Here is a 117000-nt window from a genome sequence, read left to right on the forward strand (position 1 = left end):
TGACAACCAGAAAAACTTAAAACAACAATGAAATCTAAATCAGTTTTGGAATACATCTTACAAATGTATTACAAAACAGATGACAATGCATTCTAAAACATCTTCTGCATAATGTAATGTCAAAGTTTACACCCATACATCCCCAGACTTCTTCTGTGGTTTTCAGGAATTTGTTGGGCACTATCATAATAACCAAATGTCCAAAATAGTTAAAAAATCAGTTCTCGTTATATGAGGGACTTTAAAACTCAAGAACAATTTCACATTAACTACTCTCAGCTTTCTTCAGTAGCTTCCTGTTTGAAAAGTGTGCCCCTAAACTAAATCAAATGCACAATATGTCAGTTTTACAAGCAAATATAAAGCATTGCATTCTGCTGCAAAGTCTGCAGTTGGTACTGGTATCAGCTATCTGCTTGTCACTTTGGGAAACTCTAGGGCCTAGTTGAGAATATTGCTGCGTTAATACATTGGGGGAGTGGGGATTGCACACACAATTGGATTGTAACCAACTGATAGTTCAATGGAAAAGAGAAAAGAATGGTTTAGAGGCTGTTTTGAGAAATGTGTGAGCGGAAATATGGTGTTATTGTTAATCCTACTGGTCAACAATAAAGATAAAGGCCATCATACTGATAACCCGGAGCTGTCATTACATGCAGTTTGGTAAAATGTGCAGTTGGGTGTGAGGATGCTCTATGACAACATAATTTCCCTTCAAGGTCAGTGACAGAAATTAAATTCATGGACATACTTTTAATATAAGACATTTTGACCTGTAGGGTGTAAATAATAATAAAAACAACTCGCTGTACACTATCGTGGTTTACTTGAACACGTGAACAATAGCCATCGTTAATGTTATTCTCTCTTTCTCAGTGTAGGTAATGCTGATTGCATGATTTATTACTTAATTAATTGTTGTTTTGTCTTTGTTAAAACCACAAATGGCATACATGGTCAAATTACACTGCTAGTAATACCAACTGAACTCGAGCTTCTGAAATAGATGTGAGGACAACAAGTTTTCGAAATGTAACCACAGCTGAAACTGCCTGTCTGTGCTGCTATTCTCAGAAAATAACGTAAGTACAATGCGTAGGCTTCTAAAGCCACTGATAGGTTCCGCTGTGTCATGTGGTACAAGTCATCGTAGTTGCTGCCTGGTAACCACGCAAGCATAATCACACGGGCGCTAGTAACAGATCGCTTTACGCCATGAGTTGAGTTACCAAAAGCTCAGAGAGTAGAACATTTGGTGGAAAAACGGTATGCTAGCACGGTTTCTATTCGTTAGCTAGCGTGTTGAAGTCAACTAACGTGAGCTAACAGCTATAGCTAACTTACAATCAGAGAGGTGGCGAGCTAACGTTAGCAAGCTAGCTGGTGTCATCTGTTAATGCTGAGTTATAGTTAGCTAATGCTGCAACACAACTTTATAAACACTATTTGTAGTCCTTCCCGTGTGACGTTAAAAGAGGCAGCTAAAACCAAGAAGAGTGTGTGGACGCATGCTGGTTTTATAAGTTAACGTCAACGTGTTTTCAGCTCCAGCACATGTAACGTATCGGGTTAGTATACTCAACGTTAGCGCTGCTCTTACGCGTCACTTCAAAGACGCTAGCTTAAATGTGAACGCACCCACAAACTAGGTTGGTTTTCTGCAAAGACCGGACAACTTGCGATGGGCATGTGGTTTGACGGAGTCTTAATCCTATTTCTATATAAAGTGAACGTTAGTTGGGTTAAAACGTAACGTAAGGTTCAACGTAAACTGAAAGGCAAAGCCTGATTTGGCCCCAGTTTGTCTCGACATAGCCTGAAGACATCAAACACAGATGTGTTAGAGTATTTGTTTTACACCATAATGGTCACATCCCTCCCAAAGTCTGGTCCTTTACTGTGTTATTGTTTGTACACGTTTTTCTGCATCAGTACATCCCTGCAGCTGAAAGATGCCCCACGGTTCAGATGACGCTCGCAAAAAGTTCATCCTGACCACAACTGGAAACTTCTTTGGGACAAAGCCTTCTCCATCTCTGCTTGACAGCCCAGAGCTCAATAACTTCTTGGACGACGGAAATGAATTTGTCCTGTCCGTCAGCAGACATGACAGTGTGCTTCACTTGTCGAATAAGGTCACACGAATGTTAAAAGCATTACAATGTTAGAATTTACTCCTGTGGATTAAACTATTCACGTGGAATTATTTGCCTCAGGCCCTTAAGGCGATCATTACCTGATGTAATGTTAATTGGATAAATAGATGACACTTTCCAACCATAACCATAATTTACAACAAATAAGCCATTTAATCAAAAAAAACCTTTTTTCCACTCTATGTATTAAACTAATAGCCTGTTAGTATGTACATGTGCAGGTCATGTAACATGTCTCAACAATTGACTTGATAACAATCCTTTTTAAACATTTCATCTTCCTTTGTCAGATTGATGCCTCGGGGGACAGCAACGAGAAGGTGCTGGTGTTCTTCAAGCTGCACCCCACGGTGATTACAGAAGACAACCTTCACCAGAGCCTCCTTGTGTCGTCGATGCTGGAGTCTCCCATCAACACCCTCTACCAAGCTTTAAGACAAGTCTATGCACCTTTACTGCTGAAGGTGAGCCGGCCTCTGTGCATTTAATAATTCCACATATGCTTTTTGAAAGTTGTAGGCTCCGGTAGTAACATTAACCAGAGATAATTGCAAACACATTATTGTAAACACATTAATTGCTAAATACGCAAATACTGTGAACAAATTAATAAGGCTGGAGCAGAAAACAAGACTATTTAGTCTAAAACTTGAACAAGTGTCTCTCTATTTCACCTCTCTTGAGGATGAGCGCTGGTGTTCAGCATTTGACCCGAAGCTGGCAGGCCTGCTGAGTGATCTGGAGCTTGGCCTGGGCTCAGTGGTCCGCCAGTCTGGAGCACAGCCCTCTGCCAAGAGGAGCCGCACGGAGGAAGATGTTCTCGGTAGGCATGAATATATTTCTGCAGAAAGAAATATACCGGTCTGGGTTGTAGTGCATAGTGATCATTCTTTTTTTTTCTTTTTACAAATATTTAGATTTTGGTGGGACTTAACATTATACATGTGATTTGGTAAAATAGGCCTGCACGGTGGTGTAGTGGCTGCATTTGTTAATTTCTTAATGAAGGCTGCTCTCGAAAAAAGAATAAAAACAACCTCTTCACTGAATCTGATAACCCACTCTATGCAGGCATCCTGACGCCCAGTGATGAGTTCCAGTACTGGGATGATCTCTCTGAGTCTGCAGAGAAGAACAGTATGAGGGAAAGGGCTACATATTTCACTGGGCAATTTAAATTCATACAAAAGGTATGCAAGCAAAAAAAATAACATTTATATTATCTGACATACTATTTTGAACGCTGTTTAATACTTACTTTAATAGCTGATAATTGCAGTGAACTAATGGGGAACTAACTATGTGTTTCCACCAGGAGTATGGGGGTCTTGATGGCTTGTCTATGCCGGATGTTGTGGATCTGGTGGAACAGAGCAGAGACACTCTGGATGATATGTGGAGGCAGACTGAATTTGAGCCTTATCCAGAAATACGCATGGCCCGACTTATGGACGTTATTGGTGGGTCTCTCTCACACACACACAAGCCAAAACCAGGAAATGAAAACAAATATTTGCTGATGTTGTTTTTGAGTTCCCTTGTGCGTCAAGACTGTTACAAAGATCGGTTAGCTGCTGTGGTTGTTAATGAAATGCACATCTTTTGAGAACTGGAATTGACTTTCTTACGCACTCAGTATACAGTACCAACGTTATATACAGAACAGAGCTTTTCAATGACAAAATTATGTTTTACCCTAAACATTGTCCCATAACACATTTGTCATATTCACAATTCTATCTTATAAATTGCGCCATGTGTACGAGATTCAGGGACATTTCCAAGATATAGTGTGTATATTTTTGGATCACTTTGGGAAGTCTGCGTTATCTTGGGGAGATTAAAACAGCTCCCCATTATCTGGATATATATAACATAAAGCCAAAGCCCTCCCAAGTCCATTGAAAAATAGACATGTTGAACAGTTGTATTCATTTTGAGAGACTGAGTGTCTAGAGAACGTTTTCCCTGAGCGGAAGCATCCTATTTCCGTTGTTCCCAATGAGGAGAGAGCAGATGCGGCCGCCTAGAGAGAAAGCGCTGCACCCATTGGCTTTTTTTTCAGAGCACTCGGAGCCTCCGACTGTTTTGTGCGGCAACTCTGAGGGCTTTTAGTTGAACATCTCTGATGACTTCAGAGAGGCGCTGGTGTCGTCACTTTAGATGAAGTGATCACAAGCGCCCTGCAAGCGCTTTCTGCTAGAAGAAAACTGCTTGATGGACACTCAGCGGTCTCAAAGAAGGACCAGAAGATGGCATGTCAATAATTAAATGTTGAAATGCTTGAGATCATTCATTAATAATGTTGACTCGATGCCTTGACACCCTACATAAGAAACATTGCGTTGCCTTCAACTAAAATATGACAAGTGGTTTGGTAAACCAGGAGTGTGGACATGTGCACTTTCCCCGTGTTTGTATTTTGTTGTGTGTGGCCTTCTGTATTTGGCAACTTTGTCTTATTTTGTGTTTGTTTGTTTGTTTGTTTACAAGGTGGAGCCCTGGGAAGATATGTGCAGAGGAAGCTCAGCGGTCTTAACATTTTTGCGGTGCCATTTATTTCTGTGAGGGAGAACATGAGAATGGGCGTTTCCATCTGTGAACAGTGGGTTGTTGCCTGTGAGCATCTGACTGGACAGGTATGGAAGAGGAAAATATAGGAAATATAGGAAAAAAAGTATGCACAAAAAGCCTCCAAAAATGTATTTAAACCAAAACAATTACTGAAAATGTATCTTCATATTTAAAAAAAAAAAAGCAAGAAGGAGATCATCAGTTTGATTGTGGTGACTGCTGAAAACACATTTTATTGCCTTTTTTTCTCAGGTGTGGAAGAGACATGCTCCACACCCCTGGAAGGGAAACAAGCACTGCCCGCAAACACTTCATTGCCTTGCAAAGAGATTGGATGAGGTAACATATGTTTTTTATCCAACGTCACAGAGACACTTTCTGTAGAATAGACAATATTTAACAGTGTATATTTCTCCTTTTCACATGGCATTGTGGTATACTTGTTGCATCACATAAAATATATTGACAAGTATCCTCATTGTTTCTGCTTGTTTGTAAAACAGCAGACACAGTTAAATGGAATTTCCACTTGATGTTTATTTTTAAACCAGAAAAAGGAAGAGGAAATTAACTATAAATGTATTGACAAAGAAACTAGTTAGGCACCTTATTTCTCGAGAAAGCAACGCACTCTCAATGACATTCATTCTATCTTCATATGTACAGATTTGTATCCTAACTTTGGTCTTTACCCTTTGTGGGCTCAAATAATTCTTTGGAAAATCTTTGGGAAATTCTTAACATCAGGGCGACTCTGGCTCAGTTGGTAGAGCAGAGGTCAAATTTCATGTATGTTCCTGTGTATATATAACTATATATATATATTGCAATAAAGTTAAAGTGTTTGCAGACCAGGATCATTCTTGTATTGTATTGTAACAGTGGTATAGATCTATGATGCTGTTAAAACCGGGCCTGACCTGGCAAAGTGTTTATAAGTTTAGAAAGGCTGAACTTATATACACAGCAACTTAAAATTAGAGCCACAGTCGGATAGACAGTTACAAATTGTAAGCTATGTTGTTGAATCCTTCAAGGTTTATAACCAAACACATAAATTAAACAGTTAAAATAGAGAACAAGTGAAAACACTCTCCCCGTCTGTGTCTACCAGGTGGTGACTCTACGGATGGTTCACGAGAAACTGCTGCGTCTGCTACCAGGAGGAAAGCAGCAGGCTCTGACTTCAGATCGTGTGTTTGAACCTTTCTCTGGACTTAACCCTTTGCATTACAACCCTTACACTGAGGTTAGTTGGAGGCATATGTAACATTTTTTGTGAGACTTCTGAATGAGCTTCAACAGATTACATGTATTCTCCAACCATGATCACATTTTCCACCGACAGCCAACTTGAGCCTAACTTTGTTACTGTGTATAAGTGCCTGTCTTGCAACTGCAAACAGAAAGGAAATGATGGCTATTTCGTCATTTTAAGTTGAATCTTCTACACAATCTATTAAATAGATCCTTCTTTAACTTGTAGTGTGACTCTTGGTTGTGTGTGTTTTTTGTAGCCTCTCTGGAGAGCAGCAGTGGCTCAGTTTGAGCGCCTAATGGCTCCGTCAGAGCAGGAGGTAGCTGGCAGACTAAAGAGCTACATTGCTGATGTACAGGACAACCCACAACAGGTAGTGAAACCTCCTACGTCAGTGTAGTTTGTTAATATTATGTGTGTGTGGGTGTGTGTTGAGGGGAGGAACTTACCGTATGTGCTTGTGTGTTTGTCGTCTAGCTGTTGCAGGTGTTTCAAAAGCACAAGGAGTTGATCAGACGTCCCACCATCGGCAAAGAGCTGCAGTCGGAGAGAGAGACCCTGCTGGCCAGACTACTGGACTACAACAAGGGTACAAAGTACTTCCTCAAAGCACGTATCTGTTTCTCTGCCAGAGATTGTGTCACAGTGGGTTATTGTGTCTACACATGGTGGTAAAATGTAGAAAATGTAAAAGGAAAAAAACTAAACATTTCACACTCTGTGATAATGTCACTGCTAAAAGAACTCACTATTGAAGAGTGACACATTCATGTTATGTTATAGTAATAGGTTTACAAAATCACAGATGTGAAGCAAAGACCCTGCATGAGGTAAAAGAGACAGATGCATGCTGGTCTTCTCAAAATAAACAGGAAGTCTCTGACAGACAGCTCATGCAGGCAGTTAAGCCACTTTAAAAGCCTCACTGCAGCAGTTTGAGTCAAAAATCACATTCCTTTTCAGTCATAACTGAGAGAAATCAGCACACACAGACATAAAACAGCCATTTTTTAAGATACATTTTTAGACACAGTTGTTTCAAGTTTGTCTAAAGGGGGCCCAGTGTCAGTCTTTGAAAACCCTTGGTCCAAACCATAGAAGCACATTTTAAGATACACTCTCCAAGGTTGTTTTATATATGTTTGACCTTAAATGAAGCAGTAAGATGTCCTCCTGGTGGTTACAGTACATTCCCTGTCAGCCTGCCCCGAAAACAGCAATATCAATGTTAAATGATGTGTATGATGTAGGGAAAGTTATTTGTGAAACATTGTTGTTCCTCATCTTTGGCCCCTCTCCACTTCTTTTCATTTTCTTAGGCCTGAAGACTGACTTTGAGAGTCGATGCCATGGAGGCCCAGGAGACAAGTCTGGCCCACTCATTGGCAGGAACCTCCCTGAGGTGGTCAACAGAATTGTCTGGGTTCAACAGCTCATACACAAGGTAACTGAGTGTGTATGTCTTTGCATGTGCACATGCTCATATTAGCTGTATGGGACTGACCACCAAATAGTAGGGACTTTCTGGTCTATCATTGATTTCCATGTGTTAGAGAATGAGCTTTCGTCAGATAATTAGACAGATGTATGTGTAATCACGTAACAATGACTGCTTTTTACTGATCTTACAAATCCGAATAATTCATATGACAATGAAGAGAATAGTGTGTACTGATTCCCTTCTCTTTTATATTCCTGTGCTTGCTTTCTGACATTAGATTGAGGACTCTGTTCGCATAGCTGAAGCACTGCTTCCAGAACTGTCTGGCTTCAAGGGGTTCCTGCATTTCTGTGATGACCTGCTAGAAGTTCTGAGGGCATATGAGCAGGAACAGTTTGAGGACTGGTCAAGAGATATACTATCTGGACTGGCTGACCCAAAGTCAGGGATCAGGTTTGAAACATTGCACACTGTAACATTAACGATATTGACCTCCATAGGGAAAGTTCATCTTAATTGGCACGAAAAGCATCCGGGTCAGTTTATATGTCAGGGTTTCTTAGACAGCAAGACATATACATTTCCTCAACAAAATCCTTTTCATGTTTGACCATAGTGTATATAGTGCTGCTTTCTTTTTTACATGTACATTATCGCCTCATTTAGCACATTGATCACGGGCACTTCTGTTGGAATGGGTGCTGGTTGGAGTGGATCTAATTATAATTCTCTCCCACTGTATAGTCTCCAGGCTAGTAACCGTGTGATGGACCTGGACCATGTGGACGGCAGGCTAAAGATCCAGTATTCAGACCGGCTGGTCAGCTTGCTCAGGGAGGTCAGGCAGCTCTCTGCCCTGGGCTTTCCCATCCCAGCCAAGATACAACAGGCTTCTAATACTGCAGACAAATTCTACAGACAAGCCATTGTCCTAAAACAGGTGAAGGTGGAGGCCAAGACACACACAAACTAATTTTAATTTCCTCATTGATGTATTTGTCTCATAATTTTTGTTTTAGCTTGTCTCAAGCTCATGTTGTGACACAGTGTTACTGCGTCGTAGGTGGCCCATTTCTACAACACCATTGACCAGCAGATGATTCCCTCTCAGAGACCTATGATGCTCAGTCTCGCCCTGGCCTTCGAACAGGTCATCAAGGTACTGCACACAGCTGGAAATTAACGTTTCACTTTGGATATTTAATATTGTAACAATTACTTTGATTTTTTAAAAACGTCTAATGTTATAAAAAAGTGGAAGCTGATGACTTGCGATTGCCTAATGCTCATTTTATGCATAAAAAAAGTACAATTTCTTTAACATAACAACATAGTAGCAACAATAAAATCTACCTGATGTTCATATTTTGGACTGGAGATGATCTTTATGCTTTTCTTTTTAAGAACCCTCGTTCCCAGTCGCAGGAAACAGGTGGTAAACTGCAGATTACCTGGGACAACCCCAAAGAGTTGGAAGTCTACATTGCCAAGCTGCAGTCAGCTGCTGAGAAACTCTCTACCGAGAACAGGAAGTTACGCAAATGGCACACCGACTTCATTGACAAGGTTGTAACATGCTGTTATTTTTAGGCTTCAGTTGTTTTACTAGATGATTGAATATATAGGAAGTTAACTCACATTATGTGTTGCAAGCACATTCTTTTGGAATCATAATCTTAGATTTGTCACTAAAGTCTTGCTGTGTCTTTGTATGCACACCTCTGGGTCTATTTCTCAGGTGGTGACACTGATGAATGTGGACCTACTGAGACATCAGCAGCGGTGGAAGGATGGCCTTCAGGACCTCCGTACGGGCTTTGCCACTCTGGAGGCTCAGGTATTTATTATAGTTAGAAGTCTATTTGCCGCTGGTCGTCATAGTTTTACTGAATAAATATCGAAACAACATTATTTTACTGCTCATTACTAAGTTTTTCTTTTCTGGACACACACAACCTGTAGAACAAATGTTCCTCCTCTATCCTTGGAAAGCTAATGTATGTGCATGTGTTTAGGGCTTCAGGTGTGATGACATGCGGGCATGGCGTCAGCACTGGAATCACCAGCTGTACAAGGCTCTTGAACACCAGTACCAGTCGGGACTAGAAGCTCTGAACAAGAACCTGCCTGAAATACACATAGACCTCACTTTCAAGTCAGTATTTTCTTATTCCATCTCTCTTTTTATCTCTGCCATGTAACTCATTTTGTGTGGGTTGTCACCTTTTTATCTCCCATATTTGGGGTTTTCCCCTCATCTTGAACCATTAGCATTGACTTCAGATTTTCTGTCCCAACCTCTTAATTCTCACACTTTATTTCACCATTTCTCTTCTTGCCTGTCTATTTGACTCTTTCTTTTCTCTCCAACAACACTATTGAGGAGTGCGGATTAAATATATATATTTTTAACCTTTATTTCTTTTTTTGTGACAAGGCAAGGCCGTTTGCAGTTCCGTCCTCCATTTGAGGAAGTGCGAGCACGTTATTTCAGGGAGATGAAGCGGTTCATCTCTATCCCAAACCAGTTCAAAGGAGTCAGTGCCCAGGGGGAGGAGCTTATCTTCAGCATCATGATTGATAGAAATGCTTCTGGGTTCCTCACCATATTCAGCAAGGCCGAGGACCTCTTTAGCCGTCTGCAGGCTATACAACACAAGTTTAAGGTGCCTGAACAAGAGATTATTTTGATATCCATAGTGATTTAACTGATTATTGTGAATCAACTGTCCTGTAAAAAGAAACAATTGTATAATCTTTAGTGTACCTTTTTCAGCTGTTGCTCATTGAAGCTTTGAAATGAGCCATCGCTGAATCCTACTTGGATTACTCATGCTTCTCTATTTATATACTGAAGCGCTGTTATTTTTATTGTCAGCATTTTCTCCCTTTACATTATCTGTTGTCACAGTTAGCACAGCATATTTTGTTTCCCTTCGGTGTGAAGCCATGCATATCTAAATAGTAGGGAAACGCCCTCTGCCAACACCAGACATCTCTTTTTATCTCTCCTTTTAATTAGTTCAGATTCCTGTTTTTGCACTGCACCCAATCAGTGCAATTATCTCTCTCTGTGTGTGTGTATGTGTGTGTGTGTGTTGTAGGAGTGGGTGGTGCTGGGTCAGGTTGATTTAGAGAATTTAGTGGAGAAGCATCTGAACTCTGTGCAAGACTGGGAGAGAAACTTCAAGGCCCTGAAGGCCAGAGGGAAGGAGTCAGAACGTCTACCCAGGTATATATCACACGTGATTTACAAGTACATTTATTTTATAAGTTATTTCTTCTCAAAAGAAAAACAAACACAAAATAGAACATGTTTTAATATTTAATCTTTTGATATCTAAAAGGCAGATTACTTGTTAAGAGTGGAAGATTAATAAACCATTTTTATTAGCACAAGTCTGCTGAAACTGGTCAACAGTTCAACAGGGGAATTTTATTTTTCTGATCTCAGAGTTCTTATTTAGTCCTTTGTAGCTGTAGCTGGCACTTTATTTGCCATACTAGGATTATGTTTACTTCTTTGGTTCACTTCATGTTAATTGACTTCACAAATACAGACATTTACACCATAACAATAGAGTCACAGGCACTGATCAGTTTCTTCCTCTTCTGTCAGCCAGGAGAAGGTAGACTGTATTACAGTCAACTGTGAGCCAGTGAAAGCTGTCATCGATGACATGATCCAAAGGCTGTTTGACATTCTACTCTCATCACTCAGGAAGTCCATATATGGTAAAAACAGACAACTCAATTGTCTTTTCACTTTTTCCCCACTTTGTTTTCACTCATTTACAGCATTAAAATTGCATTGCAACATTATTATATTTAGTTTAATTTACACCAGTCAGAAACCAAATCTTTCCCTTTTTCAATTGTCTTTATCTGGGCTTTTTGTTTCAATTTTGTTTTTCATTCTTTTGGTCCAATGCCATCTCTTTTGGGCTTACTTTCTCTTTCCTTTTCTATTTCCTTTCCTTTGTGCATGCCATCTTTCTTCTTGCTGTCAGGGCACACCCAGGCCATAGACAGCTTTGTTTCAGAGTCAATGGAGGCCTTGTCCACTCGACCAGAGAGCATGGAGGAGATTGGTGCGGCCAGTGGCACATATAGACAGATATTAACCCACAAACCAGAAGTAAGACCAACACACTTCTAAACACTGACTAGGAACATGACATGGAACTAAACTAACTAATAATATACCGTATGTGTGTGTACAGATCCTACCTCAGTTCCAGTGTGCTGAGGAGAAGAACCGCTTGCTGAGAGCAGTGGCTGGGGGTGGCCTGGACTCGCTGTCCTCACTCAGGGCCAAGTGGGACAAACTGGAACTTGTCATGGAGAGCCACCAGCTTATGATCAAAGATCAGGTGACTCACAAACACACACGTTGGATCACGGTTAAGACATTTCTTATCACAAATGTTCCTGTAACGGTAGCTTTTTGAGACGTATCTTCTTTTCTCCTTCTATCTTTCCTCTCCTTTGTCTATTTACCCCAATCACCCGTCCTTTCTGTCTCTGGCTGTGCTCTTGTGCTACTTGCTTTCTCTTGCCTTGTTCCTCCATTAGGTGGATTTGATGCGAAGTAATGCTGCTGGTCGTATCGATGCCTACAGAGGGGATCTGGAGAGGTTTAAGGCCCGCTGGGACCAGCTGAAGCCTAAAGATGAGATGCTGGAGACCAGTGATCATGCTGCCCTTCTTGCATGCCTCCAGACCATCAGGGACAAGCAGCAAGAGTTCCAGGAGCTAGAGCTTGTGCGCAGTAAACTGCTGTAAGTTTTTTAATTTTGATATGCTGTATTCAGGATATCTGATAAGGATGCATATGGCCTTCATCTTGCTGTAGCTTGTAATAATAATATTAATAATCGTCATTTATTTATATTGGTGTGATTGTTAGAAACTTTACTAAATCTGATGTGATAAGATTATAGCCCTAAATTTGGCAAATAATTCAGATATGCGATAAAAGTTATAGATTAAAGAGGAAAACAGTGTCTTATTTAGTTTTTTAATGTCCTTGGAATTACTGCTCTCTGTTATTTATAGATGTATTTTTCTATTTGAAGCTTATTACTGATGTAGACCAAATCTAAAATGACAAGAAATACTATATTATTCATGGCCACCTCCCACTTACATTACAGCCAGGGGCACCTAAAGCCCCAGACCAGAACTTCTCCTACTTGCGACTTTTCATATTCTTCCTACAAGACATAAAATCTCGACACAATCGAAGAAATAAAAAGTGTGTGTCTTACACATCATACCTTAATGATACCTCTCCTGAATTGCACTTGACAGCACTGTTGGATGAAGTGCCAATCAGACTTGACTTCTCTCCTCTCCTCAGGGAAGACTGTGCCTATTTTGACCTGGGTTCTCCAGATTTCTCTCTGGCAGAAAAGACAAAAAGAGACATGGAGGACTACAGCCAGATGTGGGGTCTGTATGAGGAGTGGCAACAAGGCTTTACAGAAAAGGCCCAGGAGGACTGGATCACATTCAGGTAGGGCCCCTGGGGGGTTAAGTTGAAAACTGCTGTCGATGGACCTCAATCTTCTTCCTCACTATTCTGTTTTCAATTGTTTGTTAATATGTATGATTCTGTTGTTTTACAGGAGTAAGACATATGCGTTTGAGGAATTTCTGTTTGCGTGGCAGGACAGACTTAGGAAGCTGGAGCAGCCGACTGCCATGTCTGTTAAGCTGCAAGGCGAAGTGGACAAATACAAGGTACACAGGAGTACAGTCGGGGGAATAACATATCAACTTCTTCTTTTCAGTAGAGTATATGTATTTTTAAGGAACATGACTCAAAATCTCAAGCAGGGCTGAAAGGCCACAATGTTTATTATTACATTACATTACATTACATTACATGTCATTTAGCTGACGCTTTTATCCAAAGCGACTTACAATAAGTGCATTAAACCGTGAGTCCAAACTCAGAACAACAAGAATCAAGCAAGTACAATTTCTTCAATAAAGTTAAACTACAAAGTACTATCCGTAAGTGCCATTTAAGTGCTACTAAAGTGCTATCGGTAAGGGACATTTAAGTGCTACTACGGCATTTAAGTGCTACCTATTCAAGGTATAGTCCGAAAAAGATGTGTTTTTTAGTTTGCGCCGGAAGATGTAGAGACTTTCTGCTGTCCTGATGTCAATGGGAAGCTCGTTCCACCAATGAGGAGCCAGCACAGCAAACAGTCGTGATTTAGCTCGAAGTGAAGGAGCTACAAGCAGATTGGCAGAAGCCGAGCGAAGTGAACGGGCTGGGGTGTACGGTTTGACCATGTCCTGGATGTAGACCGGACCCGATCTGTTCGCAGCACGATACGCAAGTACCAATGTTTTGAAGCGGATGCGGGCGGCCACCGGTAACCAGTGAAGGTCGCGGAGGAGCGGAGTAGTGTGGGTAAATTTCGGTCGGTTGAAGACCAGTCGAGCAGCTGCATTCTGGATGAGCTGTAGAGGTCGAATGACATTAGCAGGTAGACCTGCCAGGAGGGAGTTGCAATAGTCCAGCCGTGAGATGACCAGAGCCTGGACCAGAACCTGTGCCGCCTTCTGAGTGAGAAGGGGTCGTATTCTCCTGATGTTGTACAGCATGTACCTACAGGAGCGTTTATCACACTCAACAATGTGTTTTGGATAATTTACTGACAATTCAGGGTTTTAAAATATTAGTCAGTGGAGCATAATATGAGAGCAATCACCAAATTCAACAGGGTTCTACTTTTGGGCGACATACTTTGTTGAGAAAAGGACACGACAATCAGCTTGATGAAATACACGTTGTGCAAGTAAAAGCTTTTGCGTGTGTGGGACTAGAAGAAAAGTTACATGATCACCAAAATCAAAAGGGTTTATTCTCTGGGGACCATAATATGTAGAGCAAATGACATGGTGCGGAATACATTTTGTAACTATACTTAACCAAAAGAGAGCATCCGTGTTGGAAAAACTGGAGATGAATGTTGGGGGTTAAACTGTTATCTTTGACACAGGAATTGATATGAATGTAGATCTCACATACTTTCATTTCACAATTTTCATCTGCATGTCTAGAACATGGTCCCAGTGCTGAAATATGTGCGTGGGGAGCACCTGTCCCAGGACCATTGGTTGGACATGTTTCGTTTGCTTGGCCTTCCTAAAGGGACAACTTTAGAGAGACTCACCTTTAATGACCTCCTCGGTGTGGCAAATACCATCGTGGAAAAGGCCTTGGAGCTTAAGGTATGTGCAATTACATACAGGGTTTGGTTTTTTTAAGTATGATTTATCAAAAAGTATTAATCTTTATGGTTACCAACATTACCACAATTTGTGACCAAGGCCACTAGGAGGCAGCAGCCAGTAAGAAATTGCACTTGTATTAGTAGTAGAGGAAAAGCTCATGACTATATACTGTAGGTTACAGACATATTTACACACAGTACCTAACAGCTTGCCATGTAGATGAAATATAACCATGTATTGGGTTTTTTAGGAAATCCTAATAGACAGCCAACCCTTTCCTTCTCATTTCAATCTTAGGTATTTCTTTTGATATACTTTACAACGCAAACACTCTAGTGTTTGTCATTAATGAATGATTTAACTGACAATTGCATTGTTCTTATTTCTTATCAGAAGGATTCATTGATTATATTCAGTAACAATATGTATAATTAGTCACTTTTGATCAGGATAATTGTACGATGAAGTTCATATCGGCACATACAAGGTGTTTCTCTCATCGTGGATTTACAGTGCATGAATATTAAATTCCTGGCATGCCACATCTTCATTTTCATATAATTTGCGCCGGTTTAGGACCTGAACAGTCGTGCTCAGGCAGAGGTGACAATCAGAGAAGCCCTGAGGGAGCTGGATCTGTGGGGAGCTGCAGCTACCTTCAACCTCACGGAGTACACAGACAGCAGCCGACGCACTCTCACCCTGATCAAGGACTGGAAGGATATAGTCAACCAGGTAGACACACAAACGCACTGAAACAACCAGATATATCAGCACAAAACACACACTTACTGCATGATGTCACACTGAGTTAGGGTACGTCTTAGGCACTGAAGCTTAATAAGAAAGGTTAATTTCAGCTTATTGTAACTGGTTATAGTTTTATTAGCCACACGTTGACCATAATCCACTTGCACAGAGCAGATGGCATCTACCCAAATGCGAATCTTGTTACCCTTTTTTTATAGATTAAAAACTCCACTAACTGCACTGCCACCAAGGGATTCCTAAGCACCTGCCTACTGTTTTGAGTAACTTCCAATTTGTTTTTGTTGCTTTTTACACCATCACACCTTTCTAATATCCTTGTCATCTGCAGTAACTGGTGACATGATTGCCTTTCTGCACAAAGCCCTCTGCAATAAGAAATCTTCCTGTCCCTATTTAGCCAGATACTGATTAGTTTTACTGTAGTTACTTCATCTTTTCTATCTCAAGATTATATTGTTTCAAATGAACTGGATTCTATCTTGATTATTAAATCCGTGCGGCCCCTAGATATACATTTGACGTCTATGGTATATTGGCACAGTGTCTGTCACACAGGATTTGACTGCTTCAAATGTTACTTACTTACATGCTCCTTGGTTAACTGAAGACTGAATGCTGCAACGTGTAATGCAGAGAAAGACACATTTAAATGTTAACTTTGATGCACTACAAAATTAACAAAGCAGTTTAACACAGCAGTTACAACGTGAGAGCTCAATATTTTCATAAATATATCGGGCCAAACACAAATAGCTCTGATGTGCTTTTCAGAACTGGTGCTGTGAATTTCACCACACCACTTTATATTTAATTAAATCTGCAGTTTTTGAACCCATTTCGAAGAAATTCTCTCTCGATCCTGTTTGTAGCACACACTGTGTACTTTTTAATAAATATTAGTCACAATTCAGAGCTTAACATGATATAGAGAAGACCTTTTACAATGTTATAAATGATTAACTGTGGCGGTTGATGTTGGCCAGTCTTCTGTTTTAGTTATTTCGGATGAGGGAACATGTCCTGCTGATTAAACTGGTTACGTTTGAGTTTTAGAATTGATTTTAAGATGCTAATAAACTTCCTTACTAAACGTGTGTGAGTGTGTGGTTATCCCGTGGACCATAAGGTGGTCTGATGTAAGAAAGTTAATACAGAAACAGATAGTAGCCTGTTTACTGAATGATGTAATGTCATGTTCTTTTGTATTTATATATACATATGAAGTTGTCCCTTTTCTTCCTCTGATAAAGGTGTGAGTGCTGTTTAATGAGATAGTATACACATGTGAAGTCTGCATGCAGAGCAATGCTTTTGAAAACCTTTAATTATTATGAAAGGCTCCTTCAGCTGAATTTCCCTTTAAAAAAATCAATAAAAAATCAATATTTCAGGTCAATAAAAGCGACCACTTGGTGGCGGGACTCGTAAGGCACGCACATGTCTTCCAGAAATTGCAGGCATATCTACTGGGACCATTAAACGAATTGTTAAGGATTAGCAAACATTGGCTTTATCACCACTCTGTGCCCATCCAGGTGGGAGATAACCGCTGTCTGCTACAGTCTCTGAAAGACTCTCCCTACTACCGCAGCTTCCAAGACAAGGTTAGGTCAAATAATACACTTTTATAATCTTTACTGCTTCATTTTTAATTTTGGGGAAAGTAAATCTCCCCATACTTTCTGTTTATTAAAGATACAGTATGTGTTCACTCAATCAACTTATTTTTTTGTATAGTTTTTGTTATTTGGGGGTTTACAAATGAAGCAGCTCTTGCTAATACTGTTACTATATTTGGTCCATGTGTGTCCAGGTAAGTCTGTGGGAGGTTCGTCTATCCGACTTAGACGAGTACCTGCTGAGTCTGAATGCCATCCAGAGGCGTTGGGTTTATCTAGAGCCCATTTTTGGACGAGGTGCATTGCCCCGTGAGGAAGCCCGCTTCAAACGTGTTGATGAAGACTTCAGGTACTGTGTGTGTGTGTGTGTGAGAGAGAGAGACTGCATCACATCCAGAGAGCTGTTGCTTTGTATTGCAAGTTATTTGTAAGCCAGAGAATGCAGGTCAAATGTTGATCTTTTAAATTTGACCTAGAGATAGCCGGCACATTGCTGCCCTCTCCCATAAACTCTCAGTCTATAATGAAGCACTATCCATTGTATGCGGAACAACCTCACATTTAGGCTTACAGTTGGCCTTTAAACCTCACTCATTGTTTCATTCCATATCCACTGTTGTACCTACTGCATATCCCATACTGATTGTACAATTGTTCTTGTTCCACAGCACATTGTTTTGTTTTGATTTATTATACATTTTCTGTTTACATTTTCAGGTTTAGTATGCCTAATATTCAGCATACCAGTAGGATGGTGTGCCTTTTTTTGGGATAAATGGACAAATATGATTTGTATTACAGGCGGAATGTGTTTTTATCCACATTTAATAACAAAAGACTTTCTCTATTTGTGTCCCAGGTCCATCATGTCAGACATTCAGAGAGACAACAGAGTTGTTTCTCTGAGCTCAAGGGCTGGCATCAGAAACTCCCTCGTCACCATCCTGGATCAGCTGCAGCGCTGCCAGAAGTCACTCAATGAATTCCTGGAGGTACACACACATGCATTTTTGTACGCAAAGACTACATACTACATGTGTGTATAACATGAACGGTAAATATCACAACTTATCTTTATTGTGTGTGTTTGTCGCAGGAGAAACGCTCTGCTTTTCCACGGTTCTATTTCATAGGAGATGATGATCTGTTAGAGATTCTTGGTCAGGCAACCAACCCAACAGTCATCCAGTCCCATCTCAGGAAACTCTTTGCCGGTCAGAAACCTCTGCTCTGTTCTATATTCTTGTCTGCTTTTTCATACTGTGCTCTTTTCGGTTTTTCCACTGTTATCTTTTTCTATGCTCTCCTCTCATCCTTGTATCGTTTGTAACATGGCGTAATCTGTCAGACAGTGAAGATAATCTGTGTGCGTATTACCCATGCAGGCATCCACAGTGTTGTGTTTGATGAGCAGTGCCAGCACATTGTTGCCATGTGCTCTTTGGAAGGAGAAATAGTGCCGCTCCGAAACCTCATACACATCTCCAGCCTCGTGGAGGTACATTCCGCTTTGCAGAGTTTGATGTGAATGTATATGCGATATGTTCTGTGTTGGATGTGGAGTGTAATTGATTAGACACTTTCCAGCTTTGTATGGACAGTGAGTTAAAAAATATAGCATTTTGTTTTCATTTTTAATGATGGATTGATAACTATAAAATCTATTGTATATGAAGAGTGTTATAGGCTGTTGTTATTTGTAGCTCTGTGAGAACTGTGTTCTGTGTTTCTAGGTGTGGCTAAGTGAGCTGTCTGTGGAAATGAAGGAGACTCTGAAGCACCTGCTATATGAATGTCTATCTGCAGGGCAGAAAGGGGCGGTGGACCCCTCCTGCTACCCATCACAGGTACACGCACACCTTTTATACTACCCACAATACTTAGTTGAAGTTGAGATCCAAGACCACATACGTGCATCAGTCATTTGTGACACAGGATGTGAAACATCATCTTAATTACGCTGTCTTATTTTTGGTTTAGATTCTGTGTCTGGCTGAGCAAATCCAGTTTACTGAAGATGTGGAAAGAGCCCTCAAAGAGCAACATTTGCATCAGTTGGAGCTGGAACTGAATGCCAAATTGGAACACTACACTACGGTGGAAACCAGCTCTGATGATCACGCCAATACAGGTAGTTGTGTTTGTGTGGACGCATTGGGGAATTTATTCGGGTCAGTTTCAGACTGTTGTAACTTCAATGTCCTAACTTTACAGCTTGTTGTTCAAGTTTCGGTCAACTCCCATATTTTCAATGACTTTATATATGACCATGCTATGCTGCCTCTTAAAATTCGCTTCACATTAAGTCTGAACACACCCTGAGTAGGCCATTGTATACTAACATGTTAGCCATAGCAACTTTAATAGGTAGTAATACTAGTGCCTGTTTAAAAGAGACCGGTATAGCTCCTTGCAGCTTTTTCAAGAACCTCTTCACACACTTGACTTCCATGGGTCCTGAGCGATAACTTTACACATGTGAAGTCGATTGGATGAAGGGTTCTTTAGAAAATCACTAATGCATGTCTCCCGTATATATATCTCTTGTTTGTTCGCCAGGTTTCTCGTTCACTTATCTGTTCTTCAATGTACTTTATTGGGCCCCGGAGATCAAGCTGTACCCAGCATGTCAAAAGGGTTCCCCTCTCACAGCGCACTACTTAAAGATATTTTTCGGAGATTGCTTGTTTGTTCAAAGCGTATTGATATTAAACATGATGCGTTTTTGGGTCCTCAGCAAACACGCAAGTGTGAAGTAGATTGGATTACCGTTCTCGAGATATGTGAAGAACACATACACACATGTGTATACAGACAATGATTCCATACTTTATAGTTAGATGTCTGGGCTGTTCGACTGCCAGCTTGTTTTAGATTTTTTCTAACCACCAGTGGCCAAATGCATTAATTGACATTAATGCATTTTTAAAACATTGGCCTGGACACATTTAATGCATGATTAATAAAAAAAAGTTAAATGTTGACAGGGTTGCTACAAATAAATGGTGTATGTGTAGGTTGTGTGTAAGTATGTGTATATATATATACACACACACACACACACACACACACACAGGATTCTGATTATCATAATCGTAGTTTTGCTTTAGTGCATACAAAACCCTCTTTCCTTATCCTGAACTACATTCAGCCATATCCTGTAACTTCCTGTGCTGGTATGTTAAACTCTGATCGTTATCAGATATCATCCCCAAAATTGAGGGGACAAAACCAAAAAAAATTGGACACGTGAGACTGATACAAACCCACACACGAGAAGCTGAAAGAAGCAGTGCTATACTCTGGGATGTTTTTTTGTCAAGAGGTCATTGAAGGCTTTGACATTGAAGGATGTTGTCCTGCTACTTTAGCCCCATTTTGGTTTCTGATTAAGTTCTTGATAATATCAACTTCCCCATCTTGCCATGCTCTATAAACACTTGATACTTGCAACCTGTTTTTCGTGACACTATCGGACTCCCTCTTGTTTTTTCAAAGGATTGAGCTCTGATCAAAATCATGGGTTGTTACTTAGGCCAGAGAGATTAATGCCAAATGACTGCTCTGGTGTACATCTCTTGATAGCCAGTCAGGCGCTAGAGGCTGCAGAGGGGCTGTACCCTTTCAAGCTGCAGATACACTAGCTGGCAGGCTAATTTAATGTCCGGGGGCTGAGTATACGGCTACATAAAACATGGCAGCTGAGTTTTTTTCACAGAACTTGAATTCGTAAAAAGGGCTTTTAAATTTAAATCAACGTTTCTTATTCATGCATGGGATGAAAAGCTCTTCCATAACCCTGGTAGTGGCATCATTTCAGGGTACATTGCTGCAAAATTCAATACGTCTGTGTCATGAAAATGTATATGAAAACAGTGCTGGTTTCAATTCCATAGGGTTACTAAAGCCAATTGTTCTCATCAGTTACTTAGTTTTTGATCTTTTATTTGATCAAATATCTAATATGTCAGCACAGGGCTGCGTTGGAAGTTGTCATACTTGCAGATAATATGGTTCATTTTGTGATTGTTTTGCATTTCAATCTCCCATCAATACACACTTGAAATAGAAACCATTTCCATGATAACATCTCATCAAATTACTGGCTCCCTAAAACAACCAGGTAGGCTGAAGAGGAGTTGGAGTGTCACTACTGATTTAAAGTAGCTAAAGTAATGGCAAACAAGGATCATTTAATTACCCAGTCCACATAAATGGGCCATAAACCCAGGTGGGGAGTGAGAGTGATCTCCTCTGATATCGGCCTCTGGCATGGAGACGAGACAAGATGCCGTTCATTTGGCTACTTCAAGTCATTTTTATGCATGCAGAAGTTGGTGATATTGACTTTCCAGAATATCAATGTGGCAGTATTCATGTCATAACAAAGTTTCCCTCTCTAAATTGTGTTGTTTACACAGTGAGGGGGTCACGTTTATTCTTCTCACCAATCGATTCAATTCTGCATTTTACTTGAAGCAGCTGTGAAACTCATTGCCATTCTGTCTGCTTACAATAACAGCAAAGCAGCAAAATTAGCGACCTGTTGGGATTACTGAATGACTTGGCGTTAATATTGAGCCCAGAACACTTGTGAAACGCGACTAAACCACGACGTAAGGTGGTAATTAGTTTAACCAAATGTTAATATGATTCTTACATATTTAAATGTAATTGTTCATGAAACATAGGCAGAGAAATTGAATGTAGATTGTTTTTGCTTTGAACCAACCGGCGTAGGTTTATCCAGCACAGTTGTATAATATTTGATAAGTCACTGTTTACTCCGGTGCATCTGTCTTTTATTTATTGCAACTCCAAATAGGTTTAACCTTGTTGACTACTGTATATGACAAAATGATCCTCATTGATAATCATGTTTGTTATTTGCACAACTCTACTAACCCAGACCATCCCGATATGCATGTCTTACAGAGTCCAGTGTCCTGCAGCTCAAGCTGAAGGCCTTGATTCTGGATATTATTCACTACATAAGTGTGGTGAAGCAACTTAACCAGGCAGGTGTTACCAGCCCTGATGCCTGGGCCTGGAAGAGGCAACTTCGCTTCTACATGGGCACAGACAAATGCTGCCTCATACATATGGTGGATGCACAATTCAGCTATACATATGAATACCAGGTGTGTTGACATGTCGATAGAAGTTTGATGCACTCTACCATCAAAATTGACCAAATGGACACAAAAATGACACTTGTGTTGTTGGCCTGCAGTTAACCTTTTAACTTATTTCTGACTATAACCTTTTACAACATTAAATTACACAATACCCCTGATCCCCTGCAGAGATGAGATGAACTGAAGATACCTTGCTTTATTGCCCTCTGCAGTTCCTTTAAAATAACACCAGCTAGACTGTCTCACTCGCTTTCGTTTTCTTTTCTTTTCCTGTTCTGCATTTGTTTTTCATTCCTTTTAGTCCATCATCTGTCATCTTTGCCCGTATCCTCTGCGGCCCTTCCACCCTCCCTCCCCTACCTATATCTTAACTTCTGTCTGGCTATCTCACTGTGTTTCTGTTCTGTTAAAGTCTTTATTGCTCACCTTTTCACCCTCCCTCTCCTGTCTCCCAGGGCAATGCGGCTAAGCTGGTGCACACTCCACTGACTGATAAGTGTTACCTGACTCTGACCCAGGCCATGAAGATGGGACTTGGGGGAAACCCCTATGGGCCCGCTGGCACTGGCAAGACTGAGTCAGTCAAAGCCTTGGGGGGGGCTGTTCGGACGCCAAGTGCTGGTATTCAACTGTGATGAGGTATAGAGATGCTTGTAGGGAGAAATCGATGGTTTTAACGTGTTGGTTGGTGATCATTATACTGAGAGCAACACACATGAGCATTTCTGACCACACAGACAAACACACACAAAACCAGAGTGGTTATTGAGAATGTGTCCTGTTTTCAGGGTATCGATGTGAAGTCAATGGGACGAATCTTTGTGGGCTTGGTGAAGTGTGGCGCATGGGGCTGCTTTGACGAGTTTAACCGCCTCGAGGAAGCGGTGTTGTCTGCAGTTTCTATGCAGATTCAGGCCATTCAAGACTCTCTTAAACATCACAAAAATGCATGTGATCTGCTGGGGAAGGAGGTTTGTAAATAAGAAAAGATGCAGGAAAAACACACAGATATTTCTAAGTACTGATGCACACATACTGAACACACTGTGCACGTGTTTAGTCAATAAATCAGTTATTTATTTATCATACAAGGAAACTACATTTACGCTACTGAAGTATGAAACATTATTAATGAGAATAACGTTTCCTACTTCTCTCCATCTTTTAGGTGGAACTGGACCCGAACTCTGGAGTGTTTATCACATTAAACCCGGCAGGAAAAGGCTATGGAGGCAGACAGAAGCTCCCAGACAACCTAAAGCAGCTGTTCAGGCCTGTGGCCATGAGCAGGCCAGACAACGAGCTCATTGCTGAGGTCATCCTCTATTCTGAGGGCTTCAAAAATGGAGAAATGCTGGGGCAAAAACTGTTGCAATCTTCAACCTGGCCAGGTAGAAAATGGGTTGAGGTTGGATACGTGGAAAATTAAACCATTACAAGTTACATAATTATCAGACGTGTAACCAACGTGTAACATCATCAATCTCATCAATCTGGTCTTTTTGTCTGTGTGTTCACTAAATGTTTTTGTTTGTGTTACAAATAATAATCTGGGTGTTATATTTATTCAATATGCCTTACTCTGCCACTACAGTCTATTGCGGTTTATTGATTTTGTGGATGAGTTACGCTCTACCTCCCTCCCCTGAGCACTACAGCCGGTACTACAGTCAATTCAGACTGTGTGAATATGTGTGAAAATGTGCATTTATGTGTGCGTCCAGGGAGCTGTTGACTCCCCAGCAGCACTATGACTGGGGTTTGCGTGCTCTGAAGACGGTGCTGAAGGCCTGTGGCAGTCTGCTGCAGCAACAGAGGAGGAGTCTTGATAAGGACAAGAGTAAGACCCCCTTTGGCTATTTTTGTTATTTTAGGTACAATGTTTTCTGGCGCGGCTTTTTTTTGTGGGGAGTGACAGGAAAATTTGGAGAAAGCGGGTGCCTTTTTGGCCATTACCTCGAGTCACATTTAATGCTGCCAAAAGAACGCAGGACCACAATGCAACACATATAGATGCAAATGTGTATCAATGTAGAGTGTATTTGAAAACCACAATAACATGCCATTAAGGGCTGAAAAGGGGCCGACTTTTCATTCTCGCCAAACACGACGCCAGATAACTGGTAACTTCTTCCTGCCTGAAGTTGAAGTTGTGCTATGGACCATGGATGAAAATAAAAACTTTAAAAAAAACAACAACATATATGATATCATCCCTCCATGACACACTTGAATTATCCTGCTGCAAATGATACATCTGTTTTTTTCTAAATGACCTCACACCTAGCTCGGCCGATGTGAAATGTCTGCAGTAAGCCAATACTGGCTGACATATTGGCCAATACTAGATCTACCAAGAAACGTAATGTTCTCAGTGAATCAATCCTTTTGACCAGCAGAATATACCATCAATTCATATACGAGCAATCATTCTCCACAATTTAACCAATGCATTTGCAACAAGTGTAAATGGCCATTTTACATCCAGCAGTGCTTCAATCAATCCAAGCTTGGGAAGGGAAACGCATATGTAACAACTCCTGTCACAATCCCCGGGTCCCCCCCCCCAGCACCAAGGAATGAACACACTTAGGGTAATGTTTGGCAAGATACTTTATTTGGATCTCTGCTCTGCCGGTCCTGTGCCGCCATCTCCATCACACCTGATATAGGGGAGAGACACAATACCCCTGATCCCCTACAGTTGAGGCCAATTAGGCCTCTTCCCGGCACCTGGTCCCTGAGCGCCCAACCCCCCCCCCAGCTGAGTCTAACCACGACCCTGAAACCACAACATTTTATGGTTCAAAGGATATTGTCATTTTGTGTTATTTCTACTGCAACACTTGTGCCATAATTCATGTTAGAAATTTAAAGACATGCCAGTTTCAGATATCTAAACTATGGCATTGAAGTTATGTGATTGTCGGACACCTGATTCTTCTAGCTTGTGAAAGCCTGCTCAACAGATTAGAAATGCATATACCCCAAAAGGCCGAATAATCATTACTATAGTGTCATGTAATGAAGATTTTCAACATATCAACGTTTATTGTCTACATGTCATTTTTCTTTACAATTCATTATTATATTATTATATAACAGAAGTGTGAAGTACTAAACATGTTGCACTGATAGTAAGCTTCTGCCCTGAAAGATAGACATTTGTTGAGCTGATGAAAAGGATTTGAGGATAAGGTAATAGAAGTGATAATTTGGCTGGTTTGGAAATGCTCATCCTGTACACAGGGTCACGCTATGAAATGTTTGTACATGAGTGTACATCAAAAGACTCTTGACCAGCACATTTGCCGACCACCTGCTGTTGTCCCTGCCCTCTAAAATCTCTAATACTGACATACTATCAATTGAACTTTACTCCAGATGGCCCCTTTTAAAACTTTCTTCCTTGTGTGTACTTTTGTCTGTCTCCTTTGTCTGGTTTCCAAACACGGCATAGTTGTGTTGTTTGCCTCTTCAGTACCATCCTCACCTCATCTCCTACCCCCTCCTTCTGTCCTCTTGTTTGACCCTCTCTCTTATACCTGGCTGTCGATAGCACTCTCCACCCACTTGTTCTCACTTGCTGCTCTCCGTTCTCACCCCCATCGCCCTTTCATGCCTCTGCTGTTCAATTCTTCCCCCACTCTCTCTCTTTTCATTTCCTCTGGCTTTTCTTGATCCCATTCTCTCTTTTTTATTATTATTCTGTTCCACCAACCTGACTGACACACACACACACACACACACACACACACACACACACACACACACACACACACACACACACACACACACAGCACACACACCTCTGTCTGCCGTTGAGTCCCCAAGGTTTTCTTGTGTTGTTTCTGTGAGAAGTGTGACCAAGTGTTTCCTCTCCGCTGTGAAAAACAAACACCGACAATTGTCCCCGTAGGGAAGGCCAGCATCTTTGGAGAAGAGAACATACGTATAGACAAACTCCTAAATCATTACAGGCTTTGGTAATTAGCACATTTATAACAGGGGAGAAAAAGAATAATGACTATACAAGTTAACTGTCATAACCTGATGTGTTGGTGTTCTTCTACTATACGCCTTTGCTTCTCTTCTGCATATTGTCTTTTTCATCAGTAATTAACAATTTCAGAATGCCCTATTTTTTTCATGCCTATCCTAATTCAGATTGGATTGATGAATACATCTTGTTTGTCTCCGTGCAGTTTCAGGAGAGTAGTCTGGTGGTGCAGGCATTGAGACTGAACACCATGTCCAAGCTGACGTTGCCGATATCTCCCGGTTTGATGCTCTGGTCAGAGATGTCTTCTCTGGGGTTATTTTCACCGATGTGAGGACCAGATACTAATGCATGCACTGGAGCAAGTCTTCAAGGAGGCACGGATGGAACCTTATACTAGCCAGGTGTGTGTGTATAAAGACATCTATTAATTAGCAGAATAAACTAATATAGTATCATGATACATGATGTGACCTGTTCATTGACCTGTGTTTGGTATCACTATATGCTGCTAAAAGCTTTATCATTACACATGAGACACAGCAGTTAGATAGTTTGTGAAGAAGAAGTTGGAGAAATCCAATATTAATTAGTGATTTTTTTTCCTTCTCTTTACTTCCAGCTAAAGAGAAGGCATTGGAGCTGAACGACAGCTGAGACAACGCATGGGCGTCCGTCATCGTAGGGCCAAGTGGAGCAGGAAAAGTCTACTCTCTGGAGGATGCTGAGGGCTGCACTCAGCAAGACAGGGCAAAGTGGTGAGTAGAGACTCTGCTCCATGGATTTTCATACAGCAAGGCACACTCTACACTTACAAACACCAATTTAATATGAAACTTAAAATCATTAAAAATGCTATACATTTACATATTATTGAGCATTTAAAAGAGTATGAACATTTTTGTTTATAGGTCAGTAAAAAAAAATGCTGTATTTTTGTAGGTGAAGCAGTACACAATGAATCCGAAGGCCATGCCCAGACACAGCTGCTGGGACATATAGACATGGACACCAGAGAATGGGCTGATGGCGTCCTCACACATAGCGCCAGGGAATGTGGTCAGAGAACCACAGGGTAAGAAAGAAACACCAAATCAGTGGTGCAAATAGCTCACTGGTGTCTACTTTAACTGGAAAAGTTCAAATTGACTAGTGAACTTTACTGGGAATGGATACAGTTAGCCTGAAGTGGTCTACAGTTGTTTTACTGCATTGTGTATTGAGAGTCTATATATATATATGTGTTTTTGTATTTCTAGGAGTGAGCTCATGGATTGTGTGCGACGGTGACATCGACCCGGAGTGGATTGAGAGTTTGAACTCTGTGCTGGATGATAACCGGCTGTTAACCATGCCCAGTGGAGAACGCATCCAGTTCGGACCCCATGTTAACTTCCTGTTTGAGACTCATGACCTTAGCTGTGCCTCACCAGCCACCATATCCCGCATGGGAATGATTTTTCTCAGGTCAGTCAGCCTCTGCAGACAGGGTTTCAAGTGCACCAAAATCCATCTTATTCAACTCGCCTGCCTCACTGTTTTTACCTCCCCCTTTTCCGACTAATAACTTTAGCGATGAGGACATTGATGTGGGTGCCTTGCTTAAGTCGTGGTTGAGGGGTCAGCCAGAGGAGAGTTGCACTAACCTAGAAAACTGGCTGGGAGACTACTTCCAACGAGCCCTGGACTGGGTCGTCAAACAGGTAAACTTTGCCTTAACCTACTTCTGCACACTTGCTCAAAATTAGTCAAACTGTGTAATTGTGCTGAATTTTAAAACACTTTCTGAATTAAATGAATATATTACCTCCCATACACTGACCAATGTTCATCATAATATATGTAATTACTGACATTATAAGAGTGTGATGATTTACCAAAAAAAACGTAACAAATCAGCAGCTTCCAGCATATCCTCTGAAAACACGTTTCTCTTGTTTTCACGACATATACATGTGGTGAAAAATCCATACCATTTCATTAATTAATTAATAATTTAATTAATTGTAACTAGTTAATTATTATTTAATTCAGTTTTTTGTTCAGAATTGTATGTACCCTTCTCTCTTCTTACCTTTCATCAGAATGACTTTGTGGTGGAGACTAGTCTGGTGGGTACAGTCTTCAATGGTCTGTCACAACCTAAGTGCTGTGACAGAGAGAGGTCAGTTCATCGTTGGCCTTCTTAGAGGTTTGGGAGGAAACCTCAACCTCAAAACAAGACAGGAGTTTGCCAAAGAGGTGAGGACTCCTGGTCTTTTGTATGGGCAGATGGTGACCATAAGAACAGCTTAGTTTTAGTATTTAAATTGTATTCATGGCTAAAACTTAAATACTTGTTTCTTATATTCAGCTGTTACTGCTAAACAAAAATAGAGGGATGAGTCATCTTTCAAGTACTTACAGAGGATATGCACCTGGTGTGGAACGTCTGTAATGCCACTACTCAGAAAAATCAGTCCTGGTCTGAATGTTTTTCCCTTATTTCTTTGTACTTCTGTAGTTGCTGAGCTGGGCCAGGGAAAGCCCACCAGACATCAAAAAACCACTAGACACCTACTATGACTCTGACAGCGGCCATCTAGCAGCCTATACCTTCCATCGTCCCGAGGGTCTCTCACTGGAACAGCTCTCTCATGCACACACACTACCTGTTATTGAGACTCCAGACATGCAGAGAGGTCTGCACTGCTTCTCCCCATGGCTCACAGCTCTGCACAGGCAGCCCTTTATGGTGGTCGGGCCTGAAGGCTGCGGAAAGGGGTAACTACAAGCACATGCAGAGATGCATGCGCACACACGGTGCACAAACATTTGTCAACAGTAATCATACGGAGGAGGCATTTTTGCACACGCGCTTGCAATAGTATGTATATGGAAACACATTGTTTATAAATGTATGCGTAATCACAAAATGTAACACAAATCCAAAATCTGAATCAAAACACAAAAAGTAACTATTACATTTTCTCACGTTCACTTATTAAACAGCATTGCCGTGATTGTTTCATATAATTTATAATGTCTGAATAGCTTAAACAGACACTTTTCTCGGAAAACCTCCTGTTGGTCTGCTTGTAGAAAAAGGGTTAGTGAGGTCACGGTGGAAGGATTATGGATTGTGAGGCGGAGACTCAAAGATGGCACAAGCCCACGAATCAACACTGATATCAAAGCTTTCTTTAATTCAAGACTTGACCTTTCGTGTAAAGGCGCTGACGAGAAAGAATAAGAATCCGATCTGCATAGTGCATGTGTGTGTGATGTATGTGCTCTGGCTAGTCTATCAGTACAATATAGAGTCGTTGCCTCAAGAGTAACTGCTTCCCTCCTCAAAGGGTTTGAGGAACAAGGCTCACTAAGTGTGCCTTTTACGCTTCAGCTTCAGTCTCACTCAATGTCTCCTTTTCTCGTCCTCTTGTCTTGCCTCACTCTCTTCTGAAAGGTCACTGTGGCAATGAGGCACTGAGTTTGTCAGCTTACTCTTCTAATAAAGAAAATCTCATTAATTTACACACACATACACTAGACAGAGCAAGCATGCATATTCATGCACATCATTTACTTTCCAATTATTTCCTCTTTCCGTGCGCACCCTCAGAAATGTCTCTGCCTTTGGGTCTATTCTGATAAACATTGTTCTCTAGATCCCAAGTAATCATCTTGTGAAATACAGCACAACACTCATATTTTCCTGTGGTCATGGCACCATTCTAAGCATATATGACGTGTATAAGAGTCATGGCATTTATACATTTGGCTGACGTTGTTAGGCCCTGTCTGGCCACATCTTCTAAAAAATATTGACCTTTTTTCTATTGATTATTTTCTGTCAAGGATGCTCCTGCGTTACGCCTTCTCTCGGCTGCGGTCCACCCAAGTCGCCGTGGTTCACTGCAGTGCCCAGACCTCATCTCGCCATGTGCTACAGAAGCTCGGTCAGACCTGCCTGTTGCTCAGCTCAAACACCGGTCGAGTCTTTAGACCCAAAGACTGTGAGAACCTGGTGCTCTACCTAAAAGACATCAACCTCCCCAAACCTGACAAATGGGGACCAGCAACCTCACTGCCTTCCTGCAACAGGTAGAGAGAACACATGAAGAAAAGACGTACACATAAAGTTAACAAAGTAGTGACTGAAGGACGGAGGGTTCTCTTTCTCTCTCTCTCTCTCTCTCTCTCTCTCTCTCTCATCCTCATCTCTGTCCCTCCTCAAGGTTTTGACATATAAGGGATTCTATGATGAAAATCTGGAGTGGGTGAGTCTTGAGAACATCCAGGTGGTGGCCTCCATGTCAACAGGGGGTGCTGTAGGGAGTCATTCACTCACCTCTCGCTTCTCATCTATCGTACGTGTCTGCACTATAGAGTAAGTATTTTTCACATTACATAACAATGTTTTTCCAACATTATCATGTAACACTCATATCTTTGTTTCACTGTTGGTCTCCCTCTAACCCTGACATCCCTCTCTTTTTCCATCATCCATCTGTTTCTCTGCTTCTGACTTTAGCTATCCAGACAAGGAGCAGCTGCAGACTATCTACTCAGCATATCTGCAGCCAGTTCTCCAGCATAGCCTGGGCAGCCAGGCATCCTGGGCCAGCACAGGGAAAACACACCAGCTGTCCTGGGTCTCCTTGTGCAGCTCTATGAACAGGTATTGACTTGGGCAGGATGTCAGTTCAGATTTTATTTTTAGCAACATATGAGATATTGAACGAGATATTGAACGTGTGAATATAAGCATTTCTGGCTTCTTTATTTAAATTCAGGAAATGACTGTGTATCACACTAAGTTCAAGTCACACATGTCAAATAATTAAATATGTGACAATTTCAAGTAATACTTGGATACATTTGTGTGTTGTTTCTCATGAGTCTCGAACTGTAATGCGTGTAAAGGTTTAAGGTGAGAGAGACTTTTTTACACAACCTTGTGATGCGTTTTGAAGAGTTCTGCAGTAGAGTTGTTGCATTCTCGGACACAAGCTACAGTGTCAGTGAATGGGGCTTCATTCACTATCAGCATATTTTCAATTTCCAATTAATGTTGTCCTTCAGATATGTATGTATCATCTATCTCCTTATTTATTTCTACTTTCAGGTGAAAGCCAAGTTTACAGTGGATGACCACAGCCACTACCTATTCACCCCCTGTATCCTCACAGAATGGGTCCTCAGCCTGCTGCGGTATGACCTCACTGCAGGTAAATAAACACACATGCAAGGCTGCACAAATATTAATAGGTGTCTGAGCCTATTAATATGTTAATAAGTGTTTTTTGACAGGAATAATATTGATGTTATATCTCAAACCTTCTCTAAGTTTAGGGAACACATGTGAAACTCTACTGGGACCAATCCTCATAAAGATATCATTTTGTCCATGGGAGAACCTTAAAGAATCAGAAACATTGCCAGTGAGGGGCTTTCACTCACAAGTATTAGAGCCACGAAGGTATGCAAATAATAGACGGAAATTGTAATGACCCACAAAATCCTTGGAGTCCTCACGTAGAATAATTTTGCTGCCGTTAAAGAACATACATCTTTAATAACATTAAGTCAGTTTTGATGCCAGAATCAAAACGTCTGTCGCCAACTTTGACCTTTTTCTTCATTACATCTCTCCTCTCTTTCCTCACTTCCTCTCTGTCACTCGTCTCTCACCCTCTTTTATCATCCTCTCCCCTTGCTGTCCTTTCATCTCTCCCTCTGTCACTCCGTCTCTACTTCTGAAATATGTGCCTGCTTTGAGAGTGAGTCATTTATTTGAATTAAACACGTCAGCGGACAAACTTCTGTTTTCCGATGCTCATCATTTTTAAACTTCTTCCACCCTCTTTCCCCCTTTTTTTTTTTTGCTGCTTACCTTCTTTCTGGTATGTAAAAAAAAACCCTCTTCATCTTTATTCTGTGACCGTGTTGTATGTGGCGTGGTTTGAGTGTGCATGTGACCACAACATATATTAACAGCACATCATAACGCGCAGATTTTTTCAGCAAACAAGCTAGAAAAATGCCCACTGTGCACTTCTTGCTCAGCACCAAACAGCTGACAGGCACAGTGAGCGACAAGCTGGTATAGTGGATACCATATAGTGGAACACTCACAGCTAAAGAGTCCAAAGACCATAGACAAGTTCTACAGCTCTTTTTGTGATTCTTTTACAACCAAAGTGAAGAATGTAGGGGGGACCTCAGACATTCGATGATTAGATCTAAGGAGCAAATCAAGAATAAATCTATTAATCTGAGCACTCGCATAACACAGCACTACCAAACGCAGGATATTTTTTTAATACATGAACGATTCCCTAAAATCAGCAACGGGAGGCACGTTTCAGAAACATCTGTTTGTGGCGCTAGAACAGCTGTTTGCAGCTTGCGTCGCCCTCTCTCGTTGACTGTGGCTTCTCTCCCCTGTCATTCCCCTTCTGTCGGTGCTTCGCTACAATGGAGGAAAGTGGAATTGGAACCAAACGTTGTCTTTACAACCACAAAAAGCAAGCAGGCTGAAACCGTGTCGCTCTGTCTATTATACTCAGGCTATTTAGCGCTAATGATTGCTCTGAACATCGTCGATCCCCAAGATCATCATCTATCGGCACAACCATTGTGTTGGATTATTTTAAACTCTCAAATATCAATATCAGTACCTCCCTTAAAAATCCAGGATCAGCCAGACTTTAATGACTTTATTGGCTGCGCTGGGAGAATCACCACTGAGGGTTTAAGCATTTCAATAATTTGAAAGGCATAGAAAATGTTTAGCATGACCATTTGGAACTTTGAGTTATTTACTTTTCCTTTGTGGTCTCTAAAATATCTTTAGCCAGGAAAACCCCGGTGCGTCAACTGCGTCTTTGCTTGACTCTTCTTCAGATCTTTCCGTATAATATGACAGCCACTGTTGAAGCCGGTCGCCGACGAGACCTCAATTGTGGCCCGTCCCTGTAGCACTCGCTCACTTTTAGCTAGCAGCGCTCTGCTTGTTCTTGGGGAATTTTGGTACATTTTGTCTTCCCCCCCTGGAAGTGCTTTTGTCATGCCTGATCTCACGAAAAATGGCCCTTTTACTCATGCTGATGCCTGAGTCACAGTGCAAATGCTGTGCTTGTGTCTGCCCTTTTTGAAACTTCAACTTCAACGAAATACTTGAAAATAGTCATTGTATTATGATGTAAGGGAGAACATTATTTCCCCGCTAAATCGCTTTAAGTGTTTACTCTTTGTGTTGAACACATTTCAATCAAAACCTCATGAGCAAATAGCATGTACACGGCTTGGGTATCGTGTTTGATATTAATTCAAATATATATATATGTGTGTGTGTGTGTGTGTGCATGTGTCATGTATTCCCTTTTAGCTCAATCTAATGTGACAGACAGCGTGTTGGAGGTGGTAGCATATGAGGCCAGGAGGCTATTCAGAGACCGACTAGTTTCCTCCAAAGACCTTCACACCTTTGATAACATCCTCTCCTCCATCATACGGGGAGACTGGGGCTCTGACGCTCTAGACAACATGACTGGTATGAGATAGCTTTATTCTTGCTGACATACACCTTCGTTGGGATCACACACACACAAAACAACTGTTTGCAGGCTCCAATGGATTCAACAGCCAAACATCAAGGCAAAGCAGAAACACATCCATTACAGAATGAGTACTTGATGCAATTTATGCCAACATTTTCATGCTGCCACTCATGCCTGAACGGAAGCTTTGGAAGGCTCTGTTCTTTGACAGCTCTTTATTTAGGGCAGGTTTTCAGATAATTGTCTATTTGCTTACTTTAAACCAGCATTATATGAACAAAATGTTTCCTTTTTTCATTTAGTTTGACTGCTCCACACCACTTACAATTGGAAACAAAACAAAAAACAAAATCTTTCTTATTCACTGATCACACATTTAGTGTTACCAGTTGTAATACCATATGAATTTCTTGTAGCAGGGGTGAGATGTTGACAACTGGTTTTAAATGCTGGTTGGCATTGGCAAGACTCCAATGCTACACTTGCCTGCCAAATCCTAGTGTGTGATAAATAAGAACAAAGTCAAACCAGAATGAAGGCTCATATTGTCCACACTGTACAGGAGGTCCCCTCAAAACACTCAGAGGAATGAGAGTAGATGATAAATGCAGATTCCACCCTCCATGCATACAAATGTATGCTGTAATACTAATATATATACCGTGCTCAGTAATAATCTGTACAGCAGTACAAGAAACATGTGACAAATGCTGGCAAGAGCAAGCCACAGCCAGCTTTCTTTAAGCACATTTATATTGGAGACATGCAAAGAAAGCTGGTTCAACTCAGATATGTGTTGGAGAACAGGCAGCTAAATACATCCAATGACAAATCTATAACCAAGGCCCTTGGTACTGTTGAATGAAGGCCTGCAGTGCTGGCAGTTAGACTAAAAAGATACATGTTTTTATATCACATCTAAAGCATACATCCAGTGTCATATCATTAAAACTCAACATTAATGAAGGGGAATACTTAAAACACCAGTGCTCAGATACAAAGAGACATAAAACTGCAATATCCCAGACGGTGGCACCTTGCAATGATTGCAAGTGCAATAGCTTTTTTTTTCTAGGAACATCCCTGTCATCTGTTCGCCCTTCTAGGCATTGCCTAGACTACTGGGTTTAAACACAAGCAGTCTGCCTTCATATCTAACCTGGGAGAGAGAATCCGGTGAAGGCTGGTGCGTTGTGAAATGAGTGAGAAATGCCTCTTCCAGATTATAGCCAAAAGTGCAGTCCGCCTGCAAAACAAACACCTGTTTGCTTCTCTCGAACATCTGCTATGTAATCTGTGGGATCTGAAAATAAATAAACATTTCTATTGCACAGGTTGAACATTTAAACACACATTAGATCTCATTTTCACATGTAGCTGACAGGAGTTTCTTTTTATGACCGTACTTTCCTCTATATTGCTCATTGTGTCTGCCCTCTGAGGACAGCCTTTATGTAATTTGATGTACACATATGCGGGTGTGTTATTAACTGTCTGTAATATTTCCCGTGTGCAGATGGCTTTTATGTGACGTGGGGAGCCTCTGAAGGGGCTGTAATGGCCCCAGGCCAGTCTCTACCCCATCATGGTAAACAACTGGGACGTCTGGATTCTGCTGACCTGAAACAAGTTATACAAAAGGTACACAGTGAGAAACGGTTGTGTGGTGTGTGTGGTTAGTCCTGTTGGATTAGCTATGTGTTTACTGCTTTTATCTTTGTGCCTCAGTCTTGTGGTTGTGTATCTTTGTCTTTGTGATCAGATTTTTATTTCATTATTTTGGTTGGGATGTCTATGGTGCAGCTCCTCACCTGTGTGTGTGTGTCCTTCCTTCCTTCCTTCCTCTAGGGTGTAGTGCTGTACAGCCGTGATAACAGAGCGCTGGATCTTCTCCTGTTCTGGGAAGTGTGTGACTTTGTGTCCAGGGTGGATCGGGTCCTGAGCCGACCCGGTGGCTCTCTGCTTCTGGCTGGTCGGAGTGGAGTGGGTCGGCACACAGCCACGTGCCTGGTGTCACACATGCATGGATACACATTGTTCACGCCCAAAATCTCCCGTGGTTATAGTCTCAAGCATTTCAGCAATGACCTCAAGACGGTAAGTGGTGGATTACCTTTTTTATTGCCTCAACTGTTTCACATTGTGCTGATGTACCCGATTTTTGCAGAATGTGCTAGATAATTGGATGTACTGGTTCGAATAAGGGTTTTTTCAAGGGCTTTTTACATTTATATTGCCACATTTATTGTTAAATGCCACCTTACAGTACCAACTAAAACATAAATGCACAGCTAGCTTGCGAACGGAACTTTGGTGTCACTACACCAGTGGTTTGTCATGTTTATATGTATATCAAACATTTATTGTACGTGTAGGTGATGCAGCTGGCAGGTCTGGAGGGCCAACAGGTGGTTCTGCTTTTGGAAGACTATCAGTTTGTTCACCCAGCCTTCTTAGAGATGATCAACAGCCTGCTGTCATCAGGTGCGTATTGTGGTTGTTTGTTTTCCATTACGTCAGTTTTAGAACAGATTTGACTTTTTAGACCTCAAGGGATACAACGTCTGTTTAGGCTTAATGTTAGATTTTGGATTTGGTTAATCTAAGTAATAAAGAAAATGTTCGACATTTTGGGAAATACACTTATTTGCTTTCTTTTGTGTTTTGTCTACTGTGTGTGCGCATTGAATCTTTAAAGTGTCAGATATAGTGGAATATACATTTGAATAGCTTTGAATGTGAACTGTGGACTGGTAATTCTAGCAGAACAATGCATTGTAATAAGTTTCTTCTATCATTTCCTTATATGCATGTGCATGTTATGTTTCAGGTGAAGTTCCAGGTCTGTACACTCCAGAGGAACTGGAGCCTCTCCTCTCCCCTCTCAAAGATGCTGCTTCGCAGGATGGATTTACCGGACCACTCTACAACTACTTTTCTCATAGTTAGTACCGTATATTTTTCGACAGCCCAATCTCTCAGTCTGTCTGTTATTCATTATTTTGGTCTGTTCCCATCTATGTGGTAAATGTTGTACTCTGGTCCTCTTCTCACTGTTAAAATCTACAACATGTGTTTTTTTTTATATCCAGCAATTGTTTAATCTGTTCTCTTCTGGGATTGTGTCAGACTCTATTCCTCTGTGCAGTGGTGTGTTTACTGTGGCTGAGGCTGAGGTCGCTGCCAGAGAATACAATTAGTAGCTCTATTATTGTCAAAGTATACCAACGAAAAACTAAAACTCTGTCAGGTACAAGCTAAAAGGGACAATATCAGCAAAATAAAACCTACTGCCCGCCTTCACATTAATTACCCCTTATCGTCTCTGTTTCCCTGCTCTTTTGCTTTGTCTCAAACTACATTTTTTAACAAACTCCTCCTCTGTTTTTATTCTCCAATTACTGTGTAACTCTTTGTGTATCACCCCCCTTAGGAATTCAGCAGAACCTCCACATTGTTCTGCTCATGGACTGCTCGAACTCTAACTTCACCATCAACTGTGAGAGCAACCCAGCTTTCTATCGCAAGTGTTCTGTCCAGTGGATGGAAGGATGGTCCGAGAGCAGCATGAAGAAGGTCAGTGAAGGAGGATGATATACGAGTACAGTGACGAGATCAAAAACACAATTAAGTTCACGCCAGTATTTAGGATCCAAAAATCTCGCAAGAAGTGTTGAGTATGGAGATTCACTTATGCCCGGAAACAGACTTTTTCTCCCCAGACTTTGATAATTTCTCTGTTGAGTAAACAATTATTCTCCTATCCAGGATCCAGGGGGTTCATATTTAAATATTGACCATGTCCCTGTCCAGAGGACAAGGTCAATATTATTATATTAAGAAGTGAATTTGTATATCAAGTAAACAATGTGATACCTGGAATTGTACATTTAAAATTTGAATAAAATAAAATGCAGTTGTAAGAACCTTTTTAATGCATACATCAATGCTTTCCATCTGACTCTCACATCTGGTGTGTGAACCTTTCCCTGGCCAGATTCCTGAGCTGCTGCTGGCAAAGACTGAAGGAGGAAGGGGGGAGAATGAAAGGGAAAAGGACACAAAGGGCAAAAGCTCAGGTGGGAGCTCAATAGCCTTTTTAGTTTGTATAGCTGTGTTATTTATAGGTTGTATGTCTCTACATGTGCCCTCGATAGACTGGCGGCCTGTCCAGGGTGTCCCCTGCCTTCGCCCTATGTCAGCTGGGATACTGGTACTGTGACTTTGATGAAGATGAAAATACCTTTTTATTGAAAAAATAAATCGGGTGTTATATAAAAGCAAATGCTTCCCCCCTGGCAGAAAGGTATGCTAACCATGCTTTTGCACCTTCAAAATACAACTTAATTTGACTTTTTCATGTTCTAACATGGAAGCAACAAGAAGCCTATTAACATTCTAGCTGTGTTTTATGTTAAGAAGTTGACCTCCTAAATTCAAACCAATTTGTGCTCACAAGCTTCTTTGTCCTCCTCTCCCAGCAGGTTCTGATCAGGGAGACCTGTGCCGTTTGTTCCTGATGGTCCATGAGTCATGCAGGGAACATGGTGCAACACCCAGCCAGTACATGGCCTTTTTGCATGTTTACACTGCAATATTTAGCCGGAAGCAGAGCCAGCTCACAACAAGACAACAGCATCTGCAGGTACAATATGCTGTAGTACAAGGACCATATGCACAAACAACTGAGATGCATGTTAAAAACTCAAAGTATTTGTTAGATTGTTTTTCTCCAGTGTATTTTACTCTTCAGCAAAAGGCATACACATTGCTTTTGTGTTCCTTGAAATATAAAAGTAAAACTATGTTAAAGAATAACTTATGGTGTTAAGCACAGATGTATCAGGTAAGTAGAACTAAATGAAAACAGTCATAAGTGGTATGCACATATATAGCATTGGGCAAACAATAGCACTAGAATATGCATTTCAAACAGATGTTACCAACTGATAACTATGTACAACAGTTTGTTTGATTTATTAAATACCATATGTTTCTAATAAAGAATAGGCTCATCTTATCTTATGTTAATCAGAAATGCAGTGTCTGTAAGTGGGCACTTGCCATTAGAATTAAGAGCACTATTGATATTACATTTTCTAGGTTGTGTTTTTTACTCTTCGATATTTCATGTTTCTCCCATCCTATTTTTGACTCTTGTCTGCAGGCAGGTGTGTCCAAGCTAAATGAAGCTAAAGCATTGGTGGACGAGTTGAAGATGCGTGCTGCAACACAGAGTGCGCTGCTGAAGACAAAACAACAGGAGGCAGATTCTGCCCTGCAAGAAATTACCACTTCCATGCAGGTGTGTGTGTGTGTGTGTGTGTGTTAGTTACTGTGTGTATGTCAATGTGTGTAACTTTGAGGTCCTGTTTCATAGCTTCTCCATGCGATATATATCCTCCCCTGAACTTACACTGCAGTCCTCTCCTCTCCTCTTTTTTATTTTAATCTTCTAGTTTCTTCTATTCTCTTATCTTGCCTCTTTCTTCACTCTTCTTCTCCTCATCTGCATTATATTATACAAGCAACTTTTTCTGGATTTCCCATGACTGTGTCTCCCCTGCTGTGAAGTCGATTTATTTAGTTTGTGTGCCTATGTGCATTTGTTTGATCCGTGACTTCTTATCTGTAGTTTCCATTTCCTCCTGCTGGCTCTGTCTGGAGGATGGATGTGTGGATAAATGTATAGGCGGGAAGGGGGTGGGGGACCCTGTTCATTAGTTATGATATCCTATCTTTCTCTCTGTGGGAAATTGGCTTTTTGAGTGAGATGGAGGGAACGAGAGAGAGAGAAGGAACAAGAGAAGAAAAAACTGTCAGCAGACTGATAATTAACGACTAGACTTGTCCCTTTGGGCTGTCGCAGCTATGTCTCCTGGAGAGTTAAAGACAGCAAGGAGGCAAACTGGGACAAAGAGATGACGAATGGAAACAAGCTAGGTGGAAGACAGACTTGGGGAAGATTGAGACATTCAGAAAATGAAGCAATGGAGGAGGAAGGAACATGAGATTTGGAGAGGGAATCAGGGAAATATGTGGTATAAAATAAGGGGTCAAGAATGGATGGGGAATTGAATGGATGGGAAGACAGTCGATGTCTTGGGATAAGGGTGAGATGTGATAAAATGGACTACTTATATGGATATAGAGGGGAGAGAGATTCATATTGTGTCTTACTCTGAATGTTCCTGAACCAAATCTTTCATCTTCATTCGGAGGATGGGAATGACTGGGCCTATATGTCTAACGCATCTCAACATTTATGTACTGACAAATAGACTTATTTACATTTTTTTAAGTTGTTTTATATTTTCAATATAACACACTAAAAATCAGATGATCTATTTGGTTATCTAGAATGCCAGTGACCAGAAGACAGAAATGGAAAAGATCAAAGGGAAGATGGCTCAAGAAGTGTCCAAGATTGAAGAGAGAAAGGCCAACATAGATCACGAGATGAAGGAAGTCCAGGTAAGTTGCTGTCAATATGACATTATCTGTCATTTACTAGAAATCCATACACCTGCCACCATCTCCATACTTGTCTTTCAAGCTGTACTTCCCTTTATTTACCTCTGTATCCCTCCCTCTTCCTACCATTGCTGCCCTCTAGCCTCTGGTTAATGAAGCAAAGCATGCAGTTGGAAACATAAAGCCTGAAGCTCTTTCTGAGATCCGCTCCCTCCGCATGCCTCCTGATGTCATCAGAGACATCCTGGAGGGGGTACTGAGACTGATGGGCATCTTTGACACCTCCTGGGTCAGCATGAAGAGGTGAGAGAGTGAAGTGATGGCAAGAATGTGTAAAAAGATAGACAGGAGATGAGGCAAAATAGAAGGATGGATGCAGTGGATAGAAGAAGAGAACGTCTTTATGAGTAATTAAACTAACGAGGATCTTCAACAACTTTTTGGTTACAAAAAAGTGTGAGGACGAGATGAGGATGAAAAGCCAGGAAAAGACGGAGAGAAGGCGTCTACTTTTGAAAAGAATGTCTGCCCAAGATTGTGTTGTTTTCAGTACAGAATATTCTAATTTGTCATCTCCTTCAAGCATTGATATTTTCCTACTACTTGTTCACATGGATGAAAAACACATTTTAAAATACACATTTGTGTGAGTATCTCAAGTACTGGTGTGTGTATGCTGCAGGAATGTGTCAATATAATGCCTTTGTGTATCAATCCATCCATCCATCCATATGCTTACCCGGGTCTGGGTCACAGGGGCTGCAGGTGTTCCAGACTTCCCTCTCTCCAGCAACGCTTTCAAGCTCCTCATGGGGACCTGAGGCGTTCCCAGACCAGACGAGATATGTAATCCCTTCAGCGTGTTCTGGGTCTACCCTGGAGCGTCTTACTAGTTAGACGTGCCCAGAAAACCTCTAAAGGGAGGCGACCAGGAGGCATACTCATCCGATGCCCGAACCACCTCAGCTGACCTCCTTCGATGCGAAAGAGCAGGCTATTTCTCTCCCGATGTCTGAGCTACTCACCCTATAAGAAAGAAAGAAATGTACACTTTTATTGATCCCCGTGGGGAAATTATTCTCTGCATTTAACCCATCCTTAGTTATTAAGGAGCAGTGGGCTGCAGTGAAGCGCCCGGGGAGCAAGTGTGGGTTCAGTGTCTTGCTCAAGGACACTTTGACATGCAACTATGGGGAGGGTGGGGATTGAACCGGGTACCTTGTGGTTTCGGGACGACCACTCTCCCCCATGAGCGACAGCCGACCCACTGTATCTAAGACTGAGCTCAGCCACCCTACGAAGGAAGCTCATTTCGGCAGCTTGTATCCACGATTCTTTCATTCTTGCGGGTCGGGACATAGACGGACTGGTAAATCAAGAGCGTTCCCTTCTGGCTCAGCTCCCGCTTCACCACAATGGTGGTGCTGCAACTGTACATCTCACTCTCCATTTCACTCGTGAACAAGACCCCGAAATACTTGAACTCACCAGTGACTCACTGGTGCAATCCACCGTTTTCCCGCAGTACCCCCCGCAGGACTTGGTCTTCGGCCTTCTTCAAGGCCATAAAACAGCGGTGACATTCCACGTCCCTAGAGATAGTCTGCGATGCCAGGGTGTCGGCACATCTAGGTCCCTGCCCTTGCCTGATGCCTGGCTCATGATGGTCGGGCCTCATGTGCTAAGGCCTGACCACCAGATGCTTGCCGGCAAGCTCCCCTCCCAGGTCTGGCTCCACAAGGGGTCCCCGGTTTCCCTTTTCTGACTGAGGCGCGACAACTCGTTTCCAGTCGATTTATCAAGGGTCAGTGAATCCCTCTTAGTCTGGCCTCTCCTCTGAGACCACTTTGCCTTTGGAGACCACTCCAGGCACTATTGCCCCCCGGCAGCACAGCTCTCAGGGTCACTGAGATACACAAATCCCCCCGCTACGTTAAGGCGGTGATTCATTGGAGGATTGATTTGTGTATCAATACTGATTTACATTTAGCTTTTGGTACTCGTCACTTATCTGACCGTGGGCGCCTTTAGAGGGGATCAGACAAGACAAAAATCATTCTGCCCTGCTAATGACTCATGTTAACTGGGTGAGCAGACTCTGCTCTGAGCACTGTGAGTAACAAAGAGAGAGTGAGTGTGTGTGTGTGTGTGTGTGTGTGTGTGTGTGTGTGTGTGTGTGTGTGTGTGTGTGTGTGTGTGTGCGCGTGCGGGGGACTCTTCATTAGTAACAAAGAGAATAAATTGCAACTGCTTTTGGTTAATTAGAGATGAAAGGACTTTAAGGTTTCTAATTTTAGGCTTGAATTAACATACATTTCTTTATTTTCTGGATAAAAAGTAACTTTATTCTTTCTCCCACTCGAATGATCACTTGTACACTTGGACAACATGTATTTGTTTTATTTCTCGCCTGCTCACGTCCATTCCTCCCTCTCCTTATTTTTCTTTTCTGTAGTTTTCTGGCGAAGCGTGGTGTGAGGGAGGACATATCTACATTTGAGGCGAGGAACATCTCCCCTGATATTCGCCAGAGTGTGGAAGAGCTGCTCAACAGGAACAAGGCCTCCTTTGATCCCAAGGTCAGGTCGCCACAATAGCATAATAATAATTAGCTTGTTGATTTTATTTTGTTGGCTGAAGATGGTATTGTGGCTGTTGTTAAAACTGAGGTTGTTCTGACTTGTAATGCTGCTGTTGTTGTTGTTGTTGTTGTTGTGGTTGTTGTCGTTAGAATGCAAAGCGTGCAAGTGCAGCAGCTGCTCCCCTGGCTGCCTGGGTCAAAGCCAATGTCCAATACTCCCACGTCCTAGAGAGGATAGGACCACTGGAGAGAGAGCAGTCCGGACTAATGGAGTAGGAACACACATACACACAAAGATACCACTCCGAAATAGAGCTGGAACAATTAGCTGACTTATTGATTGGACAATCGGCAGAAAAATAGCTGTCAATTATTTGATATTCCATTAAATGTTCAAGAGAAAATGTATGTGGATGTCTAATTGGTGTTGATGGTAAATGTAGTCCACTAAAGTAAAACATACAATAAAGTAATCCAGAGCGTGTTATATTCTCCTGCTGCGTAGCCGTGCCAACTGTACCTACATGTACCAGAATGCTTTGCACGGGTGCGGCGATTTTGCTACGGCTACAAAATAAACATAATGAGCTCAACAGAAATATAAAAAAGGACATACCTAAACCACAAAATACAACTGCACACCTTCTGAACTCATGTTTTTTTCTCTTCCATCAAACTAAACCTGGCTGAATTACCTCGTTTACACATCGTAAAACACACTTCATTCAAACTGGACAGAAACTGAATAAAACTCACCAAACATTTAGTCTTTCCACTGGCCCAACAATCAGCAACTCTGGTTTGGTTTAAAACCATTCAAATTAATATACCGGTATGCTCTTTTATGCACACAAAGTATACATACATTTAACGATTTACATAGACACTCTTGACATCGTTTGTGTTTGTGCGTGTCTCCAGAAACCTAAGAAAAACGGAGAGTAGGAAGAATAAGCTGGAGGAGCAGCTCAACTCTGTTGGAGCCAAAGTCAACGAGTTGAAAGAGAAGTATGTCTCCCTCCAACTTACCATCTATTATTCCAGCCTTGGATCCTTCCATTTCCACTGTAATTCAACCGTGACACAATATTATGGTTGTCACCCTGTCATAAATGTGTCTTGTAATGTTTTTGTAATAAACCAGCATAATGTACTTTCAAGCTGTGGTGAAAAGCAGATATCACCTCATAACTGATGCAGCTTTCAATACAATTCTGGAGCTTACTGAACTAGCATCTAGCTAGGTACTAACAATAGCATTTTGTGGAGTGGCCTTTCCCGTACTGTCATGCAGCATCCCTATTTCGCTACTGCTTGTTTTCTTGCACCATGTAGTTATGTAAACATGGATACAAACAATCAATTAAAGCTGCAAGTGCCGATGAAGGCCCCTCGCACCTTCCTGCTCATTAGGGGTACTGGCGGGACGCCACTTGATGCCACAAGGCACAATGAAACAGCAACTCTGCTGAGTGCAATGATGCCTCTCACAAGTGTTTCTGACAACAAATGGTTGATGGGTTAGGAAATGGGCGGGGCTAAAGTACAGGCTGTGAGTCTAAATTGGCATGCAAATGTCCTCAGGCCCTGGATCCTTATCATTGCTGAGAAATTTTTAGCAGATTCAGCAATGTACACTGAAGTTACAGCAACGTTTTATTTTTTACTTTTGTGCCACCATGACAACAATTTTATATCATAAAGTATAGAAAGACCCTGATGATGCCTGATGGGCTTTTCCATTTTCTGTAGGCTGGACATTGGCCAGTCTCCTTATCAGGTCATAGTTCACACTGCACACCTTGAACGTTTGCTTTCTCCAACCGCCTGTCTTGCCATTAATCTTCTTATCCTTCCCTGTTCGTACAGTCCTTTCTTAAATGTGCCAGTTGAACTAAAATATGTCTTACTATTCCTCTCCTCTTTTCTCCTTCCATACTATCTTGACACCCTTTCTCACCCCACCTCTTAGTGTATTGTCTCTCAGATTTCATGGCATATGCACAGATTTATATTCTACCTTCAAACGGCATGAAAAGAGCTACACATGATTTATACATCAGTGAAATAATTATATGTATTCAATCCATTCAATCTATCTTTGGTAGATTAAATACATATCAGAATGTCAGTCTGAGAAGTCCCACATCAAACACGTTTACCTACTTATTGATCTTTTGTTCTCCTCCTCCTCCCTCTTTCCTCAGGTTTCAGTGTCATACTACAGAGGCCGCCAAGTTGGAGGCTGAGGTGACAAAAGCTCAGGACACGATCACTGCTGCCCAGCAGCTCATATCACAACTGGATGGAGAACACACGCGGTGGAACACGCAGGTAGTTTGATGTATGAGTCCGTTGATGTGTGTTTTGGAGCGGGAGGTCGTAGACATTTACTAAGAATGGGGCTCATTTCACATGTAAGAGCAACAGGAGGTGTGTGTGTGCGTGCGTTTGTGTGTGTGTGAGTGTGTGACAGAGGGATGTATCCTGCTGTCTTGGGTCCCTTCTGGCTGTTTTTACTCCTCTCTGCAGCATCTGTCGGCACCTTAATTAAAACACTCAATCTCTTCCTGACACACTCACTGTCTCCCTTAAGGCCCGCACCAAAGAGCCAGTTTACTCTCTACTCACGTATTTCCATATACTCACACAAACACACTTCATCCGGAACGCTTTTTCACACTATGCAGTATCTGTGGTTCGCTATATGTGAATGCCTCTCAGTTGTGTAAGTGTTTCAAGGGAAGGTGAGAACCACAGAGAGAGAGAGGGGGATACACAAGTACAAAGTGGTGCAGAAATAGATGCATGTTTTGAGTGGAATGTGGCAGGATGGTTGACAGTATTGCTAATGTAGACCAGAGATTACATGGTCCTGAAAATCTGCAGCTAAAGATATGTGGGCATTAAGTCGTCATAAGGCTTGACAATTAAAACTGGTGCGTAGTTCACTAAATATATGTGCATTTATTATCCCCTGCCATGTTATTGGTCTCAAAGGAATCCTGCTCAACGTAGACATTACGGCAGTCATTTCACATGAGCATAAATCATACAAGTGTGTGACTGTGTTCCTGTGGAGATTTTTGATTTGGTGTGTAGAGTTGGATTTACAGTTCATCGTTTTGGAGGGAATGAGGAGTCGCATCCTAAGCCGCCGTGGGTCAAGTTGCTGAGCGTTCTCTTTTTCTTCTGTACATTGCAGTGCCTTTACCTCTCTTGTCCTTCTCTTGTCCTACTATTTCCACCCTAATTACCTGCCTGTCTCTCTTTCTCTCAGATGTCTGAGATAAAGAGTGAGTTGGATACGCTCCCTATGAGGGCAATGCTCGCTGCAGCCTTCATCACCTATCTGTCTGCAGCTTCTGAAGACCGTCGAAGACACTGTCAAGAGACATGGATGGCTCAATCTGGACTACAGAGTAAATAGACTCCTACTAATACTTGAGCCTCCAACATTTTCCAACTCTTGTGCTAAACAACCGACACAAACACACTGCTACCCACACGCATGCACTGTGTTGATACATATGGTATATATACACACTTAATAAATACTTCCCGGACTACTGAATATGTGCTGAGAAATCAATCTTATAGTGGAGAGTGTTAAACTTGCCTGATTGCCTTTTAACTAGTAACCACTCCAAGTCTATTATTTACATCAAATTAACTACCTAACTTCAGTCATGTTGATGTTTTTGTTTTTAATCACAGTCCAAAACAACGTCATTTTCAATCATGTGAGTAGCCTAACAAGTACTCGCATGAAAACACACTCACTCATTAAGGAGTACAGTATTTAATAACCTTGTTGCACTTTCTGAATATTACTTGTCAAATGCCAAGCATTAGAACCCTAATTTAGCAGCTATTGTATTCAGGTATTAATATTCCATCCTCACAAATTAACCTGTAAAATATGTGCTTTTCTTTCAGCACTCATTTTAGTTTTATTAATAGCTCTGACTATATTATTCTGCTTGGCAACGTCTTTCCCAGAGGGCCTCAGCATGTAAATCTTAAACAGCTGAGTCATCCAGTTGACCCCCTATTACTTCTAAATCGTTGTGTCCATTGAAATGCCTTCTCTGCAAATTGGTTGTCAAGATAATTAGTTGACTCCAAATAAGCAGTAATAAAATATGTACGGCACCATTGATGATGTTGGACCTGTTGTCAGTAATATCTGTGGTTTGAATGAAATTACCAACACTGTTTTCAGAAAATATGAAAGCAACAAATAATCATGTGCATATTTGTGTGTTTTTATCAGAGTTTGACTTGCGGTCATTCCTGTGCTCGGAGAGTGAGCAGTTGATATGGAAGAGTCAAGGGCTACCATCTGATGACCTCTCCATGGAGAATGCACTTGTCATACTACAGGTTAGACATCAATGTCTGTCTGTCAAATTGCGTTAATCTCTCTACTTTAGTTTGAATTCCCTTGATTACAATTATGCTTTGTCACAGAAGGATCTGTGCTATTAATGGAACTGTAATTAACATTCGGAAATTTGATTTAGCTGCAAACTACTATTTGCTATAGGAGAGTAATGTCTAGCTGAGCAGAAAGGAAGTGGCTCTCCCTCTCTCCTTGTGTGTTGGAATCCGAGCTCTCCTATTTGACGTAGCCTGCCGGCAGCACGTGCTATTAGTGCATCTTCATGCACTTGAGCATGCCCCACTGGGTGGCTCACGGCCGCTGCTCTCACCCGGTTACAGCTGATATTGCTGCCCTGACCGACAGCGTTGATGAAGCGTAGCACCGACCCTCAGGTGCCCCTTGGTTAAGCACCGTTATCTCTGTCAGCACTTTCGCCTCAGTTTGCACTGCTAGCACCGTTAGCTGCTAGCACAGTTAGCTTAGCTAGTAGCACAGTTAGCTGACATCTTGAGAGCCAATGAGAGGCAATCAAACTGCTCACAGTCTCGGATTTTGTACCTTTTAAAGAATTTTAATCACCAATTCATGTGTCTTCCTCTATCCACTTTGTTTTGTGTTTGTGTAGCTGAAGTTAAACTTATTTGAGTAATATTTTTATATTAGTTTACAAAAGATCCTATGCGTTGAATGCACTTAAAGAAATACAATATATGTACAAAATAAATTATCGTTACAATACAATATAATTACGGCATTTACTTGTCACAGCCACTCTATATTATTAGTCGTATCAAGAATGTTGCCCGTGTTAACATTCATCTGTCCTCCATTTGTCTGTATTCTGTCTTGTTACCATTGCTGCCTTCAGATCAATGCGCTCAAGTTGCAGGTAAGAAGTTGTTCCATCATTCATCCTTTTAGCTCGCACTTCGTTTTGTACTCGCACTCTCTGTTTTTTTTTCACGGTCTTTGTGTGTGCCCATACACTTTTCTGAATATTGTCATATATACTTATATACATAGATATAGTACGCAATATAGTATGCACAGGGAATATGCAGACAAATAAGCAGGTTTGAGAAAGAGAATACTTGAGCAAGAGACCGTGGAATGGAAGAGCACAGGATGAAAAGTGGTGGACTTTTCATTCAGAGAACTGAACTCCATGCACACACATACACACCTCCTTTTTCTCAGTGACTGGGCCTCTTTCTAAGTAAAAATATCCCAAAACAACTTACCCTGAAACAGTTCTTTGTCGTGTTTTTGTACTCAGAGTGTTGCTTGTCCATTCCTGATTGACCCGTCATCTCGAGCTACAGAGTGGCTCCGCACACATCTTCAACAGCAGAGACTAGAGGTTATCAACCAACAGGTAAAGCCACACACAGAATCAAACTCATGCATATCTTACAGCACGTACCGTGTACATGTGTATGTATATATGTGTGTATATATGTATTAACAAAAAAAAAAAGATACTTATTCTTTCATTAATTTGTTATTGTTATTAGGGATGATAATGATATTGCTGATATGTTACCAACCAATATTGGAATTTAAGACATTCTTTCAATTGTGTGCTTGTTCTCTATAGGATAGTAACTTCATGACATCCCTTGAACTGGCGGTCAGGTTTGGAAAAACCCTTATCATCCAAGAGATGGATGGAGTCGAACCTGTGCTCTACCCACTGCTGAGGAGGGACCTCATAGCACAGGGTATACGCACACTCACAAACACCACTTTTATGTGAAGAAGGTGTGGTGAAAATGATTGATTATACAACCCCAACCACTGGTCGATTACTCAAAAGCCGACCACGCCCCTCTGTCTGACGGACACCTTTCTACACTGTAATGAAATCCTATTTTCAGGCATATTGCCTCAATGTGAATGTTGTTATTGAGTGCAAACTATTCTGCACCTTAACGTTATCTACTCAGGTTTAGTTAACAAATATGATGCGTGCCTGAATAACGTTCAGATTGTGGATATATATATTTGTCACTCTGTTATATTCAAAGGGGTTCATCTAGAACCCACCCGGGGCTCTCATGAGGCTCATAAAAGGACTGATGTGGTGTAGTACAATCAACAACAACAATCATGGTTCACAATCACAGTTTTTATGGGTGTGTGCGCTTGGGGGATCTTTTAACACTCATGCCTTAAACAATCCTTGCAAAACCCTTTCTTCAAAAAAGGGTTTTTCCTTGCTTGTGGGTAGAACCTCGGCCCTTTTGGAACCCATATTTCTAAGAGTATAAAAATGTGAAGATAGGATTTAAAGTAGACACTGAGGACACAGTCACAGGCTTGTATGATACAGTATATGTTGTTAACAGAGACTCTTTTTTTCTTTCTGTCCAACTTCGACACATCCAGGTCCTAGATATGTGGTTCAGATAGGAGAGAAGGTCATTGATTATAATGAGGACTTCCGGCTCTTTCTGGCAACACGGAATCCCACTCCCTTCATCCCCCCTGATGCCGTTTCCGTGGTTACAGAGGTCAACTTCACTACCACCAGGGCAGGCTTGCGAGGACAGGTAGCCCATGTAACCCACACTCAAGTGCTGTGTAATACTACAGTGTATATCCAGAGCACGTAGTTTACGTTGTAGTTATACTTTCTGTAGACATACTGTAAGTCCAATTTGTTTGTGTGTCTTTGTGATATAGCTGCTAGCCTTGACCATACAGCAGGAGAAACCAGAATTGGAGACGGAAAAAACAAGACTGCTGCAACAAGAGGAAGACAAGAAGATACAGCTGGCTCAGTTGGAAGAATCTCTGTTAGAGGTACATTAGAGACATATAGCATACAAAGCAGAGGAGAATTATACCTGTTGGAGTACTAATAGAACTTTTCTGGGGTAGCACCCTATACTGTAGTATTTATATTCATACTACATTACGCCTACCTTTTGTATTAAAGCACAATTATGTACCGTAGTGATGACTTGGTTTGAGGAGGGTGTAGTAGATAGAAGGATAATATGTTTACAGACCAAGCAGGGGGAGTTGCAAAGCTGCAACAAGGATGTGATTTGCACCACACAGCCACCTCAGGAATGTTGGTAGGGAGTAAAATCACAACATTTCTTGTATTGCACTTCTTTTCAATTATTCATGCACTTCGAAACCTGGACACAGAAATCCACAGTAATGATGTTAGGACAGTAACAATCTGTTACTGTCCTAACATTATTACTGTGGATTTCTCTGTCCAGGTTTCGAAGTGCATTAGTAAGTGCAGACAGTAACAGATTGTTACTGTCCTAATGCTAATGCCTCCCTGCACTTTACATACACAGTCAATGGATATCTTTACACATAGACACTCAGCCTCATTTGTATACACACAATCTCAGGGAAATTGGGATACATAGACACATACAGTAGATAGTGCCTAGAGTAGGATGTGAGTGCTTCAGTGGTACTAGACATGTAATGATATTACAGAATTGTAGGAGCATATTCGACTTGACATTTCTATGCTCCACTGCTTTCTAATATATTTTATTTTAATATATTCTATCAGTTTGTTGAGAGAATAGATTGCACAGGATGCTTAAAAAAAATGAATAAATAAAAAAATGCCCCCTATCAGGCTATTATGAAACAACAACTCTTTCTATTGCAACTTTCAGATCAGACCAGATTTCAGGCAATTGACAGATACGAGAAAATGTACTCTCTCTTAATTCTTGTGTATCTCTTACGTATTAATTACTCCCTTTCTGTCTAATCCGTGCCTTATCTTTTGTTTGTACCTGTCTGTCCATTTGTCTCTCTTTTTCCTGTGTCAGACCCTGGCTACATCTCAGGGTAATATTCTCGAGAACAGGGAGCTGATAGACAGTCTGAACCAGACCAAAGCAAGCAGTGCCCTGATCCAGAAGTCACTGTTGGAATCACACCAGCTGCAGGCGTCCCTGGACCAGGTACTGTACCTCAGGCACACATGCTCACACAATCTGATGGCTTACCTCACTGCAACACTGTTTAATGGGATAGCTCGGATTATTTGAAGTGGAGTTGTATGAGGTACTTATCAATATTCAGTGTATACTACAGTAGATGGCGGTTGGCAGGCTCCCACTTTGAAGAAGCAGGCACGATTACTGTCAAAGAAGAAAAGCAGTGTACTGCGGTGCACGGAGGAAGCAGCTAAATATATTTTAGCCACCTAAAAGAAAGGCTTAACTAAAAAGAGTTTACTCTATACTTAGAATATTTTCCCCACTTTATCTTGCCGTTAGACAGGAAATGGGAACGGGGAACTGAACTGAACTGCTCTCTTCAAAGCCTCAAGACCCTATTGACAAATACAATATAGATAGGTATTAATACAAGGTATTAAATTCAGTTCCTCAATGGAAAATAAAAAAAATCATAGCCTACTTTTAGGTGCTAACATACGTTTTGCTGCTTCCCCCGTCCAAAGCAGCACATTACCCTGCTTCTTTGCTGGTACTCCTGTCTATTTATCTAATCTATACTGGAGGTAATACTCTGAACATGGATAATTACCCCATATAACCCCAGGGTTCAAATTAACCAAATTATTGCTACATTTTTTTGGTCATGAAAAAGTGATGCAAAGAGAATCTTTATTAACCAGTGGATCAATATTGTGTAATAAACAAAGCCTTCACAACAACTTATATTCTCTTCTACCTAACTGATTAGAGAGAGGGAATGGAGACAGACAGACAGACAGACTAAGGTAGAGGGAGGCATTGAAGTACACGGATAACGACAGTCAGAGACAGAATGTAAAATGTAAAATTACATCTGCAAATGTAACATGACTCACTTTTGTGTAATATCTTGAATCGTGAATACTAAATTTAACTATTTTGGCTATTACCTACAAATATGCGGTGTTATTTAGTATTTGGGCAAAAAGATTCCAGCTCATTTGAGTGGTCTCCAGATAAACAGACTCACAGCTGCAGTTTGTAATAACACCGGATTCCATCGTTGCAGCATCAAAGAGCGACTGTGGATTCATTACACAATCATCCTCTAGGGTGCAGTGTTATACCAGAACTCTTTTAGTCATTTTCCCTCAGTTGCTTTTATTTATTCATAACAAATGAAGCTGTTTTGTCTTCTCTCACCTCCTGTCTCATCATACATTGTGTTGTCTTCTCTTTTACTCTCCTTCCATCTCAATATAAATCCCTTTCCCTGCCATCCTTCCATCAGTGGTATCTTTTGTAACTCTCTAAAACATCTGGTTCTTTTTCTGTTGCTTCTTGGTGTTTTTCTCTCTGTCTCTCTTTTTTACTTTCTCGTTCTTGTTTTGTAGGAGCGGGATGCCTTCCTGCCTCTTGCAGAGAGTGCCAGCAAAATGTATTTCGTCATCACAGACCTGTCGAAGATCAACAACATGTACCGCTTCAGCCTCGCTTCTTTTCTGCGCCTCTTCCAAAGGGCTCTTCAGGCCAAGAAGGTGACTGGTTGACACAACTCGTATCGTACTTCCATTTTCATCCAGCACAGCAGTGTGTTCACATGTTTATTTGGCAAAATTGTTCCAAAAAATGACAAGGCTCCTCTCCTAAAATCTGCTACAAGCTAACACTTTGGTTATGTTAGTATATTTATTGAAAAACAGTGTTATAGCTTATGAGCTTGTTGACTTAACTCATTGGGCCATGTCTGCCATCATTGCTTTATTAGTCCAAAAGACAAATGGCAGGAATATGATCTATAAGACAAGTTTTAGGGGGGAAAAAGTATCCCAATCTTTTTCGATGTAAGCCTACAGCTGGCTAGCTGAGCATGGCTTTGCATAAAGACTGGAAACTGCACCACAAGCTCACACATTTATACATTACAGCTTTGTTTTTACCTTCTTTATCGATTGTTAGCTACCTACTAAAACACAGTGTCAAAAATTAGCAATTTTACAGGGGGTTATGTGCCGTATTTTTTCTTCTCCCGGCACAGTAATTTCCCCAAAATATAGACATTAACTCATACAGTATTATTAATCTACAATGTTACTTGTGTAATGTATAGAAGTAGTTCTGTTTGTACAATTGGTACATGTGAATGCAGGCAGTGCATTTACATAGGCACATTTGATTGAAATATATATTTGAGAATATATCAGTTGCAGTTTATTTTTGATCAATTGAACTTAACTCCATTCAGGTCAGCTTGATTTAATTCATCTCTTTTGTTTTCAGTGAGTTTATCAAACCTGTGCAGCTGGAGAGCATCATCGAACTATCCATTACACTGCTGTTCTCTATCTGAGCCCTAAACACTCACATAACCAGAGTGTACACACACACACACACACACACACACACACACAGACAGAGGCACAGGCACACAGACATTGGGTTGAGAGATTGAGCACTAATTCCTCAAATCCTGTGTGGGTTGTTAGAGCCAGTGCTGTCATCCAAGAATGTCACCAGGCAGCAGCTGGTCACCTGTGTGTGTGTGTGTGTGTGTGTGTGTGTGTGTGTGTGTGTGTGTGTGTGTGTGTGTGTGTGTGTGTGTGTGTGTGTGTGTGTGTGTGTGTGTGTGTGTGTGTGTGTGTGTGTGTGTGTGTGTGTGTGTGTGTGTGTGTGTGTGTGTGTGTGTGTGTGTGTGTGTGTGTGTGTGTGTGTGTGTGTGTGTGTGTGTGTGTGTGTGTGTGTGTGTGTGTGTGTGTGTGTGTGTGTGTGTGTGTGTGTGTGTGTGTGTGTGTGTGTGTGTGTGTGTGTGTGTGTGTGTGTGTGTGTGTGTGTGTGTGTTCAGAATACCCTCTCTCCCTTTGTATCTTTTAGTTGTTTTGTTGAATTGAATGAGAATGTTTTATTTGCCATGAGCTGCAGATGGTTCTTGAGATCTGGAAGAGATTTATAACCTCTCATGTCTGACATAACACACTGAACAGTCCTCTTTTTAGTTCACACACACAAACTATTAGGCAGACACACAACGTCTGTGCTCAGGTACTGTACACACAAAGTGCTAACTTGCACTCAATAAACAGGGTTTTACATGAAATACATGCTTGCAGAAAACATCAAACAGAGATCCAGGAAGAGGAACAGAGGAAAATAAATGCTGGACTGTGAATAGGGGACAGAACGAGAGAAATCCATCTGGAAATTCTGTTTTTGTCAGCATATTCCTCCATTTCTCTGGCATTTTCTCTCTCTGTTTGAATCTCATGGTCCAATACTTGTGTTTAACTATTGGATTTTCTTTTCTTCTGGTTTGACCTTTTTGTATTTCAGGGCTGTTTCTATTCTATACTGTATTTTATCTGACAGTGTTACTGCTCTCCCACCCTGACCTAAAAGACTTTTAAAGAGAAACACTAACTTCCACCAACACTCGAGGGCTTCAAGCCTGATCTCTCTGCGTCAAAGATAAAAAGAATGAAAGGAGGCATGTTAAATGTGTTTCTTTGTGTCTGTGACTTTAACAGTCCTGAGATAGTCAGGCTACCCTGATGTGACAGAAAGAGAGAACATCTCTGATTAAAAATGTTTCTGACTGACTGAACTTTTTAACATCATTGCTGGACTAAAGCTCTTCATGACATCAGATCCATCATACCTCGACTCAGCAGTTTAACGTCTTCTTCCCTTTGTCCATTGCGTGCGTGCGTGCATGTGCGTGTGCGTGTGCGTGTGCGTGTGTGTGTGTGTGCGCATGTATTTTAGGAAGCAGAGTATACTGAAGCCAGGATTGCTGCTTTGGAGGCCAGCTTGAAGAATATGGTGTATGAGTATGTCTGCCGGTCGCTTTTCAAGGTAATACACACATTTACAACAAAATAGGGTTTTGAGCATCTCAGACTTAAAACTTCCAACTGTTTTAATTCTGCCTTGTTGTTCTTTGTTCAAATTAAATTTCAATTACATTTATTTTGTAAATCACAAATTTGCGTCAGAGGGCTTTACAATCTGTACACATACGTCATCCTCTGTCCCGGGACCTCACATTGGTTCAAGAAAAACTCCTCCCCAAAAAAATCTTTAAAAGGGAAGAAACCTTTGGGAGAGCAACAATAATAATAATAATAATAATAATAATAGCAGCAGTGAATGTAGTAGAAGATTCCCTCAAATTATTATTCTACCAAATGTTGCAAGGTATACTTAATTGTTTGTTCAGCTCAATAGGCAATTTTGCATAGCATGGCCTTGACTGAAATATGGACTGAATACATAAAGTGCAATTATTATCATGGACTGTTGGTTTCTTCACCTGCATGCTCCGTCTTTACTTCTTCGAACCTTTCTCCCCCACTGTGATCACATTGTGTTTTGTCTGGCCTTACATCCAATCAGAAGGCAAGCTTTAAGCTGGTTTACTAGTAACAGGGTTGGTTGTTATCTTTGTGATGTTGTAATACAAAGTAGTATAGTAGTGTTATTGATTCTCTAGACCTAATACACAATCAGATAAACATACATTTACACACGTATACAATCAAACCTCTGCAACTAACACAGTAATGAAGTGTCAAATATTGACCAACGGAGCAGTCGTTGCATCGATCGTAAATCGTAAATGGTAAATGTAATTTCTCTGTATTTTGTGTGTTTGTTGCCTGAATGGTAATGGCATGCAGAGTGGCTGTTAACTGCTGATCACGTCTAAAGGCTATGAAGCCAACACTTGCACATGCACATGCATACACACAAACATGTAGGCAGCAGCAGTTAGCAGAGGAAACATTGGACTACATTATCAGTGCTCTTGTCAACACCCCCTATCTGTGCTACAGAAGACATAACTTCAAGGGGGGTCCAGTGAAAAGATAATGGTAGATAATGAGCGAGAGAGGACACAAAATGAGGGCAGCATATTGGGAGAATAGAGAAGAGGAGAATTTGAGAGGAGACGGTATTCGAAAACATCCTAATATATGCATCTTTGTAGAAAGAACCGTCCCATATTTTTGGAATATCTGTGTTTTTCATTGCCATGATTTCATTGCCATGATTTCACTCAGACTATTAAAGTGTTAAATTCCACCACAATCTGATTCAGTTTAATAAGGTATTACCTTATTAATGAAAGGCTTACCTAAAAAAACCTGTATTTGTTTGAGTTTACTCTATACTTAGTATATTTCCCCCACTGTATCTTGCTGTTAGATGGGAAATGGGAACGGGGAACTGAACTGAACTAAACTGAACTGCTCTCTTCAAAGCCTCAACTTGTTCAGCTCATGACATTTGACCTCTGAGATGTTTTATATTTTGAACAGCTTTTTGTTTTCTCCAAATAAGTATTCTGAATCAACAATATTTTCAGTGTTTAACTATATACTGCCTTGATTTTCTCATGTAATATTAATTGAGGTTTAATAGCATTCTCTTAATTGATAATGTGAATAATTAATTAGGACATTCGAGACTAGTTGAGTCATTTAAAAAATAATTCAAAATTAATAAAGTAATAGCTGTGAATAATGTCACACTAAAAATGTATTAAAAGCTCATAATGTAGGAATCAGGACATCATTTAAGAAAACCATGAGCACATAACGTAATAACATTTGTATGCATAATGTAAAGAGTTATTACATTTGGACAAATGGGTAGGAACCCTTTTAAAGGGACGTTGCGCAACTTAATATACTTGCATGTGAATAAATCGGTCGATACATAATGATTCCAGTTACTATAATGCGATGATCAATTAGTGATCAATTAGTCTCACACCAGCGCACAGAAAAAACTGGGCACATGCACGGGATTCGAGTACATAGAACAGTATCTTCGAGCAGGAAATCGTTCTCGCGAGGGAGCATTTCTGCTGCTTGTGCACAAATGCGCTCCCACGAGCACGAGGCCGTGATGAGCCCTCAACCCGCACGCTTGCAACGAATGGACGCTCGCTCTGCAAGTTGGTTTCTGAAGCTTTGGAGGCAGTGATGAAATAGACGGTGGCTGACGTCTCCGCCTCTTTTGATTGGCTATTTTGAATACTGAGCATGACCTTTGATTGGCTGTTCCCACAATCGAATATTGAGGATTTTATGCGTTTTGATGTCTAAACATTTGGGCATCATGTGATTATTGGAAGCCCTGCAGCTAAGCAAGTGGGCGTTCTGCTGTGAAATGAGTATGTTCATAGTACTGAAAGGAAGTTGATGAGATCAATAAAGATCTTAGTCTGTTTGCTTCCTGTGGTTGTAAATATATATTTATCATTTACGGACCTACTCTGCTGATTTTGAGTGGTTATTGCGAATGCTCTGATAAATTAATGTAGTTATTAAATGCTTTGTTTGTGATGACTGTTTGGTTTGGATAGTGAGCACCTAGGTGTTGTCCAGTGGGCTCCAGGCACGATGGATTTTCGATTCCTTCTCCCCCTTATGCATGCACACTTTGACTCTCACAAATAAACTCAATAATGTCTTTCTCACATTACGTGCTGATTATTACGTGTGTGCGTGCGATGCATCTCTCAGTAAATGTCAGTATAGAGTAGATGAGAGATTACATTTTTACATAGGGATCCATAAAACTCTAAAAAGTTGGCTCAGTTTATGATATAATATATTAATTTATAACAATAGGTGTGTTTCTCTCTTGTGTGTCTCATTGTAATTTGCTGTCTATGAGCCATGATTCTGAATCCATTTAGGATATCTAAATGAAATATATTGATTGTACAGTACATTAGCTAATCAGAAGACCAAACACGGTTCTTGCATATTAAGTGCAGGCAAAATTTAAAAAAATACAAAATCATTCATCATCGTCCCAAAAAATAATTTTTATGTTCATTCTTGACAGACATATTTGTCTTACACTCATTAGCATAAATACAACTATTGTTTTTTAGTTTGAGATCAGCAAGGAAAGACAACACAAGCTTCTTTCACCAATGGTTCCAATAACAGCAAGTTTAAATCTGCCACATATAGCTATGGTCTCCTTGCTCTAAGCTCCTCCAGAAGCCTCCTCGCTCCTCAAGGGGCATTTGAGGGATTTGAAGATCTTCCATGATGGCGGAGAGGGAACGATTTACGGAAGCAGTAGTTAGAATAATGAAAAGCACTTTGAGTGAGCACAGGAACCAGCATATAGCTCAAGGGTCCGGGTGAGCCAATCAGCTGACGAACCTTCCATGTCGGCCAACTGCCTGCTTAGATGGCCAAGACAGTGGGAGGGGTGTCCCACCTGCCAACTGAGGTTCCTGTCCTGTCAGTGCGACAGCAGACGACACTCACACATTTGTGTCGTCTTTGCACTCCGTTTGCTTCATTTCTCTCCGACACATGACATGTGCGCACACAGATCCACACACAGAAAAACAAGACATTGTGCGCCTTTTATGTTTTGATCTGTCATATCATATTGCTCGACTCCCTCGGTTCAACTGTACCCACAGTCGGCAGCCTGGTGTAAATCATCCAGACATTGGAGCAAGAGACACATCATGCAGAGGGTGGGAAAGAGGGCACGGTAGTGAAGAGCCCAAATGGAGCCTGAAGGTTGTCCTTGCCACTACTCAAGCTGGCTCTTCAGCTGTTAGTAAAGTATGCAATGTAATGTTAGGTGACAGGGAAATATGTGCTAAGAAGGTTTTTTTTTTGTATATGGAATACACGCCGAGAGTAATTGGAGTGATTTTGTTTTGATTTGTTAACTCCAAAGAATGCAGAGAACCTATTAGAAACCTTTTTTTCAACATTTCTCTTCCACTTTCAGTTATAGTCTTAAACCGTTATCATTACTAAATCGAAACACTTTGGCTCAGTCCTAAGTTTGGAAATGAAGGCAGTGGCACACAGGAGGCCCACGATTGGATTGCATTGGCAATTTTCACTATCGCATTATTCCTCAAGTTTTACTTAAATATTGTGCTATTTCTAATTGAGTTATTCCTTGGTATCCAGTTGTTAAGTCCACTAAACAGCAAGCTGGGAAACAGTGTGGCTGTATTTTAATGGGAATAATATCAGGTGAAAGTTTTTTGTAAAGATTGGAAGAAAAGTTTGGTCATTAGAGGAGGGTTTAAACTTGCGTATTATTACATTTTGCTTTCTTTCCCTCTAGATATGTTTTTCTTTCTCCTATATTTTCCGTAACCATTGGAGACTCTTGGTCGCTGCCTTTCCATTTCTTTCGGGAGTGGGATGAGTATCTTGTTTAGTTGATGTTGCCGTTATCGCTCTCAGTCCCCCAGTGGATGAGAGACATAGAGAGACAGACACAAAGAGCGATTTGTATGGATGATACAACAGTGTAGTTCTTGAAGTCCCTGGAGCTTTTGTATCGCAACTATTCACAAGCACTAGTTCTGCAGATGTAGCTGCACATCATACAACGGGAATATGAGTGTGTTTGCTCTTGGTCTGGAAGAGATGCTCAAACTTTCTTTGTTAGTTGTTGGGTTTTGAGCAGAGCAGCATTTCATGTGATCATATGTGACATATTTCAGCCGTGTATAGATCTCTCTCTTTCCTTTTCTCTCTGTCTCAGGCTGACCAGTTGATGTTTGCTATGCACTTTGTGAAAGGCATGTACCCCGAACTCTTCCAAGAGAGTGTGAGTATCTTTGTAGATTACAGTATCTGCATATTTAGGATTGCATAAATACTGATTTCAAATAGCACATTTCAGCTTTTTTGGACCGGCCAAATGTTGACGTGACTTTTTTCTGTAGGAATGGGATGTATTCACTGGATCCATTGTGGGAGAAATGTTTAAAAAGCAGGTAAGAGAGCAGCTTTTATATATATATATATATATATATATATATATATATATATAAATATATATACATACACCGGTACATGACATTATATATTATATTTTATATATATATATATTGTTATATATTCTGTCTCTGACTTACAACTCTCCTCTCTCGGCAGGAGTTCCCTTCTTGGATTGATCAGGAGAGGCAAGGGGCAGTGGCCATTTTCAAAGTAATAACAATTATATACACACTCACCTCAAAATGTGTACATTCTTACATCATCAGCTGCATATGCAATTATTTACTTATTATATTATTTATTTTTTAACTATAATAGCTTAATGTGACTGAAATAGAATATCTGTACAGCAGTCCTCACTGAGCTTAAGATTGGATATTCATCTCACATTACTTCTCAACCTGTCTTTCACCCTTTCACCTTTGCCATCTGTCTTTTCCAGGCTACATTCCCAGCCCTCTACCAGTCCATGTGTTTGAGTGACTCAGACCTTTGGCTGTCCTTCTCGCAGAGCTCGCAGTGTGAACAGGAAATCCCATCTTCAATTGCCAAGAAGATTTCTCCCTTCCAGCAGGTCAGCTTTCAATCAAAAAACACTCATTTCGTCAGCCAAATAGAACACGGCATCATAATTAACAAAGTACATCAAAAGTCCACTCGCACAGTTGTGTTTTCATTGTTGTTTGATTGTTTCTCCGTCAGTCGTGAGTCTATGGGTCAGTAGAGCTAAAAGGGTTCATTGGAGATAGCGCCACCATTTATCAATCATATTTAATATTGCCTTGCTTTTCTGTGAAACATAGCAACACAATATTTTTTTTCCTGGACTTATTGCACACCCATTTCTGCCAAAACAGATTTTCTTCTTTTTTGATTTTGTTGCAAAACTGTTTTAATTGACACTTCGTCTTAGTTCAGATTTTTGTCATTTATACGCCGCATCATTTTCTTCGAATTCCTTGCCAAATTCCTGTATGTGTAGCCTATATATTTAATAAACTTGCATAACGAAGAGTTTGTGCATTTGCAACTCATTTATTGGTAATTCACCTTTAGACCATTTCCCAGACGTCGACATAAACATTCCAAATGGGATCCAGTTTATATCCAGTTGAAGTGTAAGTGCCACTTATCACGAAAGTCAAGTATACGCACTTGACCAAACAATTGACTGATCATTTACTTTGTTTTGTGTTCTTTAAAAAATATCCAAAAAAGAACATCTAGAAACCTCTGTGAATTTTATTATGGTTATGTATCCAAGTTATGTAATTTCTTTTCTTAGGGAAACATTCTGTCTGTAAGGTTTTAATGGACAGCTGTTGTTTCTCTCTTTGCTCGCCTCTGTCCCCGCCCTTCCCAGCTGTTATTGGTTCAGGCAGTCAGGCCAGACCGACTCCAGAGTGCCATGGCAGCGTTCGCCAACCAGGCCCTTGGTAAGTGTTTCATTCTACAGCTCTTCATATTTTTGTATTATTATTTTTTATCAATGTTGCCTAGAGTTAAGCTTATGACCGTTGTATTGAAAAGAGCCAGAAAACGCATTAATCAAATTAATTATTGTTCACAATTTCCCACTGAACAACCACAACAAATAAATCACATTCATGGCATAATTATGCTGCCCACTAGACACCTAACTGTTCTGGAAATTGGTCTTGTCTTTATTGATATTTTACAAGGTTTCTCTTCCTTCCTTATTTGCTCTTACCTATACGAGCATCATATGAATGAATTACACACATTTCTCATTTCTCATACACACCTTTAGCGTTTATTGCAGATGTTGAAGGAAACAATACAACAAATAAACAGACGCTCTGCTCCGTACAAAGCAAGTTACGTTTGATGAGCTGCTGAAAAATGAAAAACAACATGACTTGTTTTGTTCTGATACAGGTTCAGTAAATATTTTCCCTTCTGAATTTGATTGTGATTACTCTGAATAATGAGCTGTAAACACCATGACGAGATACTCATTTACTGATTTTGATAAACTGCTTCTGCACAAAATGATTTCCACAAGCACCTTCTGCCTTCACACTCGACTCAGGCCAAATCTTCCCAAACAGAGCTTCCATGTTGGATCTCATACTTGTCCACTTCTTGACAATGGCATCATTTGTTTTCCCTCCGATAGTCCTCTCCATCTTTTCTCTTAATGTGTTTTTAACACACACACACACACACACACACACACACACACACACAGAGTAATAATGAGGGGTAGTTTATTGTTCTTAATGGACCCAATTATTTAGTCCAGATAATCCTTATGGTGTATTGTGTGTCCACTTCTGGCTGCACGATCTGGGATGCTGCTGATTGATGTCAGGCGTGTGCTGTGTGACAAAACACGCTTATTGACTTCTGATGGTTTTAGGTTTATAGGTTCAGCTTTTATTAGCGATATAGGATTTTTTTGTTGTCTGAACAAGAGCATGAACATTCAGTCCATCAGTGTGTTTAGCAGTTTTTGAGCTGCTTACAATCCAATTAGTCACAAATTTTCCAGACAATTTAGCTTGCAAGTAAAAAAAAAAAAGAAAACAAAATCATTAAGTATTTGGAAGTTTACTAAATGTGCACCGCATTTACAAAACAAGACCCCAGCTTACTGTGCAAAGTAAATTGTCCAAAGTCTGCCTCCTTGATCATCTTATTTGAAATATGAATTGGTCATGCTATTCACACAGCTTACATAACATAACATTTATATTATAACTTACAGTTTCAGTTTAAGTTGATCAAATGTTTTATTTTGAAGACAAGAAAAACACGATGTGCTTTGTTGTCTATGCCTGTACCTGCCTCCTGTGTATATACCAAATACACACATGCATTTTAAAAAGCCTTACTGGGTGTGTTAACCTTGGGGAAATGATGTGCTTTGGTTGTCAGCATCTTTGTCATATGAATATTCATTAGGAATAAACAATAACTCAAGGCCAAACATTCCTTATTTAAATGAGAAAACCCACCCAAAATAGAATTTACATTTTGCTTTTGAGAATTTACACACAATTGCTTTTGACAGTAAACTGAGTTTACTATGACTATGAGATTATGATGTCATCAGGTAACAGTGGCCCAGTGATATTAAGTCTTTTTGTAGGCTCTTTTTATGTTTGAGGCAACAATCAAATAAGCTTTTCCTAAATATTCAGGTAATAGCTCTTTACAAAGGAAATATAGCCACACCCCATTAAAATCACCATTGGTGCTGTTATTGCAACTGTTATTGGTTCAATTGACCATTGATCATTTTCTATGGAAAATCTTCAGGATGTGTCTGTAGTTGATCTCCATATGAGATCAGGCTCAAACTCATAACCTTCATTATGATACTGATGCTGCCTAATAAGGTTTAAACTGTGGAGTGACTTGATGAGATACAAGGTGGGAATATAACAATGATCTTACTGTGTTTCATTCTGGATTTCAGCCAAATTATCTTAACTAAAAGTCTTATATTTGTCTGTGTACTCGATTGCACCAGTGTACCTGCAGACCAAATCACTCTCACAATGGCTAAAATAACCCTTGACAAGAATATGGATATGGCTCTCACTCTGGTAATATAAGGACTGTATGGCTCATAGCCATGGCAGTAAAACAACTGCCCCGTGTGAGGGTTGAACTCACGACCTTCATATTATTAGAGTGACACGCTGCCTACTGCGCCCACGAGGCCATAACAACACGTAAGCCAAATTAATAACAATCCAGTCTTTATACTGCAACAGTGTGTCTGCACTGACATACTCACTGGAAGGCTATAATCCACCCTCGATGCTCTGTGTCATCACCCAGCGCCAACACCACAACAAGAGACAGGCAGCGTGGGTTAAAGGGAAACACAAGACAAAGAATTTAACTACAACAAAAGAAGTCTGTTGAGTCAGTGGTGAAAGTGTGTGTGCATGGATGAGTGAGAGGTATGGATGGTGGACAGACAGTAATCCTGGAGTGAGAGTAACTCTAAGATGCACAACAAATAATGAAATACTGCTGAATTAATGGCGTTGTAGGGGTAAAGTAGACCGACAACTTGTCCATTCTTAAATCACATAGTTGGTACATTACTTTTGACAGCATGGCGTTTGGCTTTCCATTATCTGAACCGCTTATCCTATTTAGGGCCGCTGGAGCCAATCCCAGCTCACATTGGGCAAAGGCAGGGTTCCCCTTTGAGAGGTCGCCAGTCTATCGCAGGGCACACACACATATATATATATATATATATAGACAGACAACCATTCACGCTCACAGTCACACCTACAGGCAATTTAGAGTCCAATTAACCTGCAGCATGTCTTTGGACTGGGGGAGGAAGCCGGAGAACCGGAGGGAACCCACGCTGCCACTGAGAGAACGCGCAAACTCTACACAGACCATCGGGGATCGGACCCAGGTCCTTCCACTATTCTTTATTGTTGTGAGGTGATACTGAGATCTCTGTTTAAAAAATGTATAATTAATGTTGACACTTGCAGTAGATATTTAAATTTGTATGCAAATCTCCTGACACTAAATGATAACAAAATGAGGCCTAATAAATTATTCCTTTTCAAGTTCAGTCAATTCTTACATAAATGGTACTTTGCCGCTGTCAGCATTTATCCTCGGGGGTGTCTTGGATATCTCCACCACGTTTCATGACATTCGAAAGTAAAGAAATGCCATCCTCACATTGGTGCTAGAAGTTAAATGAAGGGATCCCCAAAGCTGATGTTAATGTTAATCCTTTGCAACCCATTAATGTTTCTACCAAGTTCCAAGGCAAGCTGCAATATTGCCATCCCACTGGTGTGGTTAAAAACTGCTTTTGACAGCATGTTATTCAATTAATAATTTTCTCAAACGACCTTACCAAATCCGACCTGAAAAATGAGTACGCAGTCACGGTGGCAACTATACCTTGAGATGTTTTCCTTCAAACTAAATCCACTCTCAAATTGTTTCACAAGTGGTTTTGATATGACATTGAAAAAAGCTCCAGCAGAAAAGAAGTGGTGACAAAAAAAGGATGGGAGGGAGAAGATAGAGCCGGAGCGAGGAGCACTTTGATGAGCCGGAATACTCCCACTGCCTTGCTTCCTACTGATAGCAAAAGCTCTATTGACTGAAACTAAGTGTCAGCTGTTGTGCAGCTGACACTTAGTTCTAATAATAACCCTGGCTCATTGAGGGGCACACTCCAGCCTCTGTCTGTGTGTCAGAATATCAGTGTTTGTGGGTGTCCATCATTGAAGGTGAGTATTATATTTGCTCTGTGCAGTAACTGTCTCCATGCATTCTTTGTTATTTCTAGATAACTAATTTCCCTAGAATTCCTGCCCCGTGTTAGGCTCAAACTCACCGTTTTGCCTACTGCACCAACGAGGCTATGAAAGCTGTTTGTCCAATATTGAAAAAGTAAAAGAATAACCATTTAGGATAAGGCTCCAGCCTGACAATGTGTCTCTGTTAAACGTTGCTCTTTGCACTCCTCTGTTCGTGAGTGCCGAAACAGCCCGTCTCTCTTAGCGCTATCCTTTACAAGTACATGCCTTTCTTTCTCTGTGAGCTAATTCCCAGCAAGCACGCGTGTCACCTTTTTGTCTCTTCTCGTTTGTCTGAGGGCAGTTCTAATGTAACGCACAAATAAAACAGACTCCTCCACTATCTTGATGCAGAGAGAGTCCTTCCAACTCCTTGAACGCCAAGTGAACCCATTGATTGAAGTTGTAGCGTCTGTATGTGCATGATGTGGGGGGGGGGGGGGGGGGGGGGGGGGGGGGGGGGGGGGGGGGGGGGGGGGGTGGGGGGGGGGGGGGGGGGGGGGGGGGAGGGGGGGGGGTGTGGGGGGGGTGGGGGGGGAGTGTTTTGTCCGAATGAGAGAGAGGGGAGAGAGAGAGAGAGAGAGAGAGAAAAAGAACCAGGAGAGTAGAGAAGATTTTGTGTGTATGTGTATGTGTGTTTTTGGCAGTAAAATCAGTATGCTAATGAAGGCATGGTCTGTAATCCTCTTACAGCTAATCTGACTCAATCCCTCCAGTCCAGGCCTGGGCACTGCTCACGCACACAGGCATGCCTGGTGAACACACACACACACACACACACTCACACACTGCATTGCCCTCTCTACTTTTTGGAAAAAATACAAACCCTCTTTCACACATACATAAAAAGCATCCCTACTGTGGTCCGTTCAGTTCTTTCGGGGAGAAGGGGTAGTCAATATCACCAGCGAAGATACAAACTTTATTCGTATTTAACGAATCATTATGGAGATGCGTCCTGTCAACTTCTGTAATGCTCCAGTGGTGTGTGCGACTGAGTGTCTGCTCATTAATTTTTAGCCATTCAGTGTTTCCTCCACTAATCTGTGTTCAACCAGAGGGAGACTAAAAGCATTTCTTTTGAAGACTCCTCTTTGCCCTGATTGTGGGTCATAAAAGCCAAGGTGAACTTTGCTATTCACAGACCGAGGACGCTGGTCTGCAGCAGGAATACTGAATACATGTCAAAGGTAGATGTGTGTGCATTTCTGCAGAGCGCACGTTCTGTAAATGCAACCTTTTTTTGGAGTCGGACACCTCGAGCCATGTGGTTAGATGACTGTGTGTTGCCTTGGTAAATGCAGCAAAAGGTGGCGCTGAGATGTTCTCAACCAAGACCTTGTGCGTGCGTGTGTGTGTATGTGTCCTTCTAGTGCAGCAGATTTAATGTGGTGTGTGTGTGTGGTGTGTGTGTGAGAGAGAGAGAGAAAGGATACATGTGTGAATAACATCACAGTGGAACTCACACACTGGGTGAGCCTGTATTGCTGCTTGTGGGTCACTATTAACCCATATCAGATATATCATTCTTTATATTACAGCAGGATTAGAGCCTAATGCTCAGTGAGAAAACACACACATGCAGACACACACATGCACTTAGGCACATACACAAAGAGCCTGGCTTCTCGTCACCAGGGGGCTGACAAGGTATTCTTCTGCTCTGTGTGGTGAATACTGCTGCATACCTCACACTCAGTATGCACAGCACATCACGCGCCTAATCTCTCTCACTCGGTCTCTTCCTCTTGTGCCCCCTCATTCTTTCTTCATCAACACCTCCCTTCTGCTCTCCCTCTTCTTATATATATAATATACTGTATATATATATCATTTCCTTTTTCCTCATCATTCCCCTTTAGGCACTGTCTGCCACGCCTCTGTCCTCCGTCCTTTGCCATCTACTCTCACTGAATGCCCTTTGCCTTTGCTTTGTTGCATTGCGCCTTCCCCTCCTGGTGTATCCTCTCTGTGCTGTATATCCAGTCACTTTGAGCAACATATCAGCATTAAATGCAATGTTGAAACCTCTCTCACAGATCTGTCATTCACACCCTACATTCTTTTTCCATTTTTATCCGCAGGTATGAAAGAGCTCTCTCCCCCTCCTCTGAACCTGCGCCGTCTCTACGCTGAGACATTGGAATGGGAGCCGGTGTTGATCATCATCTCTCCGGGGGCAGACCCGTCCCAGGAGCTTGCAGAACTAGCAGCGGAAACTATGGGCAGGGACAACTATTATGAGGTAAAGACGAACAAGATTAAATGGGAAGGAATATTTTCAACAGAACACCAAAATCAGATATATTGCGTGTGTATATATATTGTCTATTGTAAATCTAAATTCTAAAAATGAGAGTCCTACAGTTTGTTAAAACACAGTTGTTTGAGGCATAGCTCTTGCTAATGTTCTTCAGTGGAATTCATCAATTGTACATGAATATGTTTTTCAAGACGCCTAAGGAAACTGCCCCTGCACTTGGCACTTATTTATTGCTATGTGTTTTATCCAAGAATATGTAAACCGTTAACAGAAAATACATTCTTTTACCATTTCCACTGTAACTACAGCCAACTGTGTAACCAAGCAAATATACGGGGGACTAAAGAAATACACGATATTCACACTGGTATTGGTGCTGCATATAACATTACTCAAAATAAAATCAGTTACATATAAATATCAATCAGATTAGCTACGAGTTACTAGTTTCTGTTTGATAAAAATCAAACATTGGGAATCCCTATTTGCGAGTTTCTCCATGTTTCTCCTGCTGAGAAGAGCGATGGATTCAAATATTAAAACAGATTATCTGTCCACTTACTTCTGAGAAATTGCAATGAAGAATCTAATTTTCTATCCCACTGCCTCTCTCCACCTGCCTGCCCCCTCTGTGTGTCTAGATCTCCTTGGGTCAGGACAGGCTGATGTGGCCTTAGCTACACTCAGAGAATGTTCCCGGAATGGAGACTGGCTTTGCCTGAAAAACCTTCACCTTGTCACTACATGGCTACCGCTCCTGGAAAAAGTAGGGATTCTGTATGTTTGGATAGTAGTTTTGCATTATTGTAAGATGTAAGATGCATTGTATCATCCTTTACTGTAATATTATATTAAACTGCAGCCATGTGTGCAAAGCCAGGTGTGCATCAGGGGCCGGGGAAAGGCAAAGAGATTAACAGGATATGTTTGCAATGCAGTACAATACATGATGCAATGATCCAGCAAGGGGACCATAATAAGTCAAAACATAATATGATAATACATCATAAGACCTCCAAAGTAAGAAAGGGTCAAATAAACGGTGAAAGTTGCTGAAAATAAATTAAAGAAGTAAGTACAATTAGTTCAGTGAAACAAGCACTTGTCCACATCATCAGTGCGTGTGGATGCCTCACTCACACACACACACACACACACACACACACACAGGAACACAAAGACACATTCTGGTGGCTGCCCAGAATTCCATATCTAAAATTACCTTCTGTCTTTTGCCTGCACATACACCATTTTCTTTCTACCTGTCGGCCCATATTAGTCTCTGTTGTTTGTTGTGTCGTTACCTTGCGTGTTGTTTATTTTTTCTATCTCTGGGCACACATGCATGTACGTATATGTGTGTTTGAATCGTGCTCGCTTTACGGTACATATCTGTATGTGCCATCCATAGTGCCCTTGTTGCTCGTCTTTTATGTTTTTATCTTTGTGTATATGTGCTTGTGCGTCATATTACAGTAAGTGGGTTAATATGTGTCACTTTCGTTGTGTTTATTTGTTCTGTGCTTTTCCTGGGGTTTTGTTTATTGCTGTGTCACTGTAGCAGGTCACATCTCACTTGGAGGCACAGTTGTTGGCAGTGATTTGCCTGCATCTTCGTGTGTGTGTGTGTGTGGGTTGTGTGTGTGTGTGTGTGTGTGTGTGTGTGCGTGTGTGCGCGTGTGTGTGTGTCTGTGTGTTGGTGCGTGTGCATGCTCCAGGGTTAGCCTGAGATCCCTCCAGTTCCGAGTTGTCGGTGCTCCCGATGTGACTTCAAGCATCCCCTAATACAGCTCTCCTTTTCTACTTTTGTCCCTCTCCGTTCCACTCGCCTGAACTTTCCTTTTAGTGTGCTATTTTGTATTTTTTCCTCAGTTTTTCTTAACATTCCTCATTTTTCCCTAACATATTGTTAAACTCTCTTTCTGTCCGGCCCTCGTTCTCTCATTGTTTCATCGCCTCGCTCCTCAGCAGTCGAGCTTGAAATGAAAAACTGACGCAACAAGTGGAACGAGGGAGCATAGGAAAGGAAGAGTGAGGACACAGTGGATGTAAAGGGAGGGTGATAGGGAACGATGAACTGAGCCTCGGCAGACAGGTAGAGATTCTACCAAGTTTTAGTATCGGCCTCTGTTTCTGTAGCCGTGTCCATCTGCTCAGTATTACTGTATCTCTCAATGTAGTTTCAAAATGTTGCAACTTTTGCCATCTGTCTCTCCAGTCTTATCCTCCTTCACTAAACCAGTTGGTCAGTTAGAGAGAGGAGACAGAGGGAAGAGAGACAGCGAAGGAGAGCGGTCAGTGTTCATAATTGAAGTTGGCGTTGCAGATGTCCTCTCATCCCTGTCTACTCAAATTCTTCCACTTGCATTGTTTTCTGTCTCTCATTTTCACATCACCCCCTCCATCAGACTCTATGACTCTATATGTGTCTCTGTCTGCCAATCAGGTTCATACACAATAATAGCAGTTATATTTCCTGCAGAGGTATGTGTCACAATACAATAAATATTATCTGTCAGAATCCCATCTATTGTGCCATAATTAATAGCATTCAGTGCATCATGGAGAAAGAATTGTATCAGGAGTTACTGCATCCTATAATGTTTATCTCCAGTGTGTAGATACAACTTTCCGTTAGCGAAAATGTTTTGAGAGTAAAGCCTGTTGAGTTTGAGTATCTCTCTGCGTTTCAGTGGGATGTGTTTCACACACTGTGCATGTCTGAACAATATGGATGTATTATAAAGATGTCCATGCTCAAACTGTAGAATAGATGTGTGCTCTCTCTCTGCCACCATCTGTGCGTCCTGTGTGTGTCTACCCAACTCTTCTTTGTCAATGTGTCTGTCTTCTATCTTCAATCGATAATTTGCTCCATTGGAATTCTGTTTGACAACACATCAGATACAGACACACACACACACACACACACACACACACACACAAGAGAGACAGCAGAGTTTTCTTCAAGGGAGTCCTTGTGTTCTGTGACTATTTGTGCTTCCAAGTGAACTAATTTGGTTCCAAATGATGCAGAAACACATTGATTACAATTCAATATGTGTGCGTGTGAGTACCCAATCAGACGACACAAGACCCCGAGGTGCCAGCATGCTATTTTTGACCAAGAGTCTTTGAGAACAGAGAGGAGGAGAGAGAAACACATATTTAGAAGTGAGGTGAATGTTTTCTCGTGCTCATTGGACCACACTCTATGAATACAGGTTTAGTGAATATATCCACGTAAGTTTACAAAGAAAAACATATGAAGAAATGGTTTCTAAAAACATTGTGTTTTGAGTTGAGCTTTGAAAATGTGGCAGTCTGTGGACTATTCCAGAGTTATGGATATGAAAAGGTGCACTATAAAGGTATTACCCCACAACCCCACATCAAGAAGGTCCTGTGTTTGAATTCAGTCCAGCTGGCTGGGCCTATATTGATAAACTGGGAGACACTCCAGCCCTAAAACAGTTTACAAAGTGTATGATGCGGTGATGTATAATACAGTGTTTGGACAATAAATGTAATCAAAGGCTCAAGTCTTCACTAATTGTTGCAACTTATGAGCACATTTTATCTTTTGAAATACAGTATATTTGTGTGTGTGTGTGTGTGTGTGTGTGTGTGTATGGAGAAAGAACCCCTGAGCTAAGAGTTGTATATACAGCCATACACTACTCCACAAGTAGTCTGGTCTCATAATACTCTCCCATGGTGATGTGCACATTGTTTTTAATGTGCGTGTGCTGTCTTTCCTCCACAGGAGTTAAATGTGCTCCATCCCAAAGCCGGCTTCCGTCTCTGGCTGACAGCTGAAGTCACCCCAGATTTCCTCCATACTGCTGCAGTCCAGCCTCAAGATCACTTACGAGGTCCTCAGACTCACACATCCACCGCCACCACACGCAGTAGCTTAGTGTTGGTAGCGTTGATCGAACTCAACTTTACACACAAACATGCACCTCACATTGTTGCTATTCTCTTCAGATACAGTCCATGTTTGTCTGAGCCCCAGTGGCCATGCTACTTCACATATTAGTAGGATGTGCATATGTCAGTTTGAATGTCATGTGAGCTCATGGCAATGTGTATGTCCTTTATCCTAAATATGGTAAATGTACTTGTGTATGTAAAGCGCCTTTCTAGTTTTCAACCATTGCAAAGCGCTTTAACACTACATGTCATCATTTCAGCCATTCACATCCATTCATACCACTGATGGGAGGAGCTAGCATGCAAGGTGCCACCTGCCCATCGGGACTAACGAAGCATTCACGGCCACTCAACAGCGCAGGCACAGCCTTTGGTAGCAATTAAAAAGACCCGCTTTTATCTCCGAGCCACTGCTTATATAATGAATCCAGATGCAACGCAGCCACATATACCGTACATTTGTAAGGAGAAGAAGCCTGCAGCTCAAGTGTTAGTCATGTGTGTGCTCAGTGTGTTTCTGATGAGAGTCGTGCACAAGGGGTTAGCTTCAGCAGCCAAGCATGCTGCGTCCTCTCTGTCTGTCTGCCTGTCTGTCTGTATGCCTGTCTGTCTATCTGATATACATAGATGTTGTTGCCAGTGTGATCGTTGTTGATTGTACACAGCTGATCTGCAAGATTGGTCAAGGACCTTTTCAGTTGATTCATGTGAACTGCATGCATGACTCGCGTATCTACCACCCACTTTATAGAATGGCTAAAACACAAGCTAATCCAGTCACTAGCTCCACGCTCAACTCCCCTTTGGAGTGTATTGTTGAAGCTTCAGAAAGTAAATATGCAATAGTGCGTTGCATTCGACTTACAGTGAAAACCAACAGCTTTAACCTCTCAGAGCAAATTATAAATGATAAAAATTTATTTCAATAAAAATACAGAGAACCAGAATGCGGTAGCTTCATGGGAGAACAAGTAAAAAGGAATTGCTTGTGTGTAAAAGTAGAGTTAACATTTTACTTTCTTACGGGTATACATAATAATACGATGAACCTTCAGTGATGGACATGAGGAAACTCATCTGCTGCAGCTGAAACAAGTACAATTCAGACTGTGGAGGTACGATGTAAAAAGGCAAATACGCTCCATCTACTGAAGTTGGTAACACATGTAGGGATTTAGCCAATTCTTAGTACATATGTGGTATCGACTGTGTGATCAAAACCTCCAGATGGAAGTACCAAATGTTCAGCAAAGCTGATAATGTGTGAAACGATGTCAATGTATGCGTATTGTCTCTAAACAGAGCATAATGTTGCCAGAAGAATCAAAATGTACAGAGAGCTGTTTAGAGATACATATGTGTTTCCTCGTGTCGAGAATATGCCAACTTAAGTACAGTATAACAGGAACAGGTGGCAAAAATAACACTGAACAAACACGGTTTTCTTTCTGTTTTTTCACAGACTCTTGTTGTAATTTCTTAAACAGCAGGTTTCTTTTGGATGCAGTGTTGCAAAGTCGTCAGCCCTCTTAATGTGATATATTAATGCTCTGCTCTTGCTTGTTCAGTGTCTCCATGTTGTCTGACCAGTCCAGTGTTTTTCTCCAGTGATGTGAGAATTTTTTAATGAGAGAACAGGCTTTTTTTTTTTACATTTATAAAATGTTAAATCTTTGCTGGCTATAATACTAACCAGACTAGGAAAGGAAACAACATGACGCCCATCCCGAAATGATTTCAGAGCTTCTTTTTGGTCTCGCCAGGCATTCATATTTGAGAATCATATTGTCTGTCATGTCAGATCAAATGTTACTTGGTTCTTACAATTCAGCGACCTCGTCTCACAATATTACAAGCTCACATGTTACTGTGACATTGATTTATTTTTTAACTTTAGATCCCGGCAGCGTCTTTTTCTTTGTGCTACCCGGCTATCCCATAACATCTTACCATGCAGCCCGTGCTTCTGTGCCTGTATAACAAGACTTTGTTTAGACGTTGCAATCTGAACTTATGTGGAACAGTCCATCTTAATACAAACCTTTCTTCTCTTCCCTTCCCATTGTCTATCTGACCTCCCTTTCTGTTACCATGTCCAGGCTCCTCCCGGGTTAAAGAAAAATCTACTGCGAACATATGAGTCGTGGACTCCAGAGCAGATCAGTAAAGGTTGGCTCTTCTTTCAATTTTCTAATGTCAGTTGCCTCAGATATTTCTGCTTTGTGTTTTAAGGTATGAATATCTTACTGTGCATCCTACATTTAAGCTAACAGCCAGGTGCAGCAAATGAGCTGGCTCTAAGCCTCAATCACTAGTGCTTTGTTTTCATTTACAGTCAAGGAATAGTTAACATTCAGTGCATAATTAGGAGTTTAGGCTACAACTACTTTGAAGAAATAAATCCCAGCGAGCTTGCGGGTTCAGGGACAGAAAATGAACAGCAGCAAGCAACAACACAAAAAGTCTAAACCATTCACAGCTGAACACAGCGTGCTTGAATCTCATCTAAGTCCTTTCTGTTGTATTTTGCTTGACGAATAATAAGAGATAGCTGCCCTCAAATTATAGTTATTGTGGTTCTGACATGCTGTTGATTGTTTGTGTGCAGGAGGCATCGTGGCCGGGCCCAGTCTCTGTTCTGTCTGGCCTGGGTTCCATGCTGTCTGCCAAGAGAGGCGCAACTACATACCACAGGTAAAACAACACAAACACCTCAAAGTACACCTGAGGGGTCGACATTTTCATCACAGGACAATAAACTCAAAGTTACTGTAGCATTGCAATGCCATTTAAAATAGTCCAAATATGACACATGTTTAAATGTTGGAATAGTCCTGGATGCATAAATAAAGACAATGGCATAAATAAAACAACTAATCGGCCAAGCTTCTTTTTTTTTATGGATGCTACTAGCATTAGCTGCTGTTGCATCTAGATAGGCCACCTATTGGTAGCATGATCATGTGCTTTAATGCCATTTGGAATCACAAGCTTTTTGGTGTTTTTTACTAGTAAAATCCAAAGGTATATCCACATACAGCGTGTGACCTTGTTTCCATAGTGGTTATTCACAGATACACAATTACTGATTCACAGCACCTCGTCTATACACAGCACATTATACAAAAGTTATGATTGATTTATTTCATGGCCAGTTTATGTGAAGTACAAAAAACATACAGATTGATATAAACAGGGAGGAAGTTACACTGACATAAAAGTCTTCATCTACCCATAGACACCCACAGAAAGGGTAAACATGTACCCGGAGATCACTTTCCTCTTTTTTCTCATGACCAGACCAGAAAAGTTGAGAACATTCTAATCTTGACTGATGATTTCTCCTTCATCAGGTTATTAAGCCAGTTTATATCTGGCTGTAATACAAAACCTTGTTTATGCTGGGTTTTCTGAAAAGTTTCAATTAGGTCAATTTGAGCTGATCATTACGGAGGCAATTAGATATATTTGGATGTGTTGAAGTGATTTTACAGTCTCAAGTGTCGCTAATACACACAATGGATAGTTATCCTGAAAATGAAAGCCCCAAAGTAGATTGAAAGATATATTGACTTACAATACACTATCTACTAGTTAGCAATCAGCTGTCTTTACTTACTTGGGCTTGAGTATTCAATCTCAGTGGTAGAAAAATATAGTTGTCGTGGAATAACACCGTACTTTCCTCACAGTTGCTTAAAGATGAAGAAGAAAAGGCACGTGAGATGTGTGAGCGATGATACTTCAACCCTCAAACACTACGTGATGGGAGATTTTGAATGCCATCTGTTCCCGTTAGGGCGAACACATTCTGAAAGTAATCCATGAGTACTTGAATGTATGACTATTGTACAATAATGTAAAATAAATAAACTGTAATTATATTTGTACTTATTCCCCCTCCTCTGTGCTTTATCCAGGGTTGGACTAAGTTTATGAGTTTTCTATGTCGGACCTCCGTGCTGGCTTTGAGATCATCGACAGGCTTTTTGAGGTAGGAGGGCCACGCATTACATTTACATTATTATTACATTACATGTCATTTAGCTGACGCTTTTATCCAAAGCAACTTACAATCATGTTACATTCATACACTGTAGACACAGCTACAGGGAACAATTCAGGGTTAAGTGTCTTGCTCAAGGACACATCGACTAGGGCGGGGATTGAACCGCCAAAGACGGGCATGCTAACCACTGACCCACAGTCGCCCATTAGACAGAAGTGGAGATCTCTGCTTTGTTGATCTGCTCTGCAGCACATATGCTAATGTGAACTTGAATCTGTGGGTTCTTTGATCAAGTACCTCTTTGATTTAAACTACCAATGGTAGAGCATGATCTGGACAACACTGCATTTGCATTTCTGTGCCGTGTTTCTATGTGAGCCCTTCATTTCATCTCCCTGTCTGTGAGCAAATCAGTGAACAGTTGGTGTTCTTTTGTTCCGTGTGCACTCATTTCCCTCTTATAGCTTTCTTTGTGCCTGTGTGTCTCGGTATCTCCAAGGTGGTAAATCTTTTGAGTGGGAGTTTTGTCCACGGCCTGTTGGAGAATGCCATTTATGGTGGACGGATCGATAACCCCTCTGACCTCCGCATCCTGCGCTCCTACTTGGAGCAGTTTTTCTCTGCTCGTCTCCTCTCGTCTTCACTCTCAGCTGGTCAGAGAAAGAGCCGAGGTGGAACGCGCTTCTTTCCAACACAGATCAGCCTCCCAAACTCTTGCTCAGTGTTGGTATGTTGTCAGGATGACTTGTAACACATACAGTTGGCAAGCACACATTCTAATGCAGTCGCAGGCACAGGTTCTGTATGCGTGGCTCTTAAAGATGTTCAAGACATTAATTCTTGCTACAGAGAAGGAGCATATCTATGTTTTTTTTTCCTGTAAGGCAAAACATTCAAAGAAAAAGTACTGATTTAATGTACCCAAGCTTTCACTGACTAGATTTATTATTTTTGGTTTGGTCAGTAGCTGGACAAGTCCATGTTATGCCACTACAAATAAATCCAAATATGTTCACCGTCAAGTTCACCACATTGGTTTGTTATACCTATTGCTTTGTATTCCGTTAATGCAGCTTTGTTTACACACAGAATAGGGAGCAGAAATGCCCTGAAACTGTCCCGTGAGATGTCTGTTCATTTAAGGAGCAACTGAAAGACCCTTTGGGAAGCTGAATAAGTCAAGATGGAAGTCTAGTACTTTTAAATGTTTAAATCAATGGAACAGTCCGTAGCAAGTGGGAGTTCAGTTTTAGTATTTACAAGTACTTGTTGTGCCAAATGGATATAATTAGAACATATGCATTAAACCATACAAACACCACACCTAATCAAAGGCAATATAGCATGAATTACCCTATACTACCACATAGCAATCTAACGAGCATATACGTTTTTACTATTTCAATTTAGTACCATGTGTTGCTTGGAGATGCAAACATGTGTTACAGAGCCATATGAAAAAAAGGCAGTATGTGTGAGTGTGACCTGTACAGTATGTGTCCGTATGTTTTCCCAGGACTACCGCAGCGTAATAGAGAACCTCCCAGAGGATGACCGACCTGCATTCTTGGTCTGCCTGCCACATAGAGAGATCCTCCCAGAGAATCATCAGTTCCCAGGTACACACACACACACACATACACACACACCACCAGCACAACCTCCATCTCCTCCTTTAATATGCAGTGATACAAACACTCACTCACACACATTTATTCCCATACACTCACGCAAGCTAACAGGCAAATTCAAATATATGCTGTCGCAGGAGCTCACAGAAGCACATTCATCAGTGCATACGCATATGCACTGTTCATGCTCACAGAACCACATGCATATACAGTACGTGCACACTCATTCATCATTTATTTTACTTTATTTGTGCGTAGACATAATCATCTAATAATCATTCAAATATGCATACAACTCTTAAAATGGAACTACAACATACTGGAATCACTTTACCTTGCATTTTGTGGAGAACATAATCATTGTATTGCGTCTCAGATGGGACACATCTTTTTTTGTGAAAGAAAAACAAATCTCACAAATCCTAACTTACTCACGCATAAATATAGACAAAATAAATGAGTGCTCTATGAACATTTTTCACTTCTCTACCATAATAGTGTGCTAGACGGCTTTTTTTAGTGACTCGTGATATTCACGATTATCCCGATAATGTACATTGATTTGTCTCTACTCTATGTATTTGTGGGTTTGATTGTGTGAGTTAAAATGTATTTATCCTTCAAACAAAACCACAACCCCAGTAATGTCAGGGGGAACCATCTCCGTTGTGGAAACATAAAAGCAGTTTATTTCAGGGTCAGGACTTCAATTCAAGGTGAAAGGATTTTATTCGGCAGCCATCCGATTCCATTTATTTCACTCTGAACTAAAATGCACTTTGCAGAGGCACGAAACTACGTTTAGATGGGTAATCCATCACAGGGAATATCACATCTGCTTTTATTGTTCTCAATTTTGTGTGGTCATCGCGTTGTAGCAATAATGTAACGTTAACAAATAGCTTAATGTTCGCAGTCTTCAAAAAGGGGAGAGAGGATTACTTTGAAGTAGACTGGCCAACAGGTGAGGTTGTATGAGCATGAAGGTGACAGCAGACGTTTTCAACCTGGATTCGCTTGCAGACAGGTTTATTAAAACATGTCTACGGTTGATATATTTGTTTATGTTTAATATAAAAAATAATTGAACACGTTTTTTAATTTTCACTTCTATAAATAACATTTTTGAGCACACGACAAGCTCCTCAGCCACAGACCTTAACGTCTCTGTAACTCGTATGCCAGGATGTCAGAGTGTGTGCGTGCTAACGGTTTGTTTTTGCCTTTCTCTCTGTTCCCATTCCACTTTATGTGCAAACAATGTTTCCAGTGACAATATGTGTGGTTGCAGATGGTCTGTAATATTTATGCTCATGATGTCATAAATATTCATTCATTTATTTATTTATTTGTGTGTGTGTGTGTAGTGGTTGATGGTCACTGCATATTCTGATGTAACTCAACGCAACACTCACAACAAATTAAGTGGTATAATTGACAGAATGAGATGTTTTTTGGGTATTTTTGTGCGTAATAATCCTGAAACCATTACAGCTTGTGTAAACAGTTCCAAAGTGTGTGTTCATGCATTTAAGTGCATTCACATTGTCGGTGGACTCCACACACAGGCCTCCTGCTGTCATTTGTCACTGTCACGTTCATTCTCTCTCTCTCTCTCTCTCTCTCTCTCTCTTTCTCTTAACCACACACACGCACACACTGAACAGAGAAGTGTTGATAGATGCCATTTAAATAAATGCATAGGCTCAGTATCAATGACCCAACATGGGTCAGAAGGGTTTCCAGAGGATTGCATTGGGCTTATAGACAAGACAGAAGTATGTGTGCAACAATCCTCCATCACATTAAAAGTGAAAGCTTTCAGTAAATCGACTGCGATTCAAACTGAACTCTCTTGCACATAGACGTTGTCTAGTAACTTTTTCTTCCCAGTTTGTTATGACGGTAAATGCAGTTTTTGCCTGGTAGTAATTGCTTGAGATAGGAATAATCGTAATATATTTAAATCCTTATACATTTGAACCCCAATGCATATCAAATCTCCATCCTCAGCTGCCTCCCCCTTTTAAACACACACACACACACACACACACACACACACACACACACACACACACACACACACACACACACACACACACACACTTTCCCTCCTGAGCAAATAAGATAAAGCAGGTGTTAGTAAAGAGTTCTCCTGGACCAAATGAAAGCCATTTATCACACGCTTAGCCTTCCTCACAACACACACACATGTTCAGCACACACACACACACACACACACACTAAGTCATGATAAAAGCACTATCCAATACTCAAAGCCGGAAGCTAAGCATGCTTGATTAGGTGTGTAGGAAGCTGTTGGAGGAGGTGTTTGGGGTTCAGCCTATTTTTCACTCGGGCATTCTGGGATCTGAAGCGGTGTTCAATGTCACTGGAGACTGTAGCCACCAGCGGTGTCTATTGTATTCATATTTTTTATAATTTTTCACAGAACCTGTCTAATAAGCAAATGCAACACTCACATTATTTATTTAGAAAACGGGTACTTCTGTGCAACTTCTGCAACACCTTTTCCTGAATTGATTAATTATTTTTTGCGTTTATAATTTATTGACTGACAGGTTATTACCCAACTGCGTGTCCTGAGTCCGCTCAGTTGCAACGGGTTCAAAGTTCGACAGGGAGCTCTGGTCCAATGGACTTTCACCCGTCCTTTTCTTGTGGAAGAAACTCAACCAGGTCAGTTATTTTCCAGTTCATCTTTTCAACTTATCTCATTCCTTACCCTAAACTAATAACTCACACTCCTGAGTCAAAAATGAAACCCTCTGTTGTCTTTATGCTGCAAACGAAAATGCAAAGCTGGCTCTGTGCATTTGTTCTTGATTAAAACGTTTTCACTGTGTCTGACTCTTCACCTGATGCACTAAAATTCGACATTCGAAAACACTGTGTTAAGATCAGTGGTGGAACTCAAGTACTTTACTGACATACAGTTTTCAAGTACTTGTACTTATACTTCGACTCCACTATATTTCAGAGGTAAACTTTTCACTCTTCAACATTTATTTGACAACATCAAGTACACATTATACTTTGTATATTCAGATTAACAATACAATAGACAAATTGATTCTTGAATTATGATATATTATCATGGATTACTTAAGCTACTTAAAATGTAATTCAAATCAGCACCACTTTACGAGCTGCAACATTACAGTGATGAACACTAATTAATAATCCAGTAATAACTGTTGAATACCCACATGTCTTACACCATTTTGCTATCACACTCATAGTACTGGCTGAGTATTTACTATTTATTGATTGGTAAACTGTTTCTGTAGTTATTTTCCATCTTTGACAGTTACATGCTGCAGCAGCAGCTAGTCTAAATAAAAATCTGTGAGAGCTAATAATAAATAAGTCGGGTCTAATTAAGCACCCGCTGTGTGCGATAGCCACTGGCTGGCCTCGTCAGGTAGCACTGCTGTGTGGGCTTACTTAGAGACCAGCACCTTTTCAAATCAAAAGCACATCTACCTCCACATTTAAATAATTCAGCCACCATATTCCCACTCTCTCGCTCTTCCTCTCGTGCTGTAAAGCACACATGCTCCCCCTTTTTGCCCCTTTGCCCCCTCTCTCTCTCTTTCTCAGACAAAGTAGTTTTGTGCCCACTGACAAGAGAATGATTGACTGTGTTAATTGTTGCCATTGTATCCGCAGCTAGCCTCCCGTAGATCGCAATCTACCTCTGACTGCTTTCAATTAACCGGCCCTTTGTCGCCCGCTAACCCTCTGTGTTCGGAGGACCAGCGGACGTGTGCTCCCCCAAAGCGTTGCTTGTGTGTGTATAAAGGTGGATGTGCGTCTGTATGGCTGTGTGCGTCCCTGTGTCTGTAACCTGTGTGTGTTTGATTTTGGGTGAGTGGAGATATGTATGTGTTTAATTTGACAAATCTTAATGCTCAAGGGAACACAAGTCAGCGGCGATGGCTTATTTGGCTATTAAGTTACATTTTTGAGAGAGGCAATAGCATAGTAGTCAGGCTGAATCCCACCTTACCGGATTTATTTTCATTGTCTCATTTGTCTTTCGTGTCTCTCTCCACAGCCCTACCCTTCCTATGTAGATGCAAGGGGAAAATAAATGAATAGGATGCAGAGACAGAGTCTAGTATCTGCAGCAGAATGCAACACAATGACAGTGTTTTTAGATTGTGCACACATATAGACACAAACACTTGGTGCACTTAAAGTAGATCTCTGTGTTAACTAACAAACACACACTGTCCCCCTAGTTTACTCTGCACAAAGAGAGACAATTCCCATTTTGTTACATCTTGTTGTTGTGGAAGAACCAACAACAGAACAATTTAGTTAATGAATGTTGAGCTCAGGGAACCCACAGGGAACACTGGAGAGATATACTGTCGTAATTTAGGGAAATAATTAAAAGAAACACACGATAGCATACTGATGCACAGCAGCACAAATGCATTCTCTGTCTAACTCTAAATAATACTATGTTCACGCTCCTGTAGTGGCTCATTTAAGTAGACTGTTCAGTTGATGTAATTCTAACAATGTTCCAGTGATAAGAGGGACATAAAGCAATGCTAGGACATTGTACTTTATTATACAGTGAAGAACTAAAATAAATCTTCAGCTCTGAGTCTGTTAGAATTACCAGCATCTAATTATATTTGCTGCATTGTGTTGTAGAACAAAAATCCCCTTTCTCCTCCCCCTCTGCACCATCCTTATCCCCTCTTTCTCTTCCTCTTCAGTCTTGGAAATATTGTTTAAACTTGATTCTAGAAATCTATCTTTCTATGCTATAAATATGCCAATATGTATTTCTGTCCGTCACCTGTCTATCAGGGTTCTACTCTGATCCACCAGAAGGTGGCTGCACCTACAGAAGGGGAGGGGTCACCGGTCCTGTCATTCATCGCTCTGGAGCAGTTCAACGCCATCCGCTTGGTACAGGTGTGTCAGATAATAAGTGCTATTAATAATGTTAAACACGTTACGTTACAACAATTACATTGTCAAAAAGAACAATATTTTTATTGGGTGGTGTTAACTGAATATTTGTAATTTGGCACAATGATTTCATCAAATAGCATAGGTCATGTAGGTCTTGCATTATAAATTAGTTATGATATATCATATGTTAAAATGTTAAGAGTTATAGAAAATGAGTGCTTCATGAAGAGGAGTATGGACCGTAAACAGTTAGTTAATGTAATTCATCTCCTGGAATGGGCATCTTTAGCAGCAGTCGGTATGCTACTTGTTATTTTGGGTATATGTTAAAGCCACATGTGCATGTGCACTGAATACTTTCTTCAGTACATGACATTTGATTGTTTTGAAAGAGCAAAGTTATAAGATGAAAATAAGAAGCCCAATCAGTCAATCAATGGCCTGTCATCGTGAACCAGTTCCCAGCAATCAAATGACAGATCACACCCCAGGTACCAATGCTCTGAAATATTGGCACAGTGTGTTCACTAAACTGTGAATGTTGTCGCAGAGTATTCACCATTCCCTGGCTGCACTGGCAAAGTCATCAGAGGGACCCAACTGCTAACGTCCAGAAGTCCAGAAGCTGGCCACTGCCCTTCTCAATCAAGAGGTAAGAAAGGGGAAATGCACTGAGATACATATACTTTGTATTTTAGCAGCGGGAAGTGAATCTTTCTCCCACTACATTATTTAGAGGTCTTCAACTTCCCCATACAGTGATGAAGATGAGTCCACCGGAGCAGACACACACACACACACACACACACACACACACACACACACGCTTCAGTGTTCAGAGCTGACTACTGTGAACATCTAGCAAACACTGTATGTGTCCTTGTTTGTGTCTCCAGACATGAGAACAAAGGGGTCACGATGAGGTAGAGGAGGAGAGATGCACAATCATCCCTTTACTTCTTATACATTGGTAATCTCCGAGGGCGGGCCTTGGGCATGATTCCTTCTCTTTTTATATTAATCAGCAGGCCTGAACTCTCTTCCCAACCAACTTTCTCCACTCTTTATCTCTCTTGTTTTTCCTCTTTCTTTGCTGGTCTCTCTCCCCTCTAAAATATTCCTTCTCAACGAATTGGCTCTAATACCAAAGCTGTGAAATGTGTAAGTTGCCAGTTAGGGGCTTTGTGATATAGTTGAAAGTATTACACAATATATAACATGATATGGAAAATCCATGCAAATTCACATTGGTGATAACTTGCAAAGTGATGTCTATGCATTCATTTGTATTTCCTTGCAATGCATTATATAAGACAATATTCCTCACATGTTGAAAGAAAAAGCATTTAAACCAAATGCCATTATAATTGTATATCACAGCACCCCGAACATTGTTCCAATCAACTGCTTGCTTACCTTGCTAAACCAATACTGGTCACAGTAAACCTAGGATACCCATGTCGCCAAGAAATATTTAAAATAGGAATGATTCCATGTTTCTTTAAGTATCCATCTGGTACAAGTTTCCACAAAGGAGGGCACCTCATAGTGCATTATGACCGACCTCCTCCTGAAACTACTTGGCTTGTAAAACAGATGGTGCTCAAGTTTATGCTCCCCTTTAATTACACTGTTAAACACTTCCCTTGACTCAATACGGGTGAGCACAGTTTCTTTTCACATGATGCTCATTTTTGGACCCATTTTAAGACAATCTCTCTGTCTGGGATGTACTTATGCATTGCAATGTGTTGTTTGTTGTTTTATAAATTCAGATAATGATGAGTTATGACCCAAAATAGATATCCTCTCCCAGAGAGAAAGTGTTTCTCCAGGACACAGAACACAAGCGTGTTGAACAGAAATTGCCTGCAGTATCCTTGAAAAAGCAACATCAGCTGTCACCTTGTTGATCCTGCCATATGTTCTGGTAATCCTTGACACTTATTAGATTTACTACCAGCAAAATCTAAAACGTGAAGATGTCTCTCACACCTGATGAATTTGATCTCCACTGCCAATAATATTAGATAACAACTGTGCAGCTTGCAAGTCTCCAACCACGTGACATTATGAGTTAGGATTGAGTTAGGCTTTAACCAACAATCACTCATTAGCCCAGTTTCAATGAGGAAAGAGGGACAGAAAGAGCTGCTGATGTGATTTATACTATTTGGAAAATATTGTAAAAGTATGGCTGGCACAGCTCTGGAGAGATCAGCTCCATTGCCCCTCTCTTCAGCTATGCAGTCCAAAATAATTAGATACTTGGGAACTACCCAAGCAGCGCTGCAAAACAGAAATAGATATCACCACTGCCTTTAGTCAGTGGACAGATCATTAAAATGAAGACGTGAGGACTGGCAATTTGATTAAAGGTTCAACGATCTCTAGTGTCAGTGAACCTTTCGGTGCCAGTGGTAATAATTAGCATGTCAATACCAAGCGGCAACCTCCGATGCTGAGAAATGAAGCCAACACAGAAATGACAAAACATTGCACTTCCTCAATTGGCCTCTTGAATTATATTTCTTTTCTAGCATGGTTAACATTACTATATTTGCAGATTTCAGTCATACAACTTAAGCTTGCATGCTCGTGGAACACCCGCACACACACACACACACACACACACACACACACACAAACACACACACAAACACACACACACACACCACACACACACACACACACACACACCACACACACACACACAGCAGGAAAGTAACTCAATGGTTGACTTGCAGCTGAGAGACATGCAGGGCCCATTTTAGTTCCATTATGAATTTCAAGCTTGAATAACATCACATTCTTAATCCTCCATTTCCTACTGTGCATATCTGTGCATGTGTTTGTGTTCGAGCGTTCTTTGATCTTTGTTTAACAGTATAAGCCAGAATGGACTGCCAAAACCTGTTTCAGAGTTAACGGTCGTCTCCCGAGTTAAGTTTTCTTTTGCCCACCTACACACAAATATGGCATTTGTCTAGTGTCTTCCAAAAATAACCCCGTTGAACCTTTCAAAACTACACAAATGACTCTTTTATAAACAGACCTCTTATGGTTAAGGTAAGGCAACTAAAACTTTAAAAGATTTTTTTTTAAGAAAACCACATTTACTGTACATCTATCCACTCCTCCTCACTCCAAGTGTGTCTCACTACTTCACACTCACACCGATAGCAAGACAATCCTCCGCAGGAAAAAAAACAACTGCATTTGTCGTTTTCCGTGGGGGATTTGTTTTGTTGCCAAATCACTGAAGCAGTACAACCTCCAACAGTCAAATGTGCTTTTGCTGCAGTTCCAGTGTGAGACAAAGGCCCGAGGCAGATGCTTAAGCAGATGAAATGAGGTACCGTGTACTTACAGGATGAGCCAGACACAAAGCCATATTGGAAAAGCATTTCAGTTTATTGTAGACAGTCAAATATTTATACAAGACGGGTACTAAAGATTCACATCATTTGCAATATCTGCCAACTCTCCGACCTTTTGACAAGGTGATCACAGAAAACATGGGCATTGATGATGTTTTAGCGAGACACCAGCAGCCTCGGAGAATGTATTTCTTTCAGTGACTCAGGCACAGTGGTTGAATGTGTATATTATGGGATAGTTTCAAGGTGACACCGCAGCCTTCAGTGAGAGGGACGTTATGGTCAAGTGGCATGCGGTTTACACCACTAGGCGATCAGGACATTCTACAAATTAGTGACTTTTAGCAACAAGGGAAACATTTAGCGACGTTTTGGGCAGCCTTGAAAAATGTCTTCGACACAGCTGAGTGGATCTGCAGCGCTCGTGCCATGCTGTGGCTTCTCTGGGTTGACAGTTGCGTTCAGTAAGTGAAAGAGAGGCATGCTCAGCCGACCACGCAGCCGCCTGACAACAACACACAGCTTACTGACTGCAGACTGTCCAACGCCTAAAATCTTTTATTGTTGTGTATTTTTATTAATATGGCCCCAATAACTTGTATTCCTCTCTATGCCATGCTTCCCTCTGTCTCAGTGTCCTTTAACATGGCAGAATAAATGGGAGGGACCAGAAGAGCCAATGCTGTACCTCAGAGCTGTAGTAACACGGGCTCTCGCCATACAGGTAACACATGCGTGGTTTTTATACCAAGATACAAACTGTCATCTCTTCTTCTGTCGCTCTCCGTGTGTCTTCTTTTCTCCCACAGGCACACAAAGATAGACACAAACACACACACATGGAATAAGACTAACACACACGCAATCGCTTTTAGCTGCGGTGGTACATTTTAACTTTAGATCATTTTTAAAGATGGTGAAAAAAAATATTCTTTTATGTAATTATTAAACTAAACAATTTGGAATCTGTTTTGTGCTAGTTGTCATGGTTTAGTTTAGTTGTACATAGTTTATTTGGTTTAGTTGGTTACAGTTACTCCTTCAAGAACAGGAATTCACAAACGCCTGCCTCTCAGAGGGCTTGTGGTAACATTGTTGTGGGATAACTTGTACTCAAGGCATTTGCTGATGACCTTAAAAAAACAGATGCCCCAGGGAACCCTTTATACTCTTACAGGAATAATACGTAAGAGGCCTAAGAGTTTTCTAATCAGCATTAGTATACTGATTGAGCGATACATTTAAATCCGTCATGCATTTCTGTCGTACGGCGAGCCTTGTTTCCCAGTTGTAATGAGTATTACACGAGGACGCGTTTAGATTTCTTTAGTTTCAAAAAAAGGGCTCTGCACCTCAGATATCCCAGTGGCCCCAGACCCGTTTCTGGTGTTTCCCCTCATGACAAGAGTCCTTTATCTGAGCCTTGGTCCAGTCTTTTGGGCTCCGGACTAAAATTATTTATGACTGACTGAGGCAATGTGTGGACTAAACCCTTGCCAGCAAAATTCCAATGTTGTTTTGAAAAGGGCTCGATAAATAAAGCAGATTATTATATAAAAGCATGAGGTTCCAGGAAGTGTGCGCCCTAGGTTGGTGCCAAGAAATAAAGGTTCTGGCTGAAACTCCTCTCGACTGTGTCCTGCCTGTACGCCTACTTCAATATGTTCTGGCAGACTAGGAAACACACAAACACACACACACACACATACTCAGACATTATTTATTTTATATGAATTCAATGTCTTTTGTTATTCATGTGGGCGAGCATCACCACTTGTGTCTGCCTGTCTGCCGGCCAGCCTGCCTGCCTACCCATCTGTTTGTGTGTATGTCTCCCTGTCTGCATGTCAGCTCTCGCTTCTTTCTGTCCACCTGCACTCCATCTGGCTACATGTGTGGAGCCTGCACTGTCCTTAACTGTCTATTTCTGCCAGTCAGTACTGAGTGATATCTCTGTTCGCAGAGTTCCAATGTCCTGTTAGCTAATCAGCCTAATAAAGGTAGAGACGGCCAAAGCTGCTGCTGTGTGGAGCTGCTGAAGAAGAAAGTGCTAACAGCACAGCAGTGCACCCCAGACGAGCAGGACGACCTTGAAACACACACACACACACACACACACACACACACACACATATATGCACATCAATACTATGCATAGCAGTACACACACGCTGTGTGTGCATGTGCGTGTGCCTGTAAATGTGTCTGTGTGAGTGTTGGTATGGGCTTGCATTTGTTTTCTTTTTCTTGGCATAATGCTCATCCCAATTTATCTCTAAAGCCAGCAAAACTGATGCTGTGCTAAAAAGGAATCCATTTATAATAGAGATTGGATCAGATGTTTGCTTATTCTGCCTCTATTTGTCAGCATTTTTCTTCAGCTGACCTCCAAAATCCACGAGGGTCCGTGGTGATTTAGAGAAAACTGCCTACTGGTTAAAAACCGAAATGTAAAAAAGGGCCCAGAATAGATCAAAACTTCAATCTGAGGCAAACTCTCAAGGTCTAAATCTGGCCACTGCAGCCATTCAGGCGTATGTATCACGATAAGCTTGGCCGTAAGTGTCGAAGTGGCAATGAAATCAGTTGTTGTGCAACATTTCTCAAAAAATGAGGAAAACGTACAAACGGACAACTAAGAAGATTGTATTGTGAGGTATCATATCAGGTTCTGAGCTGTGCCTTTGACGAAAATAACTAGTTTGTGAGGTGAAACAGCAGGAGGCTGCTTACATGATCAAAGCAGTTGCTGCTGAATAAGGAAGACTGGATCAAGTCATTTGAGAGGGCTCAGAGGAGTCTCTCTGCACTCATACAGATCCACACATGTGTCGTCTCTTAGTGTGTTTGCACAAACATTTCTTTGTCTTTGCATGCTTGTGCCTGTGTATGTCTAAGGATTCAGTATACACACATGCTCAAATGTGTGTGTGTGTGTGTGTGTGTGTGTGTGTGTGTGTTGTGCTTGTGCAAGCACTGTATTCCCAATAGGAGGTAATTGGGGTTCCAGTGTTATCAGCTAGTTGATGCGGTGATAAAAGGACACGGGGACATTAATTACTCTATTGGCCAGACATTTTTATTGACTTTGGGTTTTGCTCTGTCCCTTTGCAACACTTTGTATCTCTCATTAACACATCCACACTGACTTCGGATGGAAATTATGATCCTTTCACTCACAGATCGATGAAAAATGTAAAGAGCCAGGGTGAAATTGTATATTCATTTTAAATATTCAGAGCCATCTCTATTTGTGTCAAATTTCACCCCTTGAACCCAAGAAAATTGTGTGTACAATATTATTTTTCATTGATCTAATACATGTTTTTCTTTTTTTGGTTCATTGATCTCTGTGTGTGTCTGTATGTCTTCATTCCGTGTCTCCAGAGTTGGGTGGAGCGTGCAGGCAGACAAGCTCTTCTCACAGACACCTTAGATCTATCAGAGCTCTTCCACCCTGACACCTTCCTCAACGCTTTGAGACAGGAAACTGCCAGGTAATACCAAATGCTAGTGGGTTTATGTGGCACAGAAAGAGTATGCACGCTATAACAACAGAAATACATCTTTTTGTGGTTTTAGGTCCATGGGTTGTTCTATGGATAGTTTGGTGTTTGTCTCATCATGGAGGAGTCCTATTGCACAAGCCAAGCTACAAGTCAAGGTAGAACTAAGACAAACACACATTATCCTACACACACACACGCACACACACCTCCCATCCAGCAGCAGAACACAGGCACTATAAACAAGGCAGGATCTGGCACAGTGATTGCTAGATTAGAATACAGATGCGGATAAGAAGGCCGGACCTGAAAAAACCCGCTAGAGACGAGCAGTCTCCTGTGCTTCATTCATCCATTTGATGTGCACACATTCATCAGTCCACTTTTAGTCCTAATTTATTTCCCTTTCATGTTCTGATTTAAGGTTGATATAGTTGCATTGTCTACAATTTAGATACTTTTTGACATTGGTTTCTTTTTTTGTCATGCCAATAAAAGTTGGCACGGCTTGACTAAAATATACAGAGAGAGAGGCGAAGGGTGTGGGTGCTTAAAATGAGGCTGCAGCTGCAGGGAGGGAAGGGAAATACTCTGACATCTGACAGAGAAAGAGAAAGGGGATAATTGTTGTGAAGCAATGAGGTCTCACACACACACACACACACACACACACACACACACACACACACACACACACACTGGAGCTGTTTCTGGATTTGTCTCTCGCTCACTCTCTTGCTTTTTATTGCCCAGATTATGGTGATTTAGTATTTGTCTGTTTGTCAGACTTGATGCCAGAGTTCCCTTTATTGTCTGCTCTGCTGTGGAAAATCCCTGAGTCGCTACACTGAAGTTGCTCATGTAAACACTCTCATGTACAATGTGCATAACATGCTAGGTAATCGAGTGACAGCAATGTGTGTCTTCCTCTCATGCTCAACGTTTCTCTTTGTTACTCTTTTTCTACTTTTCCTTCCTCTTTATTTCTCTCCTCCGTGTCTCTAAATCTCACCGGTCTTTTTGACTTCGTCATCCCGTCCCTCTGTTTAACCTGCTGTTAATAATCTCTCCTCTCGATCTATCTTTTTTCTCCTCACTTGACAGTCACTTTGTTCTATTCTCGTCTTTGCCCCTTTGCCTCCTTTTAGCTTCTCACGCCGTCTCTCTCACTCCCTTTTCCAGACCGGAGGTCTCCAGTTGGAGGGTTGCAGTTTTGACGGTGTTCATCTTTGTGAGAATCAACACGACTCTCCCAGTGTGTCTGCTGTCCCGCCTTGCTACATGGCCTGGGTCCCACGGGTACGTGCTTATGTATATGTTGTTGCCCTTACCAAGGAGGTTTACTTTTCTATTGGTCTGACATTGAAATGTATGTGACACACAGACTTTATATTGTCTGATATGATCATGAAACTAACAGTGATTTCCCAATCCAATCAGAAAAGTAACGATTAGACTGATGTAGTCATATGCAGCTGTCGATGGCAGAAAGCTAAACAATTCACACTTCATATGGGAATTTTGGGGGATTTCTCCATTGAGCTGGGAAACAAAAACTGGCAATGTGCATCCATTTATTAATGTGTGTGTTCTGCTTCTGATCCTAGAACTCTGCTGCTGACTGCGCTGCATCCGAGGAGAGTATCTGGCTGCCTCTGTATATGAGCTCCGAGAGGGTGAAGGTGGTCACGCACATCTGTCTGCCCTGTGGTGCGAACCCCAACCAGTGGATACAGACTGGAGCTGCTCTCTTTCTCAAACAACAGTGAAAGGAAGTAGGACGAGCAAATAGAGACTGAACTTTTGGGAGCGGCGTAAGCTTTAGGTGAAGATATTATTGTCATGAAAGACAAATTTGACCGGGGCATCAAATACTGTTCGAATTAAAAATGCTCCAAAATGTCAGGCTATGATACTGACACCTTCATGTTTTAATTAAGCACCTTAGCTTGGAGACCAAAAACCTAAACATGCAGTTAATGTATGTCACGGTAATTTGCATAATATGGGTACAAAAGAAAAGCATCAGAGGAGAAGACAGCAGAATAATGGACTTTGCAGTAGTCTGCTTTTTGGTTAAACATCTGTTAACCTATTGACACAAGAAGGAAACGTCCTTTCTTTTCCTTCCATGGGCCAGACCGCCAAATGGAGCAATAACATCTTCATCATGGGACATGAACATGATACTATTTTGATCTGGTGCAGTAACAATCTCTGGTGCCTCTGAGTTATTTATGTTAGTCTCACTTAGTAGTGTAATAGTGTAAAACATCAGTGAGTTTTTAATAATTTTTTTTAAAGAGCTTTTGTTATTGTCTTGCCTGAGCCCTTATTTATTTAAAATAAAGATGAAATAAATGTCATTATTGCGATCATTTTGATTAAAAGCAGGCTTCAAGTAAGGTGGTTGGTGAGAAACTCCAGATATAGTTCTCTGTGCAGCATCTATTATCAGTGTAGAAGTGAGAATGGTATTTCCAAAGCAGCGACACAAAGACGATTGTTTCAGAGCCGGCTGACCTTCCACCCATCAGTAGTCACAACTGTTCAACAGTAAATAATACAGAGAGCAGTTCACTCTGCTTGATCTGCCTCTCACTCAACTCTGCTGAAAACAGACTTTACAGGAGTGTTCCCAAAGCAAATGGGGGTTCTCTCTCTCTCTCTCTCTCTCTCACACACTCACACTCACTCGTACACTTACTCACACTCACAAGCACTTAGTTAGTCCCTAACCTCTGTGTGATTGGTTCTGAGCTGAGGTTGAGCGGAGTCAGTGAAGCTATGATGGATAGCCACAGAACCACTAGGGAGGGTGTAATGTCTGTGTGTGTGTTTGTGTGTGTGTGTGTGTGTGTGTGTGTGTGTGTGTATGCATGCATGCATGAATCCAGCCAAGAGCATCACATTTGATTGATGACTTAATTAGGCTATTTTTTTTTGGTAGCTGTCTTTTTTTCCTTCGTATTCATGCAGTTGTGCAAATGTGTACGTGTGTCTATTTGTGCACTCTTCTGTATGTATGTGTGTGTGTGTGTTTGTGGAGACAGAGAAAGGGGTTGGAATGAGGGAGGAGCGGGTATTTTGTGTGTGCACTGCAGTGTGACAAAATGGGAGTGAAATGGAACAGCAGGTTTAAAAAAAAAAAAGAGAGAGAGGATTGGATTTCGGCGAAACACGGCCCTCTGGGTCAGAGAGTGAAAGAGAGACAGAGGGATGCGGGCTCAGAGAAAGAGAGGGATGATGCAGGGAGTGAGAAAAAGGCTATAAAAGCCAAATGAGAAAAATAGTAGAGAAACAGAGAAATGAGGATGACACAGGTTGGAAGGGAGAGCCGGGATTAATGAGAAAGTGTTGGTTGGAGACGGTTATAACAAGTAGAGTGTAAGCTATGGAGAAATGAAGAGGAGGACAGAGTGTGAAAGAGAGAGAGAGCAGATCTTCATTCAGGAGATTCTGAAGTGTTTGTAGCGACTGCAACATGAGCTGACAGTTGATTGGTTCTTAACTCATTCTACAATATCAAATGATATGAAAGAAAAAGAGAAACCCTTTGACGCCACATGTTTGGAAGCATGTATCTTTGGCATATTGGTTAAACATTGCTGCATTAGGAATGAATAAAAGTACTCTAAGCTCTAAAGCCTGATTTAGTTTTCCTGAGTTTATTAATCTACCGAAAGCTTCTCAGAATTCAACATTCAAAACAGCAAGTGTAGTTGCAAAACTCCCTCAAGCTTCGGTTGTACCAGAGGTGGAACATTAACATCAGCATTGCAGCAAATAAAAAAATGCTTTGCGACGGCTTGTTTCCAAGGTAACGTGTTTACAGTTTGTTTATTAGCGTGTCGCGTTTGACAAACTATCGCGATAACATTCGAACTCTGATGGCGTTCAGTAGCTGCTGCAGTGAGATGTTTGTGTTCAATCGCAAACCCGAACAATACGAGTCGTTTCAGAGCGGTGATTTACATACAGCACACGTCACATTGCCACAACTGAACCAATCTGAAGGAAAGGCGAAAATCTAAACAGTCGTAGAACCCACATAGAAACGCAGCCTGAACACAACATGAACCAGGAAAAACCTAAACAGTCATAGAACCCACATAGAAACGCAGCCTGAACACAACATGAACCAGGAAAAACCTAAACAGTCGTAGAACCCACATAGAAACGCAGCCTGAACACAACATGAACCAGGAAAAACCTAAACAGTCGTAGAACCCACATAGAAACGCAGCCTGAACACAACATGAACCAGGAAAAACCTAAACAGTCGTAGAACCCACATAGAAACGCAGCCTGAACACAACATGAACCAGGAAAAACCTAAACAGTCGTAGAACCCACATAGAAACGCAGCCTGAACACAACATGAACCAGGAAAAACCTAAACAGTCGTAGAACCCACATAGAAACGCAGCCTGAACACAACATGAACCAGGAAAAACCTAAACAGTCGTAGAACCCACATAGAAACGCAACCTGAACACAACATGAACCAGGAAAAACCTAAACAGTCGTAGAACCCACATAGAAACGCAACCTGAACACAACATGAACCAGGAAAAACCTAAACAGTCGTAGAACCCACATAGAAACGCAGCCTGAACACAACATGAACCAGGAAAAACCTAAACAGTCGTAGAACCCACATAGAAACGCAGCCTGAACACAACATGAACCAGGAAAAACCTAAACAGTCGTAGAACCCACATAGAAACGCAACCTGAACACAACATGAACCAGGAAAAACCTAAACAGTCGTAGAACCCACATAGAAACGCAACCTGAACACAACATGAACCAGGAAAAACCTAAACAGTCGTAGAACCCACATAGAAACGCAGCCTGAACACAACATGAACCAGGAAAAACCTAAACAGTCGTAGAACCCACATAGAAACGCAGCCTGAACACAACATGAACCAGGAAAAACCTAAACAGTCGTAGAACCCACATAGAAACGCAGCCTGAACACAACATGAACCAGGAAAAACCTAAACAGTCGTAGAACCCACATAGAAACGCAGCCTGAACACAACATGAACCAGGAGGGCACATCAAGGCCCCGTCTCGCAGTGTTAACAACAGTGAACAATAGATTGTGTATCTTCCTGATTCAGATCCACTCTGAAGTGTGAACGGTTCTTCCTTATCCCATGCTACACCTTTCTGACAAGTTCCATTAAAATTGGGCCAGTAGTTTTTTCTGTAATCCTGCTGACAGACAAAAAGAGTTATAATTTTAATGCTTGATCTCCTTCCTGAAATTCACCACAATCCAACAATAAGAAAACTGTTCTTCTGTCTTTGAGGTGTAAATCATCACCGTGCTTTCCATTCCCCTGCTTTTGTCACTCCATCAATTCTCCCACAGCTTCCTCCACATCTTCTTCTATGTCACCCACCATTCACAGTGTTTGGGACTTCCCTATGTTAACCAACAATACAAAACAATGTCTATGTAAAGCTTGACTCTGTGAGACATAAACATTTGATTCTTCTCTGATATAATATTTCTCAGACATGTATTTGTAACATGTAGTCCAACTAAATACTTAAGAACAGAAGGATATAAACAGAACCGAACCGGACCTTTTCATTTTCCCACCTTGCAGATATGTAACCACGCCAACATCGGGTTGCTCCCCATAAAGGGTGATACAGTGTTTTGGGTTGCTGCATGAGGCGAGATTTCTCATTTGGGTTTCTGGATTTAAAATGTTAATCTCTGCTGCATCAGACTTCAGCCACGTTCCAGTGAGAGAACCACGGAAACCTCAGCTAGCGTGCAACATCCGACTGACCGATCCCCCTCCTACAGCCGATTGTGCTCCATTGCCAGTATGCACCATATTGTTGTGCTTTTCTTTCACCATCCACCTAGTGTGTTTTTTTTGGACCGGAGGTCTCAGGGTCAGCTGGTGATGACACCCCTGGTCTCTCCCACTGCTTCCATCAGCTTCACTGTGGACACACTGTGAGATTCCCACATTTCCCAGTGCTGCTTTTCCAATAAACACCCACAGGGATTGCAAAAGATGTCACAGCATGTCCCACCTCAGCAACGGGTTTTCAAGGGTGGGAAGTGCGAGGAAAAGCTAACACCTTCCACGGGATGCTCATGAGGAGGAGGAGGAGGAGGAGGAGGAGGAGGAGGAGGAGGAGGAGGAGGAGGAGGAGGAGGAGGAGGAGGAGGAGGAGGAGGAGGAGGAGGAGGAGGAGGAGGAGGAGGAGGAGGAGGAAAAAAAAGTGCTTGAAAATACACTGCAAGGAGGAGGCGTGAGGGTGCAGTGGGGAACATCACGGTTCAATCTGGTTTCCTTCAGGTTTGATTGTCACAGAGACCAGTACCATTAACCTCCATTTGCTCAGTGAAATGTGGGGTAGCTGTTTAACATATATATATATATATATATATATATATATATATATATATATATATATATATATATATATATATATATATATATTGCCACATTCTATTCATCAGTCTATTATTCTGCATCTAACTGCATATCTACAGTAAATGATAAGTCTGGTAATATATTGTATTTTTCTTGCTGGTCTGTTGGTTTTGGTCTTTCCATGGGATTTATTACCAGCAAGAAAAATCCATGTTTGTGATCCATGTTTGTGATCCATGTGTCGTATACATATTCAGCCGGATCAAATGGTCTTTCAATATAGCTTAAAAATGTGGCCCGCTACAGGGTGCCTGGTGGCCCGCCAACCTTTTTCTGATTCACAGTGAAAATAAATACATTCATGCTGGAAACTTTTTGTTTGTACTTTTAATGTAAATAAATAGCCGCAGTGCATAAATACACATGCAATGGAAGAGTTCCAGCTAATTTTGTAGAAACTCCTTCAAATGTGACCAAAGCATTTGCAACGGAAATACCAGATATATCTTTCAGATATTCCTAGTCTTAATCCTTGTTACTTAGTTAAGTAGTTCATTAATAAATCATGTAATAAATCAGTTAATTTGAAAACTTCTAAGAAAGATGAGTTATGGGCCTTTATTCATTCTATCTGATAAATATTATTAATATTTGCTTATTAACGTGGAGAACACGTTGTCAACCATTTTCAAAGGGACATTTTCTTCATAAAAATGCAGCTCAAATGGAAACTGTTCACACTATTTGACAGACAGACTTTTTTATGAGCCCATCTCCATCATGGTGAACCAAGATTCTGCACCGTTTACTTACTGTAACATGTGAAGGGTTGCGTATAAAATACTGCAAGTGTGTGCAAGCCAGACAGGAGACTGAATATGAGAAAGTTGAACATAGAAATGACTGACTGTGCTGGTGAGGACGTCAGCCAATCTGTACAATAAAAGGCCTTTATTTATGTAATATGGCACCACGCTTACTCCCTTCAGGAGGTGAAAACAGCTTTGGTGTTGTGCGGCAAGTTATTTCATGCCTTTGCTTTGTTTACATGTGCAAGTGGGAATGTTGGAACACACATATGTTCTCCTCAGTATCATGTATAATGGTGTGTGTGTGTGTGTGTGTGTGTGTGTGTGTGTTCTATCCCTGAAGAAACATCCTGCCTCCAGCAGGGTCAGAGGGGCCGACAGATGACCACAAGGTCACTCGCCTCTCTAATCTTTGATCCTCTCAGGAGACGCAAGCACACTTCAGGGGAATTTCTTGCTCTTTTTCTTTCTTTGCCTCATCTTGCTTCTGTTCTCTCATTCGTCACACTCCTCTTTAACTTGTATGTCGCGCTGCCGCCTTTAAACGTTTTTCTCTGCTTCCTTTTCTCACCCTTTCTCCTCCCCCCTGCTCTCTTCTCACTATATCTTTCTCTCTTCTCTCTTTGCCCCTCAATCTCATCTTATCTTGTCTCGTCCTCTCCCTCTCTCTCTCCTACTGTAATCCTGATCTCCCGGGAGACTAAGGGGTTTAATGTATTATGGCTAGATGTTAGACATAATTCCTTGAGGACTTCTTGCCATCTCTCATGAGGTATTTGAGCCCATTGATTATAAAATGGTGGAATATTCTGTTGATAATTGACCAATAGAATAGAAATCTGTGTAACATTATAATTAATAATATATCACAAACTTGGTGATTTTATATATATATACACACATATACACTACCGTTCAAAAGTTTGGGGTCACTTAGAAATGTCCTTATTTTTCAAAGAAAAGCACTGTTTTTGTCAATGAACATTAAATTAATCAGAAATACACTCTATACATTGTTAATGTGGTAAATGACTATACTAGGTGGAAACGTCTGTTTTTTAATGAAATAACTACATAGGTGTATAGAGGCCCATTTCCAGCAACTATCACTCCAGTGCTCTAATGGTACATTGTGTTTGCTAATCGCCTTAGAAGACTAATGGATGATTAGAAAACCCTTGAAAACCCACGTGCAATTATGTTAGCACAGCTGAAAACAGTTATGCTAGTGAGAGAAGCTATAAAACTGGCCTTCCTTTGAGCTAGTTGAGTATCTGGAGCATCACATTTGTGGGTTTGATTATACTCTCAAAATGGCTAGAAAAAGAGAACTTTCATGTGAAACTCGCCAGTCTATTCTTGTTCTTAGAAATGAAGGCTATTCCATGCGAGAAATTGCGAAGAAACTGAAAGTTTCCTACAACGGTGTGTACTACTCCCTTCAGAGAACAGCGCAAACGGGCTCAAACCAGAGTACAAAGAGAAGTGGGAGGCCCCGGTGCACAACTCAGCAAGAAGACAAGTATATTAGAGTCTCTAGTTTGAGAAATAGACGCCTCACAGGTCCTCAACTGGCAGCTTCTTTAAATGGTACCCGCAAAACACCGTGTCAACGTCTACAGTGAAGAGGCGACTCCGGGATGCTGGCCTTCTAGGCAGAGTGGCAAAGAAAAAGCCATATCTGAGACTGGCCAATAAAAAGAAAATATTGAAATGGGCAAAAGAACACCGACATTGGACAGAGGAAGATTGGAAAAAAGTGTTATGGACAGACGAATCAAAGTTTGAGGTGTTTGGATCACACAGAAGAACATTTGTGAGATGCAGAACAGGTGAAAAGATGCTGGAAGAATGCCTGATGCCATCAGTCAAGCATGGTGGAGGTAATGTGATGGTCTGGGGCTGCTTTGGTGCTGGTAAAGTGGGAGATTTGTACAAGGTAAAAGGGATTTTAAATAAGGACGGCTACAACGCCATGCCATACCCTGTGGACAGCGCTTGATTGGAGCCAACTTCCTCCTACAACAGGACAATGACCCAGAGCACACCTCCAAATTATGCAAGAACTATTTATGGAAGAAGCAGGCAGCTGGTAAAAGATCTCAACCCCATTGAGCTGTTATGGGAGCAGCTTGACCGTATGGTACGCAAGAAGTGCCCATCAAGCCAATCCAACTTGTGGGAGGGGCTTCAGGAAGTGTGGGGTGAAATTTCTACAGAATACCTCAACAAATTAACAGCTAGAATGCCAAAGGTCTGCAATGCTGTAATTGTTTCAAATGGAGCATTCTTTGACGAAAGCAAAGTTTGAAGAACAAAATTAATATTTCAAATAAAAATCATTATTTCTAACCTTGTTAATGTCTTGACTATATGTTCTATTAATTTTGCAACTCATTTGATAAATAAAAGTGTGAGTTTTCATGGAAAACACAAAATTGTCTGGTTGACCCCAAACGGTGTGTATATGTACACACAGGACTGTCTCAGAAAATTAGAATATTGTGATAAAGTTCTTTATTTTCTGTAATGCAATTAAAAAAACAAAAATGTCATGCATTCTGGATTCATTACAAATCAACTGAAATATTGCAAGCCTTTTATTCTTTTAATATTGCTGATTATAGCATCCTGGGCATCCATAACACCTCAGCAATGCCACAGGCTGAAGAAAACTCAAATATCCTATCTCTAAATATTAGAATATTTCTTCAGACCAAGTAAAAAAAAAAGATTTATAACAGCAAAACAAAATCAAACATTTGAAAATGTCCATTAATGCACTGGGAATCCTTTTGCACGGATTACTGCATCAATGCGGCGTGGCATGGAGGCAATCAGCCTGTGGCATTGCTGAGGTGTTATGGATGCCCAGGATGCTTCAATAGCGGCCTTTAGCTCATTTGCATTGTTGGGTCTGGTGTCTTTCAGCTTCCTCTTCACAATACTCCACAAATTCTCTATGGGGTTCAGGTCAGGGGAATTGGCAGGCCAATCGAGGACAGTAATGCCATGGTCGGTACACCAGTTACTGGTGGTTCTGGCACTGTGGGCAGGTGCCAGATCATGCTGGAAAATGAAATCCTCATCTCCATAGAGCTTTTCAGCAGACGGAAGCATGTAGTGCTCTAAAATCTCTTGGTACACAGCTGCATTTACTCTGGACTTGATGAAACACAGTGGACCAACACCAGCAGCTGACATGGCTCCCCAAACCATCACTGACTGTGGGAACTTCACACTGGATTTCAAGCAACTTGGATTTTGCTCCTCTCCAGCCTTTCTCCAGACTCTGGCGCCTTGACTTCCAAATGAAATACAACACTTGCTTTCGTCTGAAAAGAGGACTTTGGACCACTCTGCAACTGTCCGGTGCTTCTTTTCCATAGCCCAAGTCAGACGCTTCTTCCGTTGTCTTGAGTTCAGAAGTGGCTTGACCGTGGGAATACGGCTATTGTAGCCCATTTCCCGGACACGTCTGTGAACAGTGGCTTTTGATACCTGGACTCCAGCTTCAGTCCACTGTCTTTGAAGCTCCCCCAAATTCTGGAAGCGACTCTTCTTCACAATGCTGTTAAGGCTGCGGTCATCTCTCTTGGTTGTGCAGCGTTTCCTGCCACATTTCCCCCTTCCAACAGACTTTTTGTGGATGTGCTTTGACACTGCACTCTGTGAACAGCTTGCTCTTTGAGAAATGTCTTTTTGTGTCTTACCCTCCTGATGGAGGGTGTCAATGATGGTCCTCTGGACAGCAGTCAGATCAGCAGTCTTCCCCATACTTGTGATTGTGTTTACTGAACCAAGCTGAGTGTTTTTCAAGGCTCAGGAAACCCTTGCAGGTGTTTCGAGTAAATTAGACGATTCAAGTGATTAGTTGAATACCCTACTAGTATACTTTTTCATGATATTCTAATATTTAGAGATAGGATATTTGAGTTTTCTTAAACTATAAGCCATAATCAGCAATATTAAAAGAATAAAAGGCTTGCAATATTTCAGTTGATTTGTAATGAATCCAGAATGCATGACATTTTTGTTTTTTTAATTGCATTACAGAAAATAAAGAACTTTATCACAATATTCTAATTTTCTGAGACAGTCCTGTATATGGAAGCAACAACTTACATTTTCTCTCATTACTTTAACAAATACATTGTTATGTTTTACTTTTTTTAAATCTGTAATTCTACTTTTACTTATTTATTTATTTTATTATATTATTTTAAATAATTACATATAAAAAGCAATATTGTGCCTGCCATAGTGAAGGCATAAAGGCAAAAGAAAAGTAAAGCTGCCTACATTATCTTAATCAGTCACTGGTTTGGGGTTGTAATGCACTAACTGGCCAGTAGGCTGAGTGACACATAAACACACCCATAATGTCATGTGATCCACAGGTGCACGCTGGATCTGGCTAACATGCAACAAGCTAACATGATGGACCCTTATGGTAACTTCTGCTTTCACTGGAGAACAATAACCTTGTGTGGTGTGTGTGGACAGAGTTATGTAATTGATGTTATGGACTGAGAATGCAGGAGCAGAGAAGTTGACCCAAGACTCACAGAACGACATTCAGACAGGTGAGAGCAATTACCTGATTGAACAAAGGGGCGTGTCAACACCTGCTTGTGTCTGCTTGTATTGTGCAAGAGCTGCTGCTGCATTTTCCTGTAATATAGTGTGTTTGTGTCTGCAGCCACTGAGGAGATTATATTGTACATGCATATCTATATCGGTGTTGTCTGCTGTTATATTCTATTGTTAATTCTTTAAGAAGTGACAGGATATTTCATTTCTGGAGCTTAATATTGCGTCTGCATCCTCTGCGGTGTCCTTAGCTCTTTTTCTTAGTTGGTCACTTATTGTAATCCTCTGAGTTTTGTGTCTTTTCTGGTTAACTGTAGGAAAAGCTCTCTGAGGAAAGCAGTTGTATAGTTGAACATCAGCTGTTGTGACAGATAGATGAGCCATATATGCTGGATTGGACAGAAGGGCTGTTTTACTTTAATATGTCTATTATTAACATCATCATATAAATGCTTTTTCTTACCTTATCTCCACCTTTCTCTATAATAAAAAGTAAATTTTCCACAATAACTGTAACATTACTTTTCCTTGAGTTAAGTATTCTGTTTCATACCTGTGTAAGTGGTACAAAGGCAAAGGATATTTAAATAAGAAAATCAGCCCTTTCAATGTAACACACTGTGCAACTTGTTTCTAAGAATTCATAAGAGACGTCCAAAAGGCAACGACATCCTGTGTGCACTTTGCTTGGACACACACCAGCAGTAACACACACACACGTACATGTTCACACACTGAATGCTGACTTTTTGTGATCAAAGCAGATGAACAATATTCTATTATTTAGTTCAGAGCGTACAATAATACAGCTCGTGGTGAAGTTTGTATATTCAGTACATTGTGACAGAGTAAGGCCCTTTTAAGCTGAAGAGGTCTCCCTAATAACACAGGAAGGACAGACATGGATTTTTATATTCCGTCAATACACTAGGATGTTTCATTGGCAGTGCTAGAGGACTTCAACTAGATTCACTTTCTCAAAGCACTTTAGAGGCTTCAAGCTTAACACAGAGTTTTGAAAGTGTCCATTCATCCCTGTTCAAAATCTTTAAAATGATCTGTTGAGATTTCCCTTTATCACAGCGTTTTGCGAGGGATGTTAGCCAACGTCCCGCCCCTTTTGAAATAGAAAAACTCAGATTCCCAAATAGCATTCAGGGCACAAGAGTTCAAAATCCCCAACGACGGCGAATAAAACCTTGGCTCGATTAGCGCCCGGTGGGTGCATCAGCTTGACAACATTTAGTTGGAGGTTTCTGCACTTTGCCCAGCATCCTTTTGAAAGTCGGCTTCAGCAGTTTTTGTAGTAGTCAGTATCTCCTGAATTGCTGTCTTTGCAAACAGTTTTTTATTCAGTACAGATGCTCCACAGATCTGTTGCAAAGATCACTTCACACCGGGTCACCATTTTGGATCCATTCGTTTCACAACAACAACATGCAGATGAATGCATCACATCTTGCTCTGGATTCTGTTTATCTTTTGATTGGACGATATAGGTGAACAAAAATGACCTTCTCGTCCCATTCATCTATATAATTTGTGTTTGATATGCTCTCAAAGAAAAAACCACTGTAGTCACTGAGGAGTTTTAGCGGGACATCATCTAAATGCTTTTAGAGGGGAACTGTTTCTCTGGCCGCAGCTGGTCTTTCTTCCTCGGTGGTTCTATAATCTGGTGCTGTTTATAAATCCACTTGAAGCCAACAGAGACTTTTATCTCAGATATTCTGAATCGTAGCCGACAATGTGCCAGACACCATCTGAAAGCTGTTTTCTGGATAGATTTGACTTGAGATCCAACTTGTTGTGGCCCCACATGGTGTCTGTCCACTGATACAGTATGTGTTACGGTGTTACAATGGGGGCATTTAGAGCAGTTTTGTGGTCCAATCATATAAAACACTGGTGTCTGTGCCTTCTCTATTCTCTGACATGTTTTCTTATTGATGTATCTGTGGCTCACAGTCCAGCTTGGCTATAATACAAGTTGAATTATAAAAAACAATCTTGCAGGAGATTGGACTGTCCATCCTTCCTGCTACAAAAGAGAAAGGGGTTGGGGCGAAAAAAGGAGGAGGGGTGAAAATAAAAAAATGATTAAGAGAGGGCGATGAGGAGAGGGAGAGGAAGATAAACAATATATAATTAAAGTGGATACAAATTCTAGACTGTTCCAACAGACCCTCTCTCTAGCTCATTTACACATCTTCTTTCCTCTGTTAATACCGTAATGTTTCGCACAAATACCGTATGCAAAAAAAATGCCATGCTCATGCAACCTTTTTAAAATAACTTTTACGAATAAATAATGATGTGACTTTACTCATTTTCTGACATCCTTTATAGTTGTTTTGCTCCCTTTTCCTTTCATTGTAGTTATCATTATATATTTTATTAATTTACATACTATTTTACATCTTTCTGCTCTGTCTTTTTATTCAAACGCTTAAATGTCTCTAAAAACTTAAAAACTAAATGATAAAATACATTCTATCCCCTCAACACAATATACTATGCAATAATTATAATTATTCTATTATGCTACATTGGATAATTTAAAATGACTTTAAGATTGAACGAGCTGTTTCCTATTGATTCACATTCATTGTTGCCGTCATGCTGAAAGAGAGGCCAGGTGTTATCAGGATTATTAAAAGAGACAAAAATACTTGATGATTAGGAGACTTTGCGTCGCCTAATAATTTACAGTGAGAACTAAAAGGGACAGGACAGAGACATCTAGTGTTGCAGTGGTTCCAGTTTGGCCCCAGTGATCCTCTGTGCACTCCATCTAATATGGAAGAATGTTCTAGATTAGAAAGCTGACAGCAGCTAACTGACCAGCTGCACTAACCCCTCCCCTCTGCCGTCACAGCCAATGGAGCAGCGTAGATTAATGACCCCTCAGGCCAATCACCAAACTCGGCTCTCGCCTCCTGCAAAGGGATGCCCTTGAGCAACCTCATACACACTCATTCAACCAGGTATGCACACACACAAACACACACAGCTACACACTCACCACTTAATTTAGCCTCCTCTGAGGGCAGCCAGCCTCTCAGTGCTGATGTTTATGGTTTCTCTGAACTTGCAAATCACCGCGGTTACGGCTGGGCAGATTTATGACCGTGGCCCCTGTCTACTCGCCCTTTAGACAAACCATGGATCACCCACACACACTTACACAGTCACACACATTAGGATGATACACATAATCAGACAGAATCATTTTTTTTTTTTGTTGCATTCTGTGGCTCACCGTTATATGTAGTGAAAAAACAACAGTAAATCATTCATTCCATCACATTTAAAGTTGATGCAAATGCAACTTTTTTGGGGTTAATGAATCCCTGCGTACCGTGAACGTGAAGGTGAGTGTGTAGCCTTTACCGCCAGCAGGAAGTCTCATCGCTGAGCTTTTGTTATAAGTGGCCTCTGAAGGACCAAAAGCTTGAAGGTGTAAAATACAGATTCTGCAGTTGATCCTGGAGCCAAAACGGGTACATTTTCAGTGGCTCTTGTACAAAAAGTGGCAACTCAATCATTTTGAGGATTTGTCGTAAAAGTGCAAGGCTTTGTTAGCTATTGGGAGTTTGAAGTGGATCTGTGTTTGTGACAGTGCATGCTGCATAGTAGGGATGGATTTGCACCAGAAAAACAACATTTTCATCAGATTTTTTTTCTCTCTCTCACCTGTATCCATTTTGCTTTTTGATGACTCATCATGACCTTGGCTGCACTTTACGTGGGAGGAGAGGCACAGTTGGGGAGGTGTCGGTAACAATCACACAGTGAATGCCTGCCGATTCAAACCATGTGTGGGCTGACACTAGCCAACTCGAAGAATCCTCTATTTGACTCCCTAATTGCAGTGTGTATGACCGTTATCCCACAGAGAGGCGGCAGTATGCAGCATGATGCACAGAGGTTGTTTTCTTTATCAATCTAAGGCAGTGTTTGGTGGATGCCACCTTCCTGTGGCCAACAAATGTATTATTTCCTCAAAGTGTTTCAACATTAGGTGCTCTCAAAAGTTTATTGACTGAAAGGTGTGATGATTTTGCATCTCAGGTTACAGTAGGATGTCTGTTTCCTCTTAGGAATAACGAGAACATTACCGCTAAAGAGAAGCAAAATAAGTTGTTTGATTGATAATTAAAGACGAGACTTTTCTTAACTACACCACGTTTTCATCTGCCCTCAAACTGAACTCTGCACGTCTCTCTTCATGAAAATAGTCCCAGAGTCGGTTGAAAACAGGAGGATTTGAATGGCAATAAAACTTGTATTAACTTCGACATGAGGATCATGTGATTGGTCCGTTATGGCCTTGCAATATCTGCAGTCACATACGCTTGCACAAGACTCAACTTTAACCGTTTCCTCACGCTTTATTCACTTTGCATTGTCCGTGCTTGACCTGCTCCCCACTGAATAATATTGCTATGCGGAGGACTTTTGATAAAGCAAATGTAATTCTGTGCAAACATGCACATATTTGTGTATTTAGAACATTACTATTGTGTTCACAACCATATTATGTTTGTGGAAGAGTGAGCCGACTCGTATCCATTTGTGTGTGAGAGAGGAGAGATTGTTATCTTTGACTTTCGTCTATATCATCAGCATTGCATCAGCAAAGCAGTGGAGTGTTATTGAGACTCGTCTCAGAGTAGCTCTCCTCCATCCTCCGTCTTGAGGAACACAACACAGAGGGAGCCCCCGCGCGCCCTCGAAAAATTAAATTTTGGCAAATACTTCATGATGAAAATATGTTTCAAGTCTCCAAGCGTCAAACTTGTATTAATATAATTAATTGTAGTGGAAAAATATCACATTCACCCCAAAGGTTCCCAAATCGACACTTTGTCCAAACTCCGACCAGCTCTCATGTGACCCCAGGTGTCCATGCTGCAGAGAGTCTCCAGTATGTTTGAATGCCTATCAGCTTGTTGGATGTCGTCTGTCTGTTCATCTGTGTGTGTGTAATTCTACTATAAGCGCTGTAGCCAGGGCAGGATTAGTGCAGCGTTTCTGTCACTAACATGCTTCATTAGGAACGATGAAGTCAGCCAAGCAGTCAGACAGAGGCAGGCTGACAAAACAGCTGAACAAATTGAGAGTGTGTAGAGGAATGTGAGTGTAGACAGGGGATGAGCGTTGGGAGACAGAGTTACGGATAGAGTTTGGGCCTCAAAGCCGGGACACCGAAAGGGAAATGTATGGAAAAGTAAAATTAAAAAGGCAAAGGGAGAGGCTTCGGTCAAGATGGAGAAAAGGAGAAAAGGAGAGGAAAATATGGGACACCATGAGTGTGGAAAGAGAGAAAGATAAGAAGCAGTTTTTTTTCTTTTGGCTGAATTCAACAAAACACTGTCAAGAAAAGGAAGGACGGATGGAGAGAGGGAAATTCTTTTGGAGAATATCGTTTACATAAAAAACAACAGGAAAAGAGAAGGAAAGCGGTTCAGAGGTAGAGAAGAGAACAACGATGAGCGTGAGCTTGATGGAAGTTCTGATGAGACAATATGAATGCAGAGTGCTTCCCCAATGGATGGAAAATGAGGAGAATATTAACAATCGCTCTAAAGAGAAAGAGAGAGAGAGCGAGAGGAAGATGAAGAGGAGGAAGAGGAGGAGGAGGAGGAGGAGGGATAGACCTCTGAGTCTTCACTCGAGGAAGATGCAGGGTTACACCTCCAGAGAAAAAAATGAGGATTTCTTCAAGAGAGGAGTGTGAGGTTGACTCATCTTCATCAAACACGATGGAAGTCTTTCTGTGAGAGACAGATACACAGCCATGACACAGACAGTGTCGGACTGCATTGCTTTTAAAGGCTGTGAAGTGAGAGAAATGGTGTTAATGGCTACAAAATGCTTTTAACACTCCTCCACAAGTCAGACTCGTCGTGGTTTCACTGGTCCAATTACTGCACAAGGCTCCTGTTTTTAAATGTAAGATGACGCAAAGTGGGCACTGCAAAGCGAAGCTGCTCCATCCAGCGAAGGAAAGAGTTGAGCTGGAAACAGAAAGTGACAGATATTTAAATCAAGTTTGCGATATTAATCTTGTTGATCTTTAGCTGTGCACGTTTGAACTTTTCTTCATTTACACTTTGACAGTGAATGTAGTTAGTTAGTGTTTGCATTTGTCAGAGCAAGCATTTAAAGCCACACAAAATATAAATGCTTTCACAGACACTGTGCCGATTCCCATTTGAGTGCAGAGCATATGGTAGACTTCACAAGTTGTATGAATAACCAGCAGAATGTGTAATCCATAACTATTTAAATCTGTGGAGATAGTGCTGGCTATGTGAGACCATAACCTCAGTAAATGTGAAATGTATCTATGCGTATCATCAGTATTCTGACCATATAATTAATAAAAAGTCACATTTACCTACGGTTATCTCTGCTTTTGACTAAAGTTGGAAATATAGTGTGAAACCTTGTGTCACTTTGTCCTTGTGTAAAATTATTACACTGACTTCACCATAATAGCAATTGTCATAAAATACAGAGGGACAATGCTCTTGAGCACTACTACAAGGAGCACACATATTATTCATCAAATAGGATATATTTATGGTGGGAATGTCTTAAAGGGCCAGCGTGGAGCACATAGGGGGATCTATTGACAGAAGTGGTGTATATTTTATTTTGATACGTACGTTACGTATACAAACATTCTTGTTTTCAGGTGATTACCTGAAAACAAGAATCCTTCTGTTTTTGTAAACTTAGATGGAGCTGTTTATTTCCCACATACGGAGCAGGTCGGTATGGACGAACCAAACGCTGGCTCTCGATAGGGCCATCCTCGTTTTAGTGTTAAACACCGTAGTTCTGTTGGTCGCAACTCTCACCGCTAGATTCCGCCAATTCCTACACACTGGCCCTTTTTTAAAGCATCATAAATTATATTTTGGATATTTGTTAATACTGGCCTTACAACTAAGAATCAACTCGTGCTTCTACAGCTGTTTGTCAAATATATATATTGTGTACCCCTGAGTCAGGATTTTGCACAGACGTGAATAACAGTCTGGAAGTTTCCACCAACATCATCAAAAACAGGTCAGACGCTCACAGACACTCGCTGCACTGTAGCTGAGGGACATCCAGGGCAGCCAGTCTGGACTTTATTTAGTGACATTGTGTGTGTCTGTGTGTGTTTGCAGTTGCGTGTTCCCTTATGTGTGTGTGTGTGTCTGTGTGGTTATTATAAGTTATGGCAGTCGGACAGAGGTGTCAGAACAGACTTCCTTTCATACTGCAGATAACATGCCTTTGGGTGTCTGCACTCAACACACACACACGCACGCACGCATGCACGCACGCACACACCAGTGATTACTGACATGTTTTCCACATCACCAATCCAGGAGACTAACGTACATCATGTAATCATCACTTGAGGACAATCAAGCTTTTTCACTCACTTTCGGTCCTTATCTACAAAGAGTGTTTTCCCACAAATATTTCATTATGACGTTTACCTGATGAGAAATCTCTTTGTCCCAATGATGGAAAAGAGAGCTCTAATTCACAAAGGGTTTCAGGTGATTTCTCCGTCCTCTCCTCCTTGTTTTGCCCACACCAGAGTGAAGTGATTGCATTTTGGAGAACCTGTCCAAAATATCTGATACTGATGGTGAATCCCAGTCTGTGAGCAGTTTGTTTTGCAGGAAGGGAGTGTTGTTTAGAGGTTAGCAGTTCATATGGTTGTTTACTCACTTTGTGAAGTCATGTCAGATATTTTTTGGGCCTTGAAGCTGCTTCTGATTTTCCAGAGGGATGGCGTGTTTTGGCAAGCAGTTCTGAAGACTTAAGTTGCTATAAAACATGTTTTTCTTTATTTAGTTGGGAGTGGGTATGAAAACTTAATGCGAACTTGCACTCATTTAAATAATCCTCTATCTTTTGGTGGACATTGCATGTTCTCCCTCTACAGTGGTGAGGGGTACACGTATTTGTGATCGTGTCATTGCTAAACCGTATTGTTTCAAGGTGAGTGAAAACGGCCTTGGCTGACCCGCTAATAAAAACTCATTAACAGCACAAAGTTACCACGGCTGTAACTATTTCATCTTTTGTCGTGATGAAAACCGTAGAAATTAGACTTTTGCATGTTGTAAATGTTAGCTGAGTTCAACTTTTTCGCTGGATGACTAGGGTCCACACGGACTGACGTGACAACATGTCAACGTTTACTTTTTGTTTCACACGAACGTCTTGTGTTTGTTTACTATCGTATTTTATATATCGTAGAATAAAATGTTAAAATCTCTTCAGCTTCTATTAACCTCCGATCTTATCTCAGTCATTTAACCACAAATAAATTCAAAAAACTCGTTGACTACCAGACAAGACACTCTCAAGTGCAGAAAATACTGACTAATTTCTTGTTTTTTACAACTCATTCCTGCAGCACTCTATTATTAAGATTGGTTTTGTCACGTAGCAGCTGTTTAAATACCAACAGTAGGAACCTGAAGTTAAACAGGGTGTTTAGTGTGGTTCACATTACCCTAAAGTGGCTGTGTGTTTATCAAGTATTCACTGACACATCGGTGGAATACTAATATTTTAAAAGAAGATTTTTTTTAACGAGTTTATTTAGTTGCTGAGAAGTTTTATCCTCAACACTCACTGGGTCTTGACTGGTGCTGTACTGGGAGGAAACATACCCACTGGATAAAAAGAGCCGAAGCCTTTTGGGTTGTTTATCTCAGTTCCTCACTATCATTTGTCTCTTGCCATACATGTAACACCCTGTGGTTTTCCCGTGTGTGTGTGTGTCTTCCCAGTGTCTCCTGATTGTTCATTCCTTTCACCTGGCCTCAGCCACTCCCCTGCCTCCCATGTGTTTCCTGATTGTTCATGCCCTGGTTTCCCCTCACATATATATGTACTCCCCTGCTTTCGCTTGTCCCCTGACAGATTGTCTTTGTAATACCACCGTGTTCACATCGCCTTCAAGCTTAGTTTTGAGCGTTTTCGTTTTTCAATCCCTGTTTTTTCCCCTTGTTTTATACTCTGCCAGGTAAAGTTAATTGTTGCTGTACCTCACCTGAACTCCTGTCTGTCCACACCCTGGTCGTGACAATACAGGGATACCAGATCTCCTTCCAAGATATGTCATCTTTGAATTCAAGATTCATTGTAACTGTATTTTTGTCATGATTGATGTTCTCATCTGTTTGGTCGTGCCACCACTTTGGTCTGGACTCAACAACCATTTGATAGATTCTTATAATATTTGGTGCAGATATCCGTGATGCCCTGAGGATGAATCCTAATGACTTTCGTGATGCCCTGACATTTCTTCTCGTGCCACCAGCCATTTAAGGTTCTTGCATTCTTGCATGAATCTCAATGTCCACTGGATAACTTGGCATTCATGGACATCCATGAACATCAGCATGTTAGCATGCTGATGTTCAGCATTTAGCTTGAAGCACCCTGTTTAGAGAGCAGTTGACTCAACATATGTTATGACTTCCTGTCTTTAGGTATTCATTTAAATGTTTCCCTTTTCTCATGTCATATTAACCTGTTGAATCATTGAGTTGATGTTGTGGACCAGAACTGATCTATCTGCTGGACATTGTGCCCATGTTACTGCGGTGGGAACACTGTCATGCATTTACTTGGTTTGATGAGGTGCAGTATTTCTCATGTTGAGCTTGTCCGTGCATTGATCCGATAGGAAAGGCTGTTGCTACTGTCCAAGTTTTTCTGCCATTGTGAACTTATCTCCACAACGTAAACAACGTTCCAGTGAGGCATCTGACAACACCTGTATTTAAATAATGTGAAAACAAACGCCACTACCCCAGAGCTACTGAAACAGCCCCAGAACACATATATTGCAGTGTGTGTGTGATGCTCTGAAGTGAGCTTTGTAGCCTTCCTACCATGTGTTTCCTGTTTTTTTTTTACACCTTCTTTGCTCCGACCAACCCCTGATCTCCCAGACAGGGTTCTCTCACATGCACACAAGCCACACAATAAATGATCCCTCACACAGACAAACCACAGAAGGCACACTTTCCTGCTTGGAGCGGTCACTAGTTGAAGGCACTTGTTTTCCAGAAGCTTCTATTTCCTTCTGTCACTGTTTTTGGATTCACAGTCTATCTTCATGGTAATTATAATAATTACCATGAAAATAATTATTTGCTCATTCATTTTCTGAATGAGCAAATAAGCCAGGTTGAGTGTATTTCTTTTTCTATGTGGGTTTTATTTGGTATGCTTTTTTTATTATTGTCTCAGGAATGCCCGAGTGTTGGAGTGAGGTCAGGTGTTTTTCATGATTGTTACTTGTTGTTCACAAGTACATGTTTTATTTGTCATTGAAGATGCTTTTTCCCCCCCCTCTGCATGGATGGTAGGTTTGGGTCAGTAGTTATGCAGAATGTACTTGTTTATTTTGTTCATGTTGAAATACATAAACAGATCTATAACTGTCTGCATATTTTTCCTGCTCTACAGTGGTGAGAGGTACCTCGTGATGTGATGGTGAAGTCGTCTTGTGTCATTACTACTGTGTGTAAACTGCTCCTGTATCCAGTTGAATGACAATGCCCTCGACTGACCAACTCATGCAACCCACACGACCCTGCCACACAATGTGGAAACACATGTACGTGTTGAATCTTATCACTAAGTGACAGAGGGAGGGAGCATTTCAGAGAGTTGGATATAATAAATGCGGAGGGGTAGATTACTTGTTGAATTGACTTTGAATTTAATTGTTTTTGATTTGCTCTTGTATTTAACAGAATGTCCATGCGTCACACACATGGCTATTTTCCATCTGTAGTCCCTATATGATACAAAGCCACCCTAAAATACTAATTAAACAGCGATTTGATAAAAGCATAAAGAAGAATAAAGAAAGACAGCCAACATTCATTGCCAATTCCAAATTGTGTACGCACTGCCAAATCACTGCTTGTCCAGGAAACCACCAGTTGCTTCCTTGGATGCACAGTGAGTAGTTTCACCTCAGGAGTTTCATGTTGTCTCCTGCAGATCGCCCCATCCTTGTTGAACTGGCGTGCTGATCCACCTGTAAGAGTTAAGCAGAGACCTGGCCATGATTGGCAGTCTTGTTAGCACGACCAACTCTGTTTGTTGCCAGGGGGAACATAATCATCTGGGTGAAAGCAAAAGATACATTTTCAAAATTGGTCGAACCCTTTTTATAATCATACTATATCTAGTCTTTGGTTACGTGGCACATGTCTTTGCAATATACTTGGAAAAAAACGTGGTCCCATGTGCCCAAAGACTAAATATACTATGATCAGAAAATGGTTGTATCTCAGAAACTACAAGGAGCACAGACGCGTATTTGGTATCTTTGGGTTTACTTATAACACGTTGACTATCAAAGATATGCACACGTATGCAATGTAAAAAAACTGAGTTCACATGGAAAACATTTGATGCATACAATGTTTTTCCTCATTTTTCTATACATCCTGACTTTGACTATTACATGGGTTTGTGATCTAAAAATACTTATCATACTAAATATAGTCTATAGGCACTAGTCTTGTGTGTGTGTGTGTGTGTGCGAGCGCGCGCACGTACACAACGGAGACAATCTATCAAGTTTCACAAAGCAAACCTAACAATAATACATCACCTGGGAGGTAAAGCTCTTAATCTCATTTAAATTTGAATCTTGCTGATGTTTGCAGTTTCTTTTGCAGGGTTTGTGTAGTACGAGTCTATGTCTGAATGGCCCTATGCAAATCGTATGCATTTATTGATGCATGTTTTGTTTGTTACAACAGTGTGAATGTGTGTGTGTGTGTGTGTGTATAGATAAGCTCTTTAAGCCTGTGCACCAGGTAATTCAGGTAATTGAATAGCCTGTAAGAATAACGTGTGCCATTAGGTTCCTGTGCTTCCAGAACAAACCCTTTTATTTAGTGAATACCCACGCACACACACACACACACGCAAACACACACACACACAAACAAACAGGTACGCAGACACATCAGTGAATCACTTCCATCAAATTAAAGTGACTCCGGCGCCTCAGGGCTTTTGTTATTAGTTTTTTGCTGTACCCCTCTCCCTCTTCCTTTCTCTCTCTGATCCTTCTGCACTGTTCTCTTCCAGTATGACACCGCTATAAATGTAATCTCACAAACCTGACTTTTCAGGAACCATGAAAATAAAAACATTGTTTTTGCTTGTGCCTTTTTCATCACGTGTAAAACTTTTAAACACCGTAGACAGTGTTTCATGCATCTGAGGGCCATACAAGTACAATGAAATATCCCATTAAAAAAATCTAATTTTTTTGTTGGTGTCGTTATTCATCAAAAACTGTTGTAATATATTGTCAGCTGGAATAAACATTTGCAGGTCCTATAATTGTAATATGGAGAAGCTTTCAGATTCCCAAAACACAGAAAGACAAGCGCCTTACTTCTTGACTTGCACTTAAAGTGAATCATTTATTTAATGAAACAGTTTGGATTTGAGTGTCATTTTATTGGACTATTTTAAATGTGCAAGTGAAGACCCACAAGTACGACTGTCCTTTTTCTTCCTTATGTCTGCAACATTTTCACATATGGTCTTTTTCCATTATTCAAAAGAAATATCTAATATTCATACCTAAATGAAAGCTGTTCTATAATGTAGTGTGAAAGAAGGAGAGGAAAATGGGAGCACGGGACCAGGAGGAAGGATGAGACTGGAGGTCGAGAGAGAGAGAGAGAGAGAGAGAGACTCATCTCTGGATGTGTGTGTATTTTGCAAATTAGAATAAAACTCTGCAAAAATGGGAAGGATCAGCCAAATTTAAGGGAAACAAAGAGAGAGAAGCTAGGTTGAAGTGGTGAAGTGAAATCTTCACCCACACATTTCCAAACAAACTCCAAACAACAAACTCCAAACATCTCACATCCTTGGAGACGAGGCAATCTGTGGTGTTTCGAGCACAACGGCACAACAACCCCCCCCCCCCAGTAATCATGTTAAAATGACTATATGGATGGTGAAATTAGATGCTGTCATGGTGGGTGGTGCCTGGTCTTTTTTTCTTGTGTCGACATTGACCAGAGAAAAAAGAAGAACACATTGACCGCGCTCCTCCCATTCGTTTATACTCCATGTCAGCTCAGTGTGTGTGTCTGTGATATTAGGCCGCGCTGTCTCGCTACATCGTGTCTCGGTTATGGATCATATTCTCACCATTCTTTCATACACGCCTCAATGACTTCATCAGCTCTCCTCCACCTCCTCATCATCAGCCTGTGTCACTTTTTCCACCTCTGTCTGTCTGTCTGTCTCCCTCTCTCTGTCTCTCTCTAACCCTTTTTGTCTTTTTTTTTTACTGATTGTGTCTGCTTCTCTTCATTCTTCTCCCCCAACTCCTCCTGTCTGGCCCGGTCTTTCTCTGTCAAGTGTAACCTCCTTCTCCCTCTGACTGTTTGTCTTAAGTCAATTAAAAAAATTGCTCTCTAGCACCCCCTCAAACTTTGACCAGCGACACCCCTCACCCAGAATGTCCAATTGACTTGAAATCGTTCACACATGTCCATCTCCACCTGCTCTCAGACCCCTAAACTCCGCCTACTTAGATTTTCTGCCATTTTGAATTTTGTGAACTGTGGCCCAATTAATCTCTTAGGGGTGTGTCTTGTCTTGTAACACTATTGGAACTAATCACTCGAAACTTGCATGATATGTGCACATTGCATCCTTTAACGTGCAAAAAAAAATAATTATGCGATTTGAACACTAGGGGGCGCTACAATAATTCACCCAATTTGGCCATTTTGGGTGTTTTTCGCTTGTTTTTGTCACATTTTGACGTTATACATTTACGGTTTTCTCCCACAAAAAAGATCCGATCGACTACAATCTTGTTTCCAGGATGATCTGAAGGCATTAAAGATGATTAGTTAGAAGAATTGTGACTTTTCACCCCATTTCACTTGACGTTATGTGGACCCCAATAAACGACCACTTTCTGTGTTTTGTTATTATAGACTGTTGCTTTAACTGATCCAATCCTTCCAAACATAATTATGCATGATGCCAGTCAAGGCCTGAACACATTTACATGAAGAAACCTTTGTTGTCATATAGGAACACCTACTAAAAAAATAAAATGACAAGTTTTAGACTATAATGTCTTCTACTTAGACCGTAATGTTATCTTTTTAGTTGGTAAAAACGATGAAGGTTTTTCATCTGATCGGTAGCTCAACATTAAGTGACCCTGTTTAATTTAATGTACATGATGTGGTCTGGACTTCACGTAGATGATGCATGTATATGTTCACATTCTCAAAGCGCCACCTACTGGCCAAAGCAAATAAGCCTAAAACGCTATTTTAAGGTCCATCTATATGAGAAGTCGGTCTTTAAAAAACCTTCCAAAGTTTGAAGAAATAACATTGTCGATGTTATCTAGGCCTGCTTTACAAATTTAATGGGTATTTAGGAGGCAGGAGGAAATCTACTGAATTTATTTTTATTTTATTTTATTAAGGATATTTTAGGATCCAGGATTTGTGAAGCTTGACCCATACAAAAGAGTGAATACAATTAAGGATATCTCTATGATTTTGTCACTTCACTACCTTTATGGATTTCTTCGTAATATATAAACTTGCATTTATTGACTTTGTGGCTACTTGAAGGTATTATGTATAATAGCGGCCACCCCCATGACTAATACATGATGATAAGATTGAACATCTACAGTCCCTTTAACAGTGCTCCCAGACATGCACTTAAATTAACACAATCAGATTAAGGGGAAAAGGGAAGTGACAAATGGGACATGACAATATAAGAAGATAGAGGGGAAACATGATAACTATATTGATTTGAATAAAGGTCCTCACATGTTTCCTTCTGTTGGGATCTGGCAGGATTGGGTTTGGTTATTAGTATAAAAGTATAGTATACAAAATACATTATTGATAAATAAAATGATTAATATCAATATCATTATTAACATAGAATAATTATTAACATAGATAAATAATAACAGAGCACCATCCTGGGATCAGGGACCAATAACCAAACTGTGGATAAAGTGTCGAAATTGGTGTTCACTTAAAATATCAATTATTAAGGTACCATTCCACATTTATAGAGGGAACAGTGAAGATTTGAATCCGAGCACTGACAATAAAATTAAATATGAGTTTATTTACTTAACAATACTGAATACAAAATCAATAATATAAATCATCAACATCTATTCCATGTCCAAGCATACTAAATCTAAAAGCAACAAACAAGTGTGTGCGTGTGTGTGTGTGCGTGTGTGTGTGAAAAAGAAACCCAACAGAATAACAGCCTTTTCTGTCAAACAAAGCACGTAGACATTGTGAGTGTGTCTGTTTGTTTTTGTGTGTTTGCCCGCAAGGAAAAGATAAGAAGCTGCTGACAGACACGACAGCCTTGTAGGAATAGTGGGTTCAAACAAATGGCATGCCCCCCGCCCCTCCCTCCTCCTCTCTATGACCTTCTCTCTCTCTTTTCTGATTGATCTGCCTTTCACTATAGTCTCTCTATCTCTCTATTCATATTCACCTTACTGTTTTAACCTTAATCCTAATTCTGCTCACTCTTGTTTATCTTGCTGGATGTTTCTTGTTCAGTCTTCTTCATCTCCACGGGGACTGGAAGAAGGCTACTTTGTTTTGTCGAATCTTTCTTTTAGAATAACTCAAAAACGAGTCAGTGATGGACAGATGGGTGGATGGATGTATTTATGTATGAATGGATGGACAAGGGAGACAGCTGTGATACAACAGCAAAGGAAGGGACACAGCCTTGAGAGATATAGAAAATGAGTTGAATGGAAAATAATGGGCATATTTTCATTTAAGAAAGTGACTCCTTATTTCATACATCATTGTCATCATCCAAAATGTCTGTAATGGACAAGAAAAGATGAAAGGAAAATAAAAGACAGAGTACGACAGATAGACACACTAATAGGATAATGCATGCAGTATATCATATTCTCTTCCATAACGTTGTGGTGCACTTTCTGTGGTCTACCCAGCCTGTGAGTAGTTTATAGAACCATCATCCTTCTGGCATGTTGTTATTACTGAATGATGCAAGAACTCAAACTGTTTTGAATGTCTTGGTATATCCAACTTGGCGCTTAATAATATGGAAACAAATTAAACAGCTTCCTAACTTTGGTGATCCCCTGACTTTACCTCTTGTCATAACTCACT

At 41.0% G+C, this 117000-nt stretch overlaps 1 protein-coding gene and 1 long non-coding RNA gene across 4 annotated transcripts; one reads left to right on the forward strand and one right to left on the reverse strand.

Moving 5' to 3' along the window:
• The first annotated feature begins 1158 nt into the window (after nt 1-1158).
• On the forward strand, nt 1159-91292 carry LOC117741134 (cytoplasmic dynein 2 heavy chain 1). The gene is given in 112 exon segments (XM_034547927.1): nt 1159-1269; nt 1936-2138; nt 2450-2623; nt 2844-2982; nt 3231-3349; nt 3475-3619; nt 4653-4798; nt 4986-5072; nt 5848-5982; nt 6251-6364; nt 6469-6580; nt 7311-7435; nt 7710-7885; nt 8177-8372; nt 8496-8591; nt 8837-8998; nt 9171-9269; nt 9448-9587; nt 9870-10098; nt 10537-10664; nt 11052-11167; nt 11443-11570; nt 11656-11805; nt 12008-12213; nt 12795-12950; nt 13063-13177; nt 14516-14686; nt 15266-15424; nt 16996-17064; nt 17274-17428; nt 17939-18071; nt 18176-18293; nt 18465-18577; nt 18813-18926; nt 19060-19210; nt 22015-22220; nt 22673-22810; nt 22812-22856; nt 23006-23188; nt 23386-23581; nt 23584-23608; nt 23942-24057; nt 24231-24238; nt 26429-26480; nt 26483-26551; nt 26554-26627; nt 26848-26919; nt 26921-26972; nt 27134-27196; nt 27199-27272; nt 27274-27292; nt 27477-27684; nt 27791-27920; nt 28302-28355; nt 28357-28458; nt 28721-28980; nt 30055-30269; nt 30272-30300; nt 30435-30586; nt 30731-30848; nt 30851-30877; nt 31325-31427; nt 33590-33754; nt 35278-35402; nt 35610-35858; nt 36137-36245; nt 36592-36705; nt 37195-37337; nt 37759-37840; nt 38243-38406; nt 38929-39066; nt 40122-40235; nt 40378-40538; nt 42691-42814; nt 42967-43088; nt 43738-43824; nt 45024-45150; nt 46097-46238; nt 47093-47202; nt 48480-48578; nt 48801-48924; nt 49592-49755; nt 49889-50008; nt 51019-51153; nt 52527-52670; nt 54892-54981; nt 59680-59745; nt 59864-59914; nt 60075-60128; nt 60361-60492; nt 61282-61354; nt 67327-67489; nt 68148-68271; nt 71272-71339; nt 71341-71380; nt 73541-73614; nt 74053-74092; nt 74094-74135; nt 75362-75371; nt 75374-75435; nt 75950-76177; nt 76967-77019; nt 77021-77069; nt 79664-79690; nt 79692-79781; nt 81933-82040; nt 82591-82692; nt 86055-86144; nt 88808-88917; nt 89003-89084; nt 90109-90225; nt 90534-91292. Coding segments are annotated over 111 exon segments (12918 nt in total). The 5' UTR covers nt 1159-1269; nt 1936-1955; the 3' UTR covers nt 90696-91292.
• LOC117741135 lies at nt 2899-6561 on the reverse strand. Of its 3 annotated transcripts, none has more exons than XR_004610688.1 (4): nt 6441-6561; nt 3418-3519; nt 3197-3281; nt 2899-3000 (listed from the first exon to the last, which is right to left on the reverse strand). It is a non-coding gene; the product is annotated as an uncharacterized LOC117741135 (long non-coding RNA). The 3 variants fall into 3 exon arrangements; XR_004610689.1 differs by having other exon boundaries at nt 2904-3000; nt 3222-3281; XR_004610687.1 differs by lacking the exon at nt 2899-3000 and having other exon boundaries at nt 3007-3281.
• Nucleotides 91293-117000: the final 25708 nt, after the last annotated feature.

The sequence above is a fragment of the Cyclopterus lumpus genome, chromosome 13 (genome assembly GCF_009769545.1).
Source record: "Cyclopterus lumpus isolate fCycLum1 chromosome 13, fCycLum1.pri, whole genome shotgun sequence".
Classification (NCBI taxonomy): domain Eukaryota; kingdom Metazoa; phylum Chordata; class Actinopteri; order Perciformes; family Cyclopteridae; genus Cyclopterus; species Cyclopterus lumpus.